The 144,179-nt window shown below is 39.7% G+C and overlaps 2 protein-coding genes across 2 annotated transcripts; both read right to left on the bottom strand.

Annotated features, from left to right (window-relative positions):
• Positions 1–31,216: 31,216 nt before the first annotated feature.
• On the bottom strand, positions 31,217–73,326 carry LOC142143414 (cytochrome P450 2K1-like). Its single transcript, XM_075201247.1, has 9 exons — positions 73,063–73,326; positions 71,347–71,509; positions 58,686–58,835; positions 48,766–48,926; positions 47,201–47,374; positions 36,832–36,973; positions 36,369–36,553; positions 34,381–34,522; positions 31,217–31,899 (listed from the first exon to the last, which is right to left on the bottom strand). The coding sequence occupies exons 1-9, from the start codon at positions 73,252–73,254 to the stop codon at positions 31,694–31,696; spliced, it is 1,515 nt and encodes a 504-aa protein (XP_075057348.1). The 5' UTR covers positions 73,255–73,326; the 3' UTR covers positions 31,217–31,693.
• Positions 73,327–87,523: 14,197 nt separating this feature from the next.
• Positions 87,524–135,760, bottom strand: RHAG (Rh associated glycoprotein). The gene is made up of 10 exons (XM_075201240.1): positions 135,524–135,760; positions 125,353–125,536; positions 114,966–115,113; positions 110,700–110,847; positions 108,290–108,456; positions 104,678–104,815; positions 103,384–103,505; positions 97,144–97,217; positions 95,791–95,864; positions 87,524–89,190 (listed from the first exon to the last, which is right to left on the bottom strand). The coding sequence occupies exons 1-10, from the start codon at positions 135,687–135,689 to the stop codon at positions 89,119–89,121; spliced, it is 1,293 nt and encodes a 430-aa protein (XP_075057341.1). The 5' UTR covers positions 135,690–135,760; the 3' UTR covers positions 87,524–89,118.
• Positions 135,761–144,179: the final 8,419 nt, after the last annotated feature.

Genomic DNA, 144,179 nt, shown 5'->3' with positions numbered 1-144,179 from the left:
AGGCTATATTTATTTTTATTTTTGGTACACGGATACTGGAGCACATATGCATTATTTATTTAATATTTGTGGTATCACACAATGTTTTGCTCTTTTCTTCTTATGTCTATATAGGTTTCTTGCATCTGCATTTGGTGCCCTGAAGAAAAACAACCTACTGTATGTGATTTGTTATATTAATATTGAGCACTTTTGAGCACTTTTATTGGTCTCATCGAGCGCCGTTGTGTCTAATCACCTTGTATTTATATATATATATATATATATATATATTTAGATATATATATATATATGTATATATATTATAAATGTCTAGTAGCGCGTGTTAGTCTGTCTGTGTCTGTGTGTGTGGAAAAAATAAAACCAAGCTGCAGCGCCACCTGCTGGGCGGAGTTATACACTGACCTACTAAATTCTTAGTGTGTGTGGGAAAAAAAACTCAGAAAGGGCTGAAATTTGGTATACTAAGATGTTTTTAATTTGTTAATTTAATTTGTTAATTGTTAAAAGTGTTTATAAAGATTTAAATATATATATATATATATTTCTTGAAGGAGAAGTGACAGTTGGGAGTGGTTGGTGGTTGCCGGGGGTGACAGTGGGGAGTGGTTGGTGGTTGAGGCCTGAGCTATGGCCCAAATGCATGACAAGAACCTTTTTAACACCTTAAGTAGCTTGATTTGACTAGAGTGCATGAGTATCATGCACGGGTTAACTTGTATATATATATATATATATATATATATATATATATATATATATATGTGTATATATATATATGTATATATATATATATATATTCTGATGTGCTTTTTTTTTTTTTTTTTAATGGGCATTTAATAATTTAATTCCCAGAATCACTCAACATTTCTTGTAATAGTGGTTTTTCCCTCAATTCATTAACACAGTCAATCATCTATAATTCATGTGAAGAAAGCAAATAGACTGAATTAGATCATTACATTACACAATTTTATTTAATGAAAACAAAATTCTTGTGCATCACAGTACCTAGGAAACAATGAATCACATTACATTTTGGGATGAGAACGCTTAAGTTGAGAATGAACTGTTGCACTACATGCAATTAATACCCATAAAACAACCAAAAATGAATTACCGAAATCATGGGGGATCCAGCAAGTCTAAGGTTTTCATTTGTTAAACTCAAGAACCGTAAAAATGTAGGGTCTTCATAATCCATGCGATGTCCATTTACAGTAATCTCAATAATGTTTCCAACTGCAGCATTCACAACCACAGAGTTATCAAACGGTTGTTCTGTAAATCAATAATAATAAGTAGTAGTAATGGTTATGAACAACTGCATCGTCTTAGTAAATTAAATAATTGAAATGACATATCAGTGTTACCACAGAAACGTCTGCCTTGAAGCTATGTAATTATATTGCCTTAAACAGTACATTTGCCACACATTAGTAAAGGAAAGTTTCCCTGAGAATACAGGGAGGGTTAAGTCTGCAAACTCACTCATAAAGCGCAGGTGCAGCACCAGGGTGTAATTATTTAATGGATCAGTGAGTGCACTTCTTAGGAGAAAGCTTAAATAGCTGACTTGTGTTGAGGGTGGGAAGACTGGTGCCCCCACAACTAAAGTAATCCTAAACACAAACTTCTGAAAACAAACGTGCTTGGAAAGAATTAAAATGTATCAACTGTGTGATTCGCTGTAACTATCAGCATATAAATATCATCTGCAAGACCGTACCATTGAATGATTGAAACTTTTGAACCACATGATCACCTTCTTCTAGTATTCTGTCTTCTATCGTACGCTTTCCCATGCCAAAGTCACGTAAAGTCATAATAGTAAATCGTCTCATGGCTTTCCAATTATCTCCATGGGACCAAGAAACACCTGGGTTAAGAGAATGTAAGGAGTTAACATATATAAAAATATATTACAGACTTTTTTTTCTCTATATAACATGATTTCTTTTTGCACAGGTTACCACTTTTGAAATCATTATAGGGAGCAATCTCTTGTGCGCACAACCGTTTTTTTTATCCATGTCTCCTCCAATCTGGATTTTAACAAAAAAAATGGAAGGTAGACAAATACTCCAATGGAGATCGCTGTAAATTCATAGACTGACCACGCAAAATCGACAATTAATCATCATGAATATTGGTTGAACCCAGTGCATTGGTTTAAGAACCTTTCCCAGGCCCTTACCCACTTATGAAGTTCCCTGCCATGCCTTATAAAACTCTCACACAGCCTTCAAATCTTTACACCAACCTATACTGTTCACACTGTTACAACTTCACAACTATCCCAATCTTTCCTCTAAGACATTCTGGCTCCTATCGTCTCAGCTGCGCCCCTTTCCCTAACCTTTGTTTTCATTGGTGCATTTATTTTTTCTATGCAGTATGGCCATGATTTTGTATGCTCTCTATTCCCCACCGTCTGGCACCTTACAAAATAAATTATTAATTCATTATTAAATTATTATATTAACAACAAGCCCACAAAATTACTGCTTCTATTGTGTGTAACAGACCGGTTGTCACTCACTAGACTGTGAGTGCTTCTTCCCGTGTGTTTAGGAACCGTGGCCGTCCACCATCCTGAGGGTCTGCGCATGCGCAGCCCTTTCAAACCTTCAGTACCTGTTCCTTTTAGTTAATTGGCTGATCAGGCAACACTCCCTATTTAAAGCACCTGAGTTCCATACCTCGTTGCCTGATCTGGGAGTCTCATTCCCCATGAGCCTCTGAAGGTGTTCCTGTGTTTCCTCATGTATTCAGCGCTGCTGATTCCTGTGGTTTCCAGACCACTTCAACTCTCCTGTGGTTTCCAGACCACTTCAACTCTCCTGTGGTTTCCAGACCACTTCAACCCTCCTGTGTTTCATCGTGACTGTTTAGCTGATTCCTATCCGCTGCCTCCGTGCACTACAGTTCTCAGCTCACTTCAACCCTCCTGTGTTTCATCGTGACTGTTTAGCTGATTCCTATCCGCTGCCTCCGTGCACTACAGTCTTCAGCTCACCTCAACTCTCCTGTGTTTCCTCGAGTCTGCAACAGCTGATTCCTATCCGCTGCTCACCGTGCTCAACAGTTCCAGCTCAGCTCTACTCTCCCGTGTTTCATCGTGTCTGCACCTGCTGATTTCTATCCACTACCTCCGTGTACCCACAGAGTCCTGCTGGCTGCTACTCCTCAGTTCTTCTCGTGTCTGCAGCAGCTGATCCGCTCTCCGTGCTTCTCAGTGTTCCTGCCGGTGTCTACTCGCCAGTCTGCATCGGACCTACGCCTCGCTGCTTTCATCTCGGCTAGACCATCGCTACTCTTCAGGGTCCTCCAGGAGTCCAGTTCTACATACTACTGCTTCCTGAGTATTTGTTGCTTTCCCTGCTGGTCTACCTACCTGTGCGCTGCACCTACTTGATTACCGCTTCACCCTCCAGGGACTTCGCATCCTGCCGGCCTCCAACCGTTCAGGTATCTCTGCACTCCTGTCTGACAGCCTGCTCCTGAACCACGGTATGCATACTTCTCATTGACTGTGCTGGTGTATTGCATATCTTGCTGGACTGAGTTGTTCTCCTCTGGAGTTTACTATCCGCTGAGACTATTGCCATCATTGACTGTGTTATCTTTTGCCCGGATACTTTCTGTGACTTTGTATTATTGCAGTGCTGTTCAGTCATTACTATATTGTGCATGTCATTGTGGATCAAGTTCAAGGTGCCCGTGTATCCTCTGTATTGCAGTCTCTCCCCGTGCTCCTCCTCACATATATATTCAGTGGTACAACTTGCTAGAGGCAGACCACTGATCTCTGTTTCCTGTGTCACCTGTTCCAGTATCCTCTCACATAGCAGTGGTACAACTTGCTAATGCAGACCACTGACTCCCCGGATACCTCCACTTGGATTCCATTACTTCACCCAGACAGCGGTACAACTTGCTAACGCAGACCGCTGACTCTCATCACCTCCTCGTTGCTGTTGGACATTCCTCCTCACTATAGCAGTGGTACAACTTGCTACCGCAGACCACTGACTACCCTCACGTTCCTTTGTCCATTCAGTTCCTCGTGTATTTCTACATATATATTACCAGTGCTGCTAGTCATAGACTTTCACGAGCATCTCTATCATCTGCTGTCTCCTGTTCCGTGATCACCCCGCTACCAGAGTACCATATTACCATCTATACTGCTCTGGTAAGCCCATCACCTGGTGATCCCTGGGTAAAGACTCCTAGGGCTAGATTTACTAAGATGCGGGTTTGAAAAAGTGGGGATGTTGCCTATAGCAACCAATCAGATTCTAGCTTTCATTTATTTAGTGCTTTCTACAAAATGACAGCTAGAATCTGATTGGTTGCTATAGGCAACTTCCCCACTTTTTGAAACCCGCAGCTTAGTAAATCTAGCCCCTAGTGCCCGTGACACCGGTAGACTTGAACTTCTAATTACACCGTGCAATGAAGAAGATAACTTGTGTCAACTGTTGGTTTAAATGTTTAAATACTCCTTCAATGTCATATTGAGTTATTTTTCTGTGTTCATGCTGGAATTTAGATTCTGAGAATTCTCAGTAACAAGTTTTAGTGATCTGTTATGTTCACTTGACTACTCTCAAATACTTTCCTGTAGACGCCAAGAGGCATCTTTCAATGACCTAACTTTCAATGAGGATCATTCATAAACCGCAAGGGGTCTATATAGGAACAGTCATTCAGAGCTCTTTCCTTATGCCCCAGGCAATCAGAAGAAAGTCGGATTGGCTATTTGAGGTCAGGCCTCTATTCATTCATTCACATTGCGATTCTACCAGGAGCAAGTTCTAGACATCCAATGAAGGATTTTTCCCCTATGGGATTAATACAGGACTGAAGAATGGGTTTCAGAGTACAAAAGGGTAAAATGAGGGATTTGGGTAAATATATTTATTTTAAATAAAGGATTACTACACTCAGTGTCTGTATGTTTATTTACTATTAGATAGTATGGGGAAACACTTGTTCCAGCAGACCCCGGCTGTCAGGACATGCTTGTGCTTATAGTTCTACAAAGTGCCAGCATGATCTGGTATTAATATGCATGCTGGCCCTTGTAGTTCCAAAGACACCGGAATGTCTGAGCCCTTAATAACTGCCATTGCTTACTGGGACTTGTAACTAACACAACAACAAGTCACATTCTAAAAATAAAACAGTACTTGTGTGCTGCATGCAAGAGCAGGCTGGATTTTTAGTGTGAACTGAAAAAAAAGAAAAAGTATTTGCACCCCTTTCATCACAACATGGCTTGTTCATGTGACCCTCTAGCTGGATTTCATATAGATCTAAATTAAAGGACCACTTGTGCTAATGAACGGCATCCAGCTGTACACCTGTACCATATACACCAGGTTTACAGTATACATACACACACATAGAATACACAAATCTGGTCATAAATGCAAGAAACAATTTTTCTATTAGGTTTGATATACAACAGATATAATATTCTGATAACTTCATTTCTCAAAACAAATGTACATTGTCCATTATAGTGTAGATTTTGCAATAAAAAGAGTTACTTGTAATATTTCATGTTACAGAGTGAGAGAGAGATCAGCTATTTAAAAGGGTAAATAGTCCATATCTTTAAATAGACTATTTTATAACAATTCCCAAATATGTATAATAACAATAAATTATATTAGTGCAAATTAAGTTACACTCTATGAATTGTATTATTGTAAATCCGACTAAGAATTCCTTCTTGTGTATGAATGACAATAGGAAGCATTCCTTAATGTGGTGCCTTTGCTATAGGGTCTTACAACCTATTGTTTATCATTTGCTTATTTAAACCTTGAATTAGACTCTATGGCTGTCATTTACGGACATACTAAATCCATGTTTCCATTTATTAACGGGACTTTATAAATTGTATTATGCTGCATTCTATTGATCTAATGTGGCAATACTACGATATTAGTACACTTGCAGTATATTCTTCTAGTGGATCATATGTATGAACCATTAGCATATGTGGATTTCCTTAACTGACACTAATTGTTGTCTGCTTCTTTATACTACTTAGGATGGCTATATAATACACCAACCTAATACTTTGCAGACGCAATTCGTAACTACTTAGGATGGCTATATAATACACCAACCTAAAACTTTGCAGACGCAATTATATAGCGCTAATTAAGCGTGTACTTATATAATAAGGAGGATTTAAGTGGGACTTTGCAAAATTCTCTCTTTTTTGCATTTTAACCACATATCAATAGTTTTTATCTCTTTCTTTTAATTATTTCGCTCAATACTTTTCTTTTTAATCAATCTCAATAAAGGTTATTTTTTATCGAGCACTCCAGGAGTGCCTCAACTTACACTGATTTTCCCAATCTTCCTCTTCCCTTTTTGTTTGTATTCTATACTTACCAATACAGTGTTGGGTGAACCCCCCGATTTAGACTTGTCTCCAATCGGGATTATATTTACTGTACATCATTAAGTGCTTGTACTATTTTGCCTTGTGCGGTTTTCTACCCCTATGTCTTTATAACTGTGTAATATGTGTTTGCTAAAAGATATATAAACTTCTAGTTGTCTGCGTATGGACACATTTGTCTCCGATTTAAAAGTGTCAACATCTGATGTAAATATAACTATCAACTTCATATTTACTACAGAAAACTTTAAGACTTTGTGCCTTATAAGAGTATTCCTCAACTTGCTCATCCACATCAGCTCTGGTGTCAAGATTGACTCTGTTATATTGGGTGACAAACTCGGAAATGTCAGACTAGCTGTATCAGAATTAGTTAAAAGTGTCCACAGTCTGAGTCTTTCCTTGTCATTGTGGGTGGTGTCTGTGACTTCTAAGGGGACTGGGATGTGACCCTATTTAGCAAGAAGTCACTTGGGTCAGATACTTCATTTGCTTAGTTTAACAGGAAAGTGGAGGGGCAGGACATTTTGAACACTGCAGCATGCAGCGATACAAAATTATTCATTGCTGGCCATAAACCACCAATGTTAAATAGATCCCTTTATGTTAATAGTTATATATCAATATCACTCATTGGGTGAAGGGGGGGGGGTTTCAATTTACCACTTTTTTTTCTTTTTTGTTCCCCACTGGGTTAAAAAAAGATAAAAAAAAATCCCCTGGCGGGTTTAGACCCACTAACTCGACTGTTTTTAGCTACTGTCGTGTAGAAAATCGTGCAATTCAATTGTACAACAGGTAAGCCAGCCCATACGCGTTAATCATTGGTGCTTGCAAATTTTTGGGGGAGTGAAGGGGAGGGTTTAACGCCGTCATCTATAGTAAAAAAAAAAAATGCATTTGCATATGTTTTGTTGCATTACACAACTTTTCTATTTTAGAATATCTACATACAATACATTTTTTACTATGTTTTTTATTTAACTTTTTTTTTACTATACAATCATCTATACCAGTGGTTCCCAAACTTTCTCAGTTCGCGGCACCTTTATGGTCTCCTAAAAATTTTCAAGGCACCCCTAAGTCAAAATAATTACGCGGTAGTCACAATTTTTAAGTATTTGGGTCAAAATAACGTAATAAGTATTTTGGTCAGGACAGAAATACTTATTAAGTTGTTTGCAAATCTAATACACATAAATCCAATGAAAATTGTGGAAAAAAAATATATTTATTGCAAAAGAACAATTTACAGCACTTATTAACACTCAAACAAAATAAAACAACAATATGTACAAAAATGTGTTGGTTATTAAAGAATTTTATAAAAATACAAAACTTATTATTATTTATTAATGGGAGGTGCGTGCCTGTTGTGCACTACACAACTTTTGAAACCTTGGAATCAGCTTGGACACTGCCACCCTCATTTCCTGTTCAACATTAATTTTTGAACGATACTTGCTTTTGATTACAGCAACAGCTGAAAACCCAGCTTCACACAGATATGTGGTTGCAAATGGAACTAGGATTCGCTGTGCTTTAGTACTTAGCATTGGATATTCATCTTTAATGGATATCCAAAACTCTTCAAGTCCCATGCTGCTAAATTTTACTTTTAAAAGACTTGTCACAGGAGAGCTCAATGAGTTTTTCTTCTTCTGTAGAAGTGAATTAAGATGGGGCATTCGTACTGAATGGGTCTTGGATCCATAGAAATTTCTCCATGTTTTCTGGAAAATATTTTTCAAACCAGTCACTGAGCTTTGTAAGATGCTGCTCAAACATTGATTTAAGGTCATGTGTCAAGTAAGCATCATTGGATGTAACAAACTGATGCAACTGGGGGAAACAGTCATTGTAACCATCTTCATTTAATTTTCTTTTCCATAGAAGCAGTTTTTTTCTAAAAGCTGATACCTTGTCAGAAAGTTTAAGAATGTGTGTGTTACTTCCCTGTAGTGAGAGATTCAATGACTTCAGCTTGTCAAATAGATCGCACAGGTATGCTAATTTACATAAAAAGTCAGTATCCAGGAAATTATTTGCACACTCGTGTACTTCTTCTTCCAGATAGGAGTAAAGTTCCTGTCGTAATTTAAAAAAACGGGAAAGTACATTCCACGGGAAAGCCATCGCGAGCTACAGTAATACAACAAAGATGTGTGCTCAGAGCCAATATCCTCACACATTACCTTCTGTGGCCGAGTTTTGATGAAGTTCACCACTTTCAACACGCTTTCCATGACTGCGTTCAGTGGAGGACTCAGTTGCTTTGATGCAAGGACTTCCCTGTGGATAATGCAATGGGTCCACAGTGCATCAGGAGCTTTGGTTCTTGTGAGTGCCTGCAATCCTCCATAACATCCTGACACAGAGCGACCACCATCAGTACAGACACCAAAGCACTGTGTCCAGTCTAAGTTGTTTTCACTCATAAAAGTGTCAATCATCTGAAACAAGTCTTCTGCCTTTGTACCTGCAGTGATACTTTTACAAAAGAGAAGGTCTTCCACAAGATTCTCACCATCAACAAAGCGTGTGTAACAAATCAAATGAGCATCCTTGTTACTGTCTGTTGCCTCATCTAGTTGTAGTGCAAATTCCTTCTCTTTCATTTTTTCAATCAACTGGTCATTCAGATCTTCAGCCATATGTTGGATTCTGCGACTCATGGTATTGTTTGATAAAGGTACCTTTGAAATCAGCTTTCCCGCTGATTCCCCAACCATAATGGTGACCATATCCACTGCAGCCGGTAAAATCAGTTCTTCTGCGATGGTGTGAGGCTTTTTACACTTTGCAACTCTATATGCCACCTTGTAAGATGCTAGCAAAGCATTTGTTGGTATTGATGCTTGTTTAAAAAATGTACCTTTTTGGTCTTTCAATTCTTTTAACCTTCTGATGAAGTAATCGCGTGATTTATTAGCCATGTCAGGGTGATTGGTCTCTAAATGGCGTTTTAGTTTGCTTGGCATCATGCTTTCTGACGACAATATTTTCAGGCATAATACACACTGTGGCCGCTCTTCCTGGTTGACATCGACAGATATAAATCCCAAGTCAAGGAAAGTATCGTCGTATCTGCGATGTTTCCTTTTCTTCACGACTTTGCCACTGGTGTGTGGTTCGCCATCCTTTTCTTCACTAGCACGCTTCTTTCCAATGTTCAAAAATGTTTCCATTCTTGGTGCAAGAAAAGAATTCTGTCCTGAAGCAATCACCTAAAAATAATTATTATTAGTTCAAGTCAAATCCTGTGTAGCTTCTATACAAGAAGTAAAATTGCATGTTTCCCAGAAGCAACACCACACAAATATCAGAAACAGTGCAGGGTGGCACCCCAGAATAGTGTCGCCACAGTATTGCTGTATATGTACAAAGTATATCACCTACTGATGGCTCTCCTCCATCTGCAACAGTTATTGGTCAGCTAAATTAATGAGCGCCTGGGAATACCTACATGAATACCTACATTAACGAGCGCTTATCTCAATACAAAAAAACAGTGTCTTTTGTTTTAAAATGTATCTCAATGCCAAGCATCTCACTTAAAGGAGTGACAAGTTGTTCATAAAGCACCATAAAAAGATATAGGAATGTTGAGGGAACAAGAATATATATTTTTTTTTTAAGTCAATGTCTTTAGAATCATATTTTAAAAGATATAAAATATTTCATATAAAATATGCTCATATAAATGTACATCACGATATGACTGTAAGTAAAAGATATAGGTAATAATAGTTATTGGTAAAGGAAGAAAATTTACATGTACAAAAAGGCTGTTTAAATAAATGTAGAGTATGTCCATCACACTGTGCCCCTTCATCATCACATGTGCCCCTTTATACTTTCAGTATGTGCTTCTTTATATATAGCCCTCTGTGACCTGTGCCCATTCATTTATAGCCCACTATGACCTCTGTGACCCTGTTTTTGTAGCCATCTGTGCCCCTGATTTTTTTTAGCCATCTGTGACCTCTTTGCCCGTTTTTTTTGGCCATCTGTGACCTCTGTGCCCCTGTTTTTGTAGCCATCTGTGCCCCTGTTTTTGTAGCCATCTGTGCTTCTGTTTTTTTAGCCATCTGTGACCTCTGTGCCCCTTTTTTTGTAGCCATCTGTGACCTCTGTGCCCCTGTTTTTGTAGCCATCTGTGACCTCTGTGCCCCTGTTTTTGTAGCCATCTGTGATCTCTGTGTCTGTTTTTTTAGCCATTTGTGACCTCTGTGCCCCTGTTTTTGTAGCCATCTGTGCCCCTGTTTTTTTAGCCATCTGTGACCTCTGTGCCCCTTTTTTTGTAGCCATCTGTGACCTCTGTGCCCCTGTTTTTGTAGCCATCTGTGACCTCTGTGCCCCTGTTTTTGTAGCCATCTGTGACCTCTGTGCCCGTTTTTTTTAGCCACCTGTGACCTCTGTGCCCCTGTTTTTGTAGCCATCTGTGCCCCTGTTTTTTTAGCCATCTGTGACCTCTGTGCACCTTTTTTTGTAGCCATCTGTGGCCTCTGTGCCCCTTTTTTTGTAGCCATCTGTGACCTCTGTGCCCCTGTTTTTGTAGCCATCTGTGACCACTGTGCCCCTGTTTTTGTAGCCATCTGTGACCTCTGTGCCCCTCTTTTTGTAGCCATCTGTGACCTCTGTGCCCCTGTTTTTTTTTGTAGCCATCTGTGCCCCTGTTTTTGTAGCCATCTGTGCCCCTGTTTTTTAAGCCATCTGTGACCTCTGTGCCCTTGTTTTTTTTTAGCCATCCGTGACCTCTGTGCCCCTGTTTTTATACCCATCTCTGCCCCTGTTTTTGTAGCCATCTGTGCCCGTTTTTGTAGCCATCTGTGCCCCTGTTTTTGTAGCCATCTGTGCCCCTGTTTGTAGCAATCTGTGTCCCTGTTTATGTAGCCATCTGTTCCCCTTTTTTGTAGCCATCTGTGCCCATGTTTATGTAGCCACCTGTGCCCATTTTTGTAGCCATCTGTGTCCCATGGAGAATCACTTTTTTTGCTCTGTCCCTTTCAACTCCATTTTTTTCTTCTTACCTTTTACTTGCCTTTCTTTCTTCAGTAGTTCTATTCTGTCTTCTTCTGTTCTTTGCTTGTGTGTTCTCGCTCCTCACTCCTTGCTGCACTGCTCTTTGAAAATGTTGGGCGTGATGACTAGGGCGTGACGTCATCACGCCCGACGTGCAGGGAGGACTCTTTTTTTTTTTTTACTCTGATGGCCGGACGGCCGGCGGAGGAGTCCAATCGTGGGGGAGGGTGGCAGGCAGAGGGGAACGCTCGGCGTTCCCCGAGGCAGATCACCACCGGCCCGCGGCACCCCTGTGACCTCCCTGGGGAGCCGTGGCGCACAGTTTGGGAAACACCGATCTATACCATGACAAAACACATTAGTACATACATATTAGTACATATAACATACATAAATATATTAGTGATTAATGTGTTTATTTTTATGAATTTTTTTTTACATGCTTTTTGTAAAAGAAAATCACCTCTTTCATGTTATGCATTACTGATAAACATAATTTATCTTTTTTTTACATTACTTGATTTCAAATAGTTTTCTTATGTTTTTAATGTTTTGAACAGCCAGGAGAGGTGTGAGATAAAACTGGAGATTTGACAGTTTACCGTGCCACGTTAAAAAACAATTGAATAGCTTTTAACGCTTCTCCCTCCCTCCCTATACTTTCAATGGATCTTCTACTTATCTGCGATAGGACCGTTTATGCAAAAAAACTGTTATCGGGTAAAGTTAACCTGCTCTAAAATGAGTGGGAAAAAAAAAACCTGCTGTCAATTGATTGGCTCCCTATGTATAACATAACAATCACCTAATAAAAAAATGAACACATACATGCATGGCTCACAAAAAACAAAAACTGGAGAATTCTAACTAGCTACAAAAGGTACAAAGTTCTATATTAAACCATTGTGTACGTTAATAAAATTACATAGATCTGAAAGTTGAATATGTGTATATCATATTGATAGAAAAATAGCAATCTATCAAATCCTAGTCATTGTAGACACGGCATCTAAATATGTAAAAATTGTCATGTCACAGGACTATCAAAAAAACTGACATAAATTAATAAATGAATCAAAGAAAAAAAAAAATACTCAACAGAAAAAAAATGAAATTTTTATATATATATATATATATATATATATATATATATATACACACATAAAAAGTATATAATATAAACAATAATTAACATAAATTGAACAAAAGAGCAAAAGAAAGAATTATAATTGTATTCTATTTGTTTCAGTCATTAACATAAAATTGGTAACTTGTATCAAAAGGATATTACATATGGATTCAGAATGCACTCCTGCATTATATACTATAATACAAATATATGGTAGATTTAAATCATCTCTTTTAACTCCAGGGACTCGTTTAATCCATTTGGATACAAAGAATTAAGTTGGTGTATCCAGAATACTTCCTGTCTGCACAGACGTTTGTATCGGTCTTCCTCTCCTATAGTCATTTTAATATATTCAACTCCAGTAACTTGCAAACAGTCCGGATTCCCATCATGTTTCACCACATAATGTCTTGAAACACTTTGAGTCATTACCTTATTAATAACATTTCTTCTGTGTTCCTTAAACCTAGTCTTCAGAGGCCTAGTTGTCCTTCCTACATAATACAAATTACAACTACATCTTAATAAATATATCACAAAACAGGTATTACAATTTACGAATCCACGTATCTTATAGTCTTTATCTCCTAGAGGTGACGGGATTCTTTGCATATTGTTGCTAATATGTATGCACGTAATGCAGCGTACTCTTCCGCATTTATAGCAACCTATAGGTTCATATGGCATCCAGTTGGCTTCTAAATTATGTCCTTCAATAGCTCTGTATTTTTCTTGCTTTCTACATTTCGTTTTTTGGTTGTCGGCTCCTTTATAGGCTGCTGTAGTTACTGTCAGATTCTGCACCTATAAAAGGAATTGTTTCGTGGTTTTATATATTTTGCATAATTTGTTTTAAATTTACTTTTCTCAAAATATCATAAAAAGGAATACATTTAATGTTTTGCTGCTACAATATCTTTACTTTATTATTTAATTACAATTATTACATAATTCATTATATTAAAGATACCATTACAGGAGTTTTTAATTTTAGATTCCAGAAAAGCTAACTGGGCTGAGTCATTAAGGAGAGCAAGGCAAAAAAAAAGGAGTTAATGCTCTCCGGGACAAACCATGTTACAATGCAAGGGGTGCAGATTAGTTTATTATTTTGCACATAAATTAAATACTGGCTGTTTTTTCATGTAGCACACAGACACTTGATGGCTTTATATTTACAATGACATTTAAAGTTGATCTAGGACATGCCCAATCCCAACTATAAATCTGTCCCCACATTTTAAGTTTACATCCCCCTCTAATTCAACATGGTTTGGACCAGGTGCAAAGTTACTCCTTTTTTATGCTTTGTTCTCCTTAATGACTCAGGCCCACTGTCTCCACCCTCATCATCCGTATAGAGATGATACTGAAATCCAAAGGAGCTTATTAGTTTTGAAAGAGAGGTGGTGTAGATACAGAATAGCAGAGGTTAGCACTGAGCCTTGTGGTACTCCAACTGATAAAGGAAGCGGAGCAGAGGTGGATCCAGAGAAATTAACACTGAAAGAGCGATTAGATAGGTAGGATGAGAACCAGGATAGGACAGTGCCTTCAAGACCTAGGGATTGTAGCATTTGTATAAGGAGAGAGTGGTCAACAGTGTCAAATGCAGCAGAGAGATCTAGGAGAATTAGAAGAGAGTAATGGTTATTATTTTTTGCTGTGATCAAATCAATGACAACCTTGGTCAGCGCAGTCTCTGTGGAGTGTTGAGAGCTAAAGCCTGACTGAATAGGTTGTTTGCTGTAAGAAAGTGTTTGAGTAATTAGCAATAGGGATGTTGAAATCACCCATGATAATGGAGGGGATGTCAGAGGATAAGGAGTGAGTGAGCCACACAGAGAAGTGTTCAAGAAATTGTTGGTGTGGACCAGGGGGGGGAATAGATGACAGCAACACTCATAGAGAAAGGGTTAAAAATCCTAACAGCATGTACTTCAAAAGCTGTGATCGTGAGTGATGGGACATTTGGTAGAACTGTGAACGTGCACTGTGGGGAGAGAAGTAGTCAAACCCCCCCTCCTTGTCTGCCTTCTGGTCTGGGAATGTGGGTGAAATGGAAACCACCATGTGAAAGGGCTGCAGGTGAGGCAGTGCCTGATTGTGTGAGCCATGTTTCTGTTATTGCTAGACGGTTGAGGTTGTTTGAGATGAAGAGGTCATGTACGGAGGTAAGTTTGTTACAAACAGAGCGTGCATTCCAAAGGGCACATTTAAAGGACTTTGGAAGAGAGGGGAGACAGGTGATGTGTTTGAGGTTTGCTGGATTTCTGTAGGGTTCAGATATATATTTGTGTGGGAGAATTGAGGGGGACCTGGATTAGGTAATATATCACCAGCTAATAGAAACAGGGAGGAAGAAAGGTAGGAAAGATGATTGTAAGATGTGTGTCTTTTTAGTTTCTGGTGGCAGGGTGAGGCTGTTAAAGTTATTGAATTTAAATAGAAAAAGAGTTCATGAGTGTTCACTACAGGTGAGTGAAGTAATGAAGGGGCATTGTGGACAGAGGTGTATGTTGCAGGATGGGTGAGGGATGATTCAGTCCTAAAGATAATGCCATGAAAAGAGAGAAATAAAAATATTTTCGCAAGCATTAGGATTCTATGAGTCAAATAGCAAAAATGAGGGAATTAAAGGAATTACCTAATTGCAATGTCCTGTGTAATCAGATAGGTAGTGCAGAGCTAGGCTGCAGAAATTGTAGTGTATTACTGGATGTCTGGATGGTATAGAGTAATGATGTGGGGAGCCATGTGGGGAAGTGGGTGGAAGTGTTGAATGGAGAGTAATAAAGAGCAGTTGATTGAGTAGCTGAGTTTTTGCAGCGTCATGAGAGAGAAGAGCGGTAGAAAGACAGTATAATTTCTTCCTACTTGTGATGACAGACAGAACTTAAAGTAGAATTGAAAGTACAATGCTGAGGTAGGGGACTGAAATAACTGTAGCATGGGTAGGGAGTGGCTGAGCAAGTAGTACAGCAAGCTGATTAAACATAGTGGATTTTGCAGTGAAAACAAACTGACAGATAAAACAAACTTTCATGAGATGAGAAGAAAATAAGATCAGAGTCCAAAACAGTCCTCATGTTGCATGTAGCCAGGGAGAGTTGAAAACATCAGAGATAGAATATGGAGTTTCAGGTGAGTACTGACTGTTGTCCTTGTGTAGCTGTGATAATAGGTAGAATGTCCTTTTCCTGTTTCTTCCTGTTTAATTCCGGTATAACTCCGAATTATACTATTTATTTTTTTTTACATTTGTAACTGACACACTTAGAACTAGACACACTAACTATGCAGCCATCACTGGCTTGCAGCCATTCTAAATGGGAAAGGGCTGCAGGTGAGGCAGTGTCTGATTGTGCAAGCCATGTTTCAGTTATTGTAAAAAGATTGAGGTTGTTTGAAGGGAAGATGTTGCTTATGGAGGTAAATTTACAATAGTACTTTTCCAATAACTTATGCTTTGTTCCTTGCTATATCTAGCAACAGATAATGTAAATCCACACAAATGCACAAATAAACCACTGTATTGAAAAAAAAAGTTAAAAATTAATTATTAATTTATTGTCACATGAAATAAAAGCATTCCCAAAAGGAAAGAAAAAAAAAATGAACTCGGTAGATACATATACGGAATTGCCTCAACCATGCCTAGCCCTGCTCTGCTTACATCGAAACACAAGGAAGCGGATGGGTCTTTTGCAGAACAATCAGATGCATGCACCATAAATATTCTTTATTTTGCTGTATTATTTCATTCAGAATGTAATACATTATATAGTCAGTGTATTCAGATTTGATTTTATAATGTGCCTTTTTGAATTTATCAATATAAACATAAAATACTAGAGCTATTTTGTTAGGGTAAAGTGGAATACCAATTTTAAAAAAAAAATAGATTTATTAATATAATTTGGAGCTACACATAATATCTCTGCAAGGATTAAATAGGCATTAATAGACAATACAAAATCAGTGCCACCCAGTGGCTAAATCTTCATGAAAAATAATAGAATGCTGGCATTAACAAAATAATAACTTGCATCTTTCTGTAATAAGATTTTTATTATTGTAAATGAAGTCATTTTTCAGCGTACTGAGCATGTAAAATTATATTAAAGGGTGCATATAATTGGATGCATGTTCTCTTTATACATCATGACATAGCTAGTAGAGATGAGTAAGAATTTAAAAAATGTTCCACACTTGGACGCATTATGCTGCTTGTTTTGCTGGTGAAATTTCACCGTAAGTCCTACCAGAATTACACCACACAGCAAAATGAACTGACCATTGTCAACCAGCTTTATTCAAATACTACAAAATGCAAATCTACTAATACAGCGCAGAATGAAAATGTGCGGAATGGTACTGCGCGGAATGGCACAGCAAGAGCAGAATCCAAAGAGTGAGTTGCTGGAACTTCGTACCTCTGCAAACTTCACTCAGCTCATCGTTATCCACAGGAATATTTAATTCTGAGATTCTACAGATGTAATTAAAATTGTGTCACTACTCCAGAGGACTTCACACCAAGGATATATAGCAAGAGGGATTAACATGCATTTGGTTTACAATATCCTGCTCCCGTGTAAATGCAGACACTTCGAAGGAATAGATTATGCAACAATCCTATATTCGTTAGCCATTCACAACATTTTAGAGAGACCTAGACACAGGATATTAGTCAATGTGATGCAAGATCTTAACAAACACTTGCCCACTATACCGGAATGTCTGGGAGACTCCCGAATTCTAGATAGATCTCCCAGATACCTGGGAGAGCAGGCCATGCTCCCGAATCCTATTCATGGTGAATCACATCATTTGGCTCCTTCCATCCTCACACTGGATCTCTCAGAGGAGAGGTGTAAAAAGTTGGTAAGTACGTCTTTACATCAGCATAAGTTTCAGCAGTGTTTGTATTTTTTCTTTATATATGTTTGTATAAACATACAGGCACGGGATCTGTCATCCAATGACCAAAGGGTATATTTACTAAAATTGCGGCATTTAAAAAGTGGAGATGTTCCCGGGAGTCCGTAGGCAAAGATCCCGCATTTGACGAAATTCACGGCATTGAATGGAGGGGGCGGGGCTTAATCAAGTCATTAAGCTCAGCCTCCTCCATTCAATGCCGTGAATTTCGGATTTTTATGGTGGGGCTATGGTGACGCGATAATGTCACCACGCACCACGCCCTCCTCCTACCCCATGTCACATGACTTCTTCTTAAAGGTCGGCATGTATGACTTTAATAGAGTAATACAAATAAATACATTAAACAGCAAAAATAAATTGCTATATAAATAATATAACTGAAGTATATGTATTCTTTGTAATAAAATGTAAAATTTTGGGCAAATTAGTTTAGTTGTGCCCGCTCCTTCATCACACTGTGCCCCATCACACTTTTGCTCCTCCACCAGAGTTTCCCCTTTATCATACTGTGCCATGGTGCTATGTTTATCACACTGCCCCTTCATTATCACACTGTGCCCCTCCGTTCCTTAACTTACCTTTCTATGGCTTTCTTTCTTCTATTTTCTTCTCTTTTTTTGTTAGTCTTCTTACTTCAGGCTTATGGCTCCTCTCTGCGCCGCTCCGCACAGAAAATGTCAGCAAGTGGGCATGGCAGCCGGAGGGGGTGGCCTCTAAGGCGAGGCGTCCCCTCCCTTGCTTACCCCGTTCCACCGGCCCTGCTTACATCCAGGTCTACATGAGTTCCCAGTGTACTTTGTAAATGATTTCTAGAAACGTAATTGCCTGCTAATCACTGTTGTTATATCATAGCATATGCTGTGTCAAGCTGACTGTCCTGTTTCCCGCAGTTTATAAGAGTGAAAGAGCTTTGTTAGAGCTGTCTGTGTCGTCAGACACATCTAATTAAAAATAATATACAACACACATTCATACATATTTATATTTTATTGCTTATCTGGGACTGAAGTTCAGTTTTCTTTGAAAGGGAAAGTAATGAGTCATCAAACACTAGCATGAAAATATCATGTAAGAAAATGAAACTAAACATTGCTTTATAGCAGGGATTGTGTCCTCCTTGTTCCCTTTAGCAAGAGCCTTGATTTAGAAAACTAATTCTCACAGGATTAGGGAAATTAAGTACAAATATTCAATTCAATAACAAATATTTATTTTTTAATAATAAAATAAAGGAAGCCTATATTTCATTTCATACAATAATATCAATAATTTAATCATGATTATTGTTTCTCTTTAAGGTTGGGCTTGTTGCTGTGTACATTGTAAGTTTGAATTTGAAAGTGAAAGAACTTTGAGACTAGGTGAGCAGCTTTTAACAAGGCGCGAATACACTGTGTGCATTTAACCCTTGTCACTCTGTCCAAACAGTGATACTTGATACATTTTTAAAAAAAATAAATCTTAGTAGAATGATTAGTTTGCGTGAACTTGAAAATCTCATTCTCAAACAATTGATTGTTTAATATGATATAATCCACAGGAACTAATGTAATTAAATGATAAAAATAAATAAATAGTCCTCATTGATTCCATGCACAGTTATTTACCTCAATTAGAGTCAGATGAGGTTTCCTCAGATTAATGATATGCAGGTTCCCAATGATAGACAGAGGCTTCGGTCCAGGAGGACAATTCTTTGGTGTTGTATTCCAGTCATTGAAAACATAGAGAACTATTAAAGCCAGTATCACAGCCAGCACAACAGAATATATACATTCCATTATCACTGTCTCTGGGGCTGTCAACAACTAACTAATCCTAAGAGAAAATGAAACTGTGACAAAATGAATGTGATAACCCTGTGAGCATTCAGTTTCTCATTTCTCACATAATGTGGATTATCGCATGTACTTTTTATAGCCCATGCTTTGTTCCCAGCTCACCAGACTACAACTGCATTATCCAATTACATGTGTCTAAGGCTGACATTGTAGTACAGTGTACATATGTATATTGTGTATTGTATATTGATGACTTGCAGTAAGGTTGCTATTCATTGTCTTTAAAGTGAAGCCAGGGGGATTATGGGTATTATTATTATTATTATTATTATTATTAATATTTATTTATAAGGCGCCACAAGGCATCCGCAGCGCCGTACAGAGACAAACAAAATCACAATACAATGGGAGACAGCACAGTACAGTAAACACAGCAACTCAGTACGCTCAATGCACAGCTAGAGAGGGCGGGGAAGGGGGAGGAGGGCGCGGAAGACAGGGAGACCCCCAGGGGGGAGAAGGGAGCGAGAGTGGACGTGGGGTGGAGGACCCTCGAGGAGGAGGGCTAAGTAGCTGGAGAGCAGAGTTAGAAGTGGTGGAAACAGGAGGAGAGATGGCCCTGCTCAGAGGAGCAAACAATCTAAGGGGAGGGGTGGACAGACAGAGAGACGCAGGGGAGAGAGTGAGAGTAGGGGGACAGAGGCAGAAGATAAGGTAGGAAGTTAAGTGGGAGACAGAAAGGCTTTAAGAAAAAGGTGGGTTTTTAGGGCCCGTTTGAAGCTGGACAGATTAGGGGAAGTTCTGATGGAGGGAGGGAGCTTGTTCCAGTGGAGGGGGGCAGCGCGAAGTCTTGGATACGCGCGTGGGAGGAGGTTATAAGGGGGGAAGAGAGGCGACGGTCAGAGGCAGAACGAAGAGGGCAGGATGGAGCATGAATAGAGAGGAGGGTGGAGATGTAGGGCGCAGTGGAGTTGGCGAGGGCCTTGTAGGTGAGTGTGAGGAGCTTAAAGAGGATTCTGAAGGGGAATGGGAGCCAGTGAAGGGCTAGGTATAGGGGGGGAGACAAAAGAGGAGCGGCGAGAGAGGAAAATAAGCCTAGCTGCAGCGTTAAGGACGGATCGAAGGGGATCGAGATGAGAGTGGGGGAGGCCAGTGAGGAGGAGGTTGCAGTAGTCCAGGCGGGAGATGATCAGAGAGTGGATAAGGCATTTGGTGGCATCTTGGGAGAGGAAGGGCCGGATGCGAGCGATGTTGCGCAGCTGGAAGCGGCAGGATTTAGCAAGAGAGAGGATGTGGGGGCCAAAGGAGAGAGAGGAGTCGAGGATGACACCAAGGCAGCGAAGTTGGGGGACAGATGGGTAGGGATCAGGTTGCCATGTGCTGGAGTAGGAAAACTAATTAGTGTCCATTGTTCACACCAGGCTAGTACAGACAGGCCTTCTAACAAGGGAGGTTCTCTGGAAGGACAGCTCATCTTCACTGCCCACTCCAACTCCCCCTAGTCCAGCACTGACCAATGGTTTAGAAGAATAGACCCAGGGGGTTTTATAGGGAGGAGAAAGACTGTGGAAATTAGACCTGAGATATAAGGAGGGACTCCAGGGGGGAAGGGTGTTCATTCTGGGACTTCATTCATGAAGGTGCAAGATCTAGCTTTTGAGTTGTCATTCTCTAAGTAGAGTCTATATATGCAGCTGAGAGGGATCCATGGGTCGTGAAGTCTGGACAGCAGGTGACTATATCTCCTTAAGTTATTGGGGCAAGGGACGGATGATGTGGTAAATCTGCCTGGCATTTATTTACTGTGTGTATATAATATTCTAGTGTTGTTTGTATGACAATAAATATACTGTTGTATTTTTATAACTGCATTTTGCCTGAGTGACCATCCGAATCCTAGAAGGTACTGGGTAGCACTGGGCCAGATATACCCGGTATCTTCTCAGTAACATTCAGACTCTGGTTGATTAATTGAGATGTTACCACACCTGCAGTAAAGCTCAGACCTCCTACATTCTCTACAACATGAAATCACATGACATAAACAGACAGATGGCTTACAACACGGTTAAAGCTGCATATTCTGGAGCAAATCCCTGGTAAAAAGTTTTATTTTTATTTTTAACTCACTCACATTTCATGTGTAATGGAAATATACTAAAAATAGAGACTGACGCAGTAACTGGGAATCAGGGTTGACATATGCACAAGAGTACTCAAACACTTAAACCCTTTGAGGTGTTCAGGTTGCTGATGCAGTGATTAACTCTTCAACATGACTCATTTCATCTGTATCACTGCTCTGGATAGTATTTAGTGGATCCCTTGTCTCTGTCAAGGTAGAACCCACTCAGGAGTGCAAAGTCTAATGGGTAAGAGGGTTTCGCCAGTAACCCCCGCAAGAGGGTATGGATTTTGATGCTCCTATCCCGCAGGTCGCGGTCTCCTGAATGAATGCTTGAAGAGCAAATAGTGGAGCTTTAAACACAATGGGTTGGTACAGATGGTCGGAGCGAATCTGGATACACGAGCTAGTAGTCCTTGGATCAGTGGTAACACAAGTAGTAGAAATGCTGAAATATGGTAGCAGAGGTATAAATGACACGTTAGGATAATTGTAGATAGATACTGATGCAGTACAGTTGAATGAAAAAAATAACTGTATAGGACTGGCTGATCCGTAGTAAGTAACTCAGGGCAACAGCACATAATTACTAACACGGCAACAGGTCAGATGGGAGTGATGAGATATTACACACTAATCCACAATTGGTAACTCTTGGAGACTGCACGGAATACTAATAGAGCAACAGTTCAACAATGGTAATAACGGAGATAGAACTTAGCTAGTCCGAAAATGGTAACTCAAAGCATAGTAGGTGAATCACTGATACAGCGACAGTTCAGATAAAGGTAGCGGTAAAGTAGAACTTAGCTGATCCGTAGATAAAAACTCAGAGCATAGCAATAGAATCATTGACACAGCGGCAGTTCAAACAGAGGCAGTAATGGTATAGAACTTAGCGGATCCGTAGATGATGATTCAAAGCAACAGGTGAGTTACTGGTACAGCGACAGTTCAATATATAGGTAACGAAGAAATAGAACTTAGCTGATCCGTGAATGGTGATTCAGAATAGCAGGTGAATTACTGTCATAGCGGTCATTCCAATGTAGAAACAGCAGAGACGATGAACTAGGTGATCCGCAGTTGATGATTCCGAGCAGCAGCGATGAGTACAGGTCTAACAAGCAGCTAATTAACAACAATTCAATATGTGGAAGTAACGGAGGAATAGAACTTAGCTGATCCGTGCATGGTGATTCAAAGCAACGAGTCAGTTGTTTGTACAGCGGCAGTCCCAATAGAGGTATAGAGCTAGCTGAATGGGAGATAGTAATTCCGAGCAGCGATGATTACAGGCGCAACAGGTAGTTCACAAACGGCAGCAGCAGCGAGGAATATAGCTGATTTCAGACGTGCAAGCAGACAACAGGTGAGTCAGACCAAAGAAAGCCAAATCCTACTGAGAGTGAGTAACTCAAAAAACAGGCCAAGGAGAGGAAACCATGGGAGGTTTAAACAGTGCTACAAAATGCTTAGAACCAAAGGGGAACAGGTAAGAGGTCATAAGCGAAGGTAACAGGTAGCACATGCGCAGACCAAATACAACGGATGTCTTGATAATGAAGTTAGTAGCTTTGATCACCGCTTACAAGAGGAAGGTAACAACGCCGGTATCTGCTTTTGGGACCAGCGTGTGACAATCTGGTACAAAATGCCCTATCCCCTATAGTCCCATTGTTTTCCGAATGCAGCAATATGTGCTGAATTAATTAATTGCTGTTAAAACAGATATATGAACTGTTGTTAATGTTTAGATGCTTGGATAGGCTACATGGTGGCTAAGCCCACCCTCCACCCTTCAAACTTGCATACAAAACAACACACAGGAATTGATCGACTGGAAATAATCTGTGGGCATACACACAGGGCCTCCAAAAGGAATTTGGAGCCCCTGTACAACAAGGGTGAGGTATGCCGCCAAAGGGACGTGGCCACATAATGTTGGGGGCTTGGTCAACATTGGGCGAGGCTGTGCTTCTTTAGACATGACATATTGGGGGGAGATTCAATTGCTAGCAATGTGACACACAGACATCGCGCACGCACATTGCTGGCAACTACGGTAGAAATCTCCGCTCATTTTCCCTTTGGGAGGAGATTTCTGGTGATTTGTTTCCATGTCCACACATGACTGGAGAGAGTACATGTGGTGTGAAGCTGACAAATATGATGTAGTGATTATCCGTGCACAAAAGATCTGCAGCCAATACCCGTATATCAAATGGTTCTACTCATGTACCCTCAAAATAATTATATACCAAATATAAAGAAAATGTATGGCAATACGGAACTATTCTTTTGCACATACATATTTGCGCTTCGTGTTACCAGTTCCTTAGGTAACTATTAAAGACATGTTACAATACAAGGGGTACAAGCTGACTAATTTTTTTGCACAATACAGAACAGACAAGAAGTTGGTTGATAAGGTGCACATGAGCTCACTAATTAAACTATATGTAGAGATATCATGGAACATAAGTAATAAAAATTAACTTTAATATTGTTTAAAATAACAAGCAAAATATCTAAAATAGCTAATCGTATAGAGACAAGCAATATGTGAATTTAAAATCAGCTGGATGCACTAATTTGCTTTTTATTAAATTGGATTAAGTGATGTCATATATAAGATAGGCACAAAATTATATACTATTTTAGTAGGTAGGTATGATTTACAGGGATGTTTATCCCCTATATATCAGTTCAATTCCTCCAGAAATAATCTTTTATATTTCCCTTGCTTACAATCCACATACCACATCTGGTATTAGAGAGTCTCTATATACATGTGGAGGATAGGCAGATACTAGTATAAATAACTATCTAGCCTGCTGTTTCTTGATAATCATAATGAAAATGCGACTGGTTCCTCTATCGAAATAGATAATGCGGGGAGTGATTTGCTGTCTACCTCCTAAGTGCTCCAAACTCTATTTGGATCTAATGGAGCAATGTGCCTTATTCTGTAATCCCTATTAATCAGCAGGAGTCGGCAAGTTAATCAAGCGAGACACTGATGCGCGTTTCGCTTCTGTGTGCTTATACTTTGAATAAGCACACACAAGTTTAATTAGTGAGCTCATGTGCATCTTATTAATCAAGTTTTTGTCTGTCCCGTGTTATGTTTTAGTTTAGTTCAAGGTTGCAGCCCACATAGCACTACAGATAGCTTCTAATTTGTGCAATAGTGAATTAGTGGGTTTGTTGCTCTCATCCACTGGTGCGACAGGCATCCCCTTCTCCCTTTCCAATATGATACAGATTATTTTTCCGCACACAAGGAAAATACTGGCTGGTTTATCATGTAGCACACAAATACTTGATAGCTTTATTTTTACACTGAAAATAAAGCTGATCTATGACATGCCATATCCCAACTATAACTCTGACACTTCATTTTACATTGACCTCCTCCTCTGATGCAACATGGTTTTGACAATGTGCAAATTTACTCCTTTTCTTCGTGTCTAACTCAAAATCAGGCCCTTAGTACTAATGACCATCTGACTCACTCACCCCAACCATTTCACCCGGTCTTCATATACATCCCACTCACTTTCCATATCCATCCACTCAGTCTCCATATCCGTCCTGCTCAGTCTCCAAATCATCCCACAGTCCCCACTCCCATCCAACCTAGTCTCCATATCATCCTGCTCAGTCCCCACTCCCATCCCACCCAGTCTCCATATTGTCCCACTCAGTCAGCACTCCCATCCCACCCAGTCTCCATATCCATCCCGCCAGCCTCGGACTGGCCTGCCAGGCAACCAGGCTATCCCCCGGTATGCGCTCAGCCCCCTCCATTGTTAGGGCGGAGCTTACATAACAGGTGACTCTGGACCGACACTAGTTGCGACGGCGGTGGTGAGACTTCATGTAACCACACTACTGCACAGATGCAGAGAGCCATTTTTCAGTTTCAGCAGGGGAACAGTAGTTTGTGTTCCTGTAATCCAGCCGCGGCCGCCAAGAGGAGCTTGAAGAAAGGACGCCGGAGCTTTGCACAGGTAAGTAAGTGCGCTCTCCACCCAGCCTGTCATTTTTTTTTACAGATCGATGAGCAGAGAAGAATGAGAGACATGAAAGAGGGAAATGGTGAGAGGCATGAGGCATGAAAGAGGGAAATGGTGAGAGCCCTGAGGCATGAGGGATGAAAGAGGGAAATGGGGAGAGGCATGAGGCATGAAAGAGGGAAATGGTGGGAGGCATGAGGGTTGAAAGAGGGAAATGGGGAGAGGCATGAGACATGAGGGATGAAAGAGAGAAATGGGGAGAGGCATGAGGGATGAAAGAGAGAACCGGGGAGAGGCATGAGGCATGAAAAAGGGATAAGGGGCCAAAGCAGCGTGGCAGAGAGTGAGAAGGGGCCAAGGCAGCATGGCACAGGGCGATGAAGGTGTGCCCAGAGAAGGGGGGGAGCAAAAGCAACATGACACAGTGTGATAAAGGGGGGCCAGGAGAAGGGGGGAGCAAAAGTAGCATGGGGCGCAGTGTGATTATAAGCAGGTACAGCATGCTGATGAAGGGGCACAGTAATGTGTGTGTGATGGCACAGCGGGCTTGTGGCAATGTAATGTGTGTCTGGTAGTTGGTGGCTAACTAATGGGTGTTATTTTGTTTGTGGGGTGATAGTAGGGCAATTTAGTTTTATAGTGGGGACTATTAATTTAAGATGGAGTGGTTTGGGCGCTCTTAATTGAATGTGGTGCTGAGTTTCAGGAGCATGAGGTCTATTTATTAAATGTGATTATAAATTATTTAATGACAGTGGCAGTTGCGAGAAATAGGTATATTTATTATACGGAAATGCTATTAATTTATTGCTCGGGCTGACTGGAGGGAGGGAAATTGGTTTATTTATTAAATGGGAATACTATTACTTTAATGTTGGGGCTGGAGTAAGGAGTAAGTATTAATTGTGGGTCCTATTGATTTAATGCCGGGGCTGGTTGGAATTTTATAAATGTACCCATTTTTTTTTCAAATAGGGCCCCCAAAATTCCAGGATCCAGACAAGCTACAACTAAAGAAACCAGCAGCCACAGGTGGTGAAAGTGACAAGAACAGGTAGGACAGTCTGTCAAATGTTCTGAGTCTAGTGGGACAATCCCAATTTTTGGTGACTGTTCTGCCCAATCTAAGGGGCAGGTCAAGACTCTGTACTCTTTATATTTACACTGCATTCTTTATATACTACACTATTGTGTTAGCTGTCCGTTGTAGGCTGACCACTGCCCATCTAGTGTCTGGTCTTGCCTCTTTGATGGCTGGCCACACCCCCTCTTGTGGGCCCCTAGCATAGCCCCAGTCAGACCCTGTATCCCGCTCAGTCTCCATATCATCCCAATCAGTCCCCACTCCCATCCCACCCAGTCTCCATATTATCCCACTCAGTCCCCACTCCCATCCCACCTAGTCTCCATATCCATCCCACTCAGTCCCCAATCCCATCCCACCCAGTCCCTAAATCCATTAATTATTGCTTTATCACATATTTCTGGTAACAATGGCATAATGTGAAACACTCCTGATATAACGTGGACACTACTAATATACCAGGGCAAGCTGTTGCTATAATGTTGGGCACTCCTTTTATAATAGTAGGCATTACTAGTATAATGGTGGTCTGGTAGTTGACACTAATAATGTCAGTGCGGCTTCACTTTTTATAATTGTGGGAATTCCTGGCACAACATTGCACCTGCATGTATTGGAAATAATGTAGCCCCTACTGTATTATATTAGGAGGAACTTTTATGCCACCAAGTGATTCAATGACTGTATACATGTATGTGTGCTGTTATATAGGTGGGAAAACTTCAAAGTAACTTCTGATATCCTTTTTATTTAACAGTTATGTGTGCATTATTAAGTAAAGTGTGAAAATTTCAATTTGAAACAAAGCATATTACTTGTATGAGGTATTCCTCCTATCCGGGTGGATTTTGCCTTTGTTGTGAGCATTCCGTTATGGAACATTTTCAAAATTTATTACACAGCAACCAACATAAGTATATTGTATATATTTTTCCCACCTCTTCCTGCCACGGTTTAATTATTTCTTATTGAAGCAGTCTCTGTTTGTGGACTGATAACCTTAATAACCCTTCGCTCTGTGAATTTATTTTATAGCTCTGTTATCTGGCTTGTGGCTCAGTACATGAACTGTTACCTTCTTTTTGCATAACCTTATCTCTGATATTTGCTATGTTTTCTATGTGCAGCCTGTCTTACTCTTTATCATTATCAGCTTGCTCCCTCTCAGTGAAATGACAATTGTCATTGGCTCTTCTGCTGTCAGTTGTTTACATTGTTCGTGTTCCCCTGCTGTTCGTGTTCCCCTGCTGAGCTCTTTGAAGCAACCTGCTTGCACACCTGCTCTGGCGTACTATTTATTTGGGAGATAATCTGCTCATACTCTTAGGATCCTAATACTATACTTTAGAAAATGTACTAGATCTGTTTTGCTTTTAAAGGGACTTTAACCAAAAATATCTCAGCCTACCTGGAACAACTTCATATCTGTTTACAAGCTGCTCACCTGAGCCCTAATCTGATTACCTACAATTTTTTATAGAACGTCACGACTCTCCCACTATATTTTTTTCTTGATGGAACTGACTTCACTATTCTACAAACATAAGTGATGACATTGCTACTCACCATGTATAAGCATATATGCAGCATTTTTTTCATATAGTTATGTAATTTTTGGTGTTGTGTCTTTCAGATGTGTATGAAATTCCATCCAGGGGGAAATATTTCAAACTGTGGGTTTGAAAAAGTCGTAATGTTGCCTATAGCAACCAATCAGATTCTAGTTATCATTTATTTAGTACATTCTACAAAATGACAACTAGACTGTGATTGGTTGCTATAGACAACATCTCTACTTTTTTAAACTCGCAGTTTAGTAAATATAACCCCAGGTCTCCAATTCGCCCCACCAAATCGCAAGCATCTTTACAAATGTATGCAGGCCAGACTAAGCAATGCCTGGTGAAGATATAATCAGTGTTGGCAATATAATAATGCATAATATATATGACAATATTGGAGAACATAGCTGCATCTTGCAGCTGAAGGTAATATTAACTAACTGGATCGCTAATATATTACTGATCCAATACAAGCCACTATGGGTCTACCTGACTGACAGTGAGGGGTCCTCTGTATTTTAGCTAGTGGATAAAAAATTGTTGTAATTGAATTGGCAATCTTGAAAAATCTACTCAATTCTCTACTAATTATACCTATGTTACACACCTTCTTCAAAATAATTCTGATTCTTTTTGAATACCCAGAACTGGATTTGTCCATAATTTTGTACATATGAAAGCATCAGATAGCTGGCTAAATCTGTGTGCCATGCAATTCTAACAATTCTATCATTCAATTTAGACAAATATGGTTTAGACATATTCTTAGGAATATGATTCCTCAACAAACATCCCCAGTAGCACTGGTAGTTATTATGAATGAGTGAGAATTCTAAAACTGTTCTGCAAAATATTTGCCTCATTCTTAAGGCAGATTGGGATGCAGTTAGATTCCACCCACAGTGAGTAACCTGTAGTTTTTATTTTTAACAGTCTCATCTCAGAGGTCAAAACAGGATATGAATCATAAAATAGGGGAATAGAGTAAGAACTCGACCAATGTGGGAATTCCTTTCTTGTATCAACTTGATAAATACATTTCTGGGATGAGATAAAAGAGCCATAATTGGGAGTTAGGACAGAATATAGTAGTTTTTGTCGACTAAGCATGTCCCAAAATTTCAGGGCATATGAAATTCTCGGAGGGGATGATATTTGGTGGTAGATATTTAGGGAGCTAGAGGGCATGTTACATTAGATCATCCCCCAGGCTTGTTCTCTCCATATTAACACACACTTCCTCTTATTCAACTTCTATTCAATATTTTCCCTTGTCTGATATACTTTATGATAATTTCTTAAGTGTGGAGCTGAAATACCTGTAAATTCCTTAGAGAATTGGAATGATGTTTATCCAATTTCTATGATTTAGGAATGGGGAAGGGCAATTTCACAGAATATGTATAGCATTTTTGGCATTATTTTAATAGTTTTTTACCTGCTTACCCGTCATGAGACATAGGAAGAAACCAGTCACCAACCCACCACTCAAGATAAACATTGGTCTCTAATAAACCCTTAAGTATATTTCTTTGAAATAGTTTTTGTCCTAGAATATTTTGAATTAATACACTTGGGTGCTGTCATAGTAGTGTAATGGTACTTTCTGCAAGGATGGAAAAAACGGATAAGCAGCTTGAGGCACTTCTTGGGTATTGGTGAAGGTGTGTTTTTAGGGTCTGCTTGAGGAGTCCGTATGTTACTAACCACATGACTAAAATAAAGGTGACAAAAATAAAATATAACTTTTATTGCATGTCCGAAAGTCATGTCATTTGTATAATTCTAATTATATTTGTGTTTTATCTCATCTATCAGGGCAGAGAAAATAGTCTCCTGAAAAGCTGGTGATCAAGGTTAGGATATTAATTCCTAGATATGTAAAGGAAGAATCTTGGTATGCAAATTTGTATCACAGCACGTGTGAATTCGAGACGGTATATTAAAAGAAAGCTCTTTGGTTTTAGAGGTGTTTAGCTTACAATAATACATTTCTCTATAAAGATGTAAACCGCGATGGAGAGCTGGAAGGGAGGACCTGATTTTGGTTACTGCTATTAAAATATCATCAGCAAAGAGACTTAGCTTATGTGATTGTTTATGAACGCTTATGCCTTCAATATCTGGTTTACATCTAATAGTTGTCGCCAAGGGTTCTAAGACCAGTGCAAAAATAAGAGGTGACAAATGACACCCATGTGGTGTGCAGTTTGAAATTGGAAAGTCAGATTAGATAGAAACAAAGTTGGAAACCTAACATGTTCTCTGTATTGCATATTGTTTATTCAAATGTTGTATGTATTATATAGCAGTATTTGAAATGCTCTTTGTATTGTATTTTGGCCAATAGAATGCTTTCAGTACTGTATATCAGTCACTAGAAGGCTCTGTAGTGAGGGCCAAAATGCTTTCTGTATGCATTAGTGGTCATTAGAATGCTGTGTTGTATTTATGTCACTATAATGCTTTCTGTATGGCACCGTGGTCATTAGATTGCTGTGTTGTATATATGTCATATAATGCTTTCTCGATGGCATAGTGGTCATTAGAATGCTGAATTGTATATATGTCACTATAATGCTTTCTGTATTGTTTAGAGATCAGTAGAATGCTCTATGTAATGTATATTGATCATTTCAATGTTCTTTATATTGTATATTGTTTATTAAGATAACTCTCACAATTTTATATCACCCATTAAGAAGCTTTCTGTATATGTGTTACTTTGTGGGGAGCAAAAGAGCGAGACTGCTTGCCCCACCCACTTAGAGCACGGCACAGACTTCTGGCTATCACAGGATCTCCACCTGAGGACATATATAACATAAATATTATGTATCTAAATCCCTCTGTATCCAAAAATATCACCTCTAGCACCTATTAAGACACTGAGGACTGTAATGTTCATGAGTACCACCATATAACAGGACATACTCTGCCAGTATAGGGGATGAAGAAAAATGTACAATCTTACTTGTGTACCAGAATTCCTTACAAATGTTGACCCTTTAATGGAGTAAAATGAGTATTTAATTTTCATAGTAACAACTGATGTAGATTTAAACTGCATCTTAAACACTATTCAAAGATTTAATAAGATCACCATGATTGTAGTAGGTATTTATTCAGGCATAGAGAATAAATTCAAAAGTGAGTGAGCTCACTTCTAAAATCGATGATGTATTGTCAACCATTAACACTTGAAGTAGAAAATATACCGTTGTTTCTGCCTACTCAGTATCTCAATTCTGATAATGCAATATATTATAAGCACAATATAGAATCACATATTACAATGTGCTTTGATTGTATATAACTCTATAATTAGCTGTAGTTGGAAGAAGTGTGGGGGTTGCAGGAAACCAGAACACCATAAGTATAAAACGTTACAGCCAAAATCAATCCCCTGTAATGCTTGCCCTGGAACGTTGTTACAATATACAGTTTATTTGGCTAGTGATTTGTAACCAAATGAAATATTTTAAATTAGAAAAAATAATTAAAATAAATGGATACCTCCCTTTAATTATTCACTTACTGCTGAAAATCTTACCAAGGAAAATTCCTTTTTCCCCAATGTTTTTATGCTATTGTACTTTCATTGTCTTTAGACCTGGGCAGACAACAAATTTGCAGAGCTACTGGAGCAATAGTAAATCCTACAGTGGGTCTCACTTGGACGTCCGTAACATCCGGTGGAGTGCGAAACGTGAATCTCTGCATGAGGCTGGTAAAGAACAGAAATAGCTCCATTTTTGCAAGTGTTTCTCCAATACACACCCGTCTTCCTGAAAAAAATAATGGAGGGGATTTGGTAGGAACTCAATTCATCTTACATAATCTCAATGTATAGGAATCACTAACTTATAAACAACTAATCAAAGATAATATTAAAATTGGTTACTAGCATGAATTTTTGTGGACTATAAGAATATTTTGAAGACACCAATAATTTTTGCAATAACTTTATACAGTTCATGAAACTCTAAAGTGATTTCTAACATCCTTATAATCTAAACAGTACAGCGGAGGATTGGCAAGATTGACAGGGGGACATTTTGGCACTTGGAAGTGCCTTCTAAAGTGATATTATGTCACTCATTCAGTGTCTTTGTTTTCCCTGTGATGCCCCCACACTGAACACTGGCTGTTGACATGGAGAGGCAGCAACCTACAGCATCTTGCCAGGTAAGAAGTAGGAGGATGCAGCACATAAGGGGGGTACAAGGAGGGGTTAGGTACGCTTTAACGGTGCCGAAAATTCCGACACCGAGGAGACCTACAACTAAAATCCGAATTTATGAAAAAACTATTTCAATATAAACAGACTTACCTCCAAAGTGACGCTGCAGATCTCCGATCGCACCAGCATTCTGACCCAAGTTATTCCGAATGGACAGATCTCCGGCACTACATTTTCACATCATCGCGACCTGTATGAATGTTCATTTAAAGCGGCAATGTCGGGTTAAGTGTTTAAACACTTACTCTGCAGGGTCCCAACATTGCCGCTTTAAATTAACATTCATACAGGTCACAATGACGTGAAAGTGCAGTGCCGGAGAGCTGTCCATTCGGAATAACTTGCGGTCAGCATGCTGGTGCGATCGGACATCTGAAGCATCTCTTTGGAGGTAAGTTTATATTGAAATCACTTTTTCATAAATTCGGATTTTAGTTGTAGGTGTCCTCGGTGTCGGAATTGTGGTAATCGTGAAAATTATTACCACCAACAAGGAGTGGGGGTGACGACACTAATAACCACCGTAACCTCTAGTACATATTCTAACCATTCAACCAACTATCATCATAAATCCTGATCACCAACATTTATCTTACTTCACCCAAATTTTTGTGAACCACCCCTTGACTGGAAAGGATTCTCCATGCTATTCACTGTGTGACCTAATCACTACTAGAAAATAAACTTTCTCAAAATCAATTGCTAAGTCATCTCAATGTCCCAATAATAATTTAAACCAAATAAATAAGACTAAAGTGATGGACATATACTGATATACCTGTATACTAAAGGTACAGTCCACACAAAATGTTCCATAAATTCAAATTTGCCCAAGCTTTGCTCTTGAGCTGGGGCAGATTGACAGTTTAAAGTGATTAAAGATATTGTAAATATTCTGAAGTGGCCTCATGTTGCAGGTGGGGTCAAAGAGACAGGAGGGTGGGTAATGCCCCTCTACAGCAGTTTGGATGTCACAATGACACATCAGAGGCCATGGTCAGCATGCAAGGAGTGTGGCTATCACTGTAGAGTGTTAGGTCACCCCTAACTTCCTCCTCTGTAAACACACCAGTGGTAGCTCTTCCCATTTGAGCAAAGCAGTGGGAAATTAGACATAGCTAATAAATGTATCTAAAGTCACAAAAATGTCCTGACTGCACAGAACAGCCTCGCAAAATCTAGACTGCCCTGCTATAATTAGGAAAGTTTCAGTCTCTTTCATACCTGTTCTTGCAGCTTCCATTTCCTGCTGTTGCTAATGTATTAAGTATCTGTTGCTGATTGTTTGAATCCTGGAATGTTGGGGACCAATTTGGAAATTCTACAGGTACTTTGCACCTCCTGGGAAGTTGTTAAATGAGTAAATACTCTAGGTCTCACTCCTCAAATAGTTCAATATTCAATCAATAGCATCTGTGTCTTAGGGATATATCTCCTCAAACAGCCCCCACATTACATTAACAGCATTAACAGAGTGGGAAAGGGACCAAGGATAAGGTGGCTGGTTTTTGGGGAGGGGCCAACAGCCATAGAGCACATCAATTACAGGCTGGATCCCTATAAGCCAGCATTGGACACAATAAGTGACCAGGGTCCCAGGCCAAGATACCCCTGGTCTTAGTTTAAAATAATGAATATCTCTGTCATAGGGGGCCATAGTTTTACTGTTAAAACTTCAGGCGATACCTATGGCCAATCTGCCCCAGTTCTGAAGTAAAGTTATTGTCCTCAATCCTACTGTATTTTAGGTTCCCATTAACATAGTTTTCCACAATATCCAGCATCTTTAAGAAAATTCTCAAAGACATGACTGATGTGAGTCCAGTTTTCACTACTCAGTTTGGGCAAACTTTATTTGCCGTCCCTAAACAGGTTGTGTCTCTCTTGGCTTATGTGGTAATTAAACAAACTGAAAATCATTATCTAGATTGACATTGGCATTTTTCTGTATCACTTGGCTGTGCCCAGTGTAGAAAAAGTAAAAATTGTAATAGTTTGCTGAGTTATCTCATAACAAGTATATCACCTGCTGAAAAGGGCATGAAAGCTGCATTTTTAACAAACCCTCCATCTGAATCGAGGAAGTGTTCCGGATAAAAGGAATCTGGTCTCTGAAATTGTGTTTTATCATATAGAACTGATTCCAGCAGCGGAATAATGAAAGTTCCCTAAAAAAGATGAACATAATACTTAGCAATACATAATAATAATAATAATAATAATAATAATAATAATATTGGTCATACATTACTCCTCCCCTTGTAAAGCTTTAGGGCACATTCACATGAGTATTTAGCCGTGAACATTCACAGGTAAGAGTAGGGATTATTGATCTCTATGTCCTTATGAGGTTATTTCACAGATTTGTGTAAAACAGCATTACATTTCAAAAAAGGTGCATGTCCCATATTGTTAGATAATGCTAGGCTATGTTTTACATAAATGCCAACTGAACAAAACACATAGACATAGGCATCAGTGATCCCTACTGTGCCTTTCATATCCACTCTACATGCAGTCAGGACTGAATGCCCAGTGTGAAAGAGTTCTCAAATATAAATTACACAATTGTACATTTTATTTGCACAAGCTCACATTATTATGCTCCCTATAGCATGTTTCCTCATCCTTAGTTCTAGCAACCTTGGCAAGGCATGTTTTCCAGAAACCTATCTAATTGACTTGCCAAGTTGATAACCCATGTAGTCTCATATCAAGTTAGCACTAGAATATTATCTGTTGACAGGAGTTAAAAAGTGCTGAGTGACTGAAAGAAAAGGTATTTTGGTGCCTTAAGACCTCTCATTCTTGTCTTATGCCACCTTTATAGTCCAATAAATCTAAGTTGAGTCCATGACATTAAAAGTGATTTTTACATGGAAATTTTGTAGGTAACATAGGAGCAGGTCGCTTACAAAGGCAAATTGACAAAAATGGGAACTGACATGCAAATATATTAACCATAATATAGGTTAAAGGTCACATGTACTCCTCTGGAGCCTATGGGCACAAAACATTTGGCTCTCTAAGCCGTGTGAATAAATTTTCTACTCCTCCTTGGACTTTTACAGACATAAGTGATTAAATAATAAGAAAAGTGTCATCTGTAAAACACATGATTACATCAGATCCATCTGAATTATGTATTTTCTAAATGTAGTATTCAAGTCAATTAAAACCTAATAACAAATGTTATTGTTTAGAGTAAGAGTCTACACAGCCTAAGATTTTTTGTGGTGGAAATGGTATGTTATGGTGAACATTGGAATGTATGAAGTGGATACAGACCGTTACATTGCCTTTTAAGCTCATGTTAAGATAATACCGGAACAGCAGCCAATCACTATGTGAGTGAGGGCAAATGGTAGACACAAGGAACTTTATATTTTCTGGCTCCAACTGCAGCCAAATCAATGGAAAAGGTGCAAGCTTCTGATTGCCTGGTGCCTGCTATTGGACCATTAGTAAATGAAAATGTGAGGTAATGATTGGGCCACTATTGCAATCCTAAGCTGCATGGTCTCCTGAGTAAGCCATTAATTGACACAAAACCAACGGGAAACCTGGTAGTTTGTTGGTTTGATCTGCTGTAATTGTCCTTAAGGGATGAATTGAAGATCTCCTTCCTCCGGTCTGACACCAGCCAACAACACCTAAGCTCTGACCATAGATCATTAGCAGATGGTGTTTTGCGCTGCTCTCCATTCAGGAAGATCAGTTTGCTGGTGTCTCTGAAATGTCTCTGCACAACTTCATCTACTGCTTGTTTCTTCAGATACTGAGTGAGGCTAGCTTCTAGATGACATGGCAGTCTTATGGTTATATAATAGAGACCACAGCCCCTGTATTGTAAGGTGGTGTTGGGACAGAAGGAAAGGACCTGATTCATCCATGAAAATATGAGTGCTATATTATATACAATATACTTAAAACGATGGTCATTATAAATAGAAAAGAACAGCTCCCAATTTCATATCTAAAACCTGATTTTGGTTTAAAACAGCTATAACAAACCTTTGGTAGATAGTAGCCCTGAAAAGTAATATCTTTTGTAGTTTCTCGGGGAAGGTTCATGGGCACAATATTGGCAAATCTTTGTGTCTCATGAATGACAGCATTGGTGTAAGGCATATTCTTACGATGATCGATCCGTGGCTGAGCTGATCCAATCACTTTATCAATTTCTTCGTGTACCCGTTCTAATTCATGTGAAAAGGAGAGAAAAAAATATTTATTTTCGTCTTTTGTTTTTCCATAAAAGTTTGTACCTTATTTATACAGATGATTTAATTCTCCGTAAATGTGTCCACACTTCTGTTGTGGTCAATAAATCCTCCAACAATTCCAGGCTCTTGCTTTTGTAACTTCTTTGATTAAGACTTTCTTCCACTCCGAAAATGAAATCAGAAGCATAATTCTGTTGAATGCAATGTAAAAATATGGGCAATATAGACTTCATGTAACAATTTCATCTTACTCTGCATTTCCGGGTACTTTATCATAAATGAGATGGCCCAGCGAATCGTGGACGATGTAGTGTCTGTTCCAGCCATAAATAGACTTGTCACCACAGCCACAAGATTAGTATCATTAAAATATGTCCTGGGATCAGATTTTTCCTAAACAGAAATGATAAAAATAAATCTCCTTTATGACAAACAACACTTTTATTATACAGTGATTTACTTTAACGTAAAATTAAAGGGGAGGAATATTCTATCCAAGTGCTGGGGAGGGGATTTTATGGACAACCAGAAACCTCCCCCCCCCTCCCCCCCTAAGCACGGGCTTTGGATACATTCAAACCTTCTCTCCCCACTTGATTTGGCCTACAGTCTGTGTATTCTAGACAGTTTCTGCTCTTTAAAGGAGTAACATGTAGTTTAGGGAAGTTTACAATTCCAACCACAGTTAAGCCCTAAATGCTAACAGCCCATGTTGTCATCTGCCTCCCCATCTCAGCACACAGCACTCTCCCCCTGAGCAGTGGACACATTCATATTGTGCCTCACTTCATCTCCATACCATACAACTATTGCCTCTCAAAAAGCTGACACAATCTGGTACGAGACTTCATTGACATCAAGCCATACCTACCAATGTGGTTTGGTTTTATCTGGGTAGTCCCCATTTGTGGACCTTGGAAGGGGTGGTGCTTACCAGGAGTTACCCAGAAATGGAAAATGGTTGGTTGGAATTTAGGCATGGATGAGAAAATTAAGGTGTCGTGTGTGCAGATTAGGACAGGGTTTATTTTGTCTCACTTTTTCCTGGATAGATGTTGAGAGGTATGTCCAAGCTACCACGCTGTACGCTGTCTGTTTAATTTATCACCAGGGTCAAATATTGAAGGTTTCCTCAGCATCTACTTATATACAGAGCTTGCTCAACATTTCACTTCCATATGTACCTCTTGTCCCTTTTTGCTAGATGTCGGTTTATTTATACTTTTAAACCAGTTGCCACCTTGGATGTATCCTCTCCTCTAGCTGAATCGGTTGGTAGGTTGAATCTCCTGCGATTCTGGCTGGTGTAGGCAACACCTTTGCTCAAAGTCTAGGTGAGGGCTTTGCTGCAATGTTGGAACCAAGAAGCAAGGAGTAATGCACAAAATGCACAGAAAAGCTATCCGGACAAGCCAGGTGAATGAATGTGTGTGTGTTGGGAATTGGAAAGTATGTGTATATATTGGAAGTCAGAATACATTTATGTGCACAGGTGTCACACAGTATGTATACATGTATTGTGGACACAATCAGTGGTACAACTACTATCGTTGCAGAAGGTGTGGTGGCTATGGGGTCCAGAGATGATAAGTGTATGGCGATGACAATTAAATAGATTAAATTTCACTGATTGAAGAGCTGTTACTGTGTGTTTATGTATATTACATACATAGTTACATAGAAGATGAGGTTGAAAAAATACACCAGTCCATCAAGTTCAACTTTAAAGAACCCCTTCTTTTGCTTTTTGTGAAACTTCTTCTCCTCTAACCTTAGGGGGTGTCTGTGTGTCCTGTGTATAGTCCTTGTGGTAACAATTTCCCATAAAAGTTCTCTGTATTGACCATTAATGTATTTGTACATAGTACTCATATCCCCTCTTTTCTGAAGTAAACATGCCTAAACTGGCTAAACTTTTCTCATAACTTAATGACTCCATACCCTTTATCAATTTTGTTACCCTTCTCTGAACCCTATGTATATCCAAAATCTTTTTTATAGAGTGGTGCCCAGAACTTTACTGCATATTCAAGATGAGATCTTACCAACGATTTATGCAGTGCAAATTTATACTGTTCCATGCATCTATGCCCCTTTTTTGCATGCCAATACTTTATTTTCCGTTGCAGCTGCTGCTTGATATTGAGCACTATTGCTAAATGTACTGTATACGAGCACTCCCAAATCCTTTTCCATTATAGATTCCCCTAAATTAATCCCATTTAATTTATAGATTGCATGCTTGTTTTTTTTATCTCTAAATGCATAACCTTACATTTATCTATGTTAAACCTCATATTCAATTTGTCCGCCCAATCCTCCAGTTTATTTTAACCCCCCTGTAGAGAAACTACATCTTGTTCTAATTTTATTACCTTACAAAGTTTAGTGTCATCTGCAAAAATGGAAACTTTACTCTCTAAACTATCAGAAAGGTCATTAATAAATACATTAAAAACTTAAAACTTTTGACCAATTAGAAAATGTTCCATTTATAACTCTCTGTTCCCTATTCTCTAACCAGCTTTCGACCCAAGTAGAAATGTTGTTTCCTAGAGCCAGTTACCTTATTTTGTAAACCAACCTCTTGTGTGGTATTGTATCCCAGGCCTTTGCAAAATCAAAGTAGACCACAACTACTGTACTGCCGTTGTCTAAGTTCCCAGTAACTTTCTCATATAAACTAATTAGATTAGTTTGACATAACCTATCCCTTACAAATCCATGCCAGTTCCCACTAATAATTTTATTGCGCACAAAGTAATCCTGAATATTATCCCTTAATATAATTTACAGTAGTTTCCTCACTATTGCTGTCAGACTTACAGGTCTAGAATTCCCTGACTGTGATCTCGTCCCCTTTTTAAACAACGGCACCAAATCTGCTATTCGCCAATCCCTTGGTACTGAGCTATTTCTGAGTTTAGCTGCATAAGAACCCTTGGGTGTTTGACATCAGGACCTGTAGCTTTATTTATCTAAATATTCTTCAGTCCTTTGTGAGCCAAGTATTAATTAATGGTACAGTTTAACTTCTGTTTTTATGTATTATTCCTACCATTTGTTCCTCTCTATTAAATACTGAAGAAAAGAGTTTTTAATACCTCAGATTTTACCTTAGATTTGTTTATCAATTCATCCATCTCACTTCTTAGGGGTCCTATATTATCTTTATTATTTTTTATATTATCTTTTGCCATTTATATACTTAAATTGTTTGGGAAAGGGGGGGGGTTGTCTTACTTTCTTTTGCAACTTGTTTTTCATTTTTTAATTTAGCAAATCTAATTTCCGTTTTGCATGTTTTATTACATTCCCTTTGCCTACAGAAGAATTCCTCAGGCTCTTCAGACTTAAACAATTTAAATGCACATTTCTTCTTTTGCATTCCTTCCCTTACCTTTATATATTTAGCCACATTGGCTTAGACTTAATTATTTTACATTTATTTCCCATAGGAATGAACGTGTATGTTTCCAACAACATTTTAAAGACAGTCCACTTTTCTTCCATATTTTTTCCTTCACTAACTTTGTCCCAGTCTATGCACATTATATGCTTCTTTAGCATATTAAAATTTGCCTTTCTAGACTTTAATGTCCTAATTGATCACTTATACTGTTGCTTCTGGAAACTAATTTCAAATGAGACCATATTATGATCATTGGTTCCCAAGTACTCCTTACTTGAATATTTGATATTACGTCTACATTATTTGTTATTACTAGATCCAGTATATTCCGGTTCTTATGGAAATAAAACAAGTTGAGTGCACACAGCTAATGATGTATTCCCTATATGGTTATATGTGAAGTATAAAACTCAGCAGCTTTAAATGGGAGAGTCCAGTCCCTGCACAATAATATACAAAGCAAGATAACAAGTGCTGGAGTAGAGAAGAATATGGAATAATGTAAATGATGAAAGGTAAATAATATGAGACGGATGTAAAAACCACTTAATATATCATATTATAATAAGAATAGAGCATGAGTAAAAATGTAATGTAAACGCAATTTAATTCTGACTTAAAAGCTTAAAATAACATGAACAGATAAAAATATATATAAAACAATGAGAACATGACAGGGTCCAACTGTGCATGTAAAAGTAGCAATGAGGTTAATGGTGATAATAATGTCCATGTTACTGTCAATAATAATGTCCAGGTTACTAGCAATAACCAATGTTGTGCCCGTGTAGTAAAGTCATTGACGGGATCTAAGGCACCGATATATTGCTGATGATGGCGGTAACGGAAAAAAGACACAATACTTGCAATTGATCTTTGTGGTGAAGAAAGAGACGGCCAGTGTGTAAGAGGTAAAGTTCCTATTCTTGCATTGCACAGCGGCTGTGATCCTGTGTAGTTCTAGTCGAATGTATAGGCGTGCGTTCCAACTGTGGAGCGCATATGACGATATCCGGAAGTGGGCGTGACATCACATGAGCATGACTTTTTCAAGGCATGTATTGTAGTTGGTGTCCCAGCGTGCCTAGTTTATATAGCGTGTAATCCGAAATGGTTGGTTGGTTCATAGTCCTTAAATTAGTTTTTTCTTAATGGCAATATTTCTATAATACTCATATTGTGATACTTCACTAAAGTAGAATCAAACTGGCGAGGGGGAAACTACACCAAAAAGACCATAAGAGGAACATAAATGGATATATCAACTCAAGACACTCAATCCAGAAGGGATGCACATTAACTTTGATGTGTGCAGCTTTCTTTGATATCTTACCTATGGATGAGCTAGGTTAGGATCCCACCCTACCTGCATACCACCCGTTAAATGCCCGATCCTGGTCCGAACTCAGAAGCGATACCGGGTGGGCTTGATCAGTACCTAAAGTTACCACTTTGGAGAAGATCATGTCTGGTAGAATCTGGTGGGTCCGTCGAGTTGACCTCCCTATCACCATTGAGTATGATTGGACTCAGACACACGGAATGTCTAGTTGATACCGAAGGATAGAATATCCAAATAAATCCCCCCATTTATGTGTTCCTAAACAACTGTCCACTAACTTCAAGTACGCACTATATCGCTAACACATGCATAACAGGGCATACGCACTCATATTAACATTTACTATCTTTGCCTCTAATGCTAGCTAGAAACTTTCACCAGAACCTAAGACAAGATAAAATATGACCCTTTCTGCATCAATTCTATTAATTGTATCTAATGTATTTTTACACTTACTATGTTTATCCCGATTTTTATCTTTTTAATCACAACATATGTAATATCTCATCCTTCTATATGTCAGATATCTGTCCATTATGGTCTCTGTGTAACTATTCACCTATATGCATTAACTTCATACACCATGACCAATATAAGAACATATGTTCCATTCATGTGAGGTTCATTGCTTTTATTATATGGTCAACTTTTCTATGTGAAGTATCACAATATGAGTATTATAGAAATATCGCCATTAAGGAGCCACTAATTTAAGGACTATGAACCAACCAATCATTTTGGATTACACGCTATATAAACTAGGCACGGAGACACCAACTACAATACATGCCTTGAAAAAGTCACGCTCATGTGACGAAACGCGTTGGTTAACACCACGCCCACTTCCGGATATCGTCATATGCGCTCCACAGTTGGAACGCATGCCTATACATTCGACTAGAACTACACAGGATCACAGCCGCTGCGCAACACAAAAATAGGAACTTTACCTCTTACACACTGGCCGTCTCTTTCTTCACCACAAAGATCAATTGCAAGTACCGTGTCTTTTTTCCGTTACCGCCATCATCAGCAATATATCAGTGCCTTAGATCCCGTCAATGACTTCACTACACAGGCACAACATTGGTTATTGCTAGGAACCTGGACATTATTATTGACAGTAACATGGACATTATCACCATTAACCTCATCGCTACTTTTACATGCACAGTTGGACCCTGTCATGTTCTCATTGTTTTATATATATTTTTATCTGTTCATGTTATTTTAGCCTTTTAAGTCAGAATTAAATTGCGTTTACATTACATTTTTACTCATGCTCTATTCTTATTATAATATGATATATTAAGTGGTTTTTACATCCATCTCATATTAATTACCTTTTATCATTTACGTTATTCCATATTCTTCTCTACTCCAGCACTTGTTATCTTGCTTTGTATATTATTCCGGTTCTTAGTTGGTCCCTCTACTAATTGGAACATGTAATGGTCTTTTAGCATACTCAGAATCCTGTTGCCCCTAGCTGTACTGTACGTCTCAGTACTCCAATAAATGTCCGGATAATTAAAATCCCCCATAATTAAAACTTGACCTAGTTGTGTAGCCTTTTTAGTTTGCTGTATAAGTTGGGCTTCCTCAATCATACTAATATCTGGCAGTTTATAGTATGTCCCTATTAGCAACTTCTCTAAACTTTTTCCGTTACTGGATATTTCCATACACAATGCCTCTATATTATCACCAATATTCTCGAAAATATCCTCTTAAATATTTGTTTTTAACTCTGGCTTAATTTAAAGACATACTCCTTCTCCCCTTTTATTTACCCTACCCCTCCTGAACAGAGTATTGCCTTCCAAGTTGACTGCCCAGACATGTGTATCATCCCACCAGGGGGTAAAAGTATTATGGTCCGGTTTTGTCAACTCGCTGGAGTTCGGCGAGTTGACAGCTTAAATTTAAAGCGGCGCTGCCTTGTAAAGGGAAATTTCCCTTTACAATTCAGCGCCACTTTAAATTTAAGCTGTCAACTCGCTGAACTCCCGCGAGTTGACAAAACCGGACCATAATACATTTACCCCCAGGTCTCCATAATACCTATAATATAATATTGCTCATTCACTGCTACTAGTTATAACTCCTCTATTTTATCTCTTTTAGGCTTCTTGCATTTGCAAGCATACACTTAAGTCTGTTGCCTCCCTTGGGTATACCTTTTTGCTTTAACAAGGACCTCTCCTTATTTGTTATGATTCCCTTTCCCACCTCTCCACCCCCTTGACTCTTGTTAAATTCCTCATTATTACTCTCAATGTCTATCCCTAAAATACTTGCTTGCACCTCCCCCCAAAAGCCTAGTACAATCCATCTCGACAATAAAGATGGCAATTGACTCAGAAATCAGCTCAGTGCTCTAAGAATCCAAAACCCTCCTTACTATACCAATCTTTTAGCCACGAATTAACCCCACTAGTCTACCGCTGCCTCCATGGACTAGCACGTGGCACAGGTAGTATTTCTGAAAATACTACCTTAGATGTCCTTGCCTAAATTAAACAGATATTATTTTATACAAATATATAATAGTGACCCTTTCTGATATAACATTCTGGAGTCATTACCTCAGGTTACGATGATGTCATTAAAAGATACTAGTATATTCAATCTCTAAGGTGGATGGAGCTGAGGTCTTGGGCTTTGTTAGTGCACTAGGCTAAGGACATGGCTACTACTATAATCTACCACAGTCCAAGTGATGTGTCACTTATCATGTTGGGTTACCACTTCCTCCCCTGCCGGCCAAGGAGAGTGGACAAGTGGGGATCAGTGACTGGCTTCCCTAATCTGTCTAGGACCCGTACCATTGTACCTCCCATACACAAACACTGCACCCCATGCAATACTGATGCCCACCCATTCCTACCAATAAGCTACACTGAAATACACGTGACACTATCAACTATACTACACAGTACACTTTTCTACCACCTACACTACTAAACCACACAATACTGACATCCACATAGTTACAACTTACACTACACTGACACTCATACTATGCCGAGTACTGCACTGTATTCTATACAATACTGATTCTCCTCGCATTATACTGATACCTAAACTACACTTGTATATATTGATAGTAACACTATACACTCACTATGCTTTCAACTACATGACACTGCACCTTACGGAGTAGTAACATTTGTTGAAAAAACTAATTAAATCTGAAAAAAACCCAACAACGCTTCTGTGATTACTGAACTCAACAGTTAATTAAGGAGATCACCGTTAATTGTGGTTTGGATGTTTTTTATATGTGGCATTTTAGATCATTGCACTGATCAATGGAATTAATGTGATTACATGCTGTATATTTCCATCTGTTTTTATTTTTCTATTAAATGTGTTTTTTATATCTGAGCTTCACGGATTTATTCACAATTGAGTGCTGCTCTCAACGCTGTTGGGTTTTTTCAGATGTAATTTGATTTCTATAAGAACTCATAAGTTCTTCAAAGCTGTGGGAGCTGTAATCACCATTTGTGTCTGAGATACATGGTTTATATGCACCAGAATTTTATAGTTATTTTTTTGTGAAAAATCAGGTCTCACTTATGCAGATATAACAATGTTTCTATGTTTTATATCTGCTAAAAAATGCTTTAATATTTACTTGTGGTTTATAGTTGCTACTGGACATTTGTTTTGTTTAATCTCTGCTGCCCTACAAAGTGCCATTGTCCACCCCAATTGTTGGCGCATGTTACCTTTTTCCCATTACACTAATTATTTTGGACTGTTCTCTGATCAATTACAGCTAAAATAATGTAATTTGATGTTGGAATCGATAAATTTGTTTTCATCTTATTAAGGTAAATAAACTGGATGTCTGAACTTAATTTCGTATAGGGGTGTGTTTGACCCTACAATCTTTCTGTGTCGATTTGAAAGGAGCTTGTTGCACCTTTCCACCCATCATCTAGATCCAGCATTTCCTCCTTTAATAAAATAAAGCCATCTTGCTGGGCAAATATCAGGTGCGAAAGACACAAGGGGCAAAGGAGTATTCTGTTTTGCACATAAGTTAAATACTGACTGTTTTTTTCATGTAGCACACAAATATCAGCTTTGAATTTCAGTGTACAAATAAGCTATCAAGTATTTGTGTGCTACATGAAAAAACAGTCAGTATTAACTTATGTGCAAAACAGAATACTAATTTGCACCCCTTGCATTGTAACATGGTTTTGTCCAGGAGACTGAAATAAGAAGTTTCTTAAGTTAAGATCCTTAATGAATCAGGCCCATGATCACTACAGAAATGGCTGTAGTGCTTAAAGTCTTATCACTACCAGATCAGAAATAGCTGTCAGTAATTCTGGAAAATTGTGCCTGGGAAGAGTTGAAATGTGCCAAATGTGCTGAAAATACTGTATGCAATGTGGATCGCACTAGAAGATGGAAAATTTAAACATGTATTATGTAGAAATTCAATCACAATTTATATCATTTTCATTTTCTAACAATCATTTTTTAGCATATCAACACTGTGACAGAATGTTCCGCCTATGCCACCCTGTCTGTTGTTGCTGGGAACCGGCTGGGCTTACTTTGCCACCGTTCCCTTTCGTTATCCCAAAAAGCGCCCTCTTGCCGCAGTAGGAGGGGCTTATAATACTGCCACCACTGAACTTCTTCTATGGCACTCAGAACCACGTTCCTTCTGGGTCACTGACGCTGCTAGTGTACCTCATTGCTGGTGTACCCGGGCTGGTAACTCTGGACCTCTTACTATGGATCATGGTGGCTGTGAATGGATCCCCTCTGGCCTATCACACTAACCAGGCTGCATGGGTAGCAGGCAGAGTGGTGGTACTGGAAAAGCTTGGGTCTAAACCTCAGACACAGCCGGAGAAAGGATTAGATTTGGGTCTAATCTGTAGATCACAGGAATACAGCGATATTGAAGATGTTTCCAAACAGGTCTTTGAAGCAAGATGGTTTATTTTCTCTCACCCTAGTTGAAGGTACCAGGGTGATCAGGTCAGATGAAGTCAGAAGAATGATTACATGCTCACACAGCTCATCTTTTATACAGTTCAGAAATAGTCTATTTTTAGAAGCAGGATGCAACCCTGCTTAGCAAAACATAAATTTACATGCATTGCAAAGCTAACAATATTTACATTTATCTGTGAAATTCTAGAAATGATGTGATGGTTTTCAGATGCAAAGAATACAGGAGCCAGTCTTAATTAAAAGTTCTTGCCTTCAAGGTTGAACCTTCACACATCAAAAGATCTAATTAACATGTGGCCTTTCATCAGACCGTTCGGAATAAATATTCACACAGGACAAAAAAAACCAAAAACAAGCTAGTTTCCCACATCACAATGAGCAAGAGGCTTTGTAAACACAGGCTCATTGTATCAGATATATACATCAGAAATAGGCATATCCTATAGCAAGGTTAAATAGAAAAAACTATTTTTCTACCCTGATCTCAGAGATACCGATTTCCTATATCACAGTATACAACAAAATAAGTGCCTATGCAAGTCCATAAATATGTGCCCTGTGCTATTTCCCTTCATTAAATTGATACCATAAGTTATTTATAATTGATCCAGTCACAAACACCTTTTACTAATATATGTTCAAAAATGTATAAAATGTTAAGCTTCAAAGACAACATACACTGAAGCTACTGGGATGACATATACTATATGAAGTGAAATTTGAACACAACATATGTCCTATATAGACTATGGCCCAGAAATGTCCTTTCCACTGCCATGACAATATCCACGGAGAAGATTAGGAAATGCTATAGTTATCAGATTACCTTTAGCAGTATCAAGTACATTAATTAGTATTTATATATTATTTTTTTTACCTCCTGCTGCTTGACAAGAAATGCATCAATAAACCCTCGCTGGTCATCTCTGTCCAGTTTTTTAAGATGATCTACAAATTCAGCAGTGAGGAAAGCATGCAGATCAGCTACATTCTTCTTGATTTTAGTGTGTGCACCAGGCAGGTATCGGAAGATAGGAAACAGATTGTACATCTAAGAAAGAAAGAGGACAAACATTGTTAGAAAAAACGTAATTAAAGAATACTTTTTACTTATACACATGTGATACAATTACATGTTATATTTACTGTACTGTTTATTAGTACATCTGCATGAAATTAGCCTTCTTCCCATTGAACCAATCCACCTAGCTATGGCCACAGATCATCTTCTGATCAGTCATTCATGCCCATACTTAATCAAAGTCACACCTAAATGACTAAACCACAGCCTTTAGAGGATCAGAAATCCAAATTATTCTATGATAAACTTCTGCTAAAGGTATGCCAGAGTTTGAGTAAGACTCGTTCGGAAGGAAGAAGTACTCACGGCCAGGGGCACCAATAGCGGTTGTAGTTATTACCGCTACTATGAGGAGATGCTGGCTGTACAATGTTTTTACCATGGCTTCTACATTGTACAGCCGGCGCCTCCTTGCATGACCCCCTTAACTACAGAAATAATAGTATCAGCCTTCAAAGTGACGTAATTCTGCAGTGCCATGATCTTCATTCACCATGGTTGTTGAAGGTGTGTTTCTGAAACAGTCGGGATTACCAGTTTGTCGTCAATTGCAGGTTTGTGCTGTCCATGTTGTGGAAACTGTTGTCGGCGTTCTAGTAGTCACGGTAACATACCCAACTCGCAAGGAGAGGGGGAAGCAGGAACAAAGTTCCAGGACCCGGATCTGCCTGGGGACCTTGACCTGCATGTGCAGTGGGAGGAGCCACCAACCTGGTGTCACCTTCAGCAGCTACTATGGAATGGGCCCTAAGAAGTTGATGTACTAGGAACCAAAATTCCTCTTGGCAGCCTTGCTTACAGCTAAATGTTGACTACAGAAATTCCTGTGCTGCCATGGCATCTGTTTATGTATTTCATTTGTTATCTCCCTTGGTAAATGTACTTTTAGAAAATTATTTTGCACAAGAGTAATATGAATTAATGTGAATGAAGCTTTCTGAACACACTATGATACTGAGCAATCAGTCCAATCGGCCCAATAGTGCCACGTGTGTAGCATCTAAATCCAATGCAGTCTTTCATAAAGATCTAATAAAAATCATTCAGTTCATTATCAGGCATGCTGACAATGTGATCACATGATGATCAATATTGACCTTTGTGACCAGTTATCATACCACTGCACTAACAGGTCAAAGGGTGAGCTGGTCACACAGTCCAAGTATTGAACATACAAATCTCAATTCTTTGTGCTTCAACATCTACATAATAAAATTAACTTATTTTTATGTCAGTTTTTAAGATTAACACAAATGATAATAAAAAAAAATTGTATGATAGTTTTTAATATAATTAGATGAACAAAGCACACGTTTTTTTAAAAAAAATCTGTAAATATTAATCTAAAAATAAACAATTACCACCGTTGAAGGACTCCCAAGAAGTCTCATATTTTCATCTATAATTTGCATGATTCTAAGTAAAACGGGATGTTGATAATCGAAACGTTGCCCATAAACAATTGATATAATTATATTTCCGATAGCAAAGTTTGTTTTTATTGTCAGGTCACTTGGTTTACCTGTTAAAGAATAAATACAGTAATGTGTGAAATAAAATAAAAAAATATCTAAAGGTTTTGCTCTACTGTAATTTTTATCTTATATAAAAGTATAAATAACATTCAAAAATATTTTGGCAAAAGTTTCAGTAGTTAAGTAAATACATTTGAGATAAGGTTATGATCACAAGTCAAGTAATTTTCCCATGCAGGACAGACATCCTGGTAATAATTTCACACTGGGACAGCCTGACATGTCTCAAAACAGAGCCGACACTCAGTGAAACATCAAATATAAATAAAATGTGAATTATTAAGTTCTGACAAAATATGTCATTTTTACATATCTCTGTACAACATTGTTTTAGGTTTAGTGTTTTCTTAAGAATTAAGAACATACTTAACACAATAGTTAATGTATCCATAATAAGCTCTGCAACATTGCTATCTGATAAAATAACTATATGTTCCAAAGGAGGCACTTTAGGATTTGCATAGGTGTAATCTACAGCAATAGATGTTTATTCAACCATTCCAACGTTTCAGTTTCAAACAGCTTTCCTCAGGGATGTAATATTAATATTGTCTCTTCAAATCCTTGAGTGCCACCGCATTTTGGACCATAAACATAGACCTCCCTTGGAAAAGAAGTGCAGAAAAAGGCAATGGGTTAAAGTACTTGATATATAATTGTAGTGCCAAGTTCCAGGATTAGTAATATAATAACTAGATAAGCAATATATCTGAAATTATGACAATTGTATCAAAATGTCCTGGCATAGTGTGTCCTCCTCACCATGAGGAAAGGGGGCATAGTGAAGATCTCTGTCCTCCACCACCTCCAGAAGGGATGCTAGGGGCCCTGAGCACAAGGGTGGTGGCTGAGGCAGCGCCCCAGTTTACAGTGTATGTATGTATATTTATGTATATATATATATATATATATATATATATATATATATATATTATACCAAACCTACATCTACAGCTGTCATTTTGTATTGGGGGATGAGTAAGGGAGAATACAACGTTGAGAGCATTATGCAGTGCATGAAAACAACAGTAAAAAAATAATAAATAATATTAAAAATAATTAATTAGAGGATAATTAATTAATATAATGAGAATTGCTTCTCTATAGCCTGGGCAGTTGTAGATCAGAGATTTGTCCTTCTTTCTTCCAAGTGGAAGAGAAGTGTTTTATCTAATACTATACAATGAAAGCAGAACCATATAGGTATCTACAATTACTTAAAATTGATAGTGGAACAGTTGTGACGGTGTACTAGTCAGTAGAAGGTGGGAGAAAGGTAAGCTATAAGAAAAAAAAAGTGGGCTTACTGGGAATGGTCAAGTTTTTGAGGGCTGGTGAATGAATCTGATGGCAGGAAATGCAATAAATGGGTAGCATCATGGGAGAAGACTTGTAGGCAGAAGTGAGATGCTACACACAGGCTAGCTGTAGATGTAGGAAGGTATTAGGGAAATAATTTGGAGAAGATATGGGGAGCCATTGTAGGGATTTTCAAAGTGGTGCAGTGATTATGGAGCAGAGAGAAAGGAAGATCAGTCTTGCCTTGGCATTTAGGAATGATTGAAGCAGGAAGAGAAGAGTGAGGGGAATGCCAGATAAGAAGAAGTTGCAGTAGTTGTGGCAGAAGATAATGAGGGAATTCATAAGATATTTGGTTGCGTCTTAGGTAAAAAAAAATGCATAGTCTATCAATATTTTGAAGGTAGATGTGACAGGACTGATAGGGACTAGATGTGAGGAGTAGAGCAGAAGGTGAAGTCAAGTGTACCACTAATGCATCAGGCTCAGGAGAATAAGGAAATTGGTGTTGTGGACATTGAGGGTGATTTTAGGTTTTCAGGGATTGATGATTCTGGGAGGATAGAAAATAATAAGCTCTGTTTTGGACATGTTGTGCTTTAGATAGCGTTGGAACATCTATGTGAAAATAGCAGAGCAGAAATTTAGATAATGGAGAAGTCAGGGGTGTACAGGTAGATTTCAACGTAATCGGCAATAGAAATGCTACTGGTGTACAGAGAGAAAATATGACCAAGAGCATAGCCTAGGGAATAGAGTGGAGAATGTGCCTGAGGTACAGACAATGAAGGAGTAGTTGTACAGGTAGGAATAGATCATTGATCACACCTTGAGAGAAGCCTAAGTGGTATGTTGGAACAGAAAACCAACTGAAGAGAGTTGAGAAGAGAATGATAGTAGACAACTAGCTAGTTGTTTGAACACAAGTCACTCAAATTTGGACACAAAGGGGAATAGATAAAAAGAGCATAGTTGGTGAAAGGCTGGGTCAAGAAATGGTTTATCTAGAATAGGTGAGACGATATTTAAGAGAGGATGGCAATATATTAGTTAAGATAGACAGGTTGAATAGGTGAGATAAAGGCAAGCATGCAGTTAGAGAAAGGAATCAGAAAGTTGGGAGGGAACAGGGTTGAGGGTGCAAGCTGTAGGATAGAATGATGATATGACTACAGAAACTTTGTGTCCTGATTACCAGGGAGAATGAACTGAGGGTAGATTGGGGAGTGTAGTAAATTGTGAGTGGAGTGGCAAGGTCTAGCACGAGAGCATATCTTGTTTAAAGCTTTTGAATTTATATTTAAAGTAGGTGGGCTGTGAGGGATGAATGGGGAGGTGATGCACGTGGACAGAAAAAGGTAGCAAAGATAAAAGAGTTAAAGGTAGCGAAGAAGTATGGGGATTAGAGGACCATGGATGTTACAGGAGTTAAGTAGGTTTCCTTAGCAGTGTTATAAAATGAAAAGAGGAATTTATAGTTGAGGAAGTCAGCATTATATCATGATTTCTTCCAGTGGCACTCAGCAATTTACAGGAGCAATTTTGTAGGTAACAGGTATGTTTGTACACCACGACCGAGGCTTGGTTTTCCATAGACTCCATGGGGTTTCTGAGCAAAACTTATAAGAGACATCCATTTGCTGCTGTCAGAATCCAGCACTCGGCACTAGAATCAGGACCAGCAGCTGGTTATCTGGACAATGGAGCTGCATTGTCTGAAATGAGTATGTTGTAGTGTGTAGTGTGTTGTAGAAAGAGGCAGTTAGATCAGAACAGGATGAAGTAGTAGTAGATAAGAGAAGTAGTTTGTGGTAAACGCAGGAGAAACTTTTTGAGTGAGGACATTGTTTTCTATAAAATTTATTTTGTTAACCTTTTTTTAACTGAAGAGGTCCTGTCACACATCGAAGTCCAACAGTTACTTTTCAAACCGGCTGTCAGGCACACTACCTCTATTTGTCCCTCCGCTCCAGGCGCAGAACATTGTGCCATAATAATAGTACTTTGCACAACAGAAGGCGCATGGTCCTTTAATAGCTCTGAGCCTGTGATCATGTGCTCTGTCCTGAGACCCACCCTGCTCTTCAGCTCAGCTTTTTAAACCAGCTTAATGCACAGGCCTGTGCTAGAGTATTAGGCTCCATACCTTTACTTCAGCGTTCCTGTGCATATTGTGGCTGATTCCTGTGTATCCTGACTGGGGCTGTTCTTGACTTTTTTTAAGCCTGTCATTTGGTACTCTGTATTTCTGATTGTTTCTGACTGTCCCAATGATCACCAATTTTGTCCGTCGTCTGCAGGGAGCTTGTCAGATTCACTATAATGGACAGATCCTTAAGGCCTGTTTGGCTATGCGCTACTCAGTCCAGAGATGCGGAGACTAACATGGCAGATGGTTTTCGCCAGGGACCCCTGAACGGAGGTATGGACTTTGCTGTCTCTTCCCCGCAGGTCGCGCTCCTCTGAGTGAGTGCCAGGCGAGATCAGTTGAGAGAACCCAGAGACTGGGGGTAGGTGATGATCGAACTGAAACAAGAGAAGTCCCGATGGTAAGAAGTGGCTGCTGGAGATTAGGAGTGCTGGAGCACAACAGAGTTGCCTAATACAAGGAGAGATATTCTGCACACAGTAAGGAACCCACTGAGAACAGCTGTATAATGGCTGGAGACAATAGTGAACATCTGCGGCTGATATAAAGACCAATGTGGATTGCTGCAGAGTTAATAGAGACAGGGGTGATAGCTGCAGCAAATATTGAGACCACTGAAGATAGATGCAGAGTTGCAGGAAACAGGAGCGATAATCTGCGATCCAAGGTGCAGGAGAGCAGAGGTAGCCATGTCTGATCGCTGAGCTAACTCAAAGAACAAGCATCTTACCTGTGGAACAGGTGCCTTAAATATCCTGAGGGATAATTAGTCTCCCAATGAATGGGAGGAGGAGGTGATAAAAGATAGGTCTACACATGCACAGTCCTGGAAAGCAGAATACTGGTGTCAGAAGGAGCTTCCATACCACAGAGCTGGCGGGATGCTAAAGGAGTGTGGGCAGATGAGTGAGTCGGACCCCGGGCATTAGGTCCGTGGGTCCGACACGTGACAGAGCTCTCTTAATAAAGGATTTTGTAATTTTGCCATTCTTGCATTTGCTTTCTCCCATTCAATTCCCAAAATAATTAATCAGGCTATATGGTTCTCTATCTCCATCACTTAACATAAATAGTCAGCCATCATATCTTCATCTCTACATGTATTGCTTGCAAAGGCCATATTTCTTAGACTTCACTAATAGAACATGTAAATATTATTTACATGCATTCCAAATTTATATACATGGGTTTTGGGGACCACCTCCGCTGCAAGTCTCAAAGTGGGGCTGGATGAAGCTTCCCGGAGGGACTGATTCTACAGCCCTCCTAATAAATATATACGAGTCCCCTTGTTTGATGCAGAAGTGCATCATTATGGCACATATTCCTATATTCAGCCAGATCTAACTTAATCGTAGCATAGTTATTAAACAACTGCTTAAGTAAACTAAGGTCTTTTAAAGCTCCACTCTTGGCTCACGATGAATGCTTTGCCCATCAAGAAGTGGGCAGAGCATTCTATCTTTCTATGTGCAGCATTATTATTCTTTTCCAGTCATCTCCAGTCTATTTTCTAGTAGCTGTCCCAATTATCACCAATTTTGGCCAAAGTCTGCAGCAAAATGTCTTAATAAAGGATTTTGTAATTTTGCCATTGTAGCATTTGGTTTCTCCCATTCAATTCTAAAAATAATGAATCAGACTATACGGTTCTCTATCTTCATCACTTAACATAAATAGTCAGCCGTCATATCTCTATCTGTAAATGTATTCTTTGCCAGGGCCAAAATCTGTCCTCTTAGAATGTGGACTTTCAATTGGATTGTCAAGACATGCTTTGGACAACCAAATCTGCGTCAATGTGATTATTATTCCTAATTATATATATATGATAAGGCCTAGCTGAACTGTCTGTTTTACATATTTCTTACACTTCACTAATAGAACATATAAATATTATTTATATACATTCCATATTTGTATACATGGGTCTTGGGGACCACACTTGTTTTAAGTCTTGGACCCTTCCCTTTACAGCAGGGTTGGGCAAAGCTTCCTCTGGGGGACTGATTCTTTAGCCCTCCTACTAAATATATATACGATTCCCCTTGCCTAATTCAGAAGGGCAGCATGCCGGCACAGATCTGCCTTACTTGTAGCTCCATTCTTGAGTAGTCATTAATGCTCTGCCATAAAAAAGTGTATAGTGCTAGTCTTTAAAGTTTTTGGCATGAGTGCAGGCTACCTTTGTCTATCATCATCTTTTATTTATATAGCAACAACAAATTATGTAATTATATAGTGCTTTACAACTGGATATCTACTTGTCTAATATCTACTGATGCCTCTGTCCATCTAATTACAACTGTTACTGCCTCTTCACTCTCCATGATGCATGCTGTCTAACTTTCCAAATTTCCTGTGTGCGTAGCGTTTCAACATTTTTATCTCTTACACCTTAAATTAATTTGTTGTTGTTGTTTCATTTATCTAATGGGTTTGCTTTAGTTGGTGACATGGCAGATGACATTTTTTTTGCAGCTGCTGCAATGTTCTGCTTGCGGTTTCCAACCTCCATCACATTTAGGGAGTTATCTTCCGGACCACAAGGTACAGCTACTATTATATTTGAATAATAATATAGAATATTGACTTTCCAAATGGCTTCTAATGTTGCCTAAAGAGGATTGTATCAGAGGTCATCTATGAATTTGTCAATTTGGCTTCTATTGTTGCCTATAAAGGATCACATTGATTACCATCTGCATATTTGTCTATGGTGGAAAACCTGAACCTTATCAATTCATCCGGATCTTTTCCAAAGAAGCAAAACTGGAAACTATATATTATTCGGTGGCAATCGTTTTCACGATTACCACAACCCCGACAAGCTGGATCCCTACAAAGAAAATCCGATTCGAAAAAAAACGACCTGAATATAAACAGACTTACCTAAAAAGCGAAGCTGCAGATTTCCGATGGCTCGAGCATGCTGACAGTAATTCCGAAGACACAGCTATCTGGTAGTTGACTTGCACGTCACTTAACAGTGCAACCTTGATAAATGTTAATTTAAAGCAGCAATGTCGGGGTTCATGAAAGTGTTTACTGAAACACTTACCTGCGGGCTCCCGACATTGCCGCTTTAAATTAACATTTATCTAGGTTGCACTGTTAAGTAACGTGCAAGTCAACTACTGGACAGCTGTGTCTTCGGAATTTTCTTGCGCTATCAGCATGCTCGATCCATCGGAAATCTGCAGCTTCGCTTTTTAGGTAAGTCTGTTTATATTCAGGTCGTTTTTTTTCAAGTCTGTTTATTTTCTGGATGTTTTTTTTTTCAAATTGGATTTTCTTTGTAGGGATCCTGCTTGTTGTGGTTGTGGTACTCAGTAAAACGTACCCAACCCACACTTATATCTGGTTTACTGGATTGGATAGCTACTCCACATAAGGACAATCATACTCAAATAATTGGAGATTTCAGTGTTTACATATACATTGTATAAATAATGTTGAGCTAGAGTGACAGATAATATAGTTTGAAATCTTGATATTTATCTATATACCTGGCAAGTTTAGCGTATAACAGGATTTTTGTATATTATTGTTTTCTAAAAAAAAATATTGATTACATTTGTTTCTTAAACCAGCGCTCTCTTGCATATCAAACGCAAACACCCTTTTTTAAAATAGATGTTACTGAATGACATTTAAAAATTGACAAGTATTGAAAAATAGAAAAGATTAGATTTTTACCATTTATTTGGGGGGGTGCAGCTGTGTTGGCACTCATACACAAACACCCAGTTTTTTTAAAAAAAAAATCAGATGTCACTGCCGAACACAAGATTACTTTTACTAGAAAAACTTAAAATGTTAAAGGATTCTGCTGCTAATAGTAACACTGCAAAAGCACACTATTTTTCCCCACTAAATATACTACTTAGTTCAGAATGATATCTCACTCAGTCTATATACTTTTTCTATTCTATATAATAACAACCAGTAGTCACTAGTCCGTCTAAACTCTCTGACAGAGTGAAATTAAAACCAATTTATCAGCAAATTATCGAAGCTGACTGATCTCTACAGAATTGCTTTACAATAATGACAGGATTATATTGCTTTCTATGTCCCTCTTTCACTCTGAGTGCTATTTTAAGAGCAGTATACTGCAGCTAACCTCCTCCTGACATGCTGTCTGTCAAAAATGGCACAGGAGAAAACGAGAGAGGGCTATATGTATATAGAAGAAATCAATCCAAAACTCTTGCACGTTTTTCATTGATATTTTCCCTGAAATTACGTTTTGCCTCATTTTAAGATCTGAAATTGGCGCACAAACTCAAGTCATGACTCCGTTTCACTCAGAACTCAAAATCTCGGATCTGTCAGATTTCTCTGAATCCGAACCACTCATCTCTAGTTTTAAGCTTAAAAATGGGCCTTGCGCCTTAATCTAAATGAACCCCTATATATCCTAGTTTACCAATGCTCTGACTTGTTCTGATATGTGTGCCTGTTTTATATATGTTCCTTTTGTATGCTATTCTGTCTCTGTTACTGTTATTTATTGCTTTTACGTTACTCTTTACTCTTTCCTCTTTGATTGTACTCTATGTGTGCTTTTGCTTTCTATGTGTAATGTAATTTGCTCTTCCTCTTTTACTGCGTCATTTTGTGTAGATACCTTTATTTACTTAGTTTAACCTTTGGTAGTTGATTCTACTTTTATTTTCTTACTCCTTTTCTAGTTACTGTTTAATTTCTGATTTTCCTAATTATTGTTACTACCTTCTCTAGTTATTGCCTTCTGTCTTTCCCTTATGTAGAGAGCACAGCAACTTCCCTGGTGGTAGGGAATGAACAGGGAGGAGAGAGCTCCTGTATGTTGTCCAAGGGTAAAAGCTCAAAGAGTGCATTTTTTCCTGTTAAGCAAGAATACAAGTACAATTTTACATAACAGGTATAACAAAATCTCTCACTGTCTAAAATCTGAGCTGGATGTAGAGTCCTAAACACACATAACTTTTTTTTTACTAATATAACTGAATGAATGTATACTCCTACAGCAATAAGACAAGCCAGTTTAAGATGGAGACCAGTGGTCCTAAGCTTTTAATCTCTTCTAACACAGCACACAAGTCTGTGTGCCTTAAATTAAGCAGATCTCTCCCAATATAAACACACATTTGTGTTATACATTCATATTACTGATAAGTAGGTTAAGATTGTTAATTTTTTTTTCACGCACCCAAAAAAAGAATTTGGTAAAAATTGCAGGAGATAATCTAGAAATAAAACGTCATCTGAACCACTTGCGCACTGTGAATTAGTAAAATGTGTAAATAGCCTACTTGTCATCCAATCTGAGATTTTATCAATCATCGCTCTCCTGTAGCTAATATCTATCACTTCCGCAAGTAAAATATTTTTACAATATTGTACAGTATATTATACTAGCCTACTTTCTCGGAATTTCCGGGAGGCTCCTGAATTTCGGGGACTCCTCCCGGACTCCCGGGAGTGCAGGCATTCTCCCTGATGTGATGGAGGTGGGGCTTAATGAAGCAATTTTGCATCATTAAAACCCGCCCCCTGATTTGAAATGCCGTGAATTTTAGCATTTCTTAGCAGGGGACGAGGCTGCGGTGACGCGATAGTGTCGTCACGCCCCCTCCTACCTCATGTCACATGACCTCTGCTGCAGGATCTCGCAGAGGTTTAAGTTGGCAAGTATGCAGTAAATCATGCTGTAATTTGGACATTACAAATAAACCAATGCATCAAGTTGAGGGATAATCTTAAATGGGTTTCATTACTGTGAAACGTCACAAAAACTTTTTTAAATCTCTTTTTCAAATAGATTAGCAAATGGTAAAACGGTACATAATGCAAACTTTGACCCTATTACACCATTCTCCGTGTTTATTAGCACCATCATCCTGACCAAATAAAACATACTTAATGTTTAAAAATAAGGTGTAAATAAGCAACATTTACATTTTAAAAAGATGCTATGCTGGCAATCGACCACTTTAAGAAATTCTAAATATGTACAATTTACTAGGTCCAGCATTACAGCTTGGGGCTCTTACTTGAGTTAAACTCCACACAGTACTGTTAACAAATTAATATCACCAAAACCAATTGTATCTTTTCCACCATTAAGTTAATGAAATATGTACTCACTAAATTTACAGAATTATCTCGGCCCTCCGTGGGCTGCCCAAGTGTGGGTGATATTACAAAATGCCTTTTTATAATAGCTATCTTGTATGTTATGTTTCAAGGCCATTTAGCATTGTGTATAACACATATGAGGCTGTAACAGCAACATATTAAGAAATTGTACCTTCCAAAGATTCAAATAGTTTAATCATATATCCACATTCCTCAATAATCCTGTCCTCTATTGTCCTTTTGCCCATGCCAAAGTTCCGTAATGTGGAGAGAGTGAATCTTCTCATAGTCTTCCAATTTTCACCGTGTGCAAATGGGAGTCCTAGGAAAGAATGAATAATACAGTGACATGTTCCACCAAACATTGGCAAATAAAAATCTTTGCTTTAATTATAATAATAGCTGAACATATACATAAAATAGCAGTTCAGTGGTCCTATAACATAAATAAGCTTCAATATATATCTGTTCCACCATTGAATTATAGGAATATCTACACAATAAATTTACGGCTCATTGATCCTTTTATATATCAATGTCAATGTCATTTTATTTGTCAATCTGCTAGTAATGATGTCATCAACAGCTATAACCTTTTCATATACAAGGTGAAGTGAAAAAAGCCCCATTGAGATTTGAGTCTATGGGCCAGATTTACTAAGCTGTGGGTTTGAAAAAGTGGGGATGTTGCCTAAAGCAACCAATCAGATTCTAGCTGATTTCCAAAAAAATTATTTTTTTTAAGTTCCTGAATTGTCCTCCAACTTATAGTCATGGGCCAAAGAGATCAATATATAGTGAAGGAGTTAAGGCACAAATGTTTTTCATGGGAATCATTTAGAAGGAAAGATGGAAGTTGTGCAAGGATTCAATATATGAGCAGTTTGAAGAAACAGTAATTTTTTTGTGAGCAGTACAAACAGTGATAGGATTAACTTCCAAAAGGTGTAGGTAGTTATTTTCGGCTTTAAAGAACTTTTTGAAGAAAAACCCAGATGGTTGAATGTTGCCAATTTATTAATTGAAAATATGGCTAAAAAAAACACTAAAGGGAGCAGTTCCTTAAAAAAAGAAAGGACGAGAGCGAAATGATTAGAGAGGTCAGGACATTGCAAGAATGGAACAGTGGTAAAAGCTGTCTATAGGAATGCAGTGATTGCATTCAACCTTCGCTTTTTATCAAACACTTGCAGTTTTTTTCCCTCTGCCTCTGGAAGATCTCTAGGTCTAGCACCAGCTTCAGCTGATTTCAATGGGGGACCCAAAGAGTTTTCAAAAGCATAGGATCATATTGTCTCTGGCCATTTTTATCTTGCTCTAAGGTTTCTAAGATTCATTACGTAATTAAGCACCGGATCTCATTTGTGCGCATACAACAATCGTATTCATGATTCTATTGACAAAACAAATAAGTTGCACAAGATTTGGTAACTCAAAACCCAAGTGTCATGTTACTGACTTTTGAAGATGCCACTGACTGATATTGGCGCAACTTAACAGGAAGGCGCGGAGTCTAACGCACCCCCGGTATTCACCAGGGACCCCCGCAAGGAGGTATGGGCTTGGCTGCGTGAGGTATGCAGGTTGCGGCTCTCCAAGTTAGTTTTCAGTGCAGCGGGAGAAAACAGGAATGGTCGCATAGTCTGGGTCAGATGCCAAACAATAGTGCAGTACACAAGGGAAATCCAGAGGGAATGTCAGAAGCAAGACGGAGGTCAGAATCCAGATAACAACACAGTCAAATCGCAGGACAAGAGAGTGGTCAGGGATGAGCCAGGAATCAGGAATCAATGTATCAAATACAGAAACAAGGTAAAACATGATTTGTGAATAAATCCTCGTTTGAGGTTCTCAGAGACGTATTTGGACAAAGCCTGAGTCTCAGGTACAGACAGAGGAAATACTCTGCCCCGGGGGATGCGCTTGCCTGGCACCAGATCAATGGGACAGTCCGAAGGGTGATGAGGAGGTAGTGATTTCGCAGCCACTTTGCTAAAAACATAGAGGAATTCAGAGTAGAACTTGGAAGGATATCACTGGAGGAGGTAGCCCGATAGGAAATGACTGGTTTTCCATGAATGACAAGTGCCAAACAATGTGAGTTATAAAAAGAACCCCAGGAGGTAACCTGAGTGTCACGGGCACTAGGAGTCTTTACCCAGGGATCACCAGATGGTAGGCTTACCAGAGCAATGTAGATGGTAATAGGGTACTCTGGTAGCTGGGTGATCACGGAACATGAAATGATGGCCGATGAGATGCTCAGGAAAGTCTATGACTAGCAACACTGGTAATAATGAGGTAATGATACACAAGGAACTGTATGGACAAGGACACGTGAAGGTAGTCAGTGGTCTGCGATAGCAAGTTGTACCACTGCTATAGTGAGGAGGAATGTCCAACAGAAACAAGGAGGTGATGAGAGTCAGCGGTCTGCGGGTAGCAAGTTGTACCGCTGTCTGAGTGAAGGAATGGAATCCAAGTGGAGGTATCCAGGTAGTCAGTGGTCTGCGGTAGCAAGTTGTACCACTGCTATGTGAGAGGATAATGGAACAGGTGATACCGGAAACAGGGATCAGTGGTCTGACATCAGCAAGTTGTACCACTGCATATATATGTGAGGAGGTGCACGGGGGAAGACTGCAACACAGGATATACACAGGCACCTTATACACGATCCACAGTAATATGCACAATATAGGTATATATATATGTAAATGACTGATCAGGTCTGCAATCTAGAAAGTCTCTTGAAGTAGTCCAGCACAATGATAACACAGTCAATGATGGCAATAGACTCAGCGGATAGCAGACTCCAGAGAGAACCAAACACAGTCCAGCAAGATATGCAATACACAGCACAGTCAATGAGAAGTATGCATACCGTGGTTCAGCAGTAGCAGTAAGATGGGATTGCAGCGGTACCTGAGCGGCTGGAGACCGACTGGATAGGAAGTCCCTGGATAGGAGAAGCAGCGGTCTAGCAGGTGCAGCGCACAGGTGAGTAGACCGACAGGGACACGAATCCACAGGAGTCAGCAACACGTGGAACTGGACTCATAGGAAACCCAGGAGAATGGAGATGATCCAGCAGAGGGTAGTAGAAGAGATACAAATCCAATGCTGACAGGAGGGTAGAGGCCAGTGGAACACGTGAAGGCGTGGAGAGTGGATCAGCAGGAGATGGACGATAGCGCTGACCACAGCGGCAGGACTCAGCGGCACACGGAGGTAACCAGTAGCAACCACAGGAACCAACAGCGATGGGAAACAGGAGTGCAGCGCAGGGCAGGAGCTGTAGATCACGAAGTGTAGCAGATGGTAATGAAAAGCGGCAGTCTCGAGGAAGTCACAGCAAAGATGAGATGAGAGTGTAGTGCACGGAGGCAGCGGATAGTAATCAGCTGGCAGTCACGATGTTGAACACAGGCGAGTTGCAAGCAGGAGACTGTAGTGCACAGAGGCAGCGGATAGTAGTCAGCTGGCAGTCACGATGTTGAACACAGGCGAGTTGCAAGCAGGAGACTGTAGTGCACAGAGGCAGCGGATAGTAGTCAGCTGGCAGTCACGATGTTGAACACAGGCGAGTTGCAAGCAGGAGACTGTAGTGCACAGAGGCAGCGGATAGAAATCAGCAAACAGACTTGATGAGAAGCAGGTGAGTGAGGTAAAAGCTGGAGTGCACGGAGGCAGCGGATAGCAATGAGCAAACAGTCACATTGATATAAAATAACGTTGAAGTGGTGTAGAAGACTGTAGTGCACGGAGGCAGCGGATAGGAATCAGCAAACAGTCATGATGATAAAGTTGATGGTAGAAGTGGTATGGAACCACAGTAGTAGAAGTGGTTTGGAAACCACAGGAATCAGCAGCACTGAATACACAAGTAATACAGGAACACCTTCAGAGACTCATGAGGAATGAGACTCCAAGATCAGGCAACGTGGTAGTGACCACAGGTGCTTAATATAGGGAGGTTGCCTGATCTGCCAATTAAGTTAAAGGGGTATACACTGAAGTATAGAAAAGGGCTGCGCATGCGCAGACCCTCAGGATGGTGGACGGCCACGGTTCCTAAATGTCCGGGAAGAGGCACTCACGGTCCGGTGAGTGACAGTACCCCCCCTTTTAAAGGTGGGCACAGAACGCCTGGAACCGGGCTTGTCCGGATTTTTGGAGTAAAACTTCTTCAAAAGGGCAGGAGCATTAAGATCTTCAGCTTTGATCCAAGAGCGCTCCTCAGGACCAAAGCCCTTCCAATGAACGAGGAAGTGGAGGACTCCTCGCGAAATTTTTGCATCTAGTACCTCGGTAATCTCAAAATCCTCCTCCTGATGGACTTGAACTGGCTGCGGAGCTGAGGGAGGAGTTGAAAAACGGTTGATAATAAGAGGTTTGAGCAAAGATACATGGAAGGCATTAGAAATCCGAAGACTCTTAGGAAGAAGAAGTTTCACACATACTGGATTGATAACTTGAATGATCCTATATGGACCAATAAAACGAGGGGCGAATTTCATGGATGGAACCTTCAAACGAATATTTTTTGTGGATAACCAGACACGATCTCCAATTTTTAGTGGTGGAATAGCCCGCCTCTTCTTATCAGCGAAAGATTTATATTTGACAGATGTCTTCTTCAAACAGGTTCTAACCTGAGACCAGATATTTTTAAAGGTCTGACAAACAGTCTCCACCGCAGGAACTTGGGTGGGCGGGAGGGCAGGAAATTCCGGAAAAGACGGATGGTGACCGTAGACCACAAAGAATGGAGTTTTGGATGATGACTCATGGTACATGTTGTTATGGGCGAACTCAGCCCAAGGGAGTAACTCTACCCAGTTGTCTTGATTGGCTGATGAAAATATCCTTATAAAAGTCTCAAGATCTTGATTGACACGTTCGGTTTGTCCATTGGATTGTGGATGGTAAGAAGATGAGAGTGCTAATCGTATGCCCAAGGTTTTACAAAGGGCTCGCCAGAATCTGGACACGAATTGTACTCCTCTATCAGACACAATCTCAGATGGACATCCATGGATACGGAAGATCTCTTTAATGAAATGTTCAGCCAGGATAGACGAGGAAGGCAAACCAGACAGAGGGATGAAATGAGCCATCTTCGAAAATCTGTCCACTACGACCCAAATAGTGTTATGGTTCTTACTAGGTGGTAAGTCAGTAACGAAATCCATACTAATATGGGTCCATGGTTTGGACGGAATGGGTAGTGGTCGCAGCAACCCTGCTGGGGTTCTGCGGGAGGATTTGAATTGCGAACATAATTCACAGGAAGCAATGAACTCTTTGACGTCTCTCCTCATTGAAGGCCACCAGTAACTTCGAGAGAGGATCTCAAAAGTCTTGTGTTCACCGGCGTGTCCAGAAAAACGAGAGGCATGGAACCACGAAAGGATTTTCCTCCTTAGAGTAGGAGGCACGAGGGTCTTCCCAAATGGTAGCGTTTTGGTGGATGAAGCAGCCAGTGAGATACATTTGGGGTCTAGAATGGTATGGTTGGAAACCTCTTCTATATCAGAGGACGTAGCAAAGGCTCTAGATAAGGCATCAGCTTTTTTGTTCTTGGCAGCTGGTTTGAAGGTAATTATTAATTCAAAACGGGAAAAGAAAAGAGACCATCTTGCTTGACGAGGGTTCAAGCATTGGGCAGACTGGAGATATGACAAGTTCTTATGATCCGTGAAGATCGTCACCGGATGGCGAGCTCCCTCCAACAAGTATCTCCATTCCTCTAATGCGGCTTTGATAGCCAGTAATTCCTTGTCTCCGATGGTATAATTCTTCTCTGCGGGTAGGAGACCCCGAGAATAGAAGGCACAAGGGTGGAATTTTTGCTGTTCCGAGCGTTGGGAGAGAATAGCTCCTAAGCCCACATTAGAGGCATCTACTTCTAGGAAAAAAGGGAGTGTCACATCAGGCTGACGAAGGATTGGAGCCGAAGAGAAGGACTCTTTTAATGTTTGAAAGGCTTGAATAGCCTCAGTAGACCATTGCTTAGGATTAGCCCCTTTACGAGTCAGGGCCACAATAGGAGATGCAATGGAAGAAAAGTCTTGAATGAAGCGTCTATAGTAATTGGCAAAACCTAAAAAACGCTGGATGGCACGAAGAGTAGTTGGCTGGGGCCAATGTAGTACAGCATTTACTTTGTCAGGATCCATCTTCAGACCAACTCCGGAAACAATATACCCCAAGAATGGAATCTGGGGTAATTCGAATGAACATTTTTCTAATTTACAGAACAATGAATTTTTCCGTAGCCTGGAAAGGACTTCTGCCACATGTTGGTGGTGAGAAGGCAGGTCCTGTGAAAAAATCAATATGTCGTCCAGGTAGACGACGACACATACATATAATAAGTCCCGAAAAATCTCATTGATGAAGCCCTGAAAAACAGCGGGGGCATTACATAGCCCGAAAGGCATTACCAGATATTCGTAATGCCCGTCTCTGGTGTTAAACGCCGTCTTCCATTCGTCACCGGAACGGATTCTGATTAAATTGTAAGCACCACGAAGATCCAACTTAGTAAAAATACGGGCTCCCTTAATGCGGTCAAATAGCTCAGTGATCAACGGAATGGGATACCGGTTCTTGATAGTAATGGCATTGAGTCCACGAAAATCTATACAAGGGCGTAATGATCCATCCTTCTTTTTGACAAAGAAGAACCCAGCTCCAGCGGGCGAGGTGGAAGGTCGAATGAACCCACGCTGGAGGTTCTCCCGTATATATTCAGATGTAGCTTGAGTTTCAGGTAACGAGAGTGGATAGACCCGGCCTCTGGGAGGAGTCTTGCCAGGAAGAAGATCAATCGGACAATCCCAAGAACGATGAGGAGGAAGACGTTCAGACTGAGCTTTATCAAAAACATCGGTAAATGAAGCATATTGAGGAGGGAGTCCCGGTGAAATAGCTGAAATGGAAGCTTGCTGTACCTTGAGAGGAATGACTTGGGAAAGGCAATGATGGTGACATTCAGGCCCCCAAGACGTGACTTGAGGGGTGCGCCAGTCAATCTGGGGAGAGTGACACTGAAGCCATGGAAGGCCTAGGACAATCGGACTTGTCGTAACAGGAAGAATTAAAAACGATATCTCTTCATGATGCAGAGCACCAATCTGAAGGGTTACTGGAGACGTACTCTGGGTGATGAGACCGTTGATGAGACGTGATCCATCGATAGCCGTCACAGTAATGGGAGTTTTTAAGGTAATCATTGGTAGAGACCATTGATTAACTAACGATTTGGAAATAAAATTTCCTGCTGCTCCGGAATCAATCAATGCCTGTGACTCAAAGGTCTTGGTAGCAAAGGAAATAGTCACATCAAAAGCGCAGACTTTAGATTTCATAGACGATGGAGAGGACTCCAGGGACCCTAACTTCACCTCTCAAGAACTAGTTAGGGCCTGGCATTTCCCGATCTCTTAGGGCAGGAGCTGAGGACATGAGTGGAATCAGCACAATAGATACAGAGTCTATTCTTGACTCTTCGTTTCCTCTCCTCAGAAGATAACTTGGAACGTCCAATCTCCATGGGAATCACAGCGGGTGACACTGGACGAAATTGAGGGTTAGAGCGAAAAGGTGCTTTAGCAGAAGTCGTTTTCTCAGCCTCTCTTTCACGAAATCTCATATCAACACGATGGCATAGAGAGATCAAATCTTCAAGTGACGAAGGAAGCTCTTGGGTAGTCAGTGCATCTTTAATTTTATCGGAAAGCCCCTGCCAGAAGGCGGCAACTAGGGCTTCAGTGTTCCACTGAAGTTCAGAGGCTAAGATCCTAAATTGAATGACGTACTGGCCTACAGTATGAGATCCTTGTCGCAGACGGAGGATGCTGGAAGCAGCGGAGGTCACACGACCTGGTTCATCGAACACACTTCGGAATGTAGAAATGAATTTGGCACTATCTTGTAATATTGGATCGTTCCTCTCCCACAGAGGGGAGGCCCAAGCCAGGGCTTGTCCTGAAAACAAAGAGATAAGATAGGCCACTCTGGAACGATGGGTAGAAAAATTTTGAGGTTGGAGCTCAAAATGGACTGAACATTGGTTAAGGAAACCCCTACAAGTTTTGGGGTCTCCATCGTACTTTGACGGAGTAGGCAGGTGAAGCGTGGAAGCTATAGACACCTGGGATGGCAATGGGGAAACGGAGGAAAGCACAGGAGCTTCAGTAGTAGCTGTCACAGTCTGTCCAGATGTTCCTTGGGAGGTTAATGACTGATAACACTGAAGTAACAGCTGTTGGCGGGCATCCTGTTGCTCCACACGGCTAACCAGATGTTGCAGCATCTCTTTGGCGGTAGGTTCCACATCTGGGTCTGTCATGGCCTGATCTTACTGTCACGGGCACTAGGAGTCTTTACCCAGGGATCACCAGATGGTAGGCTTACCAGAGCAATGTAGATGGTAATAGGGTACTCTGGTAGCTGGGTGATCACGGAACATGAAATGATGGCCGATGAGATGCTCAGGAAAGTCTATGACTAGCAACACTGGTAATAATGAGGTAATGATACACAAGGAACTGTATGGACAAGGACACGTGAAGGTAGTCAGTGGTCTGCGATAGCAAGTTGTACCACTGCTATAGTGAGGAGGAATGTCCAACAGAAACAAGGAGGTGATGAGAGTCAGCGGTCTGCGGGTAGCAAGTTGTACCGCTGTCTGAGTGAAGGAATGGAATCCAAGTGGAGGTATCCAGGTAGTCAGTGGTCTGCGGTAGCAAGTTGTACCACTGCTATGTGAGAGGATAATGGAACAGGTGATACCGGAAACAGGGATCAGTGGTCTGACATCAGCAAGTTGTACCACTGCATATATATGTGAGGAGGTGCACGGGGGGAAGACTGCAACACAGGATATACACAGGCACCTTATACACGATCCACAGTAATATGCACAATATAGGTATATATATATGTAAATGACTGATCAGGTCTGCAATCTAGAAAGTCTCTTGAAGTAGTCCAGCACAATGATAACACAGTCAATGATGGCAATAGACTCAGCGGATAGCAGACTCCAGAGAGAACCAAACACAGTCCAGCAAGATATGCAATACACAGCACAGTCAATGAGAAGTATGCATACCGTGGTTCAGCAGTAGCAGTAAGATGGGATTGCAGCGGTGCCTGAGCGGCTGGAGACCGACTGGATAGGAAGTCCCTGGATAGGAGAAGCAGCGGTCTAGCAGGTGCAGCGCACAGGTGAGTAGACCGACAGGGACACAAATCCACAGGAGTCAGCAACACGTGGAACTGGACTCATAGGAAACCCAGGAGAATGGAGATGATCCAGCAGAGGGTAGTAGAAGAGATACAAATCCAATGCTGACAGGAGGGTAGAGGCCAGTGGAACACGTGAAGGCGTGGAGAGTGGATCAGCAGGAGATGGACGATAGCGCTGACCACAGCGGCAGGACTCAGCGGCACACGGAGGTAACCAGTAGCAACCACAGGAACCAACAGCGATGGGAAACAGGAGTGCAGCGCAGGGCAGGAGCTGTAGATCACGAAGTGTAGCAGATGGTAATGAAAAGCGGCAGTCTCGAGGAAGTCACAGCAAAGATGAGATGAGAGTGTAGTGCACGGAGGCAGCGGATAGTAATCAGCTGGCAGTCACGATGTTGAACACAGGCGAGTTGCAAGCAGGAGACTGTAGTGCACAGAGGCAGCGGATAGTAGTCAGCTGGCAGTCACGATGTTGAACACAGGCGAGTTGCAAGCAGGAGACTGTAGTGCACAGAGGCAGCGGATAGTAGTCAGCTGGCAGTCACGATGTTGAACACAGGCGAGTTGCAAGCAGGAGACTGTAGTGCACAGAGGCAGCGGATAGAAATCAGCAAACAGACTTGATGAGAAGCAGGTGAGTGAGGTAAAAGCTGGAGTGCACGGAGGCAGCGGATAGCAATGAGCAAACAGTCACATTGATATAAAATAACGTTGAAGTGGTGTAGAAGACTGTAGTGCACGGAGGCAGCGGATAGGAATCAGCAACCAGTCATGATGATAAAGTTGATGGTAGAAGTGGTATGGAACCACAGTAGTAGAAGTGGTTTGGAAACCACAGGAATCAGCAGCACTGAATACACAAGTAATACAGGAACACCTTCAGAGACTCATGAGGAATGAGACTCCAAGATCAGGCAACGTGGTAGTGACCACAGGTGCTTAATATAGGGAGGTTGCCTGATCTGCCAATTAAGTTAAAGGGGTATACACTGAAGTATAGAAAAGGGCTGCGCATGCGCAGACCCTCAGGATGGTGGACGGCCACGGTTCCTAAATGTCCGGGAAGAGGCACTCACGGTCCGGTGAGTGACACTGAGCATGATGCCAATCGAATTGAGGAGTGAGTGTCCTTAGCCAAGGTAAACCCAAAATAATAGGGTTAATGGACTTCGGGAGAACCAGGAATTTAATCCATTCCGAATAGAGAGCTCCTACCATCAGCCAAACAGGAACGGTGAGCCATTGGAGACTCGGTTTCAATCTACTGCAGTGAGCGTCAAAGGCTAAAGCAAAGATCTAGTACTCTAACGGAGCTGCAAGACCAAAACTCGAGGATATGAAGTTTCCCGCGGATCCTGAGTCCACAAAGGCAGACAAAGGTTGAGGACCGTCAGAGGAATGAGAATAATGGCATGAGAAATTTGTATTCTTTCTGGAAACAGGGAGAAGAGGACTGGGATACTAGGCTAACCGACCTGTAATCACCTGGGAGGTGGCGTTTCCCGGTTTCTTGGGACAAATGGAGAGAAGATGTCCAGGATCTCCACAATAGAGTTATAACCGTTTCTTCAGTCGTCTATCTCTTTCTTCAGGAGATAGTCGTGAATGACCAATTTGCATGGGTTTCTTCACGGAGAGAGCAGGAGATTGAAATTGAGGTGCAAGGCACGGAAAGGATCGGCGACCCCGTTCTCGTTCCTGTGTGCGTTACACTTTGATACACAAAGAAATTAGATCAAACAATCTAAAAGGCAGATCTCGTGATGCTAACTCATCCTTTATTCTGTCATTCAAGTCTTGCCAGAAGGTAGCAGTAAGTGCCTCATCATTCCAACGAAGTTCAGATGCTAGTTTCCGGAATTGGACCGCGTACTGACTTGCCGAGAGAGTTCCCTGACGAAGGATTAAAAGACCAGTAGATGCAGAGGAAACACCCTGCGGAAGCTTTCTCTAAAGGTCACAGAATTCTGGAGCAGCGGATCATCACGTTCCCACAATGGAGATGCCCAGGAAAGGCCTTGGCCTGAAAGGAGGGACATTATATAGGCCACCTTAATTCTGTTTGAAGAAAAGCTTTTAAGTGCAAGTTGAAACTGTATGGTGCACTGATTAAGGAATCCGCCGCACTTATTTGGATCGCTATCATATTTCTCTGGATGTGGTATACACAACCCATGGGTGCTTGCAGAACTGGTAGAGCTAGCGGAGGCAGAGAGAGTAGTAGCAGTTTCTAATCAAGAAGGGACCACAAGGGGTACGGAAAATGACCCTTGAAGGGTGTCCAGGCAGGAGACCACACCCACGATGCACTGTAGAAGTTGGGCCTGATTGGTGTCTTACTGGTTCCACACGTTGGGCCAAGTGTAAAAGAAGATCCCGGGCCGAAGGTTCATCCTGTGTACTCATGGCCAGAGTATGCTGACATGTTACTGACTTTTGAGGATCCACTGACTGATATTGGCGCAATTAAACAGGGAGACATGGAGTCTAATGCACCCGCGGTAGTCACCAGGGCCCCCCACAAGAAGGTATGGGCTTGGCTGCGTGAGGTGCGCAGGTCATGCTTTTCCAAGTTAGTTATCAGTGCAGCAGGAGAGAACCAGAATAGTTGTACGGTCCAGGTCAGATGACAAACGATAGTGCAGTACTTAAGGGAAATCCAGAGGGAATGTCAGAAGCAAGCTCGAGGTCAGAATCCAGATATCAACACAGCCAAATCGCAAGACAAGAGAGTGGTCTGGGATGAGCCAGGAGTCAGGAACCAATGAAGCAAATGCAGGAACAAGGGAGCAGGATACAGGACGCCGGTGGTGGTGAAACCAATACTCTGGCACCAGACTTAAGGAGGAAGGTGCCTTAAGTATGAAAGTGTGGGCCCTGATAGGAGGAATGAGATTTCGGCAATCAGATGCACTTGACCGCCGACTGGCCAGCGAAAGAAACGTCCTGTTGCCTAGCATTGGGACGCTGACCTACTGTGCATAATCACGTACCCGGAATTACGTCCCATTGCTAGGCAACAGGATGCGGCTTAGCAGATGAGACAGGTGTCATCCTCGGCACTAAAGGACAGTGCGGAGATGGCACCTGACACCAAGCCAACAGTCCGGTCACATCCGGGAACATGCTTAGGCCTGAAAGTGGTAAGAAGATGTCTGCTCACACAAGCCAATTGCGTTCATATGCTGATTGCAAATTAAAAAATGCCCATTGATGATCCCAATGATCAAAATTGTTCAATTTCCACTTTTACTCCTATATGTCGTTTACTGCAGCTAAAATTGACCATTGACTAATTTTTTAGATTACTGTTTAACAATTGGCCACATATGCAACCATTACCTGTAATGTGGTGAGTTTTTTATGGATCATCTTTTTTATGGACGTCATCTCATAGAACCCTTTTTATGCTATACTATGACTATATTCACCAGTTCAGCTCTGTGGGATCAGACATTTAACTTACAACACTGTAACTGCTTCTCTAAGGCTTAACTGGGAGGATTATGTAATTCCTCTCAAACATAATAGTTGTACATCAGAATATAATCAATGTATCAAGGAAGTACCGCATCCCAGGTGAATAGCTTCAAATATAGGTATGTGAGGTCTTTCAGAGAATTCCTCAGCATAATCCACAAGAGCCCTCTTGACGGTCTCATATCCAGACAACACCACCATTTTTACACTGCCCATTTTAACGCTGAACACTGGACCATATTGTTTTGAGAGCTGGAATTAAACAGAAACCAAAATTTAATCAGGAAATTTAAAATCAAGCATTACGTGTATTACTAAAAGCAAAAATAACACCTTTGGATGAGTAGTGTGAATGTTTAATGTCTGTACAAAGTGGATATAAATAAGTGCATTGCTTATTGCAGACAGTACTTAGACTTTTTTAAAAAGCAAAAAACAAGTAAAAAAATTATTTAAAACTAAAAGAGTAACTTTTTGGGAATTTAGAAGAACCAAAATTACACCATCATTATAGGGAAGATACACAAATGAAGGGGCTGATCTCTTAACGTCATTCCACAGTATGCTTTCTACCAACCGCTCCAGTCAATCTGATTCATCTTTAATTACAAAGTTTAAAATCATTGATGTGTTCTTGTTAAATTCCAAAATAAATAGTGATTTACAGAAATATCATCTCATCTAGAGTTGCACAGAAGTCCATTTGCTCCACGTAAAAATGCACTTTGATAAACAGTGCATTTGTCACAATTTGCACCTGAATTTAGATATTTACATGTCTTGCCATTGCATCCCCTTGCAGATCAGGGGCATTCACATACAGGTACGGTAAGGGCCTATAACACATCCCTTTGATATACGCCATAGTCAGAGTTAAAATAATCTTTAGATGTGCCTTTTAAGAGGTGTGTCTTTTGCGTGTTCATAAGTCTGTATTGTTACACCTGCTAAAATCAATCACTAGCGCTATACTGGCTAGGTTTTTTCCCACTAAAGCTGTTGGAAATTAGCATGTGGTCTTCCTGGTAAGTGTTAACCAACACCAGGCTACACAAGTTGGACTGATCACACTATAAGGAGTAGGCAGAAACCCACAGCATAGGTTCTCCCTGTGTGGGGCCATATTCTATATGTGAAAGCAGTCTGCAAAACTTTCCACCCCCCACCTCCAAAAGACTGTCTTCCAGCCCTGGGGCTGCTCCTGTCGCCTCTGGGCTTTGGTTACTGGGATAATGTAAACAAAAAATCGGGTAACTGGAGTTGCAACTTTGTCACCAATGTGGTCTCAGTATAATGGGATCGGGGGTCACTTAGATCCCTCACTCATTACACTAATATATAAGAAAATGAAACTCACACACAAAGTGGTAAAACAACTATTGAAGTAAAATCACCCCAAACCACTATATTATTATTTTTTTGAAATAAATAAAAGTATTACTAAAAAGTAAAATGTTCTTCTGTGCCATAGTCCAGAATGAATAAAATTCGTCATCATTACATGCCAGGTGTCATATTAACACTTGCTGCATCTGGAAAACAGCTCTTTAGTATCGATACCCCTTGACATAAGCTCAATCAGGAAAAAGTAATAATAGTCATCACCCACCAAAAAACAATGGCAAATTATCATAGGAAATGTATAAACACTTGCCAAAAAAAAGTTGAGCAAAACATATCCATCTTTTATTCAAGAAGAATGTTACAAAAAATGCAGTGTATCACTATTACAGTAATTGTTACGTTATAATTGCCTTTATCAAATAATAGAAAGCCTTAGAGATGATCAAATGTATAAAAGTTACCTCCATAAGACTTTCATTGGGTTTCTTGAGACTTATGATGTGCAGATTTCCAATCACTGGCAAAGTCCTGGGACCTGTAGGAAAGTTCTTGATTGAAGCATCAGATGTCCACAGTGTAAAATGTTTAAAAATGTATAAAATAGCTATAAACAATAGCACATATATTGTTAATGCAGACAATTGACAATCCATTATTTGTGTTTTTGGAAATGTACGAGAGAAAAAAAAGAGTCTTGCTTTCAGGAGATATCTGTACTCTGAAGGTCTATTACACTGTCAATGCTATCATATTTTTGACAAGCCTCCAGATAATATAGGAGATAGTCCAAAAATGACTAACGTGTACTAGTAAGTTAATAAGTTATGAACTCATGAGACTATGAGTGCTTTAGAAATACCTCTGTAACTAGAAGCAGAGGGGAAACTATGAATTTTTAACAATCTCAAATGTAATATTTGAACAGAGTGGACTTTCTGTGCCCAAAAATACGTCACAAATATGGTACAGTGGGGATAGAGTGCAGAGTATCCCTGTTTTCTGTCTATACAATGTGGGCAACCCCCTCTTGCACCTCAGTCTGTACATGGTGAGTGCAGAGGATCTACATCTGTTTTTGTTTATACAATGTAAGTCTCATAACTCTTGCATCTCATTCTTTACATGAATTAATTTCAACTTGTGTCCGGTGAGTCCCAGGTCTCTCATGGCTGCTAGTCCTTGGGAAAGACTTGCCTTTAAAAGCTGTCTGCAGGTTAGCCTTAAGCCCAGATAAAATAGCATAGCATTTGATCATGTTAGGACTGACCAGAATGGGAAGACTTTGGTGTGAGTTGGTCAGCTTAACATATATTGCCATATGTGGAACTAGGATTCCCTGTTTTTAATATAGAAAAGTATTTAGTACAGCATTAATTATGTGTTTGGAAAGTGTATCAGAGTGTAACAGAGTATGCCTGTTTTTAGTCTATACAGTAGGGATAGATGTTTTTTTTTTAACATGTGGTTGACAAGATTTAGGGAACTAATTATGACTAAGTGCCAATTTCTCATGTTAATTTTCATTTCCTAAGTAATGACAACAAATCAATTAATTTTTCTATTTATTAAAATTGATTAGCTGGGGAGGCAGCTTCAATAAAAGCCTTTCCTAGCGAATAATCTATAGTAAAGTGATGGCATTAACTACCGTGATCCATCTCCAAAGCTACTTTGTTTATTTTTACCCAATGAGATGACCTGGTTCACGGAAATAAGATAAAATCAATATATGAAATAAAGGGACTAGCCATCAACCGTAGGACAAAATGAACCACACACATGTGATATTGCGGATGTAAATAAAGCGATACAGTGTATAGTCCTTGTTTTTCCACTGTATTTTGGAACAAAAAAAGCTTTTTTTTAGTAACATATTTTTTTTAAAAAAAACCATAGCTCCCAAAAATATTGTCATCCCCATTATAAATATTTGGGGAAGTCTCCCCTGGCATCACTGAGCCACTTTCTGTAATGCCCAACAAGGTTGGAGACCACTTGTTAAGGGATATTTTACTACTCCTAGATGATGAACATTTCCAATTACCAGATATTTTGGCTGTTGCTTGTGGACTGCCCTCTTTAATTCAAACATACCACAGGTTTTCAATTGGGTTTAAATCTGAAGACCGAAAGGACAATTGCAAAACTTTGAATTTGTGTTTCTGCAACCAAATTTTGATGTGTGTTTGGGATCATTTTGCTGAAAGCTCCACCAATGACCAAATTTCAGCCTTCTGAAAACGTCAAACAGACTTTGGCTAAAATAGAGTGGAATTCATTATGCCATTGATTTTTGCAAGAACCCCTGAACCACTAGCAGCAAAACAACCCATATCACACGATTCCATTTGTAGGTCCAATGACATTTTGCATAGTTCAGGTTCTGGTACTCTTCCAAAAGTCTTCTGGTCATGAAGGTGGCATCTGACAGTGGATTTTGCTGTTTTTAAACCCCAAGATTCAACTAAACTGTGCAGTTCTGAAACTGAAGTTTGGATTTGTCATTACCTCTCTTACCATCCTCCCCATTAAATGAGGGTAGTATGCTTACACATTCTCTTTCTGGAAAAAAACTGTTTCATGTTTTCCTTGCTCTTTTATTGTCACTCTGATTGTGCGTAATGGGAATTTCAGCTTACTGCAATTCGTTGTACAACCATTTTCTGATTGTTGCTGGCCAACAACATTCTATCTTAATTTAATTGCCAACTTTCCAACTTTTAGCCATGTTGATGGATAGCAAAGGGATTTTAGATATGTGTAACCTCATATTTATAACCCAGGAAAACAAGGAATTGTTTTATATGGGCAGCACGGTGGTTAAGCGGTTAGCACTTCTGCCTCACAGCGCCAGGGTCACGAGTTCAATTCCCGACCATGGCCTTATCTATGTGGAGTTTGTATGTTCTCCCCGTGTTTGCGTGGGTTTCCTCCGGTTGCTCCGGTTTCCTCCCACACTCCAAAAACATACTGGTAGGTTTATTGGCTGCTATCAAAATTTACCCTAGTCTCTCTCTCTCTGTCTGTCTCTGTCTGTGTGTATGTTAGGGAATTTAGACTGTAAGCTCCAATCGGGCAGGGACTGATGTGAATGAGTTCTCTGTACAGCGCTGCGAAATCAGTGGTGCTATATAAATAAATGGTGATGATGATGATGATATATATATATATATATATATATATATATATATATATATGTGTGTATATGTATATATATACTTACTATATAGACAAAATTTGGTCACACCTGTTAAGTATTGAATTGAGGTTTTTCAATCAGACCTGTTGCCAGAGGTACCTAGCCATGCAATCTCCATTTGCAAACATTTGGGATACAGAATGGGTTATTCTGAAGAGCTCAGTGACTTCAAGCATGGTATTGTGATAGGATGCCACCTTTGCAATAAGAGGGTTTGTGAAGTTTCATTCCTGCTGGATATTGCACAGTGAACTGTAAGTGATATTATTAGAAAGTGGATGCATTTAGGAGCAACACCAACTCAGCCATGAAGCAGAAGACCACGCAAAATCACAGAGCAGGGTCAACAACTACTAAGATGCATGGTGAGTAAAAGTTGACAATGCTCTGCTGATTCCATAGCTGAAGAGTTCCAAACTTCCATTGGCATTAATCTAAGCACAAAAACTGTGCGGTGGGAGCTTAATGGAATGAGTTTCCATGGCCGAGCAGCTGCATGCAAGCCTCACATCACCAACACCAATGCCAAGTGTTGGATGGAGTGATGTAAAGCATACTAACACTGGACTGTGGAGCAGTGGAAACTTGTTCTGTGGAGTGATGAATCACGCTTCTCTGTTTGGCCATCAGATTGGCGAGTCTGGGTTTGGCGGATGCCAGGAGACTGTTACATGCCTGACTTCATTATGTCAACTGTGAAGGTTGGTGGAGAAGAGATAATGGCATGGGGATGTTTTTCAGGGTTTGGGCTAGGCCCCTTATCTCCAGTGGCAAGTCAAATGCTTCAGCATACCAAGCCATTTTGGACAATGCTATGCTTCCAACTTTGGGGCTAACAGTTTGGGGAAGGCCCTTTTCTATTACAACATGACAGTGCATATCATCCAAAAAATAGGGGGAGAAGAGGGGGGAAGGGGATAAGGAAATGTGTATACAGGGCACTCTTTTACCGTACATAATATAATAAGTTTCTGTTAAGATTTATATCTTTATTACATGAATTCAATTAGCAAAATATTAAAAACACTATGTGATTGAACATACTAACCTATGACATAAGGTGAACAAACTGTTAAAAAGTAGTAATAATACTACTATGCTGTCTCACTGCATTCTATATAATTTTTGATAATAGCATATGCGTATTATGATGTTCATGCATACTATATACGTCTGTTATTTCTCAACATGTATAAACATTGAGGTCCCGTTAAATATAGGGTCAAAACCTATAGTCCTGGTATATTAGGGTGTATAGACTGAGGAGCCCTATGTCCTACTACTCTGTGAGCATCCTTGTGAAGCCTGTATACTCGCTCCTGTTGGAGGATCACTATATAATCAGGAGAACTGAATAATTCAGCTATTATGGTGTGATAATATATATATTCACCACCATTGAACTCTATCCTGTGTAGTAGATTTCTAAGTGCCAGGCTTCGCCTAACAGCTAGTATCCAAATTACCACTATATATCTACTATCAAATGCACATCATGGCGTGATGTACCTAATATCATGAGTTACTAATAGATATTGTAGGCTCCCTCAGACTAAACAAAGTAATACAGCTATATATCAGTTGTTAGATACGTGCCGTAACATGGGGTATCTAATATCGTGTGATGTTAAAAGATGTTGTAAAATTACCCAGACCAAGTAGAGAAATATTGAACCTGATCCCTTAGGTTAGTATAATGGAGTGCTACAAGGCATAACGTTTAACTTTAATCATCAGATAAACCGTTCGAAATTCGATACTATGATATCTGGCATGCCTCATAAACTATATCCCTTACTCCTTTGGCTATGCTGCTATTGAATTGACTGTGATAAGCCCATTGACTCGTTGCAGCATAGTTTGTTTCACACTGTGATCATTTCCCCCGGACTGTCCGGGTAGAGTGTTATTCAGGGCTTGATACTGAATGGTTATTTAATTTAATTATATTATCAGATGTAGTAGCATGAAATGTTTGGTAGTATTCCAGGCTCTCTCAATCTGGTTTGGTTGTTATAAAGCCAGACCCCTTGTATCCCCTTTCCCCTTCAGTTATGCTGCCATGAGATTAATTATAGTAAACCCATTAGCAGCTATGCTGGAGACTGATTGCGGCGTGGGTAATCTTACACTATAATGATTTGTCCCAAGCTGTCTATAAGGGGTGTCACGCTAGACACAATATAGCTATATGATAATAGTATAATCTGTCTAAAATGCTGTACTTTGTAATCCCGCTAGTATAAAGAAAGGAGGACTGGTTATAGGTTTGAAACAGATAATTTTAAAAGAACATGTGAAGACAGTGAGCTCAGCTGAACGCCAACGCGCGTTTCGCTAAGAGCTTTATCAAGGCAACCCGATGCGAGGCAACGATAGGCTATTTAAGCGTGTAACCACGCCCCTAAATGACGTCACACCTATTCCCAGTCTGGGCTCCGTTCGTAATTGAGCCAATCATAGTTAATTCCTCCTATCACGTGGTCCAACTAAAGAACGAGCCCTTAAACTGGTCTGATTCTAGGGGGGAACTATAGTAACCACTTAAACAATAAACTAGTATCAGTAGTCTCTTATGATATCTATACATCCATTCATAATGTGTGTACTCAGCGGCATAATTAGTATGTTACCTTTATCTGTCTTTTAAGCTGTGTATATACACTATATACACAGCTTAAAAGACAGATAAAGGTAACATACTAATTATGCCGCTGAGTACACACATTATGAATGGATGTATAGATATCATAAGAGACTACTGATACTAGTTTATTGTTTAAGTGGTTACTATAGTTCCCCCCTAGAATCAGACCAGTTTAAGGGCTCGTTCTTTAGTTGGACCACGTGATAGGAGGAATTAACTATGATTGGCTCAATTACGAACGGAGCCCAGACTGGGAATAGGTGTGACGTCATTTAGGGGCGTGGTTACACGCTTAAATAGCCTATCGTTGCCTCGCATCGGGTTGCCTTGATAAAGCTCTTAGCGAAACGCGCGTTGGCGTTCAGCTGAGCTCACTGTCTTCACATGTTCTTTTAAAATTATCTGTTTCAAACCTATAACCAGTCCTCCTTTCTTTATACTAGCGGGGTTACAAAGTACAGCATTTTAGACAGATTATACTATTATCATATAGCTATATTGTGTCTAGCGTGACACCCCTTATAGACAGCTTGGGACAAATCATTATAGTGTAAGATTACCCACGCCACAATCAGTCTCCAGCATAGCTGCTAATGGGTTTACTATAATTAATCTCATGGCAGCATAACTGAAGGGGAAAGGGGATACAAGGGGTCTGGCTTTATAACAACCAAGCCAGATTGAGAGAGCCTGGAATACTACCAAACATTTCATGCTACTACATCTGATAATATAATTAAATTAAATAAACATTCAGTATCAAGCCCTGAATAACACTCTACCCGGACAGTCCGGGGGAAATGATCACAGTGTGAAACAAACTATGCTGCAACGAGTCAATGGGCTTATCACAGTCAATTCAATAGCAGCATAGCCAAAGGAGTAAGGGATATAGTTTATGAGGCATGCCAGATATCATAGTATCGAATTTCGAACGGTTTATCTGATGATTAAAGTTAAACATTATGCCTTGTAGCACTCCATTATACTAACCTAAGGGATCAGGTTCAATATTTCTCTACTTGGTCTGGGTAATTTTACAACATCTTTTAACATCACACGATATTAGATACCCCATGTTACGGCACGTATCTAACAACTGATATATAGCTGTATTACTTTGTTTAGTCTGAGGGAGCCTACAATATCTATTAGTAACTCATGATATTAGGTACATCACGCCATGATGTGCATTTGATAGTAGATATATAGTGGTAATTTGGATACTAGCTGTTAGGCGAAGCCTGGCACTTAGAAATCTACTACACAGGATAGAGTTCAATGGTGGTGAATATATATATTATCACACCATAATAGCTGAATTATTCAGTTCTCCTGATTATATAGTGATCCTCCAACAGGAGCGAGTATACAGGCTTCACAAGATGCTCACAGAGTAGTAGGACATAGGGCTCCTCAGTCTATACACCCTAATATACCAGGACTATAGGTTTTGACCCTATATTTAACGGGACCTCAATGTTTATACATGTTGAGAAATAACAGACGTATATAGTATGCATGAACATCATAATACGTATATGCTATTATCAAAAATTATCTAGAATGCAGTGAGACAGCATAGTAGTATTATTACTACTTTTTAACAGTTTGTTCACCTTATGTCATAGGTTAGTATGTTCAATCACATAGTGTTTTTAATATTTCGCTAATTGAATTCATGTAATAAAGATATAAATCTTAACAGAAACTTATTATATTACGTACGGTAAAAGAGTGCCCTGTATACACATTTCCTTATCCCCTTCCCCCCTCTTCTCCCCCTATTTTTTGGATGATATGTTCATATTGTGTAGGAGCACCTCCCCTAAATGAAATAAGAAGATTCTTTCGAATATCTATATTAGGGGTTTTTCTTGGTGCGGTGAAGAATGTTTCGTTCGAATTGTATATAGTGTGCTTTGACACACAATTTGTTTTCTCACCAGCACAAGAAGTATAGCATAGCTATTAATTTAATAACACAATTAATCCAATTTTGGAATAAAACTATTAACTATTATTCCCGATGGCGGCCTTTAGTGTAAGCGGTGACCTCACTATAAGACAAGAGAGATGGAAAAATAATGAAGATTTTGATTTTCTCTCGGATTTAATAACGAATGATGGTAATAGAGGGGATTGGACGCAAGATCTCCTCACATTGAGAAATTTAATGTTCAAACAGACGAAAACTTTTTGGAACAGGACGATGTTCTATAATTACACTAAGCAAAATATGGTTCCAAGAGGCCTCAGACCTAGGCTATACCCAGCTTTTGATTTGGCCAATGAGGGTTTGAAAAAAGACTGGGAAAAAGCCTTAACAACATGTTCAAATGAGCTAATACAAATTCTGATAAAACATGATAGCATAATATTGGAACAATGTACTAAAGAAATAACGGCATTGGGGGAAAAATTAAAACAATATGAGAATCTTGATAGCTTCCAAAAAGCATATGTTAAATTCAAAGATGATTTGGATCAATTTGAAAAAACAGTGGAGGAAAAGAAACGTGTTAAATTCACTAGGGATCGTAATGACTATTTAAACAACACAGTCTTTAGATGGCATCTGAAAAGACCAACTAATAAGTCGGTCTCCTTTACTAGTGCCTCAGAGATGGACTCATCAGAAGGGGAGACAGGTGAATCCTCTATGTCAACCAGAGAGGACCCCACACTGAGGAGGGATTTTTTAGGGCTACGCATAAGAGATCGAGAGAGCAGCAACACTACAAAACGAGAAAGATACGCAGGGGGGGGAAGAAATACAGACAAAAAGAGGAAAGCCATGGAAGAGCAAGAGACTCCTCATACTACACGGAGGAACTACAGGAGAACGAGATATTAGATGATGAGTTGAGAATCATCAATCTTACAGATAAACATCTTAGCTCCACACATATAAAACTACTGAGTAGGGGTTTGTCCTTTTCCCCCTCACAGCCTTTTGATAGGTTTGGGTGGGAGAAGGATCTAATGCTCTTCTCGAGAAAACTCCTCTTGAAGAAATTCTTCTCGAATCAGTCCAGAAACATAGAGGGCCCTACAGAACCAAAGCTGGACATAACCAGTCCCATTTTTAACACTGAAGAAGAAATTAATGCACTCCAAATATTGGAAGAACTTGATAACGATAACCAATCATCCACTATGCCATTTGAAGTTCCCAAATTTAAGAAAAAATCTACATTTCTACCGGATATAGCTATCTGTCCACAAGTTAAGATCTTTAGAGAACTGGTCTCGCAGGATTTAGATCAACTTCTTCTTAAATCGTCTAAAAACAGATCACATAAAAACAATATCAGTAAGGATGAGAGAACAATATTAAAGGAGATTCAAATGTGGAAAGACATTATTATAAAACCCTCGGATAAGGAAGGAAATATAGTCCTCTGGCCAAAGGCACAGTATCTGAGGGAAGTCTACCGACAACTAAACGACCCAGATTGCTACCAACGCCTCATATTTAATCCAGCAGCCAATTACTTATCATCATATAATAGACTTATTAAACACACTTATGATGAAGGAGTCATTACTAAAGAGGATTATGAATTTCTGGAGGTTTTACATCCTAAAACGCCTGCCTTCTACATCCTACCCAAAGTTCATAAGAACGAACAAAATCCCCCAGGGAGACCGATTGTATCGGGAATAAATAGCCTTACTGAGAAAGCCAGTATTTATGTGGATCTTCATTTACGAAAACATGTTTTGAGCCTAGACTCTTATGTGAGAGACACGCTTGATGTACTATCGGAAATTAGCAACATTACGGTTACTGCATCTACTAAGCTGGCCTCCTTAGATGTCGAATCCTTATATTCAAATATAATACACAAACAAGGAATTAAAGCGGTACGCTATTTTTTGGATATGGAAAAACATGAGAATTTCAATGACTTCCTAATACTACTGTTGCAATTCATACTAACAAAAAATTACTTCCTGTTTGAGGAGAAATTTTTCCTTCAAATACGTGGGACGGCAATGGGGACAGCATGTGCCCCCACGTATGCAAATTTGTTTCTAGGATGGTGGGAAAGAGAACACGTCTTTAATTCTGAAAATGAAAAATATACACAGCATATCATCTTATGGCTGCGATATATTGATGATGTCTTCATATTATGGGACGGACCGAATTCCCTTTTCCATGATCTTATTACGTGTCTTAATAGAAATGATTTAAATCTAAAACTAACTTCGGAGATCAATGGTATTAAGATCAATTTCTTAGATCTCACCATTACTAAAACTGAAGATGGTAAACTCAGCACAGACATGTATAGGAAAAAAACTGCAACGAATAGTCTGCTTCACTTTACCAGTTCCCATTTTCCCCCAGTGATCAAGGGGGTCCCTAAAGGGGAACTGTTGAGAGTCAAAAGAAATTGCTCAGATGTAGAGACCTACACAGTTAGATCCAACGAATTGAAACAGAGACTATTTAATAGGGGTAACAGCAAACGTATCATTAAACAAGCTGAAAAGGCACTAATGACAAGAGATAGAGAGTCTCTCATACATACTCCACCAAAAAATAAACAACAAACAAAGTGTGTACAGACAAGGATGATAGGCACTTTCTGTACAGAATGGAAAGACATCAATAAGATCTTTCAGAAACATTGGCACGTTTTGATGCTAGATGAAGACCTGAAAAATACCCTACAAGATAGAGCATCTATAACTTGGAGGCGCTCAAAAAATTTGAGAGACAATCTGGTTCATAGCTCATTTCAAACACAACGAGAACCAATATCAGTAAGACCAAAAGGTTGCTTTATGTGTGGAACATGTAAGGCTTGTAGATATATAGTGCAGACAAAAGAATATACGGATAGATTCTCCAAGATCTGGAGGATCGATCAGTTTTTAAATTGCAATACATGCAATGTAATATACTGTTTAACCTGTACATGCCAATTACGATATGTAGGGATGACAAGTAGGCCATTCAAAAGAAGGATCCTTGAACATGTCGGTAACATAAGAAATGCAGGCAAGGATAAGACCAACATGAGGCCATTATCTACAGTAGCCAGACATTTCTATAAATTTCATAAAAGTGATCCGAGATTTCTGACAGCTTTCGCTATGGAACAGGTTAATCTGGGTCTCAGAGGAGGAGACATACATACAGAGCTCCTGAAACATGAGACTAAGAAAATATTTCTCATGGGGAGTTTAATCCCCCACGGCCTTAATGACAACAGTAACTATATGGTTTTTACCTAATTGACTCATACAAACTCAATCTAATAATGTAAACAGTATACTTGGGGAATCTAACTACCAAAAAAGAGTCTCTTACCTCTACATAAAATTTACAAATATAGGGGCCATATTTACTAATTACGTTGTGTGTAACATATGGATAATAACACATTACTGAGTCAGTAATTGATTTCTAAGTATACAATATTTTAAGTATACATAGACCATGAGACAACAAACATAGACAAAAATGTAACAAGGACTAATAATGGAAAGTCCACTTTACCTTGTTGGATATGGGTGAATGGCTATTCCTAGTTACATAATATGGTAATATATTTTTGGCTCCTATTAAGGCTAGTCCCAGAGGGAAAGGGGAATAAAAAGGATATAGTAACATCTAGATAATAGGGTCACGGTATCTATAATAATAGTATAACTGATTTAATATAGGGTAGCTACAAACTATTTCTGTCACTATATTATAACAATAAAGTCACGAATAAATTTAATAATTGAATGATCACGATACACGTTACCTTTATAGACATAGCGGTAATTATTACGAGACTATGTAGCTATGTAGTTAGACTTAAACTTTCACTTTTTCGCTTTTTTGGTTGTAGTTGGTTTAGGATAGCATCACTTTTATAATGTTTGCATAGTTTCACTTTTAAATGGTATACATAATTTAATACCTCATACAATTCACACTAGTTAATGTGGTTCATTATTAGCTACATAATGGATCAATATCATACTATAGTAATTTATATAAAATAAGCTCACCAAATGGGCCTGAAGATAAAATCCTGATGGCTCTTCTTATAATCAATCACTTTACATTTTATTATTCACTGTACAGTAATCAACACAAATTCACTCTGATAATTATTGGTGTTTATTAGTATTAGTTATACTAATATCTCCTGTTAGGAAGATAATTTGAGAACTAGATATGATACCTTTTCATTTTCATTTTATATACCCTGGGATCCCTATAACTGGGAATATGCAATTGTAGAGATTATTCACAATGACATATTGAATATACGCTTTATTATACTTACCTTAGAGACCCTATATACACAGTTTAAAAGACAGATAAAGGTAACATACTAATTATGCCGCTGAGTACACACATTATGAATGGATGTATAGATATCATAAGAGACTACTGATACTAGTTTATTGTTTAAGTGGTTACTATAGTTCCCCCCTAGAATCAGACCAGTTTAAGGGCTCGTTCTTTAGTTGGACCACGTGATAGGAGGAATTAACTATGATTGGCTCAATTACGAACGGAGCCCAGACTGGGAATAGGTGTGACGTCATTTAGGGGCGTGGTTACACGCTTAAATAGCCTATCGTTGCCTCGCATCGGGTTGCCTTGATAAAGCTCTTAGCGAAACGCGCGTTGGCGTTCAGCTGAGCTCACTGTCTTCACATGTTCTTTTAAAATTATCTGTTTCAAACCTATAACCAGTCCTCCTTTCTTTATACTAGCGGGGTTACAAAGTACAGCATTTTAGACAGATTATACTATTATCATATAGCTATATTGTGTCTAGCGTGACACCCCTTATAGACAGCTTGGGACAAATCATTATAGTGTAAGATTACCCACGCCGCAATCAGTCTCCAGCATAGCTGCTAATGGGTTTACTATAATTAATCTCATGGCAGCATAACTGAAGGGGAAAGGGGATACAAGGGGTCTGGCTTTATAACAACCAAGCCAGATTGAGAGAGCCTGGAATACTACCAAACATTTCATGCTACTACATCTGATAATATAATTAAATTAAATAAACATTCAGTATCAAGCCCTGAATAACACTCTACCCGGACAGTCCGGGGGAAATGATCACAGTGTGAAACAAACTATGCTGCAACGAGTCAATGGGCTTATCACAGTCAATTCAATAGCAGCATAGCCAAAGGAGTAAGGGATATAGTTTATGAGGCATGCCAGATATCATAGTATCGAATTTCGAACGGTTTATCTGATGATTAAAGTTAAACATTATGCCTTGTAGCACTCCATTATACTAACCTAAGGGATCAGGTTCAATATTTCTCTACTTGGTCTGGGTAATTTTACAACATCTTTTAACATCACACGATATTAGATACCCCATGTTACGGCACGTATCTAACAACTGATATATAGCTGTATTACTTTGTTTAGTCTGAGGGAGCCTACAATATCTATTAGTAACTCATGATATTAGGTACATCACGCCATGATGTGCATTTGATAGTAGATATATAGTGGTAATTTGGATACTAGCTGTTAGGCGAAGCCTGGCACTTAGAAATCTACTACACAGGATAGAGTTCAATGGTGGTGAATATATATATTATCACACCATAATAGCTGAATTATTCAGTTCTCCTGATTATATAGTGATCCTCCAACAGGAGCGAGTATACAGGCTTCACAAGGATGCTCACAGAGTAGTAGGACATAGGGCTCCTCAGTCTATACACCCTAATATACCAGGACTATAGGTTTTGACCCTATATTTAACGGGACCTCAATGTTTATACATGTTGAGAAATAACAGACGTATATAGTATGCATGAACATCATAATACGCATATGCTATTATCAAAAATTATCTAGAATGCAGTGAGACAGCATAGTAGTATTATTACTACTTTTTAACAGTTTGTTCACCTTATGTCATAGGTTAGTATGTTCAATCACATAGTGTTTTTAATATTTCGCTAATTGAATTCATGTAATAAAGATATAAATCTTAACAGAAACTTATTATATTACGTACGGTAAAAGAGTGCCCTGTATACACATTTCCTTATCCCCTTCCCCCCTCTTCTCCCCCTATTTTTTGTATGATATGTTCATATTGTGTAGGAGCACCTCCCCTAAATGAAATAAGAAGATTCTTTCGAATATCTATATTAGGGGTTTTTCTTGGTGCGGTGAAGAATGTTTCGTTCGAACATGACAGTGCACAAAGCAAGGACTACAAAGACATGGTTTGATGAGTTTGGTGTGGAAGAACTTGACTGGCCCGCACAGAGCCCTGACCTCAACCCTATCAAACACCTTTGGGATGAACTGTAATGGAGATTGCGAGCCAGGTCTCCTTCGTCCAACATCAGTGTCTGACCTCATAAATGCCCTATAGATTGAATGGGCACAAATTCCCACAGAAATACTCCAACATCTTGTGGAAAGCCTTCCAAGAAGAGTGGAAGATGTTATCGCTGCTAAAGGGGGACCAACTCCATGTTAAAGTATATCTATTTGAATACAATGTCATTAAAGTCCCTGTTGGTGTAATGGTCAAGCATCCGAATACTTTTGTCTATATAGTGTTTATACAGGATATAAGGTTGTCTACCTATTGTGATACTGACAATGGTGTTTGAAAGACAGTAAGTTGAACCTGATTCTTCCTTTATTTTGTTAATTTCCTCTCTTTCCATCATTTCTTCTCCTGGAGCAGATGTCACAGTTAATACCCATCCACTTTAAATGGAAAATATTTGATAATGAATAATTGAAATGGCTGCACAAGTGAGTTAAATATTACACATAGAACTGTTTCACCTGTAACATGTAGTACCAATACAAGACAATATTATATAAACATGTTTTCATAAACTATTGGATGGCTTAATACAGTATAACTTCCCTGTACTGTAGCATGGTTATGAAGTCTACAGTATACAGTCTGCCAAGGGATATATTTACGTTGGCAAAGTTCAACACTTGCTTAAGCCTTTTGCTACATTGTCATTTAGAATAAACAGAACTGTGTCCGAAAGAATTGCAAAATTACAGATTTTATGAATAGTTTAGTTTATTTAGTACAAATTAATAATAACACATGTACATAAAACTACATTGAGGTACAAGTTGTTATGAGTAAAATAATTTTTTTACCATGGAATTGTTGGTCTAGTTTATTATTTTATTTTGGCTTCTATAAAAATACCTAAAGCTCCATTTAAGGCATGTTTGCTGGAAAGAGAAAAGTTAAAAAGAGAGTTTTTGCAAAATTGCATTTAGCAATGAGCAGTGATTATTTGTCTACTGTCCTCCAATGCTATCCTTGACTATTCACTAATAGAGAGATCAAATACCCATAGATTCTGTTTGAGACATAACCCCCACTGTACTGATTCTTCATGAACGAAGGAAGCAAACAAAGTGACCAGGTATTTTTGATTAAAATATTTAGATCTACTGGTGGTACTTTCTAATAAATCCCTTTTTTCCTGTTCTATGTTATAAAACCACCATGTGACTTTTCAGCAATGGAATGGGTTTAATCTATCTGAAACTGATATCAAGCCATTCTTCCCTTCTCAAAGTGAATTAGCAATACTCAAATTGAATCTAAACTTGTTTACAAATGGTTTAGTTGTTTCTACAGATGGCCTGAAGGATTCAGAAAGATATAAGATTCTCTAAACTTTTATAATTTGAAAATTAACTTGAATTGTCATGAATACAAGAAAAAGAAAAATTTTCATTCGCACAAACTTTTTACCACAAGTTCCATTTAAAATGTTTTTACAACAAAAATTATATAGAAAAATTACAGAAATAATAATTGAGCTATGTATATAGTAGTTCAGGGGTTCTTGTGAAAATCAATGGTATATTCTAAGCAACCTTTTATGTCTTTAAAATATTACTATTTTTGCTGTAATCAGTAATAAAAGATTTGTGAATATAGAACAATTAGGCCAATAATAAAATTAGTTCCACAACGCTCATATCCCTCATTTTATTTATTTTTTTCATTAGTGCTAACTAAATATAAATAATGCCTGTTTTTTTAAATGTTTTAAGTTACTGGAAGATCCTCCCTAATGTCACTGGCACTATATGAAAACAGTAAGGTAGCTAGAGATTCATCAGGAATTCAATACAAAAAAATCCCTTCTATTTCTGAAACTATAGTCTTCTAAATAAATCATATTTTGATGTTTTACCCGACATTGGTGTAGGATGGACAGGGCAGCATTAACTCTTCCATTACCAACATTTACCTCTATTGGGAACAAGGCTCTAAGAAATGAGCGTTGTAAGTGATTGGACAGCAATTTTTTGGAATAGCATTTAAGTGTAAGGGATTTGGGGATATTACAATATAAGTGTAAAAAAAATGTCGAAATGCCACCCAATGTTGGCCTGTTATATCTAATATAATACAATTAAAGGCTAAAAACATGAGATTTTCTTGATATATAATATAGCTCTAAACCTTCTCAATCCTCAAAATATAGTGAATTAGTCATGGTGCATTTCCCAAAACATAATTCTTGTAAGATGCAAGTATACATAAATTAGTACTTTCTCAGGTATGAGTATACCGTATAGTATACAAAAAAAATAAGTCTTTACTAAATGTGAAATGATTTTGTATGGAGTAAGTCAATGACAATGTTCCTGGTTTATGCATCTACTCTGATCTTGCCGTGTTCTCCTTGATGTTGATTTTCTTGTTCGTCCTCCTCTAGAGGAACCTGAAATAAATCACAGAGTTACCGTAAAATAAATAAATATCAATAAAAAATAAATAAAAAGGTGCTATACTGTTACGTTTCAAATTATAATAGTGTACAGTATTATTTTTTTATTTAAAAATACAATACTTAATATAAAAAAACTGGAAAAGCCAATCTATTTTGTCTAGGTGAGTTAAAAAGACAAAATGAAGTTATAGCTTATACATTGAATAGTTATTATGTAGTAATGGTATAGCTCAGGTAAAAAAACAGCTGGAACTAGTTTCATTCAGAGTGATCAGTGCGTGCAGAACTTTCCTTTGTTCTCCACAAGCAACATGTATTCAAATGTTGTTACAATCATCTAGACAACATTCCTAGAATCTGCACTTAATTGTCTTTCTCTAGCCAGACTTTCACCTCTACCATCTATTATAAACGCAGCGGCTAGACTTATTTTTCTTGCAACACTTTCTGCTTCTGATGTTTCACTCTGTCAGCCCCTACATTGGCTGCCTGTATTTTACCAAATCCAAAATAAGATATTTCTATTAACATAAAAGGCCATAACAAGTTACACTAACACACATCTCTTGTTTCAAAATATCTCCCAACTCAACCCCTCCACTTTGTGCAAGATGTACGTCTCAATACTTGCTCCCGTTCTCAGATACAGTACTTTTTTGGGCTACACTTACCAGAGGAGGGCTGGCAAATTTTGGCCCACGAAGCAAGATTTGATTCAGCAGCCTATTTCAAAGGAGAAAAAAATGCAGGTGGCCCAATGACCCAGCCCAAGGTAGCCCACTATTGGACAGGCCCGGTGGGCACATGCCCCCCAGCCCAGCTTGCCCCTGACACCCACTATGTGGCATTCTCTGCCTTGCACGGCAAGACTTTCCCCTAGCCTCCAAGCCTTGCAGCAGTGCCTTGAAACTCACCTCTTCATGCAAACTTGTGCAATTCCCAAACCATCTTATTCTCTCCAGGCTATTATACACAATCCCCACTCCTCTACACAGTGCAATCAAACTTACATTTATTCAACTTATTTCCCTAAACAACCTTTTTACCCTCAAACCAACCATCATTGCTATGTGACGAAAATCATATGGCCCCACTAAGCACTTTTCCGATTGCAACCAAGATGCAGTATGTGGCACTGAACCTCACGTATTAAACTGTCTATAGATGTAAATTTAAGAGAGTAATTCTTCGTACGTTAATACCTAGTCTTGTTTTATTATTGTATTTCTTCCAAAATGTGGGGTGTTCTGGCACTATATAAATAAATGTTAAAAGATAATAAGAAATTAATCTAGCATATATCTGCCTGTTTTAAGAACGCATGTCCATCCACAGGTTCTAAGAACTGTCATGATGGACAACATATCTCATTCATCCACTTTGTGTAAGAAACATTTCTGTTATATCATAAATTCTGAAACAATCACCCTGATTGTAATTCATCCAAAAATGAAAAAAAGTTCAATGTTTTGGCAGTAAATATGGGCAAGTCTACACTATACAGTATTTGTTCAGAAAACAATTTCACACGTCTTAATGATTAAATTAGTCACCAGAGCTGTAAACTAATTTAATTAACAATTAAACCATTATATAAAAAAATAACAAAAAAAACTATTGCTGGAGTGAAGTGTGTAGCCGTCACATGTAAAATGCGACTTTGAGAAATGTCTCCAGCAAGAATTAACGTCAGTTCTAATGCCCAGAATGACATTGGCAGTTTTAAAGTGGCAATGGGCAGACCCGCCGCCTGTAGAATGTAATCCAGGCGGCTTTTCTGCCCATTGCTGCTTTAAAACCAGCAATCTTACTCTGGGCATTCAAATTGACGTCATTTCTTTCTGGCGACATTTCTCAAAGTCGCATTTTAGGTGTGATGGCAATTAAGTGTAGGGGAAATAATGGATTTATGTTATATGGTAAGTCTATATTTAGTGCTTGTCAGCCTTATAGTAATCTCTATTTTTACATTGCTCTAAGCTTTGTCACCATTCTGGCAGCCGAATTAATGACTACCACCTTCAACATCAGTGTCCCTGATTAGGAAAGGAAGCAAACAAGGCACTGGCATCCTGATAGTCATGATAATGGAAAAAGAAGGAAACAGGGACGGAGGGCCCTGCTCGTGAGAGTATGGTATAAACTCTCATAATTTGCGTATAAAAACTTTTTGAAGTGGTTTGCTAGATACACCTTGTAAATAATTCTTATTATATGTTACTTTCCACAATGATAGGTGAACTTAAAGGATAGGTCCACCTTTTGGGTCAAAAGTGTAGAAAAGTAACCCAGACACCCTTCACCTTTGAAAACAAAAAAACCAAATATCATAAAAAATGCAGCCTCCCCTTTCCACGACAAACAGAATGTCACAGTGATACACTAGTAGAATGAAAGATATTTAACATATTTATTTAAAAGAAAAAAAAATATTACAAAACACATAATACAAACATAAATTACTCAAACTAACAATAATTAAGAGAATGTGATAAGATCAATATTCCTTAGTAAATTCAACCTGTAGTGCACATATTGTAGTGTATACAAATGAATCAATTAATAAATTAATTTGTATACAGTCTCTGTTCCAGTCAGATATCAAATACTTGGGTAACAGAATTTCTCATCACCGTATTCAAAGAACCATTTGTTTATAAAAATGGGTAGCCAATGAATGGTAGAGGAATTAAAGTACAGTTCATTTGCCAGTAGCAAACGCTGAGAAGTTGTTATATTCTTGATGTTATTGTTATATATTAATGTCTTAGTCAGCACCCATGGGTAGCCTTTGATGGATACACTATTTGGTGGACCTTTTACCTTTACCCTCTTTTGGGCCTCAGATCCTCTTCATTAACAAGAAGTAAGTCCACTGCAAAGCATGATGGGTGGTAGGCCACAAGTAGAGCTGATGTCAGACGCTCCACCAGCTTTTGCAGCAACATGGTGAGACGACAGGAGGCAGGGCCAAAAAAGACCTCTGCTTGTGATCTACTGCTCATTGGATCTTCCTTTGTGGTGGCCAGATCTCTTCAGCTACAGAAGAATAGGGGCTCAAAGGAGGAATTCAAACAATTAAGGTAATAAGCAAAGGTGGCATTGAACCTTTATTTAATAATATATGATACCCACTCCCCTCCCAACTGCTTCATTTTCTATCATGCTAGTCCAGATTTTCTGCCAGGAAATTTATGTGGTTTAGATATGTGTCGGCCTAGAATATACCAAATGGGGATCAGTAGGGTGGATTATGAGTTGGAATATTAGCAGTATGGACTTGATGGATTGAGATTTGACAAAAAAAGCATCTTGCCTTTTCAATTTCAGGTGTATTGATATATTGTACTTTTCAATTTTATAAATGAATAAACACACCACACACACACACACACACACACACGCACACATTATTACACAACACATTTAAGGCTTATACACACAGGCATTTTTGTATGTATTGCACTCACATTTGCATTTGAATCACGAGATAAGAAAGTACAATATGTGCCCTATGGTGTTACACAGAGGTTTTTCCATTACCACAACCCATGTCATGCCCCTCCATTAATGCATAACCATTTAAAGAAATAAAATTGAACTGAGCATTAACTCAATCAGAAGTTCCAGAACACTTGGGTCGATTTATCCAACTTTCTAAAAGGGACAAGTGGAGGTGTTGCCAATAGCAATCAATCAGATTCTAGCTTACATTTTCTAGAATGCACAAGATAAATGATAGCTATAATCTGATTGGTTGTTATGGACAACACCTCCACTTTCTTTTTAGAAGGTTTGATAAATCCTACCCCTTAATGTTACCCCAAAAATGAATTGACCATCACTATCCAAGCTCTATTCATAGGCTATACATTCTGTGAAATTCAAAATACATTTCAGAATGGTATTCCACAGAATGGCTTAACAAATGTGGGACTTGTATCTCTGAAACTTCTCTGTGAAACAGTCTGTTCCTCTGCAAACCTTTAATTATGTGCAGCATTGCTCACCTCTACTTAGTAGTCTCTCGAAGTTACCATTGAACTATGCACTCAGGTTATGATGAAGCAGTCAAATAATCTAGAGGTCTATATATCTATTTATCAAAATGTCCCTGTTTGCACTGAAAAGGCTGATGTTGTGTAGCCTCTTGTTACAGCAATAGAATTTCCTTGTCTCTGAAATTTATCAATAAAATATTGATGGGGCAGCTGAGCAATAGTCAGCTGCCCTGACTATACTGGCCTGGGGTGGCATAGGTTAACTTATCACTTTGCCAGGCCATTTTCTGCACATATGGCCTTGCGTGAGCTAGCTAGCCTATTCACTCATGTGCAGTGTAACTGACAGCCCAAATTTGAGCTAATATAAAACAATACAACAAAAGGTGAAAAAATAAGTAACAAATCTAAAAAAATGTTTAAACCCTTTACATATTAAAACAATTAAGAAAAAAGTATTTCAACATGATTTTCTTCTGATATCACCATGATAATAGAACAGGTATTGCAGCAGTAAGTACGGCAGCCATTGGAACTACATAGGTTGCAGGTTGCAGTGGTGAAGGGACTCGACAATGTCAGTAGAACCCCCTCCCTCTACAAGACCTTCTGTTCCCCTTAAGGCCCCTGCTCTGCACAGAAGAGGACTCCACTCTTCTCTCTTTGGAGTAGAGCAGGAGGGTCTGGGGGCTAAAGCGACATTGAGCCCTACCCTAATACTGGTGATGCACTCTTCCACTCTGAGTGTAGTAAAACAGGCTTCCCTATGCAGCGGCGAATATTACTGCCGGTGGGAGTTACCTCTGACGATAGCAGTGTTATCGCCATCGGTAACACTTTCATATACTGGGTGATGCAAATAAAAGCCTTATCGCAAGCGATAATCCCATGGGGTTTTCCGACCATTCATAAATCAGTCCCTTTGTGTGAGTTATTTTCATTTTGTGTCAAATTAAGAATTGGCATGAGCATGTCTGCCTGAAACAGTGATGGACTGTAATAAGGAGTGTTGGGCATTTGGTCCAGAGATACGGAGAGAAGGAGGAAGGAGGAAGGAGGAGGGGGTACAATGCTGTCTCTAATGGTGCAAGTACAGTTGAAAAAGATGTTTCTTCATGTTAGCTAGCAGAATTCAAGTTGCTAAGTAAACCTGACATCCAGGTAGCAACGGTTTGAAGATCTGTCCCTTATAACAATCTCTTATTTTGCATATCAACCTTTTAGTCTAATCAACTTCCCTAATTTTTAATGTTGCATGCGGTTTTCAGCATATGTTTTGAACTGCCATAGAATTGTATTAGGCGCATGTTCAATTGTCGGGTCATTTGGAGGATATAGTGTTCTACGTCTGTATAAAGCAAAATTTAAATTTGTTATGTTCATGCAGAATGATCAGGTCTTGTTGGATAGTTGTAGTGCCATTTGTTTGTATTGACTGCAACAGAATTATGTTATGGCCATGTCCAGTAGTGTTGGATAGGTGTTGTGTGTTAATGGCTGTTTAGAGTATAATATAATTGTGTCTATTGTTCAGAATGTTAGAAGGTTTAGTGTTGACTAATGGTCTAGAACTTATAGTCTTAGAAATCCATTGTAAGTGAATACTAGTAGTGTCCTATGTCTGTGTTCTATATGTAGCTAGTACATTTTCCCTGGCCCAAAAGCAGAGGTCCCTGGAAACTGTTTGGAAAATTTGCTGAAGTTTAAATTTACAGCAGACAGAAGTGTGAAGTTCTGGCAATGTCATTATAGGATTCCTCTTTTGATAACCATTCTGTAAACTGGCATTTGGCACTGTATTTATCAATCTGCACAATCTATAGTGTATAGTGTACACTACTGGAGTAGTATGTATGCCGAACAGACTGCTACGGTAGGTTGCCCAACTGTGATTGTGTCTAAATAAAAAAGTTTTGAGTTGGCTTAATACAATTGTGTCAGTGTAAGAGTAAACACAGAGCATAGGAAATACTAAGTGTAGACAAATAAGATAGATTGTGCTTACAGTCACCTGTGTGCTGCATATGAATTTTGGCTCGCCCAGCACAACATCATATCCAGTAGACAGCTCATAGCGCTCTTATTGGCAGGGAGTTCCAAACGTTATGTATATTGACTTAATTTTTCAATGTCTTTCACTATAAATGGTGGTTCTCTTAAATCCATAGCTCCTCTTGTCCACACTCTCTGAAGCACGCTTTTTTTTTCATTGAAGGCAAGACATGTGCAGGATACTTACCTATTTTTTCTGAGCCTGAAGAAGGGGATAAGTTCCCTGCCAAAATATTGTGTGCTTGTCAATGGTGAAAATAAATCCGTTCAGATGAGCGTATACAAGTATATTGGCCGTCTATTGTAGTGTGATACCTTAAATCGAAAAATAGTGTGTTGCATGGTGGATAGTTTCATCCATTTACCAATAAGTATGTAGAGATCTTTGGAAACATTAGTGAATGGACAGCACTCTCCACCAATCAGCATGATTGATCATGGGGAGATGATCATTGTGAAAATGCTCACGTTTGGCTCCAAACGCATATAAGTTTAGTTGTTTAATTATTTATAATCTTTAAAGGACTATTTTACTTACTTCCCAGTAGATTGAATCGTCATAGCAGCTCTGATCAGGTGGTTGTCCCCAGAAAGGTAATTTCAGTATGAAGCCTAGAGAAACATGCAATAGAAAAATGTTATGGATCTTCAATCTAATTATATTACTTCTATGTAGATAGATCTACTCGAGGATTATAAAACAACAGCTCCTTCACCATTACAGCACACCCAAAAAACAAGAACACATCACACTCCTCCGACCATCCCAGCTTGATGGCTGCATTTTCAAATCAAATTAAGGCAAAGTATATTGTTGCAGTGCTTGTGTCCTGCTCACTATTATGTCTTTCAGAAGAGTGAAGGGACATTGTTATTGGGCATTTTAATGTTTTATTACATTTGTAGAAATGCAACAGAAAAGCATGCATGGAATTAGAGAGGCTCAAAAGTTTCAAATTAGTTTAAAATTTGATTGAATTCAACTGGATTGATAGGGATGAACATGTTTGTGGTACAATCCTTAATACAATTCAACACCAATTCCATTTTGCGATTCAAAATTAACAGGCTAGTCTTTGCTGTCGTAGTTCACGTTTGAAGTTTACTTTTCTACATTCACGTTGAAATTAGTCTATTAAATAAATATTTTTATTTCGAAATATTATTTTGAAATAACTGAAACAAATAAACTGCAAACACTACTGTGTTAAAAGTTATAATTTCACCATTCCAGTTTCAAAATGTATTAATTCTAGTATGACCTCATATGCAAACTGACTCAATCATGTGCCAACTGGTTAGAATATGATTGAACCTGTTTGACTTGTTGGAATTTAACTAGATTTTCCAAAGAATTCACAAATTTTTGTTCTGCTTTGGCGAACCACTTCAAGAAAGGTTCAGGCATCTCTAAATGGAGGGCACAAAGTTCATTCCAGGGACAGCACATCAGAAGGACCGATTTTGGCCACTTCCTGGGACAATAAGCAATGGGGCAAAATTCAAGCCCTATTGTGGGATGAAATGTAATCTTCGCCCCTGCTAAACACGGAAGTCCTATACTCTCTCCACCCCTTGATTTTCAAAAAGAATACTCGTTTTTGCCTGTAGGCACTAAACAATATGCATGAATGTGCCCAGCCTGCATTTGGCTAGATGTACAACAATTTGCCCAGTTCCTACCATTAGAAGACACCAACATTTGCAGCCCTCACAGATCACTGTGCAGAACTATGCATTACCCGTAAAACAGGTGCAGCTCTATAAAAACAGGCACATGACATTACATTATATTTTTGCAGCTTTATAACAGAGTTATAATATCTCCTTAAGCATAAGTTGCAGGAGGCTATGTCATCTGTACACAGGAACCAAAGAATACTACTCTCACCTGTAATAACACCTCCAACAACAGAGATACCAAAGGTTGCAGCCAAAGCAGCTCCTTGAATCATGGGACTAAAGCTGGAAAACAGGTTACAAACAAGTAAAGTTAGACATTTGTTGTGCAATTTTTTTACAGAAGCATCACAAAATAATAGCTCTCGGAATGATGTACATATTTATAACAGCTATGAGTTCTGTTGTGTAGACATTTTAAAGCAGAGCTAGATGATAGTCAATAGCAATCCCGTTTCCTCTATTTCTCAGAGCCAATCATTTTACTTAGTTGTTCATTGCAGGTTGATATATTTATGAGAAAGACCATTCTACATCTACAGTCCCACTTGGATTGACTGATTAACAGCAACATGAGATGTAATTGCCCTTACTCTAAACATAAACAGCATTGTCCCACCCACTTTTTCAGATATAACTTTGACAATTTTCAGTCAGGGAAGACTATCTATGTAGGGCTCATGTTACCTGATTGTTGCGCTAAAAAGATTGATCATTGTCGGATAAAACGTCTATGATTCAGGATATTTGTGCATTGTTCATCTACTCAATGTGCGTTAGCCACATAAGAAAATTAAGTCCTAATAATAGATAATTAGTAGTCAGTGATGTGTATCTGCTTTCCATTCCCAGATAAAGGAAAGGGTGGTATTTTGGGTGGGGTACTTTATAATGATAGTGACAACACCGACTGTGAAGTAGAGGACGTGATTACACCGAAGTCTGATAAGACTGACAGGTTGAAAAAGACTTTTGAAACAGCTCCAATGAAGGAACATCCCGGCAGGCAACAACGACGTCCGTTTCAAGTTCCCCACTGTCATTCTGACTGTTAAGGTGATAATTTAGGGAAGCACTGGCTGTACAATGTTGTAGGCTTTGCAAAGAGCAATGTACATCCGGTGCCTCCTTAAATTAGTAGTAAATGACAGCGGGGAACTTAAAACTGATATTATTGTAGCCTGTCGGGATGTTCCTTCATCGGAGCTGTTTGAAGCGTCCTTTTCAACCTGTCAGTGTTATTAACCTGTCGTGGATTACACCTTTGGTGTAATCATGTCGGTCTATTCACAGTTGGTATTGTCAGTATCATTATACTGACTGCCACCAGGTATTTTGACTCAATGTATAGTACAGACTCGTTACCTAATTGTATCTAATGCTCAGTTGCAAAAAATGGACGCCTGAGTTAACTCTGTAATAGTTTGTGGAGATGGTATCTGAATCAAATATATTTAATAATAAAAAACATATGCTCTAATAATCAAATCATGATGGCCAGAAGTATAGATGAGGGAAGGTGAAGCAACATTTTGTTGAAATATAGTTTTGTGTTGGAACAATACAATCTCCAAGTTCCATTTTTGCTTCGCTATTCTGCTAAATGCCATTCAGCATTATATTTGGGGAATTTATGAATGGAGCCAGGATGATGCCAATCAATTCTATATACTCTGTGGTAGAGTTGGAGAAGGACTGTGAACCCGCGAGGCCAAATCAATATTTCAATATTTCACGTGTCTCTAGTCAGAGGTACCAATGACCCTATCATTGCAGCATTTAAGCTTCAATTTTTCATTAATATACTGTACTCAAGCCCCAGGTAATCCCTTTTGAAATGGAGAGAAAAACAGAAAAATCTTATTGAGACTAATCCCATGCATTTCATTACAGGTCCCAGCTTTCCTTCAATAAGCCTTACCCTCATCCAACCATGGATAACTTATTGTCCATTCCAACAGCTCAAAAGTACCCAGCTACATTACTATTTAAGTCATAATCAGGGGAGGGCTGGAAAATTGTAGCTCGGGGGGCAAGTCTCGACTCAGCAGCCTATTTTAAAGAAAAAAAATGGAGGTGGTCCAGTGACCCAGCCCAAAGTAGCCCAATGTGAGACTGGTCCCCCATCCCAGCCTGCCCCTGGCCATAATGGTTATAGGGTTCCAATGAGGCCCAGTACTTTTCCTATCAAATGTAGTGCTGTAAGCATGTTTATTTTACTTAAAAGGACAGCGCTAACGTGATAAACATTGAACATGGAAGGTCACTTAAAGTTCATGGAGGCCGCATCTCCGTGCGTATAGGAGGAGTCCACCTTATATGTGTTGGTAGTACCATAAAAAACAAGGGATTCAGGAGTGCTTAAAATTAGTTCTATTGATGACAGATAAAGCCCATCTCTTTATTAGAGCTTATCTTATCCCAGATGCTACTATTCAGACCAATGTACCCTCTCAACTGTCCCATTCTCCGCTCTGAACCACACTCACTACACTGGTTTCAGCTGTGAGAGGCCTCCACTTAGAATGTAAGCTCTCCTATGAGCAGGGCCCTCCCCTTGTTTTCATGTCTGCATTTACTTTGTCTACCTTTTCCCTGGTTTATGTATGCCCTGTTTTCATTACTGTACGAGCTGTGGAGCACTGTGATGCCTTACAAATCTACAATAATATTAAGACAAACAGCAGTCGATATGTTTAATACTTCAATTTTACTTATGCATTTGTACAGGCATTCCTTTTGGTGGCCCCGGGAGTCTAGCTGCACTCTTGTGCTAATAGCTGCTGTGAAGACTACATCTTCCAACAGTCTGAGAGACAGAAAGTGATGCAAGGAATGTGTGTGATTTTTGTCACTTCTTCCCATCTGGCGGGTTCATGAAGTAGGCATGATGATTATACTGGAGAAGAGAGTTACAGGCCTATTGTTGCCCATAATATTGCCATGCACAAAGCAGAAGTGGCAGTACCAGCGGATTGAGAATTCTGGACTCTTGAGGAGACAAGTACCAGGACCAATTAAACTGGAGGCCTTTGACTGAGAGCTCTGAGTAGTGAGTATTCTTGAGACTTGTCAAGTGTTCTGCTTTCTAGATTTCAGCTTCACTTTAGCAGCTGAGTGTTGAGAAATTGTTCATATTAAATACCTATTTCAGAGCTGGTGCTACAGGACTACAAGAAACGGAGTCAGATTAATTAATTTATATCTACACTAGGTTAACACATTCTTTAAAGGATGAACTATTTTATCCCAACTATTTGTTTATATCAGAGTTCAAATACCGAACACAGAGATTGTACTAATTTGAGAGTTTAAGCATTAATGAATTTCAGTGTGGGGAATGAAAATGCTATTGAGCATTATTATTAATATTTTTTCTACCGGATTACAGACTAAGCTATTATATTCTTTTAGCTAGACAGAAGTTTTATTTCAGCCATGTGCACCAAAGAAATACTGGCCACACCAGTGTATTTGCATGCATAACTAGTTAGAGTGATATAATTATTATACAGTCAGAGTAAGACTAGGGAGTACTTCACCATAGCTAACATCTTCTGTTACATCTTGTAGGAGTTATTACCTGTCTAAGTTAATCAAACTGCACTGAACTGTTACTGATTTACTCTGTTGATTCACTGCACCTGGTTATCCTTTAACTAGTGATCATGTTGAATATTCTTTTTGAACCAATATGTAAGCCACCATATACCTTATCTATTAGTGCCACAGTAATAAACACGCCAAAGTGGCTTGTCCCCATTAGGTGAACGCTTTATCTTTGTTTGGGTGAGTCAATCAGGGTTTTTTTGGGTCCAACCCTGGTGGATGAAAACAATCTCATATGCCCTAGGTTCCCAAAGTGTGCGCTCTGTCACAGGGGTGCCGTGGCCAGGGGATAAAAAACAAAAAAACTAATTAGCAATCCAACAGCGTCCCGGACCCAGCATCCTCCTCCCTCCTCACTTCTCATTGAATGTCGGGCTTGATGATCATTGACAAGCGTTAGGAGAGAAGATGCTGGATCCCAGACACCGCCGAATTGGTAAGAAGAAAGAAGAAAAGACAGAAGAAATAGAAGAAAGAAGGTCAAGTATGGTAAGTAAAGACACGGAGGGGAATAGTGATAGGAAACAGTAATGGAGGGGCAAAAGAATGAAGGATGGGGCAGGGTGAGGATGCAGAGGGGGCAGAGTGAAGATGCAGAGGGAGCACAGACAGTTGATGCAGAGTTGGCACAGAGAGTGGATACAGAGGGGGCACAGAGAGTTGGATGCAGAGGGGCACAGATAGTGGATGCAGAGGGGGCACATAAAGTGTGGATGCAGAGGGGCACAGAGAGTTGGATGCAGAGGGGCACAGTGAGTGGATGCAGAGGGGACACAGAGAGTTGGATGCAGAGGGGCACAGAGAGTTGGATGCAGAGGGGGCACAAAGAGTGTGGATGCAGAGGGGCACAGAGAGTGTGGATTCAGAGGGGTACAGAGAGTGTGGATGATGATGTAGGGGCACAGAGAGTGCGGATGATGATGCAGGGGCACAGAGTGTGTGGATGATGATGCAGGGGCACAGAGTGTGTGGATGATGATGCAGGGGCACAGAGTGTGTGGATGATGATGGAGGGGCACAGAGTGTGTGGATGATGATGCAGGGGCACAGAGTGTGTGGATGATGATGCAGGGGCACAGAGTGTGTGGATGATAATGTAGGAGCACAGAGTGTGTGGATGATGATGCAAGGGCACAGAGTGTGTGGATGATGATGCAGGGGCACAGAGTGTGTGGATGATGATGGAGGGGCACAGAGTGTGTGGATGATGATGCAGGGGCACAGAGTGTGTGGATGATGATGCAGGGGCACAGAGTGTGTGGATGATGATGATGCAGGGGCACAGTGTGTGTGGATGATGATGCAGGGGCACAGAGTGTGTGGATGATGATGCAGGGGCACAGAGTTTGTGGATGATGATGCAGGGGCACAGAGTGTGTGGATAATGATGCAGGGGCACAGAGTGTGTGGATGATGATGCAGGGGCACAGAGTTTGTGGATGATGATGCAGGGGCACAGAGTGTGTGGATGATGATGCAGGGGCACAGAGTGTGTGGATGATGATGCAGGGGCACAGAGTGTGTGGATAATGATGCAGGAGCACAGAGTGTGTGGATGATGATGCAGGAGCACAGAGTGTGTGGATGATGATGCAGGGGCATAGAGTGTGTGGATGATGATGCAGGAGCACAGAGAGTGTGGATGATGATGCAGGGGCACAGAGTGTGTGGATGATGATGCAGGGGCACAGAGTGTGTGGATGATGATGCAGGGGCACAGAGTGTGTGGATGATGATGATGCAGGGGCACAGTGTGTGTGGATGATGATGTAGGGGCACAGAGTGTGTGGATGATGCTGCAGGGGCACAGAGTGTGTGGTTGATGATGCAGGGGCACAGAGTGTGTGGTTGATGATGCAGGGGCACAGAGTGTGTGGTTGATGATGCAGGGGCACAGAGTGTGTGGATGATGATGCAGGCGCACAGAGTGTGTGTGGATGATGATGCAGGGGCACAGAGTGTGTGGATGATGATGTAGGGGCACAGAGTGTGTGGATGATGATGCAGGGGCACAGAGTGTGTGGATGATGATGCAGGGGCACAAAGTGTGTGAATGATAATGCAGGGGCACAGAGTGTGTGGATGATGATGCAGGGGCACAGAGTGTGTGGATGATGATGCAGGGGCACAGAGTGTGTGGATGATGATGCAGGGGCACAGAGTGTGTGGATGATGATGCAGGGGCACAGAGTGTGTGGATGGAGATGCAGGGGCACAGAGTGTGTGGGGAGATGCAGGGGGCACAGAGTGTGTGGATGATGATGCAGGGGCACAGAGTGAGTTAGCTGTAAATTATTCTTTGACAGAAATATAATTGAAAAAATTATAAAAAAAATATTATTTTCCCTTGGATTTATGTGTATCTTTGCATACAGCTAAATAAGTATTTCTGTCCTGACCTTAATACTTATTACGTTTTTTGAGCCAACTGCTTATAAAACGGAACTACTCAGTAATTATTTAGGAGGGATGCCTTGAAACTCTAAGGGTGCCGCAAACTGCAAAAGTATGGGAACCACTGTCATATGCTATCAGTGTGAGCTCAGACTAGAGAGATCTGAATGGAGGTGCTCTACAGTCATTGGTGGATGACAATCCAGTTAATGTTCCATACCATTGGGGGAGGACTGTCCAGGGGTTACATATGTTTCAGCTCCTTTATTGTTGAGTATTTTTCATGCATCTTCTTTTGTTTGCTCCTCACATCAAGTACTCTTTTAGTAAAACAGGAAAGCTTGGACAAGTGGAATTCAAGGGATTAACTGTTAGAATCTCATTTTAACCAGCTCTGACTATACATCGCTACATGCAGCACAGTCTAGAATGAATGTTGTGCACTCACTTGGGTTTGGCTCCCAACGCTGTGGCCACGATACCTGCGATACCTCCAAAAATTCCTGGCAAGCCGTGTAAGTTGTGCACACCACAAGTGTCCTGGATCCTCAGCTTGGAAGCAACAATCGGCTGGAACACACAATAGGATTAATGCATCTTCAATGTGTCGGAGGTTCCAATGACAAAAATGGTTGACACAATGGAGGTCATTTATAAAAACTAGTGTAACAGACATTGGTGGTTTTGACTATAAAAACCAGGGGCCTGATTCATTAAGGATCTTAACTTGAGAAACTTCTTATTTCAGTCTCCTGGACAAAACCATGTTACAATGCAGGGGGACAAATTAGTATTCTGTTTTGCACATAAGTTAAATACTGACTGTTTTTTCATGTAGAACACAAATATCAAGTTTAAATTTCAGTGTACAAATAAGCTATCAAGTATTTGTGTGCTACATGAAAAAACAGTCAGTATTTAACTTATGTGCAAAACAGAATACTAATTTGTCCCCCTGCATTGTAACATGGTTTTGTCCAGGAGACTGAAATAAGAAGTTTATCAAGTTAAGATCCTAAATGAATCAGGCCCCAGATTCCATCACACTTCTTAGTGTAGTTTACAGCATTAAAGCAAATGTTTGGTTGTTTTATTGTTTGCTATGAGTATCTTCAACTTTTTCCTAGACACCAGCTTTCAGAAACGTCCCCCATAATACGTGTACAGATCTGTTGCTTGTCATAATCATGTCTGTCATTATGCAGAAATATATAAGTTTTCTTAATATTAGGAAGGGAATGTAGAAAAAGATATACACTATGGTTATAATTAATGTGCAATAGTGCACCAATGTATTGAAGAGCATTTGTGTATCACTGTACTTGCCAAATAATGCAAGCCAAAACTTAATTTTTAGTTTAATAAGTTATACAATAATATATTGTCAAGCATAAATGTAATGGTCTGTCAGAACAGTGATATAGTATTGAAAGCACTAAATAGGACTTTTTAGATTAAATTACCCTTGATTTTTTTGCTACAGCTATTTGCTGTAAGATCAAAGGAATAGAAAAACTAAATAGTTCAATTTGGGACAAACAGCCTTTTTTTTGTCCTCTCTCCTGTTCCCGTAACAGGTATGTAGCCATTACAGTCACAACATGAACAATTGGGAACTGATACATACATTTTATAAGCACTGTGCATTAGAAAAACATATGTACACGTATGTCAGAGAATTATATTCACGCAGTATAATTTACTTTATTTGTGTACAGTATTTGAATTGTGTGTAAACTTACAGTTAAAAACTTAAATCCCAGGGTAGAAATGATTCCAGCAATAAAACCAATAATCATTGCTCCGAAAGGCCCAATGTTCATATCAGCACAGGTGCCCACCGCAACCCCCCCTGCCAAGGTAGCATTCTGAATGTGGACCTGTTTGCAACAATGAAATGAGTTATCAACTGGAAGAACACTGATCAAAAAAACATTTGTTATTACTTATTTCACAAGTAATTGTTAGCAACGGACATGATCAATTGTGCAAAGCCCTTTATACAAGCACAGGTTGTTTAGGTAGGTGTAAGCATTGCTTCTTTAAGAAGCTGGGGTCATGAGTTCAATTCTGACCAGAGCCTTGTCTGTGTGGAGTTTGTATGTTCTCCCCGTGTTTGCGTGGGTTACCTCCAGGTGCTCCGGTTTCCTCCACAGTCTAATAAAATACTGGTAGATTCATTAACTACTGACAATAATTGAACCTTGTCTGAAATAATTAGAAAGACATTTTCTGCGCTATTGGTTCCCCCTCCCACAAAGAGATATATAAAACAAGTAAAGTAATGAATGTGACACATACATTTCTTGTTTTTTGTTATTATCACAGTACCATAACGAGATATAAACACTTCATAGCTTCAGGGTATTGAATCCCCACAGTTAGAAGTCAACTTACAATTTAAATGTACCCACGTTCATGTAGCAGGTGCTTGTAACAAGGATCCAGGTCCTATCCACCCGTTTCTCACATGTGATAACGATCAGAGTGTGATGTGTGAAGTTGAAGTACTTCCATAGCCTCCCATAAATCACGGATTACGGAAGACAGTTTTCATAAAAGAAAAAGTACAGAATATTGAATAATTGAAAGAAAAATCGTGTGGAAAGTCTGTAACGTTCCGGAACTTCTAACCACTTGAATAATCAGTCAACGATGTAATATCACGAGAGTAGGACTCCGTTCTTCCTGCCATCCACTTCACCAACGCGTTTCGACTAGGATAAGTCTTTCTCAAGGGAGAAAGACTTATCCTAGTCAAAACGCATTGATAGGACCTGGATCCTTGTTACAAGCACCTGCTACATGAACGTGGGTACATTTACATTGTAAGTTGACTTCTAACTGTGGGGATTCAATATCCTGAAGCTATGAAGTGTTTATATCTCGTTATGGTACTGTGATAATAACAAAAAACGAGAAATTTAGGTGTGTCACATTCATTACCTCTCTTTGTGGGAAGGGGAACCAATAGCGCAGAAAATGTCTTTCTAATTATTTCAGACTAGATTTACCATCCAATTTATGTACGGTTGTTGAAAGCCACTTTCTTGCTGCAACTGTATTAAGCGCTGTATCTGATCATTTTGTTTTGCTAAAAATTGAACCTTGTTTGTGTATGTGTTTGTGTTTCTGTGGTAGCGAGATTAGGTTGTAAGCTCCAATGGGGCATGGACTGATGTGAATGAATATATATTCTCTTTACAGTGCTGTGCAATAATATGATTGATTTTCAGGTGCACACTTAGGAGGGGTTTTCTGTTGCCTGGAAGCTCCCCCTCAGTCCAGGACTCATTAACACACTGGTCCCTCCCTTTGGAACAGTCACTTCACTGCCAACGATGCACAAATCTATTCCGTCCCTCTTGTCTGCAGTATACGTCACCTCCTTCTCTTTCCTGACATGCAGGAATTACAGAGAGGCAGACAGAAGAGTCTGCCTCTGAAATTTACTTACCCCCATGGTAGAAGGTAATTACGGTGGTAAAGATTACTGTAATAGTGGTAAAAGCTGGGTATTAATTTAATGGTGAGGGTGGGTGAAAATCATTTAATGGTGGGTGGGAAATATGAATTTATTTGTGATTAGCAATTTATTTGATGATAAGGACTATTGCATTTAATAGTGGGTCATAGTAATGAATATTATTTAAGGTGATGTGATGATGTTATTTAATTAATGCTATGATGGTTTGAGGGCTATTCATTTAATGTGGGGCTGAGTTAAGGGAAAAGAAGGGTTGTTTATTAAATGTGAAAACAAATTATTTAAAATTGGGTCAATTTGTGGGGGGGAAGTTTAATTATTAATGGGCATACTATTTACTATTGAGACTGTTTGGGGAGAAAATAAGTGCATTTATTAAACGTGACTACCATTCATTCAATGTCAGGGCATTTTGCGGGGAAGTAGGTCTATCTTTTATTTCTGAATGTTATCAATTTAATATCGGGGTTAATTGGGGGAAATAGTTTTAATTATTAAATATGAATACTATTACTTTAATGTTGGAGCTTGCATGGTGGAAATAGGTGCAGACATGCAAATAAATGGTAAGGAGGAAGGTTACAATATAGTGTGAGAAGGTTAGAGGCACTTCTTTATATATCATCATCATCACCATTTATTTATATAGTGGCACTGATTCCGCAGCGCTGTACAGAGAACTTATTCACATCAGTCCCTGCCCCATTGGAGCTTACAGTCTAAATTCCCTAACACACACACACACACACACACAGACAGAGAGAGACTAGGGTCAATTTTGATAGCAGCTAATTAACCTACCAGTATGTTTTTGGGGTGTGGGAGGAAACTGGAGCACCCGGAGGAAACCCACGCAAACACGGGGAGAACAGATAAGGCCATGGTTGGGAATTGAACTCATGACCAGAGTGCTGTGAGGTAGATGTGCTAACCACTAAGCCACCGTGCTGCCCTATATGCAAAATCAATACATGGGTAATATATTATACTCCAATCACATAAGTGTGTGCAATATTTCCCTCTCAGTTTTGTATTACACATAATGCAAGCAAAGAAAATTCCATGATTAAAAAACAAGATGCAGCACGATGCATGTTAGGCAATTTTAAATACTGTGATGGGTGGCATGTGTGCATATCACAACTGTATTGGTTTAAAATGAGTTTACAGCAAAGTCATCGCTGCAAATATTTTATATAAATCACAGTAGATGGTTTTAGAGAAAGACATGCTTTTAAAAAATAAAAAATAGTTACACAATATTTATAAGTGAAAAAGTTGGATATAGTTGGAGCCAATGTTATCCCAGATGGAAATTATTTTGTACTGACTCACATTGCCAACAATTGCAGCCAATATTATCCAATAATAGATTTATTTTATCCTTACCCATTGTGCTTTAGTTTCACCTCATCATCATCATTTATTTATATAGCTCCACTAATTCCGTAGCTCTGTACAGAAAACTCACACACATCAGTCACTGCCTCATTGGAACTTACAGTCTAAATTCTCTAACATACACAGACAGAGAGAGAGAGACTAGGGTCAATTTGATAGCAGCCAATTAACCTACCAGTATGGTTTTGGAATATGGGAGGAAACCGGAGCACCCAGAGGAAACCCACGCAAACACGGGGAGAACATACAAACTCCTCATAGATAAGGCCATGGTTGGTAATCGAACCCATAACCCCAGTGCTGTGAGGCAGAAATGCTAACCACTGAGCCACCATCCCGCCCAGCATGGTGGCTTAGTTAATGGTTTTATAGTGTTATCTTGAGTATTTGGAAATATGGCTTTGGGATCACCCTGGGTACTTCTGCGTATAAACCGCCATGGTGGATATTTTGTTCTTTGACTTACCATGTCAAACTTTCCTTTGTGCTCTAGCAAGCTGGAGAAGGCATATGCAGCTAGCACACAGGCCGCCAATGAGAAGTAAGTGTTAATAATAGCCATTTCCTGGTCTGCGCCATGTTCAGCAATGGCAGAATTGAAACTTGGCCAAAACATCCAGAGAAACAGGGTTCCTGCAAATATTAAGGAAACTAGTGTGAATGTGTCTATCTTAAAAATAACAAGAGAAACAAATGTAATAAATATTCAGACTCCCTGAAAGTAATTGAAAGACAATACAACAAATGTTACTTTAGTAAAGACTGCCATCTAGTGCTAATAGTGTCTAATTACATATTAAATTCCATTCACTTTCAGAAATGTTCCACGGTATATTTATCTCATTACGCATTTAGCTGTGGAATTTTGTACATTTCTCGGGTGGAATTTGTCCATAAGTGGTGCAAACAGAATCCCCACTATTATTTTTGTTCCGTTTGGAATTCTACTTTCTTGAACCCCAACCAAAACACAGAGCAGAATAAATTGACACTTAGTTATTTTTCTACACTAAAAATTACCGAATCAGAGCAAAAAAGTAGAACGGCAAAAGTATAACTCAAAGTCTAGTGAAAGAGACTTTTCTGTCACCAAACTTGATTCGTTCAAAATTCCATTGCAACTTCACTCATTTCTCTGCACTGAGATATGAGAAAAGGGGTTCACTGCAAGTTGTTTTATATAAAACAGCTGTTTGCAGAATTCATGTGTCTCCTGTCACAGGTACAATGTCCAAATTGGGGGTTTTATATTAACAAAGTGCAGATTGGCAGAAAGCCCCAAATTGCCAATTATATGTTTACTTTCATTGTTTAAATTGCATTAGATCTAAGAAATCTGATTGCTGATTGGCTGTCATGGGAAATTCATGTTTGTACTCTGGTAGAATAATCCCAGCGTATGTGCAATTCTATGACAAATAATAGACAGATAGGCCCAGATAGCTATAATAATATTGCTGATTTCCCGGGTAATCACATACCACAGTACCAATGGGAATCCTATGCTCCTTAAAATGAAGAATAATAAAGGATAATAGCTGATAGATATATATGTGAAAGACAGATAGGTAGATAGATAGATAGATAGATAGATAGATAGATAGATAGATAGATAGACATACATGAGATGGATAGATAGATCAATACATAGATAGATAGATATGGGATAGATATAGGATAGAAAAATATGATAGATAAATAGATGATAGATAGATAGATAGATAGATAGATAGATAGATAGATAGATAGATAAATAGATAGATATGGGATAGATACAGGATAAATAGATATGATAGATAAATAGATGATAGATAGATAGATAGATAGATAGATAGATAGATAGATAGATAGATAGATAGATGTGAGACAGATAGATGAGAGATATATATGAGATAGATAGATAGATAGATAGATAGATAGATAGATAGATAGATAGATAGATATGAGAAAGAAATATAGATAGATAGATAGATAGACAGATAGATAGATAGATATGAGAAAGATAGATAGATAGATAGATAGATAGATAGATAGATAGATAGATAGATAGATATGAGAAAGATAGATAGATAGATAGATAGATAGATAGATAGATAGATAGATAGATAGATAGACATGAGATAGATATATAGATATGGGATAGATAGATAGATAGATAGATAGATAGATAGATAGATAGATAGATAGATAGATATGGGATAGATACAGGATAAATAGATATGATAGATAAATAGATGATAGATAGATAGATAGATAGATAGATAGATAGATGTGAGACAGATAGATGAGAGATATATATGATATAGATAGATAGATAGATAGATAGATAGATAGATAGATAGATAGATAGATAGATATGAGAAAGAAATATAGATAGATAGATAGATAGATAGATAGATAGATATGAGAAAGATAGATAGATATGAGAAAGATAGATAGATAGATAGATATGAGAAAGATAGATAGATAGATAGATAGATAGATAGATAGATAGACATGAGATAGATATATAGATATGGGATAGATAGATAGATAGATAGATAGATAGATAGATAGATAGATAGATAGATAGATAAATAGATGATAGATTGATAGATAGATAGATAAATAGATGATAGATAGATAGGTAGATAGATAGACAGATAGATAGATAGATATGATATAAATAGATATGGGATAGATAGATAGATAGATAGATAGATAGATAGATAGATAGATAGATAGATAGATAGACAGATATAGTGGGTCAAAAAAAGTGTTTCTAAATGGTCTTTTATCGCTTTACTCCAATATTAAATCCTCTTTATCGCCTACTCCGCTTTCATTATACCGCTTAAGAGACGTCAGCACTTCGGCAGACTAGATGGAGACCTTACCAATCATAGCAAATAAGTCTGAGTGATACACGGATCCTTCATTTTCATGCCCTTTCTTCAGGCCAGATCGATACAGAACTGCTGACACAGCCAAACCAAAGTAGGCTCCAAAAGCATGAATGACCATCGATGCCCCGATGTCTGTAGCCTGCAAAACACAACATGTGTTTCTTTGACAATAAGTCATACTTAATATAAGGAGAAATAATACAGACAAATTAATTCACCACAATCCACCACATATGCATATATAAGACTGGCAACAGGCGGCCTTCACCTGTGGCCACCACCCAAGCCAGCTGCTCCCAATCATATTTTCTGCTTTGTAATAAGCAGACAATAAGGCATTCTGGGGGCAGCTGACTTACATGTCATGTGACCTCCTCTGCACAGTGCAGGGAGATGATGCAGCAGACCCGGAGAAGGACGGACTGCAGTCGCTCTACCACCTTCCGGCCATATGTGCAGCCATATTGAAGCGTATATGGACCGCAGGGTAAGCACAGTTACAGATCACTCTTGTAAGCTCTTAGATGTGTGGCCCTACATCTGTTCATCTAAATTATTATTATTATTATTATTATTATTAACCTATATTTATAGGGCACCACATGAGATCTGCAACACCGTACAGAGGAAAACAAATGAACAGTACATGGTATAAGAGTACAATACAGTAAACAAATAACACTACAACTCTCTACACAGTTACTGGGGTGCAAGTGGCATATCCTGCACAGGCTATAACCTGGACCCATAAGTGTGGGCACAACTAACAGGTTTAGAGCCACAGAAAGAGGTGTGAATAAAATGGAAGAGTAGAGACAATGGATAGAGAACCCAAGGAGGCGGTGCGCAGTGTAGAATGAGGAAGATTACTCCAGTGGTGGGGGCAGGACGGGATAAATCTTGGATACGGGAGTAAGAAGTGGTTTAGATAGATGTATTGTTACTTTATAGCTTTCCAATATATGTTGTCCCTTTATAAAGAAAAAACAATAGGGCTAAATACAATAAAAAATATTTATCTGTCAGTTTTCCGGATGAGCACTCTGTTTGGCCGTCCATTAATGGTTTATTGGAAGGAGGAGTCGGTGTGAAGCATGGGCTTGAGCACATGGTATTAATCAATCCAATGTAGTGTGTTGCTCCTTTCCTTCTCCTTCACCCTGAGGTGGTGAAGATCTTCTATTACCAGTTTTTAAGCAATGCCATAGTATATGTAATATAGCTCAATATTACATGCATTATGATGCTGTTCTCTCTGGAAATGGAACGCTGGACTCTATGTACATTAGTAAAAGCATGTGTTTACGTGCAATAAGATTATCTAGTCAGTGACATCTATCCAATTGTTAGAAAAGGTTAAAACAGTGGTTTCCAACTCTAGAGCCTGATTCATTAAGGATCTTAAGAAACTTCTTATTTCAGTCTCCTGGACAAAACCATGTAACACTGCAAGGGGTGAAAATTAGTATTCTGTTTTGCACATAAGTTAAATACTGACTGTTTTTTCATGCAGCACACAAATACTTGATAGCTTATTTGTACACTGACATTTAAAGTTGACATTTGTGTGCTACATGAAAAAACAGTCAGTATTTAACTTATGTGCAAAACAGAAAACTAATTTACACCCCTTGCATTGTAACATGGTTTTGTCCAGGAGACTGAAATAAGACGTTTCTCAGTTAAGATCCTTAATGAATCAGGCCCCTAGTCCTTTTCCCCCTCCCCCTTTCAGCAGTCCAGTTTTGAAGGATATCCATGCTTGAGCACAAGTGGTTGAATCAAAATGAATAGAACACTAAAAAGTAATCTGTACACAACAATGGGTATCCTTAAAATCGGGATTGTTAGAGTGGCTTGAGGATGGGAGTTTGGAAACTTTGTGGTAACACCTGCTTTATAAATCTATATATCTTGGTTTGATTTAGAGTTGGACACAAGTGCATTTGTATAATGTACTTATGCGTCTAACAGAACATTTGCCACATTGAGCGCACATCTTGGAGCAAGATATTGAGCTTCATATATCTGACAGTTGCGTCCCCTTGCTCTTTGAAAGGTGGATCAGGGGCGTTCACGTTCAAATGGTGTAATGTAAGGGAGCGGACAAGCACTTAGGCTATGCCCTTTCTGATTGGTCTGTATTTTGGGTAACTTGCATCTATATGCATGACTTTTGCAGCATAAATTCTAAGCCTACACAAGACGGGTGCAAAGTATGTGCCATGCAACTGATATTTGCCCAGTACACATTTATGCAGTCTATTTAAAATGTACTTAAGTAAAAAATGTAAGTGTGCAGATATCTATCACATCCAGGCCTAAATCACCCCCTGAGTCTGGAGAGTCTCTCGGAGCCCTATCAGACCTCTTTAGTGTCCTATCTCTATGTAAACTAATTTCTGGTGGAGGTAGAAAGAGGGATCAATCATGCTCTGGACCGCTTTCTATATACAACACTGTGGAAGGGCAGGCCAAATGCCGCGACTTGAAATGTTTTCCGATAGCTTAAAAGGAAATAGCAACTGTCAGCTACAAGCCAGCTGCATTTGTAGCAACATGTGGCCAGAAATACATCAGGACATAACCACACTCTCTGCTGCACCAACATAGAGCACAGCCGGGTGTACAATTAGGGCCTGATTTCCAGACAGGTTAATCAATTAAAAGACTAGCAACAATACATGGTGCAGTACTTTACTCCCTTAACCTGTTCACATATCACACTCTAACAAAATATAAATGTTATTATATTATACCATTGTCTATACTCCCAGTGTAACTTATTATTATACCTTGCAGGTTAGGTGAAGCTGAGATCATGAAATGGATTTGTCAATATAAAACATCCATTTATCAGCATTATATAAATGAATATATACTCAAATACAGAGTTTTAAAATAGGTACTATCAATATGTAATTCATTTCACGTTAACTTCATGAATAACACTGATAAAGTACTTTTCGGCAAATAGCAACATCTTGTATTTGAGCTGAAATAGTAGCTAGAAGAAAACTCCACCAGATATGAATAATGTGTGATAATAGTCCCCTCTCTACATCTAAAGATCCACAAGGTTCAAGGTCCAAGACATGGCAGCTCCCTTCCACCAATCAGCTGCAGTCTACAACATACACTCAGTATCAATTATACTCTGACCTCCCCATTATACCAGACAGTTTAGGTACCTGGAAGTTGGGGGCAGTATTGAACAAGTTAATAACAATGTATTAACCTTTAGCTAAGCCAGCTTATCCCACTGGATTTAAAGCACTACAGAGTAAGTGCATAAACAAAGGGGAATTTGGTGGAAGTTTCTATATTGGGAGGACATTTATCTTGGAGGTGGAGAGATGAAAACCACTGGTTACAGCAAGTTCACGGATTATTTGGAAGCTACGTTGTGTGCACTTGGGTGTTTTTTATTTAAAGGTTAATGCTACATATGTAATTCTTTCCTTTATTGCATATCAACGCTGAGAAATAGAAATGGACCAAAGAAAAGAGAGGAATTATTCTTCTGTATGAACTTGAGACTTTATTGAAGTACTATTGGTATTTATAGTTTTACAGAGCACACTTTGCTATTTATCTAGAGGTTGAGTGTCCTTTATGAGAGGTGGGCTGCAGTTTTCCTGGAGCACTGGTTATACTTTTAATACGTGTTAATGAACAAATTATTGTTTGTCTTACAGACTGCAAACTAGGGCAATGCCTGGGGAAGCAAATGGTCAAGGAAAGGCCCAAGAGAACCATATATGTATAGCAAACTTATGTTATTATATTTATGCTGCAAGTACAATTATCCCGATCTCCACTCTGAGCCACACTCGCTCCTTTTGTTTCAGCTGTGCCCTCTTTCCTTTAGAATGTAAGCTCTCTAATGAGCAGGGTCTTCCATACCCTTTGTTTTCATGTCTCCATTCATTGTGTCTGCCTTGTCTGTTCTTGTTTATGTATGTATTGTTTCATGTATGTCCTTGTCTTCCCTACTGTACGGCGCTGCGGAGCACTGTGGTGCCTTACAAAATTACGATAATAATAATCAGTCAGGAGAATAACGGGTGTAGAGCCTGAGTGGGCATGCGTGTCTCCTAAACTGAAGGGTTCACAGGTATAATTATATTATTGATGAGGGGAAGGGGCTTGCTCACAATTCTTCAATTATATATGAACATTGTACAGTCTGCAAAACTACACAATCAGGAATGACATAAACTGTTGCATTATTTATAAATGAAGAGCACAACTTACCTGCAAGTAGGCTACAAGATGCTCATTACAGGCAAATACAAAGATTTCCAGAACGGCCATGATCAGCAATTGAACAGGGCTTGTCTTTCCCAACACAGCTCCAAATGAAATTAACACGGTCGCTGTACTGAAGTCAGCATTTATCATACTGGTAAAACAAAAATAAGTTACAGTTAGGAAGCAATATGCAAAGTGTGTAGCACCATACTGTAAAATGTGGGCTATATGCATTTATTGCATTGAGCAGTGGTTGCAGTGGAAATTTAGAAGTATGGACAATGTAAGTGACTTGAATTATAACAAGGAGTAAATGTTCTCTGTGACAAACCATGTTACAATGCAAGGGGTGCAAATTACCGTATTTTTCGCTCCATAAGACGCACTTTTTCCCCCAAAAAAAGTGGGGGGAAAAGTGTGTGCGTCTTATGGAGCGAATACTGCATGCCAGAAAGTAAGGAGGAAAATAAAACTTACATGTCCTTCAGGAGGATCCGCAGCGCTGAAGACACCTGAGGGAATAAGATAAGGCTATAGTGTTTGTGTGTGTGTGCTGGAGGCTATACTGTGTGTGTGCTGGAGACTATACTGTGTGTGTCCTGGAGGCTATACTGTGTGTGTGTGCTGGAGGCTATACTGTGTGTGTCCTGGAGGCTATACTGTGTGTGTGTGCTGGAGGCTATACTGTGTGTGTCCTGGAGGCTATACTGTGTGTGTGTGCTGGAGGCTATACTGTGTGTGTCCTGGAGGCTATACTGTGTGTGTGCTGGAGGCTATACTGTGTGTGTGTGCTGGAGGCTATACTGTGTGTGTGCTGGAGGCTATACTGTGTGTGTGCTGGAGGCTATACTGTGTGTGTGCTGGAGGCTATACTGTGTGTGTGCTGGAGGCTATACTGTGTGTGTGTGCTGGAGGCTAAACTGTGTGTGTGCTGGAGGCTATACTGTGTGTGTGTGTGCTGGAGGCTATACTGTGTGTGTCCTGGAGGCTATACTGTGTGTGTGCTGGAGGCTATACTGTGTGTGTGTGCTGGAGGCTATACTGTGTGTGTGCTGGAGACTATACTGTGTGTGTCCTGGAGGCTATACTGTGTGTGTGTGCTGGAGGCTATACTGTGTGTGTCCTGGAGGCTATACTGTGTGTGTGTGCTGGAGGCTATACTGTGTGTGTCCTGGAGGCTATACTGTGTGTGTGTGCTGGAGGCTATACTGTGTGTGTCCTGGAGGCTATACTGTGTGTGTGCTGGAGGCTATACTGTGTGTGTGTGCTGGAGGCTATACTGTGTGTGTGCTGGAGGCTATACTGTGTGTGTGCTGGAGGCTATACTGTGTGTGTGCTGGAGGCTATACTGTGTGTGTGCTGGAGGCTATACTGTGTGTGTGTGCTGGAGGCTAAACTGTGTGTGTGCTGGAGGCTATACTGTGTGTGTGTGTGCTGGAGGCTATACTGTGTGTGTCCTGGAGGCTATACTGTGTGTGTGCTGGAGGCTATACTGTGTGTGTGTGCTGGAGGCTATACTGTGTGTGTGCTGGAGGCTATACTGTGTGTGTGCTGGAGGCTATACTGTGTGTGTGCTGGATGCTATACTGTGTGTGTGCTGGAGGCTATACTGTGTGTGTGCTGGATGCTATACTGTGTGTGTGTGCTGGAGGCTATACTGTGTGTGTCCTGGAGGCTATACTGTGTGTGTGCTGGAAGCTATACTGTGTGTGTGTGCTGGAGGCTATACTGTGTGTGTGCTGGAGGCTATACTGTGTGTGTGCTGGAGGCTATACTGTGTGTGTGCTGGAGGCTATACTGTGTGTGTGTGCTGGAGGCTATACTGTGTGTGTGCTGGAGGCTATACTGTGTGTGTCCTGGAGGCTATACTGTGTGTGTCCTGGAGGCTATACTGTGTGTGTGTGTGCTGGAGGCTATACTGTGTGTGTGCCGGAGGCTATACTGTGTGTGTGCTGGAGGCTATACTGTGTGTGTGCTGGAGGCTGTACTGTGTGTGTGTGTGCTGGAGGCTATACTGTGTGTGTGCCGGAGGCTATACTGTGTGTGTGCTGGAGGCTATACTGTGTGTGTGCTGGAGGCTATACTGTGTGTGTGCTGGAGGCTATACTGTGTGTGTGCTGGAGGCTATACTGTGTGTGTGCTGGAGACTATACTGTGTGTGTGCTGGAGGCTATACTGTGTGTGTCCTGGAGGCTATACTGTGTGTGTCCTGGTGGCTATACTGTGTGTGTCCTGGATGCTATACTGTGAGTGTGCTGGAGGCTATACTGTGTGTGTGTGCTGGAGGCTATACTGTGTGTATGCTGGAGGCTATACTGTGTGTGTCCTGATGGCTATACTGTGTGTGTCCTGGAGGCTATACTGTGTGTGTGCTGGAGGCTATACTGTGTGTGTGTGTGTGTGTGTGTGTGTGTGTGCTGGAGGCTATACTGTGTGTGTCCTGGAGGCTATACTGTGTGTGTGTGCTGGAGGCTATACTGTGTGTGTCCTGGAGGCTATACTGTGTGTGTGTGTGCTGGAGGCTATACTGTGTGTGTCCTGGAGGCTATACTGTGTGTGTGCTGGAGGCTATACTGTGTGTGTGTGCTGGAGGCTATACTGTGTGTGTGCTGGAGGCTATACTGTGTGTGTGCTGGAGGCTATACTGTGTGTGTGCTGGAGGCTATACTGTGTGTGTGCTGGAGGCTATACTGTGTGTGTGTGCTGGAGGCTAAACTGTGTGTGTGCTGGAGGCTATACTGCGTGTGTCCTGGAGGCTATACTGTGTGTGTGCTGGAGGCTATACTGTGTGTGTGTGCTGGAGGCTATACTGTGTGTGTGCTGGAGGCTATACTGTGTGTGTGCTGGAGGCTATACTGTGTGTGTGCTGGATGCTATACTGTGTGTGTGCTGGAGTCTATACTGTGTGTGTGCTGGATGCTATACTGTGTGTGTGTGCTGGAGGCTATACTGTGTGTGTCCTGGAGGCTATACTGTGTGTGTGCTGGAGGCTATACTGTGTGTGTGTGCTGGAGGCTATACTGTGTGTGTGCTGGAGGCTATACTGTGTGTGTGTGCTGGAGGCTATACTGTGTGTGTGCTGGAGGCTATACTGTGTGTGTGCTGGAGGCTATACTGTGTGTGTGTGCTGGAGGCTATACTGTGTGTGTGCTGGAGGCTATACTGTGTGTGTGTGTGTGCTGGAGGCTATACTGTGTGTGTGCCGGAGGCTATACTGTGTGTGTGCTGGAGGCTATACTGTGTGTGTGCTGGAGGCTGTACTGTGTGTGTGTGCTGGAGGCTATACTGTGTGTGTGCCGGAGGCTATACTGTGTGTGTGCTGGAGGCTATACTGTGTGTGTGCTGGAGGCTATACTGTGTGTGTGCTGGAGGCTATACTGTGTGTGTGCTGGAGACTATACTGTGTGTGTGTGCTGGAGGCTATACTGTGTGTGTGTGCTGGAGGCTATACTGTGTGTGTGCTGGAGGCTATACTGTGTGTGTGCTGGAGGCTATACTGTGTGTGTGTGCTGGAGGCTAAACTGTGTGTGTGTGCTGGAGGCTATACTGTGTGTGTGTGCTGGAGGCTATACTGCGTGTGTCCTGGAGGCTATACTGTGTGTGTGCTGGAGGCTATACTGTGTGTGTGTGCTGGAGGCTATACTGTGTGTGTGCTGGAGGCTATACTGTGTGTGTGCTGGAGGCTATACTGCGTGTGTCCTGGAGGCTATACTGTGTGTGTGCTGGAGGCTATACTGTGTGTGTGTGCTGGAGGCTATACTGTGTGTGTGTGCTGGAGGCTATACTGTGTGTGTGCTGGAGGCTATACTGTGTGTGTGTGCTGGAGGCTATACTGTGTGTGTGCCGGAGGCTATACTGTGTGTGTGCTGGAGGCTATACTGTGTGTGTGCTGGAGGCTGTACTGTGTGTGTGTGCTGGAGGCTATACTGTGTGTGTGCCGGAGGCTATACTGTGTGTCTGCTGGAGGCTATACTGTGTGTGTGCTGGAGGCTATACTGTGTGTGTGCTGGAGGCTATACTGTGTGTGTGCTGGAGACTATACTGTGTGTGTCCTGGAGGCTATACTGTGTGTGTCCTGGTGGCTATACTGTGTGTGTCCTGGAGGCTATACTGTGAGTGTGCTGGAGGCTATACTGTGTGTGTGTGCTGGAGGCTATACTGTGTGTGTCCTGACGGCTATACTGTGTGTGTCCTGGAGGCTATACTGTGTGTGTGCTGGAGGCTATACTGTGTGTGTGTGTGTGTGTGTGTGTGCTGGAGGCTATACTGTGTGTGTGTGCCAGTGTGCTAACATAGCATGTGTGTCTAAGAGTGGGGATCAGTGTGTTAATATAGTGTGTGTGTGTGTGTGTGTGTGTGTGTGTGTGTGTGTGTGTGTTGGTGAGTGTGAGTGAAGGGGCCAGTGTATTTTGTGTGAGTGAAGGGGCCAGTGTATGTTTTCCTTCTCTAAAACTAGGTGCGTCTTATAGTCAGGTGCGTCTTATGGAGCGAAAAATACGGTAGTTTATAATTTTGCACATAAGTTAAATACTGGCTCTTTTTTCATCTAGCAAATATATACTTGATAGCCTTATCTTTACACTGAAATTTAAAATTGATCTAAGATATGCCCTACCCCAACTATAAATCTGTCTCCTCATTTTAAATTTACCTCTCCCTCCATTGCATCATGGTTTTGCCCAGGTGCAAAGTTACTCCATTTCTATGCTTTGCTCTCCTTAATGACTCAGGCCCATTGTTGCTTAGTCCTCTCGACTTTCAGATTGACAATTGCAAGATTTGAAGGTGGAATATTCTGTTTAGAGATGAGCAACATTTTCAAAATTGTTCTGTGGAACATTCACCTGACTGAGGAATTAAGTATTTTCCCACTGCATAAATTGGTCATAAGATAAATTTTGGGCAAAGACATCTCAATTTTGCATACATCAATACAGTTAGGTTACCACTCATCTAAAAGGGGAGACTCCTATGGTGCTTACTGTCTTGTAGATTCCTATGGTGCTTCCTGTGCTGGAGACTCTTGTCGTGCTTCCTGTCCTGTGGACTCTTATGGTGATTCCTATCCTGAAGACCATTACGATGCTTCCTGTCCTAGAGACTCATATGTTGCTTCCTGTCCTGGAGACTACTATGATCCTTTATGTCGTGGAGACTATTATGGTGCTTCCTGTCCTGGAGACTCTTACGGTGCTTCCTGTTCTAGAGACTCTTATGGTGCTTCCTGTCCTAGAGACTCTTATGGTGCTTCCTGTCCTGGAGACTCTTATGGTGCTTCCTGTCCTAGAGACTATTATGGTGCTTCCTGTCCTGGAGACTCTTACGGTGCTTCCTGTTCTAGAGACTCTTATGGTGCTTCCTGTCCTAGAGACTCTTATGGTGCTTCCTGTTCTAGAGACTCTTATGGTGCTTCCTGTCCTAGAGACTCTTATGGTGCTTTATGACCTGTAGGTTCTTATTGTGCGCCCAGTCCTGGAGATTCTTAGGGTGTGCCCAGACCATATAACATGCTTAAATACTTAACAACTTTTGTTTACTTTTTAAACTTACTTACTTTTGTATGGTCTTGTAGTGTTTACATTTATTCTCCCAGATTGTGCATTAGTAAGGAATTTATTGGTGTATTCTAAATAATAGATAATAACTAATAATCTAATTATTTAAAAAAATGCCTGCTTTGGTGGCCAAGGTCTGGTGGACCCTTCAAAGCAGCAATGTCAGAGCTGATGTGCACTATTATTTAGTGATTGAAGATAAATAAAATAACAATTTATCTCAAATTGGAATCTGAAAATAAGCATTCAAAAGAGGCAAAACCTAGGGAGAATTGAAAATGAAGGATCAGATGTTTATAAATTGTAGAAGCTCAATGGAGTAGCGCATCCAATAAGGAACATGAATTAGCACTTTGAGATCATGATAATAAGTATATCACTGAAAGTACCATCTACAAATGCAATATATAGAAATAAAGGCATATACAGTAAAATGTTGAATATAGTCCAGAATGAAGTAGTTCATTGAAAGGACAAAAAGACAGGTGTTGCCAAGAGAGTTATAGCTAAGGCTGATGACCTTAAAAATCGTGCAATGAATAGGAAACCAACGGAGGAAGTCATAGCACAGTGTGGATGATATAGTCCTGGCAAATGTTATTTAAACAAAAAAAAAGGTGTTGCATGTTACATAATTTAATGTATTGCATTTCAAAAATCAGTCATCTGACACCATTGCTCATGAAATATGAAGTTATATGTTACAAGAGCGACATCACTACTCATTTAATATTAAATATAAAAACATCTCCCAACTCGGCAACTCTGTTCTGCACAAGATCTGCGTCTCTCATCCACACTGTCACTCACCGGACCGTGAGTGCCTCTGCGCTGGTGCGTGGTTCCCTAGCCTTCCTGCCGGCGCCTGTCCTGAGCCGCGGCCGCCCGCCATCTTGATGCACTGCGCATGCGCAGCATCCAAGAACTTATGACCTTTGCCTTTAATCTCATTGGTGGAACAGACACCTCTCTCTATTTAAGGCACCTGTGCTCATTACCTCGTGGCCTGATCTTGAGTCTCATTCCCTGTGAGTCTCTGAAGGTATCTCCTGTGTCCTGCTAGTGTCTTCAGCTTCCTGCTGATTTCCTGTGCTACTACTCATCAGCGGTATGCTTACTTGTTATTGACTATCAACTGTTACCTTGCATATCCGCTTAGGACAAGCCTCTCTACCCTGCAGCGGTATCCATACCCGCTATAGACTATTTGTTGTTACGCTGCATATCTGTTTGGAACAAGCTTCTCTACTCAGCAGTGATATGCATACTTGTGATTGACTATCAGTTATTATTCCGCATATCCACTCTGTGCAAGCCTCTCTACTCAGCAGCGGTATACATACCGTTATAGACTATTAGCTGTAAATGCTGCATATCTGTTTGGAAGTTCCTCTGTGCTCTCAGTGTCTTCATACCATTATTGACTCTTTGCATGCCTCCACTCATCCGCACCTGATCTACTCCTCACCATAGCAGTGGTACAACTTGCTGTACGTAGACCACTGACTTCCCCGCTACCTACCTGCACCTGGACAAGTCTTCTCACCATAGCAGTGGTACAACTTGCTGTACGCAGACCACTGACTTCCCCGCTATCTACCTGCACCTGGACAAGCTTCTCACCATAGCACTAGTACAACTTGCTGTACGCAGACCACTGACTTCCCCGCTACCTACCTGCACCTGGACAAGTCTTCTCACCATAGCAGTGGTACAACTTGCTGTACGCAGACCACTGACTTCCCCGCTACCTACCTGCACCTGGACAAGTCTTCTCACCATAGCAGTGGTACGACTTGCTGTACGTAGACCACTGACTTCCCCGCTACCTACCTGCACCTGGACAAGTCTTCTCACCATAGCAGTGGTACAAATTGCTGTACGCAGACCACTGACTCTCCTGTTACCTTCCTTCACCTGCTCACGTCCAACCTGGTCTCCGTGGTTCAAACCTGCCTTTCCACTATAGATGCAAGTCGCTGACTCATCAACCAATATAGCTGCAAGTCGCTGACTCTTTTACCAGTATAGCTGCAAGTCACTGACTATTATCATTTCCATTGGCATCCTCTCTCCATCTGCTGTTATATACGTTCCACTATTCACCCTGCTGCCAGAGGACCGCTGTGCAAACTCCGCCTCTCTGGTAAGCATAGTCAACTGGTGAAATCCTGGGCAAGACTCCTACTGCCCGTGACACACACTCATTACATCCTCCCATTCCCGGTTACAGGACTTTTTCGGGCTGCACCCACTCTATGGAATTCTCTCCCTCGCACAATAAAACTCTCCTCTAGTCTACAAGCTTTCAAGCGTTCTCTGAAAACCAACCTCTTCAGACAAGCTTATAATATTCCTCAACCACCCTCTTAACCTCACTACATTACCCTATTACCACCCGTTATACAACTAACCCTTGACCAACATTGTTGTGTGACAGGATCATTTAGCTTATGAGTCACTTTTACCTTTGCAGTCTGGCTGGGCCGACTGCAAATGTAGACTTAACCTCATGTGTCAAACTCCCATTGTCCAATAGAGTGTAAGCTTGCGAGCAGGGCCTTCTAACCTCTTTGTCTGTTTTACCCAGTTTGTTTATTAGTTTACTATGTTTGTCCCTAATTGTAAAGCGCTACGGAATATGTTGGCCCTATTTAAATAAATGATTATGATGATGATGATATATTTTACATATGTTTATGTCACTTGTACAAACTACCACTGTGTCTTTGATTGAAAGAGGTCTTTCCATACAAGTTGTAGTCTCAGTCTGGAAATCCAGTTATGCAGCCTGAGTCAGCTGACTTTAAAGGTAAGGTAAAAGGTTACATATTCTAAATTGGAATTTGTGGGGTCCTCGTACTATTATTGAGATTCCCGCTACATCATGTTTCTTTAGAGAAAGACAAAAATAACGCTTCTTCTTGTGATTTATTTTGTACTTATGTAATTCTGGTTGTACTTAATATGTTCCATATGTGTGTGTCACAATAAAAACCAGGAGGCAGTGCACCCACTAAGCTTTTACCTCACAGTTTATATGTAAATAGCCCTGGTAGTCCACTACCTCTCAATCTCAGTCTGAAACAACAGCTCCAGGAGCATTCTTAAGTCATGGATATCACCAGGAGACTGGTGCACATTATATTTATTCCAGGAAAATGGAGAACTGAATGGCCACACCAGTCATTGGAGGTTATTTAGGAAGCACACACAATTTTATATGGAAAACACTTTAGTTTTGCAACATTTCATCTGGAAGCTACACCCAGAGCACCTGAGGCCAAGAATGTAAATACCCCACAAATATCCAAGCTCCTACCACTTAAATTTTTTTTGTTTTTCTCCTAAAATACCTCATATTTTAGCCTGTGAGGGGACATCAGGGGGTATATTTACTAAATTGCAGGTTTGAAAAAGTGGAGATGTTGCGCATAACGACCAATCGGATTCTAGTTATCATTTATTTAGTACATTCTACAAAATGACAGCCAGAATCTGAATGGTTGCTATAGGCAACATTTCCACTTTTTTTAAACCAGCAGTTTAGTAAATATGCCCCCAGGATTGTTTGTATTACACGTGGCAAACTTATATGTGTGAAACGTTTTACTACAATGCTCGGAGTACACCTAGAAATGTTTTTCTCTATTGAAGTGCAACATGAAGTGGCACATTGGGTCCCTTCAAAAATATAGGACAAGGCAGAAATACCATCAGTCCTGAGCTGGTGTAAATTGCCAGTCCTTTTACATTTCCATTAAGAGCGGTGTAGTAATTGTGGTACTATTATAGAGTGGAAATAGATGTGTGCCACTCAGCATAGCAAGGAACGTATCTAAAATGTCCTTACACTTTCTTAGCTAGTATGGGACACCTCAACACGTCACACCCCAACATGTTTCTTCTTGTATGTTTTCTCAGTGTTACACTTTCTTTGATGCAGTCATCTACTAGTTGTGTTTGGTTCAGGGGGGCTCTTCTCATAAAAAGTTATACTTTTATTTTACCTATGGTACATACTTCCATCACTTGGGCTGTCCATGTGAAGGGGAAATTTACATGGACAAATGTCTGTCCATGGGTTGTCCACTATCTTGCACCTATTTGGATGCATTTAGTGCATTCTTGGATGGTAGAAATCAGTGAGAAGAAGGCCAAAGCTTAAAAAACAGGGCTAGCTAAGCAGGCCAAGAGGTATCTTGTCCACAACTTTTCTAATTTTAATAATCTTGCTCTGTAAAATGAAATCCAGATTCTGGACAGCTTTCAAAATCAGATGCAGGGTTATGCCAACTCCTTACTTTGCTAGAAACACCTTTACCCTACCCAACTGCTCCATAAATATTACTCCCAACATGTCTGTCCCTGGGAGTGGGACAGTGGGTGTGGCCATATCACAAAGGGGTGTGTCCATGGTGCAATAGGTGTGTTTCCACGCTCCCAGAGGACTGACTAGTGCTGTAAAGCGTTATGCTGTCCATTACATACCTCCCTTCCCCCACATTCCCATCTGTGTGACAAACATGTCCCCGGACAGGACAGTGAGACAGAGCCCTAAAATCGGACCTATCCCGCTGAAATCGGGACAGTTCACAGGTCGGCATAAATGCTGCCACCATGCACTGTAATACCATTTTCTTCAGCAGAAATCTAGGTTCCAACACTGGTTCTGCACCTTGTAGTGGATGTGTTATGCTACATAATCATTCCTCTGCTTCAGAACTGCTTAATTGATCTTTCAAATCTGCTACTCTCAGCTATTAGGTTCTTCTTATAACTTCATCAAGCCATAATTTTTTTCATTATTAGAAATTTCAGTTAATGTAAAATACCTTTTGATACCAATTTCAATTTTCCCTCCATGTAGATGCCACAAGCCTTGCATTAGAATTCCCCACTGAAGACCGAAAGCTGCAATAAGTAGGTTGAATCCGACACTGCTGAAGCCATATCTTTTCAAGAAGGTCATTAAGAACCCAAATCCAATGAAGATCATCACGTGAACATCTTGAAAAACTGGGGGAAAAAAAGGAATCTTATAATGTTTAGCAAATAGTATAACACATTGTGGAGAAGTAACTCCAAAATGAGGATCTCAACCTCCTAGCAATCCTGATATTTGGAGGACATTCCAGTCTTTCAGTGGCCAAAGGGCCATTAACCAATTTGAGGGCCTAAACTCTGTAAAATGAGGAGAAGATAACGGGGAAGATTGGGGTGTGGTTTGGCAAATGTGTGTTCAAATTTGATATCAACTTCCCTCCTCTCAATGTCACTTCCTCCTTCTTTCTACCTCACTTTTGACAACATACTGCTCTCCCCAGTGCCCTCTGTCTGCTGCTTTGGTGTCATCTTTGACTTAGCCTTCAGCTTTGCTCCATACAACCAATCTCTTGCCTGGTTTTGCCAGTTCTCCTTGGAAACATTGTCCTTTTCTCACTCAGGTCATTGCCAAAACTCTATTGCATTCTCTCATTATCTCCCATATTGACAATTGCAACCTCTTTCTGTCTGGCCTTCCCCTCTCCCCTCTGTCCTCACTCCACTCTGTTCTAAATGACATAACAAGACTAATTGTCCTCTCTCACATTCCGCATCTGCTGCACCACTCTGAAAATCCCTATACTGACTTCCCATAGCTAGTAGAATCAAATTCAAGATACTTACTTCACCTTTAAAGCCCTCACCAACACTTCTTCCTAGTGCATCTCTAAACTCATTATGAAATACTCTCCCTCATGCCCTCTTATGTCTGCTTTTGACCTCTTCTCCTCTCTAATTGCTGCCTCTTATTTCCACTTATAACATTTTTCCCATGCTACTCCCCTCTTATAGAACACCCTACTCTACCCGATCAGACTCTCCCTCACTCTTATATCTTTCAAGTGTTCTTTCAAAAGCCACCTCTTCACAGTAGCCGATCCTACCTCATCTTGTACTACTTCCTCTGAGCACTACCAGCTACTATCCTGTCCATTTAGCTACTATTGTCTCAACATTACCCTCTCATTCCAATTTGAAATGGCCCTCTATACCCTCTGCCTCATGTATGCACTTTCTCTGTCAACCTTGTATGTTCTTGGTAAGTTTGTATGTATGATTTGTTAATTTGTATCAGTTATTATACCGTCTGTCCTGCAGGGATCAACATGGGCTCTCTGACTGGTCTGCAACTACGCAGCCCCATACGCAGGAAGCTGCATTGAACTGTGTTCTGACACCTTTCTGTCATAGCCAACTTTTTCAGCAATTTGTGCTACATAGCCCTTCTGTGGGATTGGACCAGACATGCTAGTCTTCGCTCCCTACGCTCATCAATGAGCCTTAGTTGCCCATGACCCTGACGCCAGTTCACCAGAGGTCCTTCACTATACCACTTTTGGTAGGTACTAACCACTGCATACTGGGAACACCTAACAAGACCTGCTGTTTTGGAGATGCTCAGGCCTAGTCGTTCAGCCATCACAATTTGGCCCTTTTCATTCAGATCCTTATACTTGCCCATTTTTCCTGTTTCCAACACATCAACTTCAAGAACTAAGTGATTTCATGCTGCCTAATTTATCCCACCCCTTAATGAGTGCCACAGTAATGAGACAATCAATGTTATTCCCTTCATTTGTCAGTAGTTTTAATGTTGTGACTGATAAAGAGAAAGAGAGAGAGAGAGAGAGAGACTGTATATAGGCATGTCATTTGATAATACACAATGAGCAATGCTGTATGGACCACCTAGTTTCTGTGCACACACAACAAAAGCCAGCTAAGGATTAGATCTTGATGGAGTATATATCATCTTCTGAACAAGGGGCAAAAAAGTACAGTAGATTTATCAAATCTTCTAAGAAGGAACAGGGGAGGTGCTGTCCATAGCAACCAATCAGATTCTAGCTATCACTTTCTAGAATGTACTAGTTAATTGATAGCTAGAATCCGATTGCTTGCTATGGGAAACACATCCAGTTTTCCATTTTAGGAAGTTTGATAAATCTACCCCTATGATGATATTGGTATAAGTAAGCCTAGGATATATATATATATATATATATATATATATATATATATATATATATAAATTAAAATTAGAGAAGGAGAGTGTATTGCATAGGAGGAATACATACCTGAGGGTAAATGTATCAAGCTGAGAGTTTTCTGGCGGATTTGAAAAAACAATCAGATTCTAGCTATCATTTATTTAGTACATTCTGCAAAATGATAGCTTAAATCTGATTGGTTGCTATAGGCAACATCTCCACTTTTCAAACCCACTGGAAAACTCTCAGCTTGATACATTTACCCTCTGATCACTAACATGAACATAACCTCAAACTGCACTACGATAACATGTTCTTTACAACATCAGGACATAGTTTTGCAGTCTGTTGTGTTGCTGTTTGTATCTGTGAAAATGTTGGAGCTTTAAATTGTTACTTTACCTTCCGTAACACCCAATATATAACAATTTCCATACCTTGCCAAAATTTGAGATGTTGACGTTGTAATCACATGTTGTGTGTAGCTGAGTGCAAGTTATCTACTATTAACAGTGCTAGAAACAAAAGAGACACTCCAATACATTTAAAGGCAAAGATGTTATTAGCTAACATTGCATGTGGGTCTCAATGTTCATTAATTAATCTCAGCAACAAATCAGTTTTTTATATGTCTAGTGCAAGTCAGGCAATGAAAAAAAATATATGATTGCTTTAGTTTAGTGTAAATTTACACCTAAATGTACTAATATATAACCATATAATAAAAAAAAATACTTTACCATTCCAACTTTATTTTACACATCCAATTTTGATAAACTCCTGAAACGTCTACATGTCTACTGCATGTTACTATAACTTCAACTTGTATTGCTGTCTGCCTATTTTTCTCTCTCTTAAAGTGGTAACACTCTGCCTGCTATTAAATGCCAGCTTTGATAGCAAGTGAGGGTCTCACGCTAAATTGAGCGCAAATTAAGTTTTTGGTGTATAATGTGCTTTTTCACCTCATGTGCAAGCACACAAAGCATTTGTTCCGATACTGTATGCTTAGATGTAAAAAATAGGGCACTATACACCAATTAAGCAGTTAGCGTTCAGCTTATAATGACAGAACGTTGAAGGGGGTAGATCATACCAGTGAGTATCTCACAACCAGTCACATGATATGTTCTACCTCCCAGAAGATTTCTGGCAGTACCAGCAATCAGCATTTAACACCAGGTAGTGTGCAAGCCCTATATGAAGAGTCACACCCAAACACAGAGTCAATGTGATACTTCTGTGTGTATTATTGTAGTGCCAGTTTTCCCTGACCTGCACTTTATTTCTGACTGTTGGGTAAAAGTGCTGCCTATCTTCTTTATATCCGTCTTGCTGATATATACTTACAGCTATAGTTGGATATGGGCAAGTGCAATTCTCCATTCTGGGTAAAACAAGGACTGTTCCACATTTTAGAGAGAGATTTTTTCAAAAGATTTGGTAATTCTAAGCAAATTTTGAAAATTGTTTGTTGCTTATGTACCCAATGAAAAGTGTTCAATAAGTTTAAAATGGAAAACTGGCATAAAGTTGGCTCAAGACATAAAAGTCACTAAATAAAGTAAAAACAGAAACATTTCCCAACTTATCCTGTACTTTAGGGGCATCTATGACAAATAAGCATCGTTAGTTAAAGATCTCTAGTGGATAAAGAAGGGACTTTCTGGAGAAAATTGGGAACCCTACTAATGGATGACTATTTCTGTTACTGTGTATGGAGGGTAATGTGTCTTAATTAAATAAAGACATTGTGGTATCTATTGTGATCCTACACACGTAATCAGTATGGAAAGAACAGGATTACACCAACAAGCATTAGCTGATTAATGTCTTACATAGAGGTTCTAAAACCTCAATACAAAAGAAGTCAACATGTCACAAGAGTTTCCCTACGCGCGATGCCAGAAAGGAAAGGAAAATCTCACTGAAGGAAAAGGAGTATAATTTGTCCCCCGTTCTTAATGAATAATAATAATGAAGAAATGCTCCCTAGTGAATTAATACCTAATTGTTCTTTAATAATTGAAAAATTTAGTGGATAGGAAATAACATTTCCAACTGCGTATTTTGCTCACACCATTAGACTGTAACAGACAAGAGTGGAAGACTCAGGATGAAGCCAAGGTCAGTGTAGAAGCGGATCGTGGTTAAACAAGCTGAAGTCAGTACACAAGCAATCAAGCAGAGATGGGGTCAAGGAGAAGACGTTCAATACACAGGTAACAATAGTAGAAAATTATGACACAGGTATAACCACAAACATCAGGGAAGGTAAACGGGAAACTGCTGGAATTAAATAGCCTGTTGCTTCCTCTGATAGGCCACAGATTAGGAACAGGTGAAGCTCATTGGACAATTGAAAATCCCTGGGAATAATCTCAGAATAACTATCCCAGTGGTAGAAAAGCAAAACAACAGACAGCATTACAGAATCCGGGGTCTGAGGCCCAGGCAGGTTTCGTTCCGGACAACTGTTTTTAAAAACTTAATGTAATATATAAATATATTTTATATTATATAATTGAAATTAACGTAGTCAACAGCACCTTATAATCTACTGACACTACCGTCCTCTTATATCATTGTCTTGGGGCAGCACGGTGGCTCAGTGGTTAGCACTTCTGCCTCACAGCACTGGGGTCATGAGTTTGATTCCCAAACATGGCCTCATCAGTGTCTGCATGTTCCCCCTGTGTTTTTGTGGGTTTCCTCCGGGTGCTCCGGTTACCTCCCACAATCCAAAAACATACTAGTAGGTTAATTGGCTGCTATCAAATTGACCCTAGTCTCTCTGTCTGTCTGTCGGTATGTGTGTGTTAGGGAATTTAGACTGTAAGCTCCAATGGGGCAATGACTGATGTGAGTGAGTTCTCTGTACAGCGCTGCGGAATTAGTGGAGCTATATAAATAAATGATGATGATGATGATGATTATGACTGTCTGTTTGTTAGTACCTGGTCTTGATTTGATTCTGTTTCTTTCCATTTGCAAAGTACTCTGGAGAGTGTTAGTGCTTTATAAATAAGTATGTAAATATGAGTTAATAAATAATGCTAAAAATTCACAGGTGTAGCAATAAGAATAGCGGCAGTTACAGTTACAATTATCCCCCGTGAGGCCATGATATGATCCCTATAGTTTTGCTTGGGACCCTCATCAATATAACCCCAGACCCAAGTAGTGTCTCTAGATATTGTCTGACAAGATTACAGTAGCACTGGTAATATACACTATGATGTACAAGCACTGTGTAATATAGCTGTAACATTCCCCACCATAAGCATAAGAGACCAAGGTTAATGGTCAGCTCAGTGGCACCCAGGGCTTGTACAGTACACAGATCAGATATTTATGATAGAGAAAACACTATTGGGATTTACAGGGAAGGAAGATCCCAATGACTTGGTACCATGAAGTGAGACAGAGAAGCTAAAATAAAGGGCACAGCTGGAGAAGGTCATCTGTCAAGGCACATTCAGACAGAAAGAGTCACTGTATTATAGCAAAGGGAGCACAACAATCTGGAAAGGATACCAGCTACTGCTCCACCTTACATAGGGGAAGAGAAAAATCTTGTAGATAGACTCTGCAAAAGAAAATCATCTAAATCAAACAATATATAAATCATTATGTGTCAGCAAATACATAAATAGGATAATTTTGTCCACAATATAACTATATTGGGATAGGTTCACATGCATCAAGATGCATCTCATGTATGCGAATCTCTAGCATCCTTAGGTGAACGTATCCCAATATAGCAATATTGTGCTCAAAATTATCCTATTTATGCACAGTATATGCTGACACATAGGAGGAACTCAATTTTTACAGAAATCTCCACTGAGCTTTCCTTGCACCCCATAGAGGTGTGAAGAAAAATGAGCAGAGATTTCAACTTAGTAAAAATGCGGAGTTGCGATGTTCTGAGGAACATCGCAGTTAATTGAATTAACATTGCAGTTAATTGTGGGTAATTGAGGAATATTATAAGTATGCCTGAAGAGGTGGGTTTTCAGAGAACGCTTGAAGGTTTGTAGACCAGAAGAAAGTCTTGTTGTGTGAGGGAGGAAATTCCACATAGCGGGTGTGGAATGTAACCGGGAATAGGAGGATGTGATGAAAGTGGAAGAGAGACGAAGATATTGTGCAGAACGGAGGTGTTGAGTTGGAAGATGTTTTGAGACAAGTGAGGAGATGTATGACGGTGCAGTTTTGTTGATGACCTTATATGTTAGTAAAAAAAAATTATATTGGATTTGTTGAAAAACAGGCAACCAATGTACAGACTGACAAAGTAGCTCAGCAGAGGAAGAAAAATGTTCAAGGAAAATCAGTCTGGCAGCTGTGTGCAAAATAGATCGTAGGGGTTTGAGTCTGCTTAGGGGAAGACCAGTAAGGAGGGAAGTCCCCCCATAGTGATTTATATATTGTTTGTTTTAGAATGCCGGACTATCTTTCTTGTGTTTTCACATACACAGTGGTCTTAAGTGTCCTGACTGCACTTTTTCAAATGATTTTATTCACTTGTACACATTTCAGCATTCAGTAGGCACAAGATACTGGCTTTTATTCACTCCTTATGCTTTCAAGCAAGTGTGGATTGTGGGTCCCTGTCACAATATAAGCAGTATTCAGTGAGTTTGTCTGTAGTAGTGTGACAGGGAAAAACGTTGGGTCCCTCTGGCTGTGCAACTCAAGTTCCAGTGTGGAACTACATACAAATGTCTCAGTGACACTTATTAACAAAAAATATCTACTGTTTATCTCTAGCAGCACTGTTCCACTGTAAGTATATAGCAGATTCCATATGTTGTCTGCCGTAAAGTCTGATTTGCATTAAAAAAAATGTTTGCCCATCAAGAAAACCTTATCTAAGATATCTTTAACTCTGACACACACTCAAAATGTTCACATATCTCAGCAGTTCCCAAAGTGTGCGCCGCGGATCCCAGGGGTGCCGCAGTGCTGTTACAGGGGTGCCATGGCCAGGAAGAGGGGAAAAAAAACCCCACCATCCTCCTCCCTCCTCGCTTCTCACTGAATGTTGGGTGTGACGTCATCATGCCCGACATTCAGTGACAAGTGGCAGGAGAGAGGATGCTGGGTTCCAGGCACTGCCAAATTGGTAAGAAGACAGAAGAATTAGAAGAAAGAAGGTCAAGTATGGTAAGTAAAGAAACGGAGGGGAATGGTTATAGGAAACAGCAATGGAGGGGCAAAAGAATGAAGGAGGGGAAGAGTGAGGATGCACAGGGGGCAGATTGAGGATGCACAGGGGGCAGAGAGAGTGGATGCAAAGGGGCAGAGTGAGTGGATGCAAAGGGGGAGAGTGAGTGGATGCAGGGGTACAGAGTGTGTGGATGCAGGGGCACAAAGTGTGTGGATGCAGGGAGACAGAGTGTGTGGATATGAATGAGGGCACAGAGTGTGTGGATATGAAGGAGGGCACAGAGTGTGTGGATGAAGGGGCACAGAGTGTGTGGATATGAAGGAGGGCACAGAGTGTGTGGATGAAGGGGCACAGAGTGTGTGGATATGAAGGAGGGCACAGAGTGTGTGGATAAGAAAGAGGGCACAGAGTGTGTGGATGAAGGGGGCACAGAGTGTGTGGATATGAAGGAGGGCACAGAGTGTGTGGATGAAGGGGCACAGAGTGTGTGGATATGAAGGAGGGCACAGAGTGTGTGGATGAAGGGACACAGAGTGTGTGGATATGAAGGAAGGCACAGAGTATGTGGAGATGAAGAAAGGCACAGAGTGTGTGGAGATGAAGGAGGGCACGGAGTGTGTGGATGAAGGGGCACAAGGTGTGTGGATATGAAGGAGGGCACAGAGTGTGTGGATGAAGGGGCACAGAGTGTCTGGATATGAAGGAGGGCACAGAGTGCGTGGATATGAAGGAGGGCACAGAGTGTGTGGATAAAGGAGACACAGTGTGTGGATGAAGGGGGCACAGTGTGAGTTAGCTGGAAATTGTTCTTTGACAGAAATATAATTGAAAACAATATATAAAGATATTATTTTCCCTTGAATTTATGTGTATTATTTTTGCATACAACTAAATAAGTATTTCTGCCCTGACCAAGATACTTATTACATTTTTTTGAGCCAACTACATATAAAACGGGACTGCTCGGTAATTATTTTGGAGGGGTGCCTTTAAAAAATGATGGAGACTCTAAGGGTGCCGTGAACTGCAAAAGTTTGGGAACCATTGACATATGTCATACAACTGTGACTGCAACATGGTGGCTCAGTGGTTAGCACTTCTGTCTCACAGCACTGGGATCATACATTCAATTCCTGACCATGACCTTATCTGTGTGGAGTTTGTATGTTCTCCCCGTGTTTGCGTGGGTTTCCTCCAGGTGCTCCGGTTTCCTCCCACACTCCAAAAACATACTGGTAGGTTAATTGGCTGCTGTTAAATTGCCCTTAGTCTCTTTCAGTCTGTTTGTGTATGTTAGGGGATTTAGATTGTAAGCTCCAATGGGGCAGGGACTGATGTGAGTGCTGCGGAATTAGTGACACTATATAAATAAATAGATGATGATGATGACTGCCACTAGTAACTTTAACATAAAGCAAAAAAGTCAATATGAAATTCAGGTGTTTTTTTAATTTGTTTGCTGTTTTTAAATTAAAAAAACAAAAACAAAGAGTATTAAGGGAGCAGTGCTTGATGCAATGAGTCTAGTAGGGGTAGGAGAGGGAAAATAATTCCTTGCCCTGTCCCTACACCTGTCAGTCCCTACAGTGATTGAAGGAAGAAGTGGAGGAGGCCCATGTAACTGGGCGCTTCCTCTTGCAAGCAATTATTACAGAGCGATGGGTGAACCGAGTGCTGGAGGAGATGGGAGAAGACATGTCAGTGGTCAGGAAGAACCTTGATTATGCTATATTTGGATTATGCCACTTGAGACAAGTTTTCATCTCACCTCCCCCGATGGGAGTTTTTTTACTATCTTCTATTTAATAAAAAAATTGAGCTAAACCACAAAAAACTGATCAGACATATACTTTCATTTTTTAAGTGACACTGGACAGAGAATAACTATTTGCTGATTGGTCGATAAAATTTAGTAAACATTTACACCTCAATGCAATGCTACTAATTAACTCTCATTGCCAGTTTTATTTAAAAAAATATAGTAATTGCATCAAACTGACATTTAATAGATCACTTAATATACATTAGATCCACTTGGTGTATTTTACCAGTTCTTGCAAATATTACTTTACATAAATTATGCTAACAATACACACTGGCACTGTATATTGTATACGGTATAACTTTCACTCAAGGGAATTGCTCTCAGTATATAAACTTAGGCACTAAGAGCTATCATTTAAGAGGAAATCCTGCTTCATGGCTGTAATTAGACACAGCCAGGCTGTTGTTTTGCAATATTTCCTGCGATAAGATGTGTGACAGTATATTTTAGGCAACATTTAGATTTGTAACAATAATGAATAAATAAATAATGAAGGATAAAGAAAAGGAAGTAAAAAAAAATAAAGTAATTCCATTATTAATACAATAATGATAATAATAATAGTAATAATATAAATAATAATAATAATAGTAATAATTAATAATAAATAATTACTAATAATAATAATAATAATATAGCAGAAAAATTGCACAAATTACTATGTAAAATCTATCCAAGTGTGCATATATAATAAAAATATTTAGTAATATTTATTATTCGATATGTAGCAAAAATGTTAAATTTAAGCAATGTTTTCCCTTTATTTATCTAACAAATAAGGAAATTGCCCTATACACTGATACATAATTAACATAGATACTTATTTAGAATATTGCTTAATATTAAACACGAGTGGCGATTTATCAGTTATGTTTTCTATAAAAAAAAACAAAGCAATGTGCAGCTTTCAGTCAATATTGATCCATTTTGTAAAGCTGAAGATTTCATGAACTGAAAAAGATACTTACATGGATATAAGTCAATAAAGGTGGCATCTGTGTGTGTGGAATTTTGAGAAGCTGGATGGTCCTGGGTGTCATATCGCACGAATATCCCAAATAGAATTATTAGGATGATCTGAAGTCCAATAGCAAGGATGGAAAATTTAAACCTTATATTAGTGTCAAATGACATGATGAGAATAATGTAACTATGTTCTTAGCAAGTGCTGCAAGAAACTGATAAAGGGAAACTTGCTGCTTCTTTTTAATGGGCTACACTAGATATAGATGACACTGCAGAAAGAAAGAGGTCTGGTCAGAGAGACACGCCCTCCAAAAAAAGTCTGTCTACTTAAATACGTTAAATAAGTGTTCATATGATTACCTCTTCTCTTTTTCTTTTTTTTAAACACATATGATTAGACAAACAACAGGGATACTTTATATAGGTGTAAATATAATTCAATATATTTCAAAACGTTGTGTACTGATGTCTATTTCAACTCTCCACTCAATTGAACAACAACACAGAGGTAATAATTCTTCTTTGATTTCTCCCCTCAAATAAAACATTTATATGCAGTCTTTAATGCAAGGTAAAGAGGCGCTGAATAGTCATGCTATCATTACAGATAAAAATATCACATTTTCAATATTACTTGTAAATGTTATGTAAATTAGATATGACGATCATTTATCAAAATTGTTATAATTCTTTATTTTACATGGTCATTAAAGAGTACAAACCAGACAACAGTGGCATGAGAATATAGAAAGGGAAAGGATACGGGTAAAGGATACATTTTTTATCAAAATTTGACACAATTTAAATTATACTTAAGGCCTGATGCAGTGTTGGATGTATGTTGGCCGTAAAGTACGTTAAGAAAAGCCACCGGTAAAAGTAGCACTTACATCCGTATGTTTAGTCGGAGGCATCTCAAGATGCTTCCAGCTCAGCACTTGTGGTCTATGTATGCATTGCATAGACCAACATACGCATACACAAAACCAGGTCACAAGCACAAGACAAGTTTGTTAACGCGTACGAGTGAAAGTAGCAAAAAATTATGCACAATCAATGTAGAAGGCACCTATCAGCTTCAGAGTTGTATTTGCCATCAACTAATCAGGCTAGCTAGTGCTGGCCACTTTCATCATATTTCCGCCTGTCCTCTAACGAGTGCAAAAGATACGGCTCCTGGTACATATGTATCTCAGTGCTGGTCAGCCTCAGCTGCATTGCGTGAACACACCCTTACTGTACTTAGCCTATGTTAGACCCAGGGCCGTCTTTCCCATTGGGCACGCTGGGCAGGTGCCCGGGGGCCCTGCAGCCCAGGGGGGCCCTCCGGAGGCAGAAAAAAAAAAACCTGAAAAAAAAGAAGAAAATACTTACCGTGCTGTCAGCTGGTGATCCGGCTCCCTCCCTGGTCTCCTCCTCCATCACGCTGGCAGTGCATGTCGGGCGTGACGTCATCACGCCCGCCCGACATCCATTGCGGAGCGCGACGGAGGAGGAAACCAGAGAGGGAGCCGGATCGCCAGCTGACAGCACGGTAAGTATTTTCTTCTTTTTTTTCAGGGGGGTTTTTTTTTCCTGCCTCCAGAGGGCCCCCATATATAATCATTATTTTATTTTATTTTATATATAGGGGCCCCGGTGCACTGCTGTGCCCGGGGGCCCAAGAGGTTCTTAAGAGGGCACTGGTTAGACCTCCCCTTCCTTCCCCCATTCCACCCCTCTAGTCATATGAACAGCTTCATCATCATCATCAACATTTACTTATTATACAGCGCCAGCAAATTCCGTAGCACTTTACAATTGCCGCAAGTGACAGATGCACACTAAACTGCCTATATTTGTATGTTTGCACTATATATAACTATACTAAATATATGAATGATATATACACATATTGTGACCGTATGACGTGTGAGGGGGAATGTTACCATCTCCTGTGGTAGATTGTGATGAACCGCACCAATAAGTTACTTGAATGCAGGGTTTTCGATTTAAATGGCCTCAACCAGTTTTATTAGCATAATCAAAATAAACAAAACATAAATAAAAACCTTGCCTGTCTGGCACTTACTTAAACATTTGTACATTTGTGGAGTTCCTCTTTCCTATGCAGAACCTTATGTCCCACACACAAATCATATACACATCGTTGCTCACCACAGCAGTGTCTTTCAGGAGGCATCCAGCATCCTCCTCAGGATTGAGACCCAGATTGAAGCAGAGTTGCAACTAGTAACAGGCACCTGTCAGGTGCAGCTCCTAATCAGTCTGCTGCGAAGCTGCAGACCAGAAGACCCAGACTGGGCCTTTGTATGGAGCCCACCCTGCTCTCTCCATTCAAAACACCAGGGACCCTTAAAAGCTTTTCTTGAAGCCGAACACACTCTTTTGGATGCTGCTTTCTATACATAGCAGTCTCCCTGTCCTTCCTGCTATTCTGGTGGTTGGTTAAGGAGGCAGCGGGTATACTGGTGGTACAATGTTTTTATAGAAAGCATTGTAGATTGTGCTCTCTACTGACATCATTTCGGCCGAACGGCCTCTTGATGCTCCGTATTTCTCTGTAGTCTCTTTTGCAAACTGTCGGGTGAAAACAGCATCAGTAAGCCCTCCATCAGGGTTTTCATGTAAGCGTAATTGGTGTCTGGGTTTAGGTAGTCGTTTAAGTGACAACCACCGGTTCAAATTACAGATACATGTAAACTCCCTTAATGTAATTTGGCTAATATGAACACCCTATCGCACCTAACAGAGATGCCCCAGGGTTTCTCAGAACATGATTCAGAAGTAAGGAATGTTGGAGTATTCTTTTTAATTTTATACATTTGACATTAATTGAACAAATCTGGCAAATGGATATGTTGAGAAGGGCTGTCCTAGTTCTTCGTTATGGTCAGCCATTTTTTTAGACCTGCATAGTGGTAGGCCAGACATACAGGGATATTTATAGTTGGGTGCATTTTGCACTACGAAAGTCTGAAGGTACAGCCAACTCAGAACACAGCATTATTACTACACCAGGCATTCATCAGGCATACAAATGCTTTATTTCAGAAGTGGCAAGACAGTGCTGCTCATGTTAACATTATCATCGTGCAACTTCACACCAGGCCTCCAGTTCATGCATAAGATATGCCATGTAATAAGCTTATCCAAGTCTCATTATCACATCTCCAGAGTGGAGTATTACACTTATGTGTACATACGTTCCCTTACTGTACTCATGTTATACTTGCCCCACCCTCAGTTCCTCATCTCTAGTTGTAAGGGGCAGCAAGTCTAAGATACACTAGTCATGCATACCATGCATTTTGGTACACATGGAGTACAGCAATGCATATTTATGCCAAAAACATGTAAGTACATTCAACTCTAATTTAGGCCCACTATGACAATAAAAATGTCTTTACACCATTTAGTACCCCCCCTCCCCCATACATTGTGGAATGAAAATTAATTTGTCTGCGGATAAAATTAACACAAAATACTCTATAAGGACAATTAGCAAAAATATAAAACTAAGGGGGTGATGTAGATTGAGATCTGTGTCAAGAACATATGTGTAGGACCGCATCCATAGGCAGATTCTACGGATCTTACACTTGCACCTCCTACCTTTTAGAGAGGCAGTATGGGGGAGGGGACGGATGAGAAAGTGTAGGTCAAGTACAGTTAGTGCGTGTTCTCACAAATGCTCCTGAATCAGACCCAGACGTAGACATATATATGCTGTAGATTGGTGTCTTCTGGAAGGCTGGTGCAAAGATCTGGGGCCTGATTCATTAAGGATCTTAACTTAAGAAACTTCTTCTTTTTTCTCCTGGACAAAACCATGTTACAATGCAAGGGGTGCAAATTAGAATTCTGTTTTCCACATAAGTTATATACTGACTGTTTTTCCATGTAGCACACAAATATCAACTTTAAATTTCAGTGTACAAATAAGCTATCAAGTATTTGTGTGCTACTTGGAAAAACAGTCAGTATTTAACTTATGTGCAAAACAGAATGCTAATTTGCACCCCTTGCATTGTAACATGGTTTTGTCCAGGAGAAAAAAGAAGAAGTTTCTTAAGTTAAGATCCTTAATGAATCAGGCCCCTTGTCTATTGACAATGATGATGATGACCAGCATGGACCTTTGCAATGTTAAAAAAAAAGGTTTAAATAATTAATAGTAAACAATGGCGGTGGGTGTTGGGTTAATAAAATGTATTAAGCATTTATCAATGAACTACATTTTATCAATGCTCTGGCAGCCATGGGTATGCTATCACTTGTAGTTCTACAAGCGCCAACATATCCAATCCGTAGTTCATTCATAAAATATACAGTAGATATGTATGTTTGGTGCCCACATGTGGCTAGCGGGGGGGGGGGCTCACGGGGGAATAGGGGCCCTCTTAGCCCAGGGGCCTCCATTCTCGATGCACTTAGATACCTTAATGTATTTTTTCACTTTTGGGGAGTAAATGCATCCAAGGCTGCATCGTGTCCTAAGTGCTTGAGTTGGAGCTAGTACATTTCCAGCAACATCCTAACACAAAAAGGTAGGTAGACGCTACAACAGCAGAGGGGTCGAACCCAAAGATCTCCGAAATTCAATAAGCGTTATTGAAGACTTAAGGACATATTGGAAAATTTTAAGATTGCCTCATCAACTAACATCAATTACAGAACTTAATGGAGCTTTGTTACTTGATAACGGATAGCTCTGTGGCCAAACAAGTGTAAGTCAGGTCGAGATGGACCAATGGCACTCAAGAGTAAGTGGGCATCTTTAAAGATGGTGGGCCTGATTCATTATGATCTTAACTTAAGAAACTTCTTATTTCAGTCTCCTGGACAAAACCATGTTACAATGCAAGGGGTGCAAATTAGTATTCTGTTTTGCACATAAGTTAAATACTGACTGTTTTTTCATGTAGCACACAAATATCAACTTTAAATTTCAGCCTACAAATAAGCTATCAAGTATTTGTGTACTACATGAAAAAACAGACAGTATTTAACTTATGTGCTAAACAGAAAACTAGTTTGTACCCCTTGCATTGTAACATGGTTTTGTCCAGGAGACTGAAATAAGAAGTTTCTTAAGTTAAGATCCTTAATGAATCAGGCCCCGTGTGCCATAGCTGCCACTCTTTGTGTTTTCTGTGGCTAGTGGGCATGGCAATAGACCTTATATGGACAACTTTCTATATCCTCATAAAAATCATATTTCCATTCTACAGGAGTTGAAGAGAGGTCTTTACCTCCCAACTATCCATCTCTGTCCATACTCCACAGAATAAGCAATTGGGAAAGAAATGGAGATCTCTGCGCCCCCAGAAAGTTTCCCTTTTTCACTTTCCCTTTTTCACTTTCCCTCCGAACCACAGATCTCATAAAAATAGACAGAAGAGCTCACACTTCTTAGAAAGTGTTTGTGACATTATAAACTTATGTGATGTCTCACAGCAGCCTCCAAATTAATTGTACAAGCATGCCGTGAGAACTGTATATGTGTATTTAGGATACAAACAAATGATGTAGAGGTCCAGGATGCAGTAAATCTATCGCTACTTTCTAAAACATTACGTAACCTCCTTTCCCAGACAGTACATAAGTCATCACAGCAGTAGTTATAGGACAGCCCATGGCAGTACTGCACGAAATGGTAGCCGAGGCACCAAACAGTTATATATAACTTTGATTTCTGCAAACTGTCACCAAATTTGTAGCGTTTTTTAGGTGGTGGGAATAAAGTTGTAGAACTGTAAATTGAAGGAAATATTTTCAATTCTTGAAGGTCTCCAGATTGTATTCAAATCATGCAGGCAGGAAAAGACTACTTCACTACATTCTTCAGTGTATTCACAATTTTAGTAGGTTTTGTCACATCTGTCTCCATAAATTATTTCCAGGAAAATAAAAATCTAATAGAATAGAGAAGTTCAAGTTCAACTAAATAGGATAGGTATGACCCATGTTTCTGAAAGGAAAGTGAAAAGGAAAACATGTCTAGTTGGGGCACTCCAAGAGCAATCATTCAATGACATAAAACTGCATATTACTTTATTGGTATACATTAAAATATACAAGGATTCTAATAAAAAGGCTAGCAAAATATTAAAAAGGAAAGTAAAGTATGATACTCAAAATTCAATACAAACTGTTAAAAGAGCAATCAGAGGCTGCTAGCCCTCTCACTACTCCTTACCACCATATAGTTACCTATTAATCCTTAAATAATGTACCTTAAAGCGTCACTTTGAACATCACTCTTATTATGATCTAATGTTAGAACATTCAATAAAATATTACAACCCGTATGTGTTTTATGTTTCAGTGCATGTTTATTATTGCATTTTCGATGTTTGTAATTTGATATTAAAAATGATGGGGGCTTTGGACTACACTCGGTGCGGTATATAACCTTTGGTACATGACCTATGTTTCTGCAAGGTGCATATTTAAAGTCAACAGCATGAAAGATTAGGGGGTAAATGTATCAAGCTGAGAGTTATCCGGTGGGTTTGAAGGACCAATCAGATTCTAGCTATCATTTATTTAGTACATTCTACAAAATAATAGCTAGAATGTGATTGGTTGCTATAGGCAACATCTCTACTTTTCAAACCCGCCGGAAAACTCTCAGCTTGATACATTTACCTCTAGGAGTGCATTTATATATGTGCAGTCTATAGACCTGCCAGCTAAAGTATTTTGCCCCACAAAACTAAATATTGTGTTTTCATATCGTACACTTACAGTAATAAATGATTAATCACTGCAACTTTTATGGAGCAGTGAGTAATTCCCCATACCACCATATGTTATCGTATGCAAAATTATTTGCTCTATATTTCATTTTGCACATCCATGGACAGTAAGTATCCGCAATGCATCCAGTATAACTGAGCTTTGGACAATAGACTGTAATCAGGCCACTGTCATCAAATCAATTTTATACTGGTACTTTAAGCTGCTACTCCGGCAATTCACGATAGGTCGTTTACCAACGTACAAAACTGCCCACCCGGTGCACATATGCTATTTTGTATAATCATGTACTTACTTTTGTGCACTTTTTTTTAAAATAGTCACATTATTTTATATAATACCAATTAAAAACTAAACATGATATTGACAACCAACACTGATAATTGACAGTCAGTTGTCAGCAACAGGATTCATTATCAGGTCCAATGTTACTTATAAATTTGGGTTTACACTGACAAATACCAATGATGACAAAGTCAGGTGTCAGCATCAGATATCATTGTCAGTTATTAGCCTTAAAATTGATGTTTGATTATGACATTTGATGAAGCCCTAAAAGTTGAGGGATACTCTTAGAGCAGTGCAGGCACCATATGTTTTTTTAAACTTAAATTATGATTTAGTGTAGATATATTACTGCAGAAACTTATAATATCTCAGTAAATTATTACTTCCTATTTTTATGGGAGGAATTGTGTGGTTTGAAGTGTGCTGAGTGCAAGTTAGTAATAAAAAACACAAAAGAGACCGCTAAGCTTGAAAACCAAATGATAACACTTTAATAAAATTAGGAAGTAATATGCAAAAATCAAACTTTAGGTGCATTAAGCTTTATAACATCCAAAACCCAGATGTAAATTGGGTAAGGAAAATACTCAAATAAAATCATCAACATCCTTGGGTAAAGTTCCTGTAATTACCACTATTATGGGAAATCCAATGCAGAAAATTCCTGGGCTGTGCCACCCAATTATCATAGTTACATGTGAATCATATCGCCTTTTGGAGAAGAGAACAAGGGTGTATACCAGCGCTTCCCAAAGTTCCTGCGGCTCCCAGGGGTGCTGCGGTGCTGTCACAGGGGTGTCATGGCCAGTGAACAAAAAAAAACAAAAACAACAACTTACCAATCCAGCAGCGCCCGGGACACAGCATCCTCCTCCCTCCTTGCTTCTCTCTGAATGTCAGACGTGACGTCATCCCGCCTGACATATTCAGTGAGAAGCGGCCGGAGAGAGGAGGATGCTGGGTCCCGGGCACCGTGGCATTGGTAAGAAGATAGAAGAGAAGACAGAAGAGATAGAAAAAAGAAGGCCAAGTATGGTAAGTAAATAAACGGAGGGGGAGGTGAAAGGAAACAGAAATGGAGGGGGAAAAGAATGAATAGGGGCAGACAGTGTGTGGATGAATAGGAGCAGACAGTGTGTGGATGAAGAGGAGCAGACAGTGTGGGTGTGGATGAAGAGGAGCAGACAGTGTGTGGATGAATAGGAGCAGACAGTATGTGGATGAAGAGGAGCAGACAGTGTGTGTGGATGAAGAGGAGCAGACAGTGTGTGGATGAAGAGGGGCAGACAGTGTGTGTGGATGAAGAGGGGCAGACAGTGTGTGTGGATTAAGAGGAGCAGACAGTGTGTGGATGAAGAGGGGCAGACAGTGTGTGGATGAAGAGGGGCAGACAGTGTGTGTGGATGAAGAGGGACAAACAGTGTGTGTGGATGAAGAAGGGCAGACAGTGTGTGTGGATGAAGAGGAGCAGACAGTGTGGGTGTGGATGAAGAGGGGCAGACAGTGTGTGTGGATGAAGAGGGGCAGACAGTGTGTGAATAAAGAGGGGCAGACAGTGTGGGTGTGGATGAAGAGGGGCAGACAGTGTGTGTGGATGCAGAGGGA

The sequence above is a fragment of the Mixophyes fleayi genome, chromosome 3 (assembly GCF_038048845.1).
Source record: "Mixophyes fleayi isolate aMixFle1 chromosome 3, aMixFle1.hap1, whole genome shotgun sequence".
NCBI classification, from domain to species: Eukaryota; Metazoa; Chordata; class Amphibia; order Anura; family Limnodynastidae; genus Mixophyes; species Mixophyes fleayi.
The sequence above is the reverse complement of the archived record's forward strand: the minus strand, read 5'-3'. Positions and strand labels throughout refer to the sequence as shown.

What these genes read in the sequence shown, in the direction of transcription:
- RHAG (XM_075201240.1), bottom strand. Translation starts at nt 135,689, where the DNA reads ATGTCATTTGACACTAATATAAGGTTTAAATTTTCCATCCTTGCTATT. An exon ending in CTTTATTGACTTATATCCAT is followed by an intron (nt 125,537 to 135,523) that starts GTAAGTATCTTT and finishes TTTTTCCCCCAG; the next exon opens with TTTTTCAAGATGTTCACGTG. An exon ending in TGGGATTTAAGTTTTTAACT is followed by an intron (nt 103,506 to 104,677) that starts GTAAGTTTACAC and finishes TGTGTGTTCCAG; the next exon opens with CCGATTGTTGCTTCCAAGCT.
- LOC142143414 (XM_075201247.1), bottom strand. Translation starts at nt 73,254, where the DNA reads ATGGATTGTCAATTGTCTGCATTAACAATATATGTGCTATTGTTTATA. An exon ending in CCAATGAAAGTCTTATGGAG is followed by an intron (nt 71,510 to 73,062) that starts GTAACTTTTATA and finishes GTTTAATTCCAG; the next exon opens with CTCTCAAAACAATATGGTCC. An exon ending in TTCTTGTCAAGCAGCAGGAG is followed by an intron (nt 36,974 to 47,200) that starts GTAAAAAAAATA and finishes ATTTCTGTTTAG; the next exon opens with GAAAAATCTGATCCCAGGAC.